General features: G+C 38.6%; 4 protein-coding genes across 9 annotated transcripts in view; all 4 read left to right on the top strand.

The window, feature by feature from the left end:
- Positions 1-41,063: 41,063 nt before the first annotated feature.
- Positions 41,064-47,825, top strand: tnni4a (troponin I4a; the record flags this gene model as incomplete). Its single annotated transcript, XM_053650021.1, has 5 exons — positions 41,064-41,129; positions 41,320-41,451; positions 45,834-45,923; positions 46,925-47,095; positions 47,350-47,825. Coding segments are annotated over 5 exons (546 nt in total), but the record flags the coding sequence as incomplete, so codon positions are not given.
- Positions 47,826-63,512: 15,687 nt separating this feature from the next.
- Positions 63,513-124,999, top strand: cald1a (caldesmon 1a). Of its 4 annotated transcripts, XR_008388571.1 has the most exons (16): positions 89,427-89,619; positions 90,096-90,192; positions 99,277-99,417; positions 103,602-103,956; positions 104,072-104,107; positions 105,655-105,746; positions 107,661-107,934; positions 108,845-108,985; positions 112,815-112,858; positions 113,129-113,204; positions 115,003-115,140; positions 115,257-115,355; positions 118,467-118,535; positions 118,787-118,829; positions 122,184-122,220; positions 123,608-124,999. XR_008388571.1 is itself a non-coding variant. In XM_053650379.1 (15 exons), the coding sequence occupies exons 2-15, from the start codon at positions 90,119-90,121 to the stop codon at positions 123,619-123,621; spliced, it is 1,590 nt and encodes a 529-aa protein (XP_053506354.1). In that variant the 5' UTR covers positions 63,513-63,620; positions 90,096-90,118; the 3' UTR covers positions 123,622-124,999. The 4 variants fall into 4 exon arrangements, 3 of the variants coding, with proteins under 3 accessions (XP_053506354.1, XP_053506355.1, XP_053506353.1); XM_053650379.1 differs by lacking the exons at positions 89,427-89,619; positions 118,787-118,829 and adding an exon at positions 63,513-63,620; XM_053650378.1 differs by lacking the exon at positions 118,787-118,829 and having other exon boundaries at positions 89,426-89,619.
- A 4,751-nt stretch (positions 125,000-129,750) lies between these two features.
- tnnt2e (troponin T2e, cardiac) lies at positions 129,751-137,039 on the top strand. 3 transcript variants are annotated; one of them, XM_053650384.1, is made up of 16 exons: positions 129,751-129,771; positions 130,312-130,332; positions 130,501-130,521; positions 130,771-130,791; positions 130,977-130,997; positions 131,176-131,196; positions 131,759-131,782; positions 132,121-132,142; positions 132,233-132,293; positions 133,091-133,207; positions 133,286-133,363; positions 133,480-133,593; positions 134,224-134,336; positions 134,456-134,546; positions 135,058-135,095; positions 136,363-136,551. In XM_053650384.1, the coding sequence occupies exons 8-16, from the start codon at positions 132,126-132,128 to the stop codon at positions 136,406-136,408; spliced, it is 675 nt and encodes a 224-aa protein (XP_053506359.1). In that variant the 5' UTR covers positions 129,751-129,771; positions 130,312-130,332; positions 130,501-130,521; positions 130,771-130,791; positions 130,977-130,997; positions 131,176-131,196; positions 131,759-131,782; positions 132,121-132,125; the 3' UTR covers positions 136,409-136,551. The 3 variants fall into 3 exon arrangements, with proteins under 3 accessions (XP_053506359.1, XP_053506358.1, XP_053506356.1); XM_053650383.1 differs by lacking the exon at positions 135,058-135,095 and adding an exon at positions 134,755-134,795; XM_053650381.1 differs by lacking the exon at positions 135,058-135,095 and having other exon boundaries at positions 136,363-137,039.
- Positions 137,040-138,734: 1,695 nt separating this feature from the next.
- arl1 (ADP-ribosylation factor-like 1) overlaps positions 138,735-144,179 on the top strand; it is a 5,633-nt gene continuing 188 nt past the window's right edge. The window contains exons 1-6 of the mRNA XM_053650385.1: positions 138,735-139,371; positions 141,169-141,306; positions 141,410-141,491; positions 142,805-142,916; positions 142,998-143,176; positions 143,265-144,179. The exon at positions 143,265-144,179 is cut by the window's right edge and continues 188 nt beyond it. Of these exons, the coding sequence (XP_053506360.1) occupies positions 139,368-139,371; positions 141,169-141,306; positions 141,410-141,491; positions 142,805-142,916; positions 142,998-143,176; positions 143,265-143,295 (546 nt within the window). The 5' untranslated portion in view covers positions 138,735-139,367 and the 3' untranslated portion in view covers positions 143,296-144,179. The remainder of the gene's footprint in view (positions 139,372-141,168; positions 141,307-141,409; positions 141,492-142,804; positions 142,917-142,997; positions 143,177-143,264) is intronic.

Genomic DNA, 144,179 nt, shown 5'->3' with positions numbered 1-144,179 from the left:
GCCTTTTCATTACCAAGGTGTCACACAAGAAACATCTCATGATGGGTAAAAGCAAAGAACTCTCCCAAGACCTTCAGAACCTTATTGTTGCAAAAACATATTGATGGAATCGGATACAGACATATTTCAAAACTTCTGAATCCTCCACTAAGCACCACTGTGGCCATTATCCGCAAGTGGAAGTAACACTACTCCATCATCAACTGGCCATGCACAAATTCTCCTCACAGAATTTATGACCAGCCAAACAAGCCCAAGCCATAACACTACTTCACCATGCCAGTGAGCTTGTATGTATTGGATCAGCAAATCCTTTCTTTCTCCACACCCTTCTATCACTTTGGTAGAGGTGAATTTTGGTTCCAGAACTTTTGTGGCTCATCTCTGTATTTCTTTGCTAATTCCAATCTGGTCTTCTGATTCTTCCGTCTTCCATCTTGTGGTATGGCCTCTATATTTCTGCTCTCAAAGTCTGAATGACTGTTTGTTTGGGGTTTTTTTGGGTGGGGGGTGTTCTTCACAGCTTTCACAATGTTTCTGTCATCAACTGCTGTTGTTTTGCTTGGCTGAACTGTTTAAATAGATTTCTCCCATGGACAGCTTCCTGGTCTTCATGTTGGTTTATCCTTTTTAGTCTTCACAGGTGAAACCCAGGGCTCAAACCTGAAGAAGTGCATAGCTATTAAGTGTTTAAGCAATCAACCTGACAGGGCACACTTGGGCAACAAGAAACACTTGTATGGCACATTTTCCAATATTTTTTATTACTTGCAAAATGGGTGGATTCAAACAAAAGGTGCCAGGTTTTAAGTTTTTCACACATCTAAATGTAAACACCAGGAAATTAAAGCTGAACTTCTGATCTATCGTTTCATATTCATCTTTTGATCTCAAACCCAAATGTCAGTGTATAGCTTTGCCATTCCCATACTTTCAAAGGGGACTGTATTTTATATTGGTGTGTTCTTTAAATGTCAGCAACACAGCTAATTGGCTACAACACAAGTAGTCATGTTAAAAAAAAAACTTTTTACGGAATAATTGGCATGACAGAAATTGGCAGGCCTCAGCAGGCAATTTAATGTTTCTGCATCTTTCTCCTTTGAGCTACAGTGTAATTTGAGTCATATCAGGCCATGCCATGGTTTCCCATCAAGGTTCCTAAAGAAATTTCCAGACTCCAAACTTAAGGGAGGATGATTTATTCCATGATTACTGGCAAGCCATTTTGAAACTGGAGGTTCTTTAATCATGTAATGCTTCATACGTAGTTAATAAAGGGATAATTGTTCTCGCCTAACAGGAAAAGATGTTTCCTCTCACTGAAATATGTCAAAGGGAAGATGCTGCACATCCAACTATGAAATTACAGCATCAGGCATTGCTTTGCACATCAAGCATCTCATGTGTGAAATTTTCCATGCAAGTTTTTAACTGCACGCTTCTCACCATGCCAGTGTGATCAGTCATTCTTTTGATGTTGAACATGAAACACTGAAAAATAAACAGGCAATATAATTTCCAAGCAGCGCTGTCTGGGAAAATTAGGAAAATCTGTTTTGCATTTGTTATCTTAGATATGACCTTGCTATGACCAAGAAGAAGTCGTGATTTCTTGAAAACCTAGGCTACCTTCTTTATTACACCTGGCATCATCTGTGAACAGAAGCCTCCATTTTGCCCATGTGCACTACAATGGCCATTTAATTGTCACTTCATCTGTAGGACATTTCCTGTTCATTATGATCCACTTAGATTCACAAGCAGGTGAAACATAATGAAATTCTCTTTGTTTAATGCCATAATGGCTTTTTAGTTGTCATGCTCCTCTCTTTTGTTCACACACGTAAACCTAAAACAATGTCAGACCAACAATTAAATGTATTATTCGATTAGATTCAATATCCAGGACTGAGGCCTATTTGCTTGCTGTGGTGTTAAATAGGATGTTAACCTTGTTATGACTATTCATCATGCACATATTCAGGGATCATTAAGAATTGGGATGTTATGGATGTTTTGTATTGCTGTAATTCATATGGGAATTACTGTGGTACTTTTGGTCCTGGTCTGAGAACCATGCATGCATACTGTAAAGAGTTGTGAGTTTGTTGAGTGAATTGTGTGATGGTGGAAATGATTACAATGTTCAGCATTGCAGAACCAGAAGTCACAGCCTGGAGAATCTGTACAATGGGTATTGAGTAAAATCATACCACCAGAATTTAGTGAAATGTACCGTATAAGTACATAAAGGCAATAATCTATTACACTAGAAACTTTTTTTTGAAAATGCATTGAGTGATAGCTTAAAAAAAAAAAAAAGTACCACTAAGAGTGCCTTGAGATTAATTGGGATTACTTTTCAATCTTACTCAGGTAAATAAGTAAAGAAAAAAGTACTTTTACAGTACTTTTACTGCATTAAATTCAACTGTTTTTCTGCCACATTTTTTTCTCTGGAATAGCATACAAGGAAATTATGTTATATCCTAGATAAAGGCATGCAACAAATGATAGTAAAAAAACAAATTAAAGTGTTGGTCACATGGCTTGGAGGACATTTGTACAATTTTCAGTCCTGTACTTTGAGAGTTCAGCTTTATAATAAAGGTAGGGACATTTGATTTCAATTGGTGAAGGAGAACAACAAAATCCAAACACAAAAACATCTAATGTAGAAAGGCCAGGTGCTCTTGTGATACAGATTGCTTCAGTCTGCTTTTCCCATAACTGAAAGCGTGAAGAGAGTCATCTGGCCAAAACATAGTGGAAATTCACAGAACAGTAAAGTCCTGCAGTGACTCTTACACCTCGAGTGCCATTCCAGATCACAGCGGAAAGGTTGCTAGGCAACACCTCAAGGCTGGTTCAAGCCACCACCACCCTGATTAGTTAATTATGAGTGTAAACAAAATTCTGGGTAAAATAACCGATTCACATACAGCCGCAGGGGGAATATTCAGCTGACCACTGCCACCCATGGAGCAGGTGAAGCCTCCCATTACAGCCACAGAGGAAATAACTATGGATGTACATCCTGTCATTTAATATATAATTCTCATGTAATAAATAATGTAAAGCATTATATTTTGTATTGATATTAAAGCATGTCACCTAGAGGATGTAGTTCATGTCCTGTATGTGTTACTGGGGTGATTTCAGAACACGAACGTTCAGATGCGTTTTTGAATGTGCTGTGTCTCACTGACCTGCAGACTATGACACAGACGACTCTGGCCATCACTACCATGAAGCATTTCTCCATAGCAACCAGCCAGTGTTTCCTGTGGATATGAGAACAAATGAACATTTTAGAAAAGGAACCTGCTGTGTTATGAGTATGCATTCTGTCTAGTCTATGCTTTTTAGACTGGGTCAGAGTGGACTTTTATAATGATGGTGCACAGATGGCATTGTCCTGATCACTGTAGTATGCTTGGTGCACATTCAGGTAAACACACAGCTGTCACATATATATTTTCTCTTTGCTATGTGGATCCTAAAGAGTGTATGTCCCAAAAACAGTTTATGCCCTTTAAGTCTCACTCTTGCTTCGAGTGTGCTTCGTGACTGTCTATTAATAATGTCTATTATTAAAAGACGTACACAAATACATTTTAATTGCATTGAAATACATCCTGCATTGTAGTCTGTTTTAAGAGTTTTAAGAGAAACTATGTTTACAGTATACAGTGATAGAAGAGGCACCTCACACACTCACTGTCTTGGCTCAGCTTATTTGAGGCATAAAGTACCTTGTAAATAATTTTATGGTATTGGCTGCATGTCTGATGCAGCTGGACTGAGCACAAGCACTACGCATGGTCAGATCAATTATCCCCTGGCCTCTCCATCACAAATTGAAGCAAGGCAAGACTTTGACTTCTGCCAGAGATGACCTTTGCTTCCAAAAAAAAAAAGAATCTAGTGAGGAGTCTTTGGTAGTCTAATTAAAAGGAAATGTCATCCTGGTAATTACGACTAGCAATGTGAATCATCCACAGTGCATGGCTGCCACCAGCTTTGGCTGCTTGGAGATGAGGTGGCTTTGAAGGCTGCTTTTTGAGGCAATTTATCTGCCAGCCCACAGATTCGTGTAGGAATGGGGTATGAGGTGAACGTCTAGTCGGCAGACATTTGTCACTGAAGCACAGCTTGGCAAAAACCTTGACTGAGATTAGAGCACACTTGGTGTCATTTGAAATATACACTACACCAGAAAATGAGGGGGAGTCAAGGATCTTGTGAGTGTAATTCAACTTATGTGCAAATCTGAAAAGATATAGATGATGTACTTAGGTTTAGGTAGATTCTTTTAGGGTGTCACATAAAGGAGGTCGAAGACAGAAGCAAGTGCAGGTTACATAGTTTAATACCAAAAACAACAAGTCCAAAGGGTAATGCAAAAGCCACAAACTTAAATAGGCAGAGGTCAGGCAATCAGGCAAACAGTCAAAACAAGGTTAGGCAGAGAGACAAGGTCTTTAAACGAGAGCAAAGTCAAAACCAAAAAAATAAACATGATATCAAGGCTTGGTATAGACAGAGAGCTAGTCAACTGAGCATCATTGTGTGTGAACAGTCTCTATAAAGTAGTGGTGTGAGTGAAGGTGCAATTGGCAGCAGGTATCTCTAATTAGAATTCAGGCGATGGTGAACGTGTTTGCGTGTGTCTTCGTCGACCATGTTTGTAGTTCGTGGTGCATTCTGGGAAACGGAGTCAATGGTTTGCTGTGATATAATATAGCGTTATTAAAGTGTTCCTTTTCTGTTAATAATTTATTTATGTGCGTTCTGTTCTAAGTTAGGTTCCATTCGTATAGCTTTTTTTTTTACCTACCTGTACTGCTGCTACAATATTTAATGAATAAGCCATTTAGCAGTGCTCTGGAATTGAGATGTTTTAAGGAGAGATAAGGCAAACGAGTTTCAGGGCAGCTGGACTGACTGGTCGAGAGGCAGATGGGGAGTGTCTGCTTCACTGCAAAACATTCATTTCATTTCCAGTTCCAGTTGTAAATTAGCTTTGCTTGCTTTTCTCCCGGTACGCTTTTTTTTTTTTAATCTGTCAGTCTTGCATCTGCCATGGGATCATGGGAATATTCATTTTACAGAAATGCCCCAAAATCTGCCCCTCAACACACATCTCTACTCAGTGTGATTGTGTCTATAGGCATTACTCTAGATATACTGGAATTCACTGCATCCACATAAAAATATTACTTAAATGATAAATCATTTTCAGTGGGCTCAAACATGCAGTTTGCCCTTTGACACAAACTTTCTTTGGTGGCACTTTAAATAAGAATGGTGTCTATAAGGCTTTCATGACAACTGCCATAAATCTGTATAAACATTTATAATGGCTTATTTCGATAGCTGTCATAACCCTTTTTTTTTAAATCAATTTCGATGTTAAGTGACATAGTTTTTTGTTGACATAATGTTGTCTTAAAGCAGTGTACTTATGGTATTGATAAGTTTACTGTGAACACCTCCCCTCTCTGTTCCCTTGTGAACACTTTCTTTGTTCCTGTGTTAAAACCTTTTTTTCTTTGTTCCTCTGTTAACTCTGGTAGAGACAGATAAAGCCCCTCACCATTTGCGCATTCCTTTGTCTCCCACGTATACCATTTGCGTGAATTTACATACCTTCCCAAATAACATTTGCTCATATTCCTATAACTTCCTGAAAACCATATATGGAGTTGTTCCTGTCTTACCTTGATATGCTTCCTGTTTGGTGCAAATATGCCCTTCCGCCTATCCAATCAATTAATCCATTGTCTCTGTTGTGTGTCAAGCTGATATATACAGTACTCTACCTTTCTTTGTATAAATGAGATATCTTACTATTTGAATTTCATGTGTCTGTTTGTCATTTGGCAAACTCTCCCAAGACCTTGCAGTGTTAAGTGTGTGGCAAGGCGAGGACACCTTCTTTCTTGTGTACATTCTCTTTATCTTTTCCTAACATCACGACCCTCTATTCACATGTGGTTAAATGCTGTTATTTGTCTCTACCCTCAAGGCTGTGTGATGTTCATGCCCCTTTGGCATTTATTCATTATTGGGCCTCATTTAATGGGTGTATAAAAAGGCGTTGCTAGGTCATCTAGGCGGTGTGTCACTTGTTCAGCTGATCGCTGTTTCCAGGATTCTGCTGCCCTGTGTCGGAGTGGTGTCTGCTCTGGTGTGCTCGCTGTGCCGCATAGTGCGGCTGATTGCCATTTATTGGAGTCAGATTGCTCTGACCTAAAGAACTGACTGCATATGCCACGTTGTGTGATGTTTGGTGACTACTGCTCTCCTGCTCGTAAACTTTGAAGTTGGCTGCTGGATAGATGGTATGGTCTCCACATGTTGGTGAATAAATCAAGCTTGCCTCTTCCTGCTCTGTCGCTGCATAGCTTGAAGCTTCGACGCTACTCTTTTGCTTCTGTTCTGTTTCTGCTTTCTTTGGTGTTTTGATTGTTTATGGCATATTGGTGCTGTGGTCACTTAAATATTTCAGTTTTGTTTCCTTCTTGTTGGCTTTCATGCTTGTTTGTTTGTTATAATTTGTTGCTATTGCTGCTTTTGATGTTTGTTTGTTTGCTTGTGTGTTTAGCTGATTTGTTGGCTATTTTATATTATTTGTTATTTGTTTTATTACCATTATTATTTGTTTTCCTTTCAAACCTTAGGGGTGGAGTCTGTAGGCCACTACTTGCACTTGGTTAGACTAGAGTTTTTGGTATCCGAGCGGATTAAACTTATTGCTGTGGTGCCACTAAATATTGATGTCCTCAGGTTTGAGTGTCAGTCTTCAATTGTATTCCATTTTGTTTCCTTTTGTATCCTATTTTGTTTCCTGTAAATGGCAGCCAATTATAAGACTCTGGGTTCATAATTTGCCAATAAGTTTCTAATTTCATTACTCTTCTGTGATCATTAATTTTCTTGAATTTGGTTTTGATTAAATTGTGTGCTTTTTGTATTGAATTGATTGTGTTTCCTTGTCTTCTTAGGAGCTGGGGGCCCAGAGTGGCCAGTCTAGCCATCCCCGTGTAGTGTTGGTTCTCCTTTCACTGAGTGCTGTGTGTAGATCTTTGCAGCGAATCTCATTGGAGTGTGTGAGAGTGTGATTTGGTGCATGCGTGGGTATTTATTAGTGCAGACATTATTAAAGTCCTGTATCTATCCTGTCTCGCTACTGGTAAGCCCCAGCTCAGTGTTATTTTGTAAATCTGTGGGGTTTTTTCATTAACATATCACAGCAGCTTGATGCTGTTTGCCTTTATTGCCATTTTATTCCTGTTAAACTACATTGCAAGCTCTTTTCCTCTTTTAATTTACTTATTGTGATTTAATAACGACAAATATTTTTGATATAAACATATCCATGTCTGTTTGTGAGAAATATCGAACCTGTGTGTCCCTATTGGGTATTTCCCTGGGTAATTAAACCAGGGTGGTGTAGTCACTACTTGTTGTGGAGGTAAACCTCTTTAGAGGTGTATTACCTGAGAACCTCCTGAAACCCCTTGATCCGCTCATTTATGCCACACACAGCTTTATGGGGGCTCGTCCGGGAAATCTACTGAGAGGTAAGATTAATTTTAATTTGTTTGTTCTGCCTTGAAGTAGATATGTCATGTATCCCAATTGTACTACATACGTTGCATAAATATTCCATGGTGTTCTATAGAAACAATTGGAAGTAACTGTTCATTAAATCTATATTGTGTTGTAAAAAACTTTTTAAAACTTTAAAAAGGTTTGATTTCATTGAGGAAAAATGCTTTATTATGTTTTATTTTTTGTGCTTAGCCTTTATTTGGGTCTGGCCACTGAGTAGTGTTACTCTCTGCATTATTGTAAATATAAATAGTATAACACTATTTTCAAAGAATTTTTAAGTGGGAGGATATCCTGAGTCCGTCTCGGTCGCGCACACTGTTGCTTTCGTTTTCTGTTCCTCTGCCTGTTTGAGCATACTTTACCGCCATGCTGCACCTTCCTGCTGTCTTTGTTGTATGTTGTCCTTGTTGTGTGTTATTTGTTCTGTATGTAAATCATTAGACATGGGTGGAAGTGGTCAGTCTAAATCAGTGATACCACTCAAACTGACAATTTTTCAGGAAGCTGACTACCGTTAAGCCCTCTAAATTCCGTAACTCTGATGCTCATGCTGAGTTAAATGCTGCCGCAGCTTTTGTGCAGGTTGATAATTGCTTGGAGGAAGAGATGGCTAAGTGGGCTGCCAAAGAGGGCTCACCCTCTCCTCACATCCATGACACCAAATCTAAAGTCTCAATTATCTCCTTTTGAAATCCTAAGGGGCAGACCAGTTCCAACCCTGTGGACTAAAGCTAACCCTGGTGTTTCTTTTACAGGAGACCTGGACATGATTGTCCGCAATTACACTCAAGGTTTAATTGAAAAAATTGAACAATGTGCATGATAATGTCTTTGCTTCTCTCTCTTTACCTGCAGAGAAACCTACACCCCTTTTCCCCAGGTGATACACTACTAAGAGGGCATTGATAAGTTCTTTGTTCTTGTGTTAAAACCTTTTTCTCTTTGTTCCTCCTTCTGTTAACTCAGGTACAGACAGATAAAGCCCCTCACCATTTGCACATTCCTTTGTCTCCCCGTATACCATTTGCCCGCATTTACATACCTTACCGAATAACATTTACTCGTATTCCTATAACTTCCTGAAACCCATATATGTAGTTGTTCCTGTCTTACATTTATATGCTTCCTGTTTTATGCAAATATGACCTTCCGCCTGTCCAATCAATAGTTAATCCATTGTCTCTGTTGTGTGTCAAGCATGCTTTATAATCGTCCTTTCTTTGAATAAATCTTGCTATTTGAATCTTGTGTGTCTGTGGGTCATTTGGCAAACTCTCCCAAGGCCTTGGTGTGGGAAGTGTGTGGCAGGGCAAGGGTGCCTTCATTCTTGTGTACGTGCTCTTTCCCTTTTCCTAACATCGCAAACCTCTATTCACAAATCCTAACAGGTATATTAGTGGTATTATGTTATATCATTAGTGAAAGATATAATGTTGATGTGACTTTTCATCCTAAACACTCTCTTGACTCTCTGACAGTATCAGTACATATACATAGTGGGTTTTTTAGTGTTGTTTTTACTGTAACTTTCATGAAATTATATAATAGGTGTGTAATACAATACCACTATATGCATCTCTATTTGTTTAGTGCTCCAAATATCTGTATCTGTGTCTGTATTCAAAATGAAACCCTCTAAACTAGAAAGGTTTGAGTTCTCAAATAGAGATGTACATAAGACTGTTTTTTAATCCCATTCAATTAGTTATTATTTTTGTTTGTAACTGCCCGTCATATTTTCTAACAATTTTATTTTAATCGTTTTCTGAAAATATAAACAAAGAAGTAGCCTAATTTAAACTAAAGATGAATGAATGAATGCTGGAAATGCATAAATGCATGCAGGTCTTTCTTTGACTCGCAAGTTTAATATCTGACTGCTTGCATCGGAATTAAATTTAAAAAACATCCAGCTTGTAGACATTTTTTTGGCATCCATGGGGTTGCTGCATACATCTAATTTTAAAAAAATGTGTTTCATATTCGTATCTGTATTTATATCTATTTAGAAAATAGAATCTGAACATTCCATCTGGGGCAGCTGTGGCTCAGGTTGTAGAGTGGGTTGTCCACCAATCGTAGGGTTGGCAGTTCGATTCCCGGCCCACGTCCTTGTCCTTGGGCAAGACACTGAACAACAAGTTGCTCCTGATGGCAAGTTAGCACCTTGCATGGCAGCTCTGCTACCATTTGTGTGTGAGTGTATGGGTGAATGAGACACAGCTTGGATAAAAGTGCTATATAAGTGTGCCATTTACCATTCCAAATAATGTATTTTTATTCTGTTATATATCCCTAATGTTTAAACACTAAAGTTAAACTCACTTTACTTTAGGGACAGAAAAAAGACACATAACACATTACAGTGTTATGACATTGTCACAACCTAAAAATTGTATATTCAGAAATATGAAACTGACATACCAGGAGTGCACTGACCTAAAAAGTCCTAGACTTGTCATGTCATTTTAATGTAAAGAAGCACAGAAAGTGTTATAACACAAGCCTATGTTCACAAATATACAGTATAAATCACTTGTGACATCAAAATTAACTAAAGTAGTTCTTATGACAGCTTATGACTGTTGAAATGCACCTGCTTAAATGTTTATAATGCTTTACGTCAGTTGTCATGAAGGGCTTATGTAGGCATCATATTGCCTTACCTTCCTTAAGAAAAGTGTTCCCCTATATTTCTGTAATAGAGATACTATACTATCAGGTGTGTCAATTAGTATTATTTATTTAAGGGGTAATTGTGCTAAATGACAGGTGCAATATTAACTAAGCATTTAAAATTTTAACCAGCAAGTTTTAGGTCACATTTTACTTAATTACTTTACCAAACCTCAGAATTATTATTACTATTAAAGCATGGATAAAAGATTTGGCAGTTAAGAGCAAACAGATGACATTTCTCATATATCTAACTTGGATTGAGCATGATAACACAGGCATGAGTCCTTTGTGGTACATATGTTCTCTATCCTATGTAAGGTGCTTACACAATACTTGTAAAATGCCTTTTTAAATGTTTATATAATGCAATTTGTTCATTTGATTATAGTTTCTTTACTAACCCAGTGTGTTGTAAAATTGTCCACATGCTGCATTACATAAACATTTCTGGATGCTTTTTTTGTTGTTTGTTTGTTTGTTTGTTTTTTTACATGAATCTTGCAAGCTGTGGACATATTTTACAACACCGTTAACACCATTCTTTGAGTTGTCCTTCTTTTCTAACCCAGTGTGTTGCACTCAAAATAGAAATGTCACTACTTGGAAAAACACTAATTGGATGTCCAGAATAATCGCTCTATCTGTTTCTCCCTCACACACATACAGCACTGCTCCATGATGATAATCTCTCTGTCTACTGGGTTTGACCTTTAGTGCATTTCACTTTTGATGAGATTATTTGTTCCATTTAGACAGGCAACCAGGCTTAGTAATAAGGTGTCCTCTCTTTCATGCATTGTCCATATCTATAATTATTTTCTTTTAGACCATCCTCAGCCTATGGGCTGTGAGCAGCTGAATGTTTTAGGTTAATCAGATAACCAAACTGAGCAAAGATAACTGCCATAAATGTCAGAGTTTTTGTTAAAAAACTCTGACATTTTTGCGTTTGGTAGGCCCTTGTATTTGTCTTGTGTATCATGTCATTTAGTCTTACTCACAGGCAGTCAAATGCAACACATTTTTGGTCTTTTTATGCTAAACATAATGGATGGCTATATTATTCCTCAAATTGCAGCTCTACAAGCAAAGGTCTACTGTATGAGTCACCGGTAATTGCCTACATTTAGGCTCTTGGTGAGATATGCTAGAGCTTTTTCAATCAAATTTCAATCCAAAGGTACTGACACCCATTTTCCACTTTTGTCTTAAGATTAATATAGATTTGTCTTTGGCTAATATTTTAATCATATCACATCAGTTAATTAGATTATAATAAGTCATTTTGATAATTTCATCATGACATATGAAATTTATTACCCGCTCTAAAGATATACCTAATAGATTGACATACAACATATGGCCAAAAGTATGTGGACGTCATACCATCACACCCATATGTGGTTCTTCCCAGCACAATGTAGCTTTAATATTTCACTTCACTGGAACCAAACCAAAGTCCATGAACACATGATTTGCCAAGATTGCTGTGGAGGAACTCAAGTGTCCTGCACAGAGCCCTGACATCAACCCCACTGAACACCTTTGGGATGAACTGGAATGCCAATTTAGTGCCAGGCCTCCTCAACCAATATCAGTGCCCAACCATTTGTGCTCTTGTGGATGAATGGGCACAAATTCCCACAGCCATGCAACAAAATCTATTGGACAGCATTTGGGGAAGAGTGGAGGCTGTTACAGCAGTAAAGGGGAAATGTTGCCTTCAAACAATTGCAACAATTGGTATTAAGGGATTTAAGGATACATGATACCACAGGTGTAAGGAATTATTTGAAGTAAATGATATTTGAAGTCTCTCTCTGTTTTAATTAACAGACACCCCTGATAAATATTTAAAACCTTCAGCAATGGCCGTGCCACACAGAGATGCACAGATGCAGAGGGCAATATTATCTCCCGTTTACAGCACATTGCAACTTGCTAATCCAACTCTGTGTACATTGAAATCAAGAAAAGTGCTCACCAAATGGTAGCAGGGTATGGGATTGGCTGAGTTCTTGGCTTATTGCTGTTTATCTGCCTATATTATGACTGAAATTATCACCATTAAGTCACACAGAGGATGAATTGAAGGGCCAGAGGCCATTCATCTGAGCCCACAAAGCCAAGTGGCAGCTCAGGGAAATGGGCAGGGAGCTCTTTCACAAGGGCAAATCTGCACATTATCAGTGCCCTCTGTGAGTTTCTGCATCTCAATTGAAAGCTAATTAACTGATTAGCCTGATTTGAGAACGAAATGAGCTTGTCTGTCTGTGCTGGAGCATCTGCCAACTGCCAACTCAGCTACGTGAATGGGAGAGTGGAGACTTTGTATTGCTGGATAACTGCTGGGGATTATTGGACTCCTCTGTTCAAGAGACAATGTCTTTTCTTAATGTATCTTCTTTTCATAATGTATGCACTGTTGTATTTCATTAGCATGGGAAGTGCTGGCTTTAGTGATGATCATTGTAAGAATAGATCATCATATTAAGCATCAATAGCTTAATATTGATGCTTTGGTGCATGGTTTGCTTTTGTTAACATATCACAAATCCAATCTGAGACGAATGGCAAGCATGTGTGATTTTTCCTCAGCCTATAGTGTTTGTATAAAATGCCTGTCAGATTCGAACCATTTTGATGCTGGTCCACACTTTTTCCTAATCTACCTAAGAAATTAAACAATGTTTACTTTGGCTTAAAACACTAACTGGGTCATTTTCATTTTCCATTCATTAGGAATGGCAATTTCTTTTGCTGAGGCAAGGGAGAGGGGCTTGATTGAACTCCAAATTAAAAATGAATGGCTTTTTTTTTTTTAAGACCCACAGAGAACATAACGGTCTGTTTATTCAGCTGCTAAGGCTTTTTTTTATACCCATTTATAAGATATAGGACTTAAAAGTAACAAGTCTAGCATTCAATATATAGTGGCTAATTTAATACCATTTTACATGCTGTTTCCATTATGTTTACCTTTAAGTCCTTGTCAGGGATATTTCTAAATCAATACTGCTCTCCCAGTGGCTACTATACTAAATATGCATGCATGTTTAATCAGGTGCAGGCAGTGGATTTTTAAAACAAAAAAAATATTTTTTTTTACGGTACTAAAGTGTGCTCTATTCATTAGAATGGGTTGTTTCTATTGTACATATTACACATTTTATTTTCTGTTTAAGCTAAACATATTAACTTAGACCCCATGTTGTCTGTCATCATCTATCTTGTTGGCTCATAGGTATGCCTTTATCTTTTCAGGTGCTAGATCAAAAGGGCTGTGGGTTTCTACAGACAAACATAGATCCAGTAGTGATGTCTTACACTTTATAGGTATAAAGAATACTTTAAAACTTATCTAGAGATTTACATAATTTCTTCTTCTTTTTTTTTTCTTTAGCTTTTTTTCTGGTAGTGCACTACACCACATCAATGGCAAGATTAAGATTCAAGATCATGTGGCATCAGTGGTATCATTTATCATATGAATGATCAGATCTGCAGAGAGGTTTGTCCCCAGAGATCACCATGACATCATGACATTTGCAAAGCTCCTTCCAAAAATGACAGATGATCTCTCCATGTGTCAAGCTTTAAGATGGAGGTGACTCTTTGTCTCGTTGATGTGTCATCTCTGTTCTAACAGAGTCAGAGTAATTACGTGCCCAGGAGAACATGATTTATCAGGGATATGGGTGTGCGATTTGGGGGCACAAGTGCATTCTGCCTATGGAACCCATATTTCTGCATGTCAAGCTTTGAGAACCCTGTGTAAATATTTAAGTGAGCACTCACAATTATGCGCAGCAAGTGATTAATGCCAAGCGAATGGCTCATTGTTCACTGGTGTTGTGGGTGGCAAGCTAATTATAGTCGGTGCACTGAGGCCAACCACAGCATTTAGAGATCCTAAAATCGTTTCTAGGAGACCTGCTCTACCATCACGGCTCCCCTGAGACTAAACAAGATTTACAGTGTTTTCTTAGCCTTACAGTTTGTTTTAGCGGCTGGCAAAATTTCTCACCTAGGTGAGATCAGAAAAAAGTTATACGCACTATGGACTCTCTGAAAAACGTTTATCAAAAACTGTCCTTCACTAATCTAAGATTGCCTGCCTCCTGACTGACGTTGCACCTGCCCCCAACAGTGCATCCTGCATGTGGTGAATCTACAAGATGGGTCCATGTCACCAGTTACGTGGGTGGCCCAGGCACTAAACACCACCCAGTCATGCTAATGAGAAAAATATTCAAAGACATACAGCAAGCAGGATAATGCAAGGTGAGCCAGCAAAAAAATTAAATGAATATCATGAATGGATGGAACATTAATGCCAAGTTGTGTATGTGTCATATTTTTATTGATGAAATGGTTGTAACAGCAAATTACAAAACAATTTATGTACTTTTACATATTTGTGCATGTTATCCCCTACTTCACGCAGATATATGAAATTGCATGATGGTAGCAGCAGAATAAATTGAGAAGTCTACAGAAATATGTCTTCCATTTTACAGAGAAATGCATTCAATCTAATTGGGAGGAACTTCATCATGCAGCAAGAAAATGATCCAAAACACACTACCAAATCAACAAAGGACTTCATCGGGATGGGAAAGTGTAATGTTTTAGACTGGCCAAGTCAATCACCAGTCCTTAACACTGATCATGCATTTCACCTCATGAAGCGGAAACTAAAGGAAACTCCCCAAAACAAACAACAATTGAAACAAGCTTCAGTACAACCCTGGAAAAGCAACACAAAAGAAAAATGGAACAGTATGGTGATGTCAGCAGGTCACCTGCTTGATGCGGTTATTGCAAGCAAGAGATATGCAACCGAATATTAAGTGTTATTTAGTTTAATTTACTTTAAGTCATAGGAGTGGCAAAAGTATGTGAACCTTTGCTTTCAGTATCTGGTGTGACCCCCTTGTGCAGCAATAACTACAATTAACTTAGAGGAATTTTAACCCATTCCTCAGTACAGAAAAGCTTCAACTCTGGGATGTTGGTGGGTTTTCTCACATGAACTGCTTGCTTCAGGTCCTTCCACAACATTTCTATTGGATTAAGGTCAGGACTTTGACTTGGCCATCCCAAAACATTAACTTTATTCTTCTTTAACCATTCTTTGGTAGAACGACTTGTGTGCTTAGGGACTTTGTCTTGCTGAATGACGCACCGTCTCTTGAGATTCAGTTCATGGACAGATATCCTGACATTTTCCTTTAGAATTGGCTGGTATAATTCAGAATTTGTTGTTCCATCAATAATGGCAAGCCGTCCTAGCCTAGATGCAGCAAAACAGGCCGGAACCACAATACTATGACCACCATGTTTCACAGATGGGATACAGTTCTTATTTACATTTACATTTACATTTATTCATTTAGCAGACGCTTTTATCCAAAGCGACTTACAAATGAGAAAATACAAGCAAAATGCAGTGTTTTCCTTTCTCCAAACATAACCCTTCTCATTGAAACCAAAAATTCTATTTTGGTCTCATTCACAAAACATTATTCCAATTGCCTTCTGGCTTGTCCACGTGATCTTTAGCAAAATGGGTTTTTTCAGTGACTTTCTCCTTGCAACCCTGCAATGCACATCATTGTTGTTCAGTGTTCTCTGGATTGTGGACTCAGGAACGTTAACATTAACCAATGTGAGAGAGGCCTTTAGTTGCTTAAGTGTTACCCTGGCTCCTTAATGACCTCACAGACTATTACACGTCTTGCTCTTACAACAACCTTTGTTGGTTGACCACTCTGGGGAGGGTAATAATGGTCTTGAAGTTCCTCCATTTGTACACAATCTGTCTGACTGTGGATTGGTGGAGTCCAAACTATTTAGAGATGGTTTGTAAATTTTTCCAGCCTGATCCTTTTCTGAGGTCCTCAGAAATCTCTTTTGTTCATGCCATGATACACTTCCATAAATATGTATTGTGGAGATCAGACTCTGATAGATTCCCATTCTTTAAATTAAACAGGGCACTCACTCACACCTGATCATCATCCCTGTGATTGAAAACACTTGACTCTAATTTCACTTTCAAATTAACTGCTAATCCTAGAGGTGCACATACTTTTGCCACTCATAGATATTTAATATTGGATCATTTATCTGCAATAAATAAATGATCAAGTATAATATGCTTGTTTCATTTATTTAATTGGGATCTGTCTGTCTACTTTTAGGACCTGTGTGAAAATCTGATGATGTTTTGGGTCATATGTATTCATGTCTATCTATCTATCTATCTATCTATCTATCTATCTGTCTGTCTGTCTTTCTGTCTGTCCATCTATCTATGCACACATCAGCCCCTAACAATGTATATAAAAACTATTATTATTTCAGATGAATACATAAATACCAATAAATTGGACCCATAATTAATAATGAATAAGTTAATAAGAATTTGCAGACATGAGAACATATTGGGGAAGGGAGCCTGTTAAAAGCCTGTTAATGGCATCTCTCTGCTCTCTGGAAGTGACCAGTACAAAATCTCAAGTAAAGGTTCGATGCAAAACTGATAGTATCAGACAGTGGCATTATTCTCTTGTAGCAGTGTGTCTTCGGTGTTGGCAATTCATTTGACTTAAATGATCTGACTTAGCTCTGCTGGCACACGGTTAGTGGACTGTTAATGAGAAAGAATCAGATGCCTTGGGGAGGCGTTTGGACGTAAGATTGATTAAAATTGAATGACGGATACTTAGTTATTATTAATCTTGTTTAAGTAATAAGCATTTGCAAAGGGCAAAATGGAGAAATCAGGAGAAAATGTGTGGTCTGTGACCTTTTGAAAGCGGGCGTGAAATTGTGAAAATGGCATGATGTAGCATGTCTTGCTGCCGTGCACCACCATTCATACACCTGCATGTGTGTTCCAAATGAATTTTTTGTTGAGAAAACAGGGCCAAAGTAATGAATAAATAAATAAAGCCAGCTATGGGATGCTAGGAGTCTTGACAGCTTTGTGAAGACAAGTTAGAATCTTATCAGTAGCTGTCACAGTATATCCATGGCATCTGTGACAGACTAACACCTTACACACATGCAGTATGGCACACTGTAACACATATAAACATACATAGTAACATGACAAAGGAGCAGGCTCACACTTTTCTGACAAACTTGATTGCCTCAATCACTATTCATCCATTCCATCCATGGTGTATTTTGCCTTGTGTCCTACAAACATTCTTTGTGAGACATGTTTGTGTTACAGAGGCACACACTCACACTATACAGATAGACGTGACTGCCTCAGTGATGTACAGTATGCATCAACATTGACTGAATACACAGCTCTCGCTTTCTCTCTCTCTCTCTCTCTCTCTCTCTCTCTCTCTCTCGCTCTCTGTCTCATACACACACACACACACACACACACACACACACACACACACACACACAAACAGACTTTTCCTCTTGAGGCACAATACCATAGAGGAGTAGTGGATAACTCACCAGGCGTGAGTGTAAACATAGTAATACAAAGAAAATTCAATGTTATGTCTCAAGGCACTGCTCATGGCTTTGAATTCAGCACAGAAATGAGCACAGCTATGAAAAACAACTCCACCATGCATCATTGTTATAGAGCTGCTGGTTAACATCAACTTAAAAAACTATTATCAATGTCAAAATTAAATTTTTAACAATTTTTAGTTAGGGACAGGGTTAGTGTTCATATCAAATCATTCTTTCACACCTACTACACTTAATTAGTTTTAGTAGTATTTCATTCTAATTATGAGGCAGCTTTATGTAATATTCTCAGTGTGCTAACACTAGGCTAAAGCTGTTTCTGCCTTGCTAATTGAGCATAGTTATATTCTGAGCAGAGCCAACTGGTTCCTCTCTTTTCAAGAAACAAAAATAAAAATCATATGATTTTGCCATCTGCATCAGTTTCATATACACACTGTACATGAAGTAGAAGCTGAGGCTGGGGCTAAATGTCTTCAGAAGAGAATCTAGAAGTAAAAAGACTAAGCCTTCATTGTCCAATCAAAATACAATTTACACAAAGAGACAAACTACAGAACTGTATGTTTTGTGTTTCTTAGTTTGAATGAATTAGTTGACTAATGATAAGTGCAGCATTTTGCCATGTTTACTATGCTTACTATATGGAAGAGCCACAGAAAGATTACAGACATGAACAAAACAAATAGAAGCATTGTAAGAATTATTCTGCTATCTACAGTTTGTGCATTTCAGTGAGTTTCAGTGTGTGCGTGCGTGTGTGCGTGCGTGTGTGTGTGTGTGTGTGTGTACCTGTATATATGCATAATAGTTGCATGCTTATACCTACTATGAGACCCCATGCTATAAACCGGTTTCATTATAGCAATAGTGAAATTCTGATAGCAGATTTTTTTTTTTTTTTTTTTTTTTTTACCTCTTCCTTTAATAGCATGGCCTTTAATATTCACTGTTTGTGAAGGATAAAGAAAGGTTGTAAAATGTTCATGTAAAAATGAATTACAACTGCTTTATGTATGGAAAGGCACACAAATATTATAAGTGTAGTTAATGAAAAATGATAATGATGATTTAGAAAGTGAACATTTGTGACTTTTGAACAGTTTATGCTTTACTCATGTAGATAGAGAGGAAAATATAAAATAATAATATATAAAATGATATAGAAATAGAGCCAACTTGTAAAAAAAAAAAAAAAAATGCAGTATGACGGATGGGGTCACGTGTTTACTTGCACTGCATGTCTCAGAGTTGGTGTCGACTGATATGTTGGAGAAAGCAGAACTCTATCTGTCCAGGTTGTATCTATGTTGAATCTAATATGAACAACTAGAAACACCACAAAATGCTTTCTGCTTTTTTTACTGTTAATGAAATAAATTTTGGTGTATAATGATGAATTAACTGTGATTTTATTTATATACAGTACTCTGCAAAAGTCAAAGAGCAGTCTTTTGTTTTGAGTCACATGGCTATTCAATACGCATTGTTAATTATTTTGTGACCAGCAATGAAAATTTACAGCACCCCAATTCTGTTATTAGGCAGCCATGCAGGATTTATTTATGCAGGTCAATATTAAAGTACAACTTCATACTATATTTACTGTTGAAGTCCTTGTGTGATTTTCTGTTAAATACATTTTCTCATCATCTTTCATTACTTTTATTGTTCAGAAATCACACAAAAGTTCTTCAAGAAGAAAAGAACTTTTCATGCACATCATTTTAGTTTGTTTCTGACTACAAAAATGCAGTTGCAAACAGGAAAAAATTGGTTCACTCTCAACCAAATTAGTAATACGCTAAGATTGTTCAGCAAATTACCCTTGCAATGCATGAATATAGAGCCCCTGGGCTTTATTTTGTATTTGTTTTATTGTATTATACATGAAAAATCCAACAGATACAATTGTTAGCTGAGCTGCTATGTGTCAAAACAGGACTATTTCCAGGAGGATCAGTTTTTTTCCCTCTGGGGAAGCCAGTGAGATGGCATGTGATGTGAGTTGATGTGAATTGATGTGAGTTGGTTGAGATCATACTACAGGCAGGACAGAGACAGGATGCTAAGGTCATCCTCCGTATCTTAAATAGCATAACAGCTCCTGGGTGCTAGTGGTTCAACCACCCGTAATAGCTCCTTATTCATGGGTCACTCCATAAGCATGTGCAGTGCTTTTGCAATTTATTCCAAGTCATTATTTTTCACTGAGGCAAAGAAAAACAGTGAGGTTAAGGCTGTGTAATCAGTAGACAGTTATCTAAGTTTAAATGCATTCAGCACTCAAGATCTTAAACTCATCCACTGCCTATTCACTGTGTCAAAGCGATTGGCACTGACTCTCTAATGGGTCTGGTAATTTTATGAGATTCCAGGCCTGTTAAAAGAATTTCTGCCAGTAGTGTCTGAATTCTGACCTCACTCTCACGCCTGTGTATTCTGAGCCATTATTGATCAAAAGAAGATTTCACGCCCAAAAGTAACTGCAGGGAGGCATAAGATCAAAGTCGGGAGAGAAATTTTGCTCAAAAGTTTGTAGGGCCGAAAATTCAGAGTTCATTCAAGATAACAACCTTGACACTAGATCTGACCATCAAGAACCTCAGATTTTAGATGGATAATTTCTGTCTTATGAGAATAAATATTTACCTAAGGGAGGAAAAGAATATTAAAATTCTGTTCTTTTGCTTTTTGTTTTTGCTATCTCTTTCAGTTTCATAATGAGAATTATCACTTTATCAGCTCTGTGAATGCTTGTTTAGAGGAGGAGGAAAGACTCATTTAAATTAGTGTTTAATCTTTAAAAGAAAAAAGGTCCCAAGGACATTCCTTTCTGAAGAACTGATTTCATCATTATGCAATCTCTTTAACAAGAAAACTCTCTCCTAATAAACATGATGATCACATCAGATGCCCAATCTATTTAAAAAGGGAAAGGGTAGAGGAAATAGAAACCTGGCAAGCTCAGTATGTGGAGATCAGTTTTAAATCTTTTATTGTGGCTGTTTCTGTTGTTGCTCTTTTAATGATCTTATTCTTCATGAAGTCTCAAGAAACTACACTGCGAAAATATAGGATATTGAGGTTTCTTTGACATTAGGTGAAATTCAGTTACATTGGGTTGAATGCAAAAAAAAAAAAGTCATACTATTATAGAGATATGTATGTACAGTGGGGACCAAAAGTCTGACAGCACTAGTGAAAATTATTCTTTTTGCATTCTTTACTGATTTAATTCAACAATTTTCATTTCAGTGTACACTCAAGCTCTCATGGACTCCAAAAGTTTGTGCAAAACCTTATGATCTATTTTAGATCATATCCATCGGTGTCTCATCTGAACACATGCTTCAGTAAAAGAGATTAGGCATGAGGGAAATTTGACCTTTCGTACAAAACAAATTCCAATTTTAAAAGAAAAAAAAAAAGCAGAGATTTTCAATGTGGTCTCAGACTTTTCAGCCTCACTGTGTATATCTTATACTTTTGTGTATTCAATGCTTTTTTAGGCTATAAATCAATATCATGTATAAATATCACATTACACTAATTAAGGATGTGCCAATTCTTAAAATGTACTCATGTGGATGATCTGGCAGATCAGCTGAAAACTTTGATGTATTGTCTATAGTAGCATCTGGGATGTTTTTCCACCATGTTCAACTCAAGCCTCAATAGCATCTGAACCGGCATGCGCCAGAGATCTGACACAAAAGTAGCTGAATTGGATTGGACAGTGACATCAACCTGCGGCTCCAAAAGCACTATTTTAAACAGTACGAGTCAGAACAGATGTCACAAATGATTTTACTTAAATCTTATTTAGCTTTAAAGGCAAACCAAACAAACCACAGATGACTGGTGAATTGACTGACAGACTATCAAAGTACATGTAGTCGGCCTCCATCTCTTTACTGTTTTCCTCATGGTTTTTTCTTTTCCACCACCACTGATTGTATACAATACTGATTGTAGAGGTCGACTAGTTTTTGCCCTACCCCTAGTTGAGAGTTCTTCCTCCAAGACACACCCATTCTGTGGCATCAAACTTAACTTAAGTACAGTATACAGACTCCTGTATACCTTGCATCAAGTATAAGGTAGTATACATGTAGCAAACTATGATAAACTAGTGAACTTGCATGCATGGTTTGAGAAGAAAGCCTTCAGTTTGATCAATATGTTTGTCGTGATATGTCATAAAATATTAAAAGAGATGCTGACCACCTTCATAGGATATAAAATATTAACCAGGACCTCCTGGACCCTCAGTTTCATAGGAAAACTGAAATTGTGAGAATCAGATATATGCTGGAGGTGAGATGGTTCTAAGGGCACTCTTCTTCATATGTTTTATGAATGCCCAGAAATCACAACTTTATGATCTGTGGAACTGATCTGTGGAAAATCCAGTCTTTGCAATGCTCTTTGTATATTGTGAATATTGTGCTCATACTGGATTGTGCTCAGACGTTTTGAAATCTACCAATAATATTTATTGCATAGAATAGAGAAAATTACAATGTACATATGAAAAGATATTTTGGAAGATATGAAATTTTCAAAACCAATAAATGTGGCATGTGATCTATTCAATAGGTTGATAACAATACATTGAGAGCATGACCGGATATGACACCAGGTTCTCAGGATAAGTGTTATAAGATCACACTAGATAACAGGTCATTTAATTGCATGATATCAATAACACCAGGGTGTTTGCATATCTGAATGTTTAATGTTCAGACTGTGAAGCAGCAACACTACCCGGTGTGACACCAGTCTTCGCCAAAGAAAAATAGGGCAAAAACAGAATTGAAATGAAACGCCAGAAGTGTCTTGAAAAAAGAAAATGAAGAGAAAGAACTTTGTTGCAGAAACATCAAAACCAACTCGTGCTTCATGCCATAGGTCAACTTGTGACACTCATGTAAAAGGTTGTCCTAGTTTTTACATGTTTCAGAACCTTAATATTAATGCTACTTCTAATGAACAGTGTTAAAACTTGTAATGAACCTGAATTCATGTCATTCATACATTATTCTCTTGATACAGATCCGGTGAGTATTCAATAAAAAGAGAATAAAAAATGAGGACGAAAGGTGCACATCTGTGTGATAAATAGTTACGTCTTACTCTCGTTAGACATTTCTTTTGGCAACATGGCCTCTGCTGTGGAGCCAAAGCAGTCATTCTGGATGAAAAACTGTCCCGACTCAGCTCTCAGACTTTATTGCAACTCTTGGTAAGTGCTTGTACATCTTTTTCTCTTAAGGCATATTACCCTGAGGTAAAATGAGTCCATGGGAGATAACAAAATGCAACCAGCTGAGCAAAAAGGACCAATCTGCATATCAGTGGTGTCCCATGATTGACAGTCTAAATGAGTTTGAAGTGAAAAGTGAACGTTAAGAGCATGCAGGGTGATAGAATTCAATTTGGATGAGAAATAAGCAAGCTATTAAGTGCTGAATATATTCAACCTAGAACTTCTTTTTGTAAAGCACAGACAGGGTTTTGGATGCAATTGCAGGGTTTTATTAACAGCAAAGTTAACAAATCCAAGGGGCAAGTCAGAATTGAAGTCATGATACAGGCAATGTATTTCTCATTTAATTTAAATAGATTTTGCTTTGCTTTTTTTGTTTAAGTTTTTTCTGAGAACACAGCCAGTCTGCAACAACTTGCACACAGTTACAAGGGTCAATTAAAAATAGTCGATCTAGATCCCAAGTGGTGTAGTGGAAGAGCATTGGAAGCTAAGGGGGCAAATTTGGCCATAATCTCTGAGTGGGAGCGATGGCCTACTCTCTTTCCTCTGCCAATCACAGCTACACTAGCCAATCATGGGAGTCTGTGGGCTCATGTATGTGGAAGAGGGCAGATGGCAGTTTCCTTGTGACACAGCATGAGCATTAGCTCGAAAAGATACAGATTTCTGACTTCATGAATCTCAGAAGGAGCACATGTTAGCCTTCATCCTCTCTGGTTGGTAGCTGTCATTTGATTGGGGTGGGTAGGAATTGGGAAATGACCAAATTGGTGAGGGGGTGGGGTAGCCATTGTGAAAGTCTGCACAGACAGTAAAACTACAGATCTCAGGATTGAACCCTGAGGTTATAACCCTGAGCTATAATTTGCAAATCATGCTTTTGAATTATTCACTCCCCAATTTAAATTATTCCTACCTTTTCTAGCCATGATGATGACTTGCACCTGTCGGGTTTGAAAGGTGGCAACCTATAAGCAAAATCATTTAAGGGCTAGACAGTAGATGCACAAACACACCAAACAATTTCATGTATGTAGAACAAAATTTTTTGGTGTTACCCTCGACAAGTTGCTGCCCTATGCTCCTGGATCACTCATCAATTATAAGAAATCCTACATAACAGCTTAAAATCATGTCATCTTTCTGGGGATTTCCAGCGTGGGTAGACAGCACTTGTCGTCTGCCAAAACTCTGCTTTAAGTATTGTATACACAGGCCTCCCTGCTCTATAATAAAGTACTTTTTTTTACAGCCTGTCCTCTGACACACTTTTACTGACAAATAAGGAGCCTCTTGACTCAACAGAAGTCCAGAAGGATGGCAGTTGCAGCACCCACTAATGATCACACTCATCCATGACTGGCGTCTGCTGTCTAGTCCTTTATTAGGGAATCACCATGAGCTACAACCAAGAACAAAAAGCCAACCACTTATGTCAAATCTCTTATACACTATTCTAACTATATTTGGTTGCGATTCCAGTTTTCCTTGCTAGAATAAGCAAATAGCTCAGTTCAGCCAAGTGGATTTGGTGTTTTCAGCCTGATAAGGTATAGCCTAACTGTTCTTGAGTCAGTGCACACTGTTGTATAGTATCAACTTTATAGTAAAAACATTTAGTCTTTCTTCTTGTCTGCCTAATCAGTGCAGACAGAAAGCAATTTGTTCCAAGTTAAAAGCTAATTGCCCAACACATATTCCCTACTTCATTTTGCCATTGTAGTTTTAATATTTGTATACAAGGTCTGAGATGCAGTGAACTCAAATAATGAATCATGTAATATCACGCCCTAAAACATAATCTCATTACATGATACAAAGCCTCTTTTTTTCCTTACAGCAAGTTATAGCTTTATCTCACTTAATATCCATATTGGCTGAATTAAGCATAAAATACCTTTAGGGTAGAGTATCAAGACTTTCTGAACCATAGCAAAAAATACAAAATTTCTCCTTCTCTCTTAGATTATCTTTGTGATTGGTGTGTTTTTGGAGAGGGCTGGTGCACTGGGAATCAGGTGGCGAATGATGGGCCATGTGCACATTGCCTGCCCCATGGTGACCCCATCCCTACAAAGTGTCTACAGATCAACGAAGTGTCTCCTGGCTGCCTCATGCCCCATCAGTTCCAATGACAGGAGACAGAGGTAGAGAGGAGCTGCATGGCATAAGGGTTCGGCTCAGGGTCAATATATCTGCAATGGTGCCACTTTACTTGACCTGATGCAGAGGTCACACCCATCCAGGATGCTACTTATGTATAGGATGGAGAGAGTTTTTCAATATCTGGGATGTATATTTATTCATTTATTCATGTTGAGTAGGAGTGTAAACCTTAAGCTTATAAGGCAACGATTCTGTATTTGTTGATACTAATCAATCTACTGTAATAGAATATGATTCAGTTTAGTAGCCTCTGATCGATACATGACCAATTTTGTTGAGAATCAGGGGAAGACCTACCATTAACTTGTGAATGATGAAGACGTAAAGAAGGACTATTTTAAAAGTATCAGAGGTACAAGCATATAACATGGCTAACCTGTTCAATTATTTACGCATCAATTTAGAAATATAAACAACAGTATTTTGACTTTTTTCAATAATAATCTATTTATGTATATTGATTAAGTTCAATCTTAAATTGATATATTGATCCAAATCACTGGATCATTAAACCCTAAATCTGTTTTATCCTGGTCAGGGAGAGGGTAGATCTGGAGCCCTCACCAAGAACACTGGGCGCAAGGCAGAGATACATCCTGGATGGGATTCCAGACCATTGTAGGGCAAACATGGGAATCATTCATACAAATGAAGCATATGTGATATAAGGAACCTTGAGTGCAAAGCTTCATATAGAATAGGCCTCTAAATGACCTGTTTCTCATATTTTGATGTTTCTTATTACTTCTCATTTGCAAAAATATCTATGCACACACACCTACCACCAAAATGATTCCAAACCAGGCTACCAAGTGGTTTAACAGAAAAATGTCCGACCGGCATTGTCAGGATTTGAACGCTCAACCTCTTGATGATGACACAGCTATACAATGCTGGGAATCCAATAGAACATAACTGGCCATTCTCTGTCAATCAGAGTGACACTGGGAAATCATGGACATCTGTATGTGGAGGAGAGCAGATAGTGTTGTGTTTTGCTGCCTTATGAACAGCAGTTCAAAATATGCATTGGCTGGCTTCAGGTGTCTTAGATTAAACATGTGTTAGCCTTCAGCCTCCCTAGATGGTTGCTGCCATGTGATAGGGAAAAGCTAGCTTGTGAGTGGTAATTAGCAAATGGCCAAATTGGGAGAAAATGAGGATCAAAATAACAAATATGTACCCCCAAGCATGTGAATATTTTTATGTATATATTTTCATAAATATTGTTTATATTGCTAATAACATAGACTAAGAGAATATACATGTATATTGCACCTATATTGGTATAAAATGAAGAGACACAGCCTGTATGAATGGGATATCCATTGTTAATGGAGGAAAGAACAGGAATATGGGTTTAAAAAAAAAAAACTAAAGCAGATATGTCCTGTGACAGTTGTTGTTTATTTTAAAGCTTACGGCTGTGAAGAGGCATTCCACTACAGGAGTGCAAGTGTCAGTGCCTGCCAGTGATGTTGGTGAAGGCTCCCTTACTCACCCTGTTCTGTGGAAAACAGGTGTCAATCCACCCACAGCGTCTGGCTTAAGCCTGCAAGCCATGCAGCAAGAAGGCAATGGGCTCTTTTTGTTGCCATAGAAATTCAACCTAATACACCGTATGCAATGAGGACTAACGGTGCTGAAAAGCTTTCTTTCAGCTGGTGAAACTATTTTTATCAGCAGACATAATGCGTACTTCAGCTGCCATGTAGTCCTGTCCAAATCTCTGTTGCTATGATTTGTTTTGGCTGAAAATGAAGCAGAGAATTCTTGGGCATTGTGTCATCTACAATTTTGATGGTAAAATAATAATTAATGTATGTTCATATGCAGTACACTCATCAATGACATAGATGACGTTTAATTTGTTTGCTGATGTTTACACTACTCAAACACAAGGAAAATCTGACCCCTAGAGGGCATTTTCAGTGACCAGATGAAACAGAGCAGTGGGAATACATATCTGTACATGAGACCAGATTACAGAGGTCATTTGTTCAACACTGATGCTTGCTCACAGGCTTGCAGTGGGCCAATTCATCTTCAGCTCTCAAGGACAGTGTGTAGTGTAGTGTGAAGGCTCACACACTGGAGAAATGTTTTGTGCTGTGCCTGTTCTGTGTGTGGGCTCCTTTTTATACCACCTACTATTACTGTGCTATTTGCAGTCAGCATGTGGGCAGATAGTGAGCACGTATCAAGAAAGTCAATGTTTTCTATGCTCAACACAGGGATTTAAATGGGTCTCAGCAAACAAATACTAATGTTAGCATTTGGGAACCATTTCATAATGTTCTGAGAAGATTATATTTTGGTTATTAAAGACAACGCTTAACTTCCTGTTAGGAGACCCTGAAAGAACGTTACAGGAACACTCCCGGAATGTTAGTCTGTAGTTACAAAAATACACTTCTACACTTCTCCATTGGCAGATGTTCCGTGTCAGTTGTCATATAACCATAAGAGAACATTGTGTTTTAAAGTTTCCAGAATGTTTTGAGAACAGAACTGACATTGTTAACCAAAGCAGAATGCCCCCCCGACCAAAAACAAAAATTAGGTAAAAGGTATATATATATATATATACACACATATATATTGCTGTGGTGTTAGTATCACAGTGAGGACAAATTAAGCACCTGTGTCAGATCCAGTTTTTCTCCAAGAGCTTCTGAAATGGGCCCTGCATGGACCACTGATGCATTTATGATCTTCTCTTCCATCTGAAATGTCCATAGTGTAATGATCAATTTCTTATTATGTTAAATATTTGACAGTGATGCCATGCCATGTGTGTTTGCTTGTGGTCCCATCCCAGTGAAGTTGTTTTTAGGTCAAATGGAGACCTAAAAATATGAAGCCCCTAATGAGACATGATGGCTTATGAGATTGTTTGAAATTGACCTAGTTCAGACAAACAGCATGACCGAATGCCAAGGAGGAAAAATAAGCATGTCCGTGTTGAGAGCTCTCATCCATGATAAACAGCTAGCTTCCTCATGGGACAGAGAAAAGGAGAACTTGCCCCAGAGGCAAAACACTCTGTGTCCTTGCCATCCCCCATCCAGCAAAGAACGCAAAGGCACACAACATCACAGACTACCCAGTGTCCTAGTGTCTGCTGTGATCAGCAAGAGTGAAAGCTGTGGGCTAGATGCGTCCTCTCGACTGAATCACTGCTCCAAGCAATGCTTCGTAACGCAAACAATCCACTGCTGAATGATGGCACCGGGTGGCATCTCCTTGGCTGCGTGCCTGATGCGGGGATTTGATATGCAAGCCTGCTGATGAATCATAACCGACGGAACATCTCACCTTGTATGATTTATTTAGATGCCATGACGCATATTTTAGAGGTTAATTCATCTAGGTCTGAGCAGAGAACTAGCGCAGTTTCAAAATGTAGTTCTGAGAGTGAAAAGAGTGCAGTCTCTTCAACAGGTCCCACAGGTCCTGATTTAACCAAAACACATACCTGTGATTAAAGACTACATTACCCATGGGCACTATGTCATTCACATTGAGGCCACTCTCACCGAGTGAAACTGTGTTGCCAGTGGCTATGTTATATTTGACAGAGAGTGATATCAGGCCCATCACTAATGAGAAGGCACAGGAGTGCTATTTCCCTTGTCTGGACACACACGCCTGGGACTGACTTAGTGGAAAATCATTAGGCAAATCCAATGTAATTAAAATTACAGCCAAACAACTTAAATGCACATGTATCTGGAATAGTAATGTCCAGCATTAGGCCTGTAAATTAGCAGTAGTTATTCTTAAGAGCTGGTAATTCATTTTAGGTCCATTATGTGGCTGGAGAAAGGGATTGGAAATTCCTTTACACTCAGACTGGAAGCCCATGTGCTCAATCTTTTACTTGTGGACCCTGGCACATAATTAGTGGCACCTGCTTAAAACAGCAGGACCGTTAGTGTCATCATGCTGTAAAAGTGTTTAGAAATCACCTTGGACTCTTTGTACTAATGGGCTCTGAAGCATGACATCATTGCCTCAGCTTCATTCAGTGTGGCATTCTGTTACACAGCCCAACAAATCGGTGGAGTAACCCAAAAAAAGGGAGAGAAATATTCACCATGCTGCTACAAGCATGAAATGCTGATTACTCAAATGGGCTTGTATGTTTTACTGCAAATTGATTGAAGCAATTCTAAGGATCAGTCTTTGTTTTTGGGTAATTCTGACACTAGTAGACAGTGATGCCCTGCACGAATGCCATTTAAAAATAATAATTTCCTGCCAGAAGTTTTTTTTTTTTTTTTTTTTTTTAAGCAGGAAGGCATCTGTTTTTCTGGTCTATGCTGGCTCAAATTTAGCCTATTATCCAAAGACACTTAAAATTTAATATAGAAGCAAATACTCACATATTCAAAACCAGTTGGAGAAAGAAAAATAAGACACCAGCCATGAGTGAGAAGAAGCAAGGTTCCAGGTTTATTGGTTCCACCACACGAGATCCACACCGATGAGAATTCTCAGAAGTGATCTGACATCTGGAGCTGAAGCTAGGCAAGACTGTAGTTATGTAGCTCGAACTAGCCAGCTACACTGTACTCTATTAACATAGCCACACTGTAACATACACTGTAGCTACAGTATGTATATACTGCACTAGCCAGACAGAAAATAGGTTTTCATTTGTTTGATTGCTTTTAGTTTTGCCCTGGTAAACATACATACATATATATATATATATATATATATATATACATATATATATATATATATATATACACATATATATATATATACAAACAAACAGTGGTCCTTGAAAGTTTGTGAATATTCTATATATCTGAATAAATATGACCTAAACATGAGTTTTAGTCACACAAGTCCTAAAAGTAGACAAAGAGCAAAAATATTGCATTTGGTCATTTTTTTATTGACAAAAATGACCCAAAATTATATACCTGTAAAAGTATGTGAACGTCTAGGAATAGCAGTTTAATTTGAAGGTGAAATTAGAGTCAGGTGATTTCAATCAATGGGATGACAATCAGGTGTGAACAGGCATCTACCGAAGTCTGATATTGTTGTGGAAAATTCTCTCCAACCAAAGTCAAAAAACTTCCAGAGACTTTTAAACTTTATTCATGTGAGACCTCTGCAGACAGTCTAAATTATGCAAACATGCACAGGCCTTTTAATACCTTTCTGAGCTAATGAGCTCATATTAGGCGTGGTTTTGTCTTTTTTCTTTAAAAAAACAACTTAGCCCCACAATTAATTACCACAATTAATTACTTCTGCTCATAGCTGTTTTATAATTGTGGTGTAGGACCAGTTAGCTGGTTAAAAAATAAAAAATAAAAAGATTTCACTCATCGTTTTCCTTTCACTTCCTCTGACCAAAATTCCCTTCCTCAATATCTGTCCTCCTTTCCTGCGTCCTTGTCTTAACTCGACACTGAAAACATGAGTGACATTCAATTTATGCACCAGATCAAGCAATTTATGCATCAGATCATGGCCTAGTAAATTTAAACATGAATAATCATCAGGTGATTTACTGTAACACATGTACACATGAACACTGAACTGGAACTCCATCAATTACCATAGATTGAACATATGATGCTGTGACTGCTCCTTCATACTGGCTACAGCGTGCATGGCAACTTATCTTATAGCCCTGTGTTGCTTTCCTTTCTTTCCCTACTTATATTGTCCCTCGGTCTATGCACGGTTACTCCTCACTCACTTCTAGATTCCTAAACACTTGGTTGTTCACATCAAAAGCAGTTTTTGTGCAGAAAAACACAGGGTTCTTCTAACACAATACACACTTAGAATATAGTTTGATCAGAATGCAGTTTTTGATTATACTTCTAGATATTGATTATGCTTCTAGTATACATATTGATTATGCTTGTTAACTCATTATTTATTAGATTATACATATTGATATATTCTATAATCTTCACAACACGTCTCTGGACATTTCTCATGGCATGAACAAATGAGATTTTTGAGGACCTCAGAAAAAGAGTTGTTGCTGCTCATCAGGCTGGAAAAGGTTACAAAACCATCTCTAAAGAGTTTAGACTCCAGCAATCCACAGCAGACAGATTGTGTACAAATGGAGGAAATTTAAGACCATTGTTACCCTCCCCAGGAGTGGTCGACCAACAAAGATCACTCCTGAAAGAGGAGTGAATTCTTCTTTTATACCAAAGATCACAGAAAGAGGTAAGGTATTTAGGGCATGTCATCTCTGTGGGGGGAGTGTCCACAGATCCGAGTAAGATCCAGGCAGTGTCCCAGTGGCGCCATCCGGAGACTGTCAGTGAGTTGCGTTCATTCCTGGGTTTTGCAAGCTACTACCACCACTTTGTGGAGGGGTTTGCAAAAATTGGCAGCTCCACTGCATAGGTTGGTGGCTGAGTTTGCAGGTATGAGATCTAGGAAGTGTGCCTCTAAGAGCTTGTTTGCTGCATGGACTGAAGAGTGCCAGCAGAGTTTTGAATGATTAAAAGGTAAGCTCATCACCGGTCCTTGCATATGCAGACTTCTCCCGCACTTTCATCCTCAAAATGGATGCTAATCATGGTGGTCTGAGAGCGGTCCTGTCCCAGGAACAGGAGGGCAGGGTGCGGCCCATTGCTTATGCCAGTCGCAGTCTGTGGCCTACTGAGCGAAATATGTCAAATTATAGCTCCATGTAGTTGGGGTTTTTGGCACTCAAATGGGCCATGACTGAGAAGTTCAGGGAGTATTTGTTTGCACAGAAGTGTATAGTCTTTACAGACAACAATCCCCCTAGTCACCTGGTTTCTGCCAAGCTCAATGCTACCGAACAGCGTTGGGCCACACAACTTGCCTCCTTTGATTTTGAGGTGAGATATAGGTCGGGGAGGAGCAATAAGAATGCCGATGCCCTTTCAAGACAAGATTCATTGGTGGTTGGTGTGTTTATTGGTGAGCAGTTTGGCATCACAGCTTTGATGGAGGTACAGCAAGCCATGGGTGAGGAAGGGATAGCCCCTCCAGTCACCCAAGCTGCTATTATGTCTTTGCCGAGTTACTCTGTTGAAGACATGACGGCATTACAGGGGGTTGACACAGTCCTTTGGGAGGTCTTGGGATTTGGGGAAAGGGGGACTTTTCTCAATGCTGAAGAGCGTCGACTGCTTTCTAAGCCAGTATTGGTCCTGCTTCATCAGTGGGATAGGTTAGTGAAGTAGGATGGGATTGTATGCCATTGTGTTCTTTGTCCTGATGGAGGGGAAGAGATTTTACAGGTACTTCTTCCACAGGCTCTACACAATGAAGTCTTTGTGCCAAATGGCTAAAGACACACAGCCCATTGCCCACAGTTTTATGCATCATTTGTTGGTATCTAGACCTAATGAGATTTTGGCAATAGACTTTACCATGCTGGAGGCATCACAGACAGGGATAGAGAATGTATTAGTGATGACTGATGTCTTCACGAAATACAGTCTGGCTGTCCCTACCTTGGACCAGTGTGCAGAAACAGTAGCTGGGGTACTGGTAGCAGAGTGGTTCTATATGTTGGGAGGGCCGGGTCCTATTCAAACTGACCAAGTCCGCATTTTTGAGTCCCATTTGATGCAGCAGTATTGTAGTCTTTATAGGATCGAGAAGTCATGCACTACACCCTTCCATCTGGCCGGTAACGGCCAGTGTGAATGGTTTAACATACATTGCATAATCTTTTGCATGCCCTTCCTGTCGCAAGGAATAGAGATTGGGTATGCTGCCTCCCACAGGTACTGTTCTGATATAATACCACATCTCACCAGGCCACTAGGGAGTCTCCGTATTTCCTTATGTTTAGTCAGGACTCCTGTTGGACTTCCATCTTGGAAGGGTTCAGGATGTGGTGTCTGGTAGTGTGTATGAGGGGGTCATAGAGCACCAAGCAAGGCTGCAGGTTGCCTTCAAGTGGGCTTATGAATGGCTAGAGATGGCCGCAGATCGTTGAAAGACGAATAACATTCAGCATGTTCGGGATGCCCGATTGGCAGAGGGCCAGCTGGTTTACCTTTGGAAATATGGTAGGAGAGGTCATTCTAAAAGCTAGGCTCTGTGGAGGCGGGGCTGTTTATTCAGTGGCACCGGTAGGTGAGCCCGATAAAGTGAAACATGTTCATCTCTCCCTGCTGAAGGTGCAAAATCAGAAGGAGCCCTCCGTGCAAAGTTCTCATGGTAATTCCCTGGCGCAGAAAGTACTGCTGCAGGTGGAGGAGGAACTAGAAGAAGCAGACTGGTTATTAGTGATTTTCTGGGGAATGTCAAGCTCCTGTGGTGCCAGTAGTTGAGGTGCCAGGTTGTGTGGGATCACTTTTGGCTGATTTGACTGTCAGCTGGTGTAGCTCCTGCAATATCAGGAGTTTCCGGCTTTGGGGTTAGGGGGGCCAGAAAGCCATCGGTGGTTCTGGAAGCTATCATTCCTCCCCTTGTAGAAGAGAATGGGGTGCGGAGATCAAGATGAACCACGGCTGGTTACCATTCCAATGTTCATCATCTCCCTCAGGCAGTGGGGGAAACAACGTCTGATGTTAGGCCTTGGGATTAAGTTCATCAGTGGGGCGACGATGCAAGAGCAGGGGGTAGATTGTGGCATGATAGGCCTACCTTTGGCTTGATTGTGGCACCTATCTGCCTGAGGTTGTTGCAGAGGACATTTTTTTACTGTGACATTCGTGATTTCGTTAACTGGCTCTATGCCGAGCGCATATATAAGCGATATATGCCAGCAGCTTAGGCGTGCTTCATTTCCCAGGATACTGCCCTGTTTCCTGACCTGTGGTCGGAGGCTGATGTGACTGCATTAGCAACTTTTTGTTGCCTGCTCTCCTGATTTAGCGCCACAGCTGGAAGCGTGGTTGATAACATTACAGCAGTTCCAGTGCTCCAGTGCGTCTTGATTTCGCTGATGCACATCTGCCTTTCACTAGGTATTTATTTTGCTTGATTACTGCAACAGTGCTCCGGCTGTTGTAGTTTGGCAATGGGTAATTTGTGTTTTATTTTTAGCGGAGTCCTGCAGCTATTTAATGGTAGGTTAGTGTTCTTTAGTAATCTCCTTTTTATATACTAACACTGCATATAATCGCTATCTAAATAATATTGTTGTCTTTATGGATTACAGGGGGAGGTGCCATTTCTTTGCAGTGGCATTACCGCTGCTTTGTTCCTAGTGGTCTGCCTCGAGCACACTATTTGTTCCTGTGTGGTTTGCTGAACCATCGTCATAGGTACTTTGCTTCTTCTTTTGTTGTTACTTTTGTTGTTTCGTTATATGTTAATTTGTTCAACTGTTTTTGTTTATAATACATTGGAAGCATCATAATTGGTTTTGGCTTGTTTTAAAACACAAGCTGATTATCTAGTTTAACTGTTCCAAATTTGTTGTTATTTTTCCATGGTAAACTTGGAACGTCATTATTGTCTTTACTGTTTGGATAGGATCATACTGGTATCCAAATGTTGTGTTTTTGGAGATATTAAATGTTTGAGGTTGTTTGTGTTCAATTAACATGCAAAATAGGTTAAGTGTATTGAAGCCTGCTGAAACATAGAAGCCTTGTTATTCATACTGATTTATTTTCCTCAGCAGTGCTTCTACTTTGCGTGCTAACTCTGTGTGTGTGTGTGCGCGCACGCGTGTGTGCGCGCGTGTGTGTGCGTGTGTGTTCTTTTAGGAGCTGCAGGCCTTCATAGGAGTAGGAAGTAGCTGTCCTCCTCTTTTTGATGGTGGTGTTTCCTCACTGAAATGAGAAATGTTGAGACTTGCAGTGTGCACAGGGATTTTCTGCTGGTAAACGTGTGAGTGTGAGGTGTGAAAAGAGAGAATAATTCACTTTTTACCTAGCCTGCCATGTAGTCAAGGCACACACCGAGAAGGTGTGTGCTCAGAAGTGGTCATGTGCATATCTTTTAGTGAAGGTTAATATGATGCACTTTTATTGTAATAAAAGAGTTTTGTATTTGAGAATAGATACCTGTGTCTCCACGCTTCCTTCTGCGTTCAGGTGGGATACCTGTGTGTAGCCTTATCAGTCATCCCCTGAAAAGAGAAAAGATTAACAGCACTGAGCCTGAAATGCCCAACATGGCTGGAAACAATTATCTTGGACACTCTTCTATACTGGACATGAACTGTCCTATTCAATTCAGACCACACATGTTCAATAGGTTTCAAATTCAAAGAGTGCACTGGCATTTTTAAAACAGAAGGTTACATACAGTATGTAATCATGGAGGAGTAGCAAGGCAATTTCTGGAACTAGTTGAGTTTTCCCCTTTGTCTCTTTCCTTGATGAATATTAACAGCAAATAGCTAATCGCCGTATTAATAGCAAATTTGACACATCTTTTACATCCTTCCATTTCAGATTGCTAGATCTAGTGGAGTCTGTGTATCAAAGTCATAACAAGGATTCGTAACACGTCCTCATGGCATGCCTGGACATACAATAGCACAGATAGCACCCATAAAGAATTCAAATTCAAATTATATCAGTCACACACAACCATACACAGTGAGACATGCAGTGAAATGCTTTTTTGACTGTCTGAAAAAAGTATAAATATTAATAAACATTAAAAAATATAGAATATTAAGGATATTAAAAGAAAGATAGCAGAAAGTGTGGACTATATGAGGGGAAAAGTACAGGAATAAAGTGTGCAAAAGCCATATTTTTGTAGACATGAGACTCATTTAAGTATTAATACTACTTCCTATTGAGGATGAGAAGTACTTGTCTTAGAACTCTAGCATGTTGCTGCTTCAAAATGTTGACAAGTGACAGTCCTCTTAGTGCTGTCAAGGAGGTAGCCATAGAGTATTGAATGTCATTTTATGGAAGAAGGCAGCTCTTCATCTGTGTTAAAGTATGCTTGTTCAATCATTCCCTTACCCAATGGTCTAACCTGTCTTTAGACTGCCAAGTCCCCTTATGGTGATCCCCAAAGAACTCAAACAGCTGGTCAGTGAGTCACCAGGTGGCCATCACTCCCATAAGAGACCTCGCTGAATACAGAGAAACCCTGGGCACATTCTTATCTGAACGATAAGATATCTTTTTGACTGGGTTTCCAAGGTCTCCTATTCACATCTATATATGTATTCATTTAGAATAATTATCTGAACATTGTATGCATGTGTAAGGTTTACATGTATGAATATGTGTGTGGGGGTGGGTGGATGCAGTTAAACTCAGGTAGGAATGTGTGCTATTGTATTAGTGTGTAATGTTTATTGTCACTTGTGTATTCTGTGAGCTACTGTGTAACCAAAGACAGATTCCATCCATCCATCCATCCATCTATCCATCTTCTACCGCTTACTCCTATTCAGGGTCACAGGGAACCTGGAGCCTATCCCAGGGAGCATCGGGCACAAGGCGGGGTACACCCTGGACAGGGTAAGACAGATTCCTTGTATATGTAAACATACTTGACCATTAAAGCCTGATACCTATTCTGATTCTGTTCAGGTTGAAAAATGTAGTCGCATTCAATTCCATCTCTAGTATCCACTGTGAACTAGAAGATCATACATCCATATATCCATCCATTTTCTGGACTGCTTATCCTACACAGGGTTGCGGGTCTGTAGCCTATACCAGGGAACTTGGGGCACGAGGCAGGGGACACCCTGGACAGGGGGCTGAATTCACACACTACAGACAATTTGGAAATGCCAATCAGTCTACAACTCATGTCTTTGGACTGGGGGAGGAAACCAGAGTACCCGGAGGAAATCCCCAAAGCACAGGGAAAACATGCAAGCTCCGCACACACAGGGCAGAGGCAGGATTCAAACCCCCAACTCCAGAGGTGTGCGCAAATCCAATGTACTGAATGTGATCAAAAGACAAGAGAAACACTGTTATTGTCCTGTATGGTTTCCCTGAAGGTGCAGAGATGCTTGTTTACACTAATAAAAATGGAGAATATAATGGACAACTCTGTCACCCTGACCTTCAGTAGCAGGCATGTGATATAATGGCACATACAGAGGTTTTCACCTTCACCTGAATGCCTGCTGCACAGTACAAGAATTCATCCCGGGGCAGCTTCAATTACTCTACTTCACCATAGCTGCTGACAGCTGCCACATCCATGGAACACTGTAGTCCGCATGCCTCCCTTCAGAGTTTGCTGACGTGTACTAAGCAAGCTGATTAGTCTCTTAAACAAGAATTTATAATGCCTGACAAGAGAGACTGGTCTTTATTGAACAGACTTTCTCATGTAACGTTTGAATATGGGTTAGCTATTTGTGTGTGTGTGTGTGTGTGTGTGTGTGTGTGTGTGTGTGTGTGTGTGTGTGTGTATATATATATATATATATATATATATATATATATATATATATATATATATATATATATATATATATATATATTCGATTTAAGGAGGAATAAGCTCTTAAGGCAAACTCGATATGGTATGTGTATTTCATTTCTTTTTCTAGCCCATTTCTTACAGTGAAATGTAGCCATTTTCAGGCTCTTTGCAGCAGTGCAGGTGATTTTCAGCTGTAATTAAAGCCTTGCTTGGCTGAATTCAAAGCTCTTGAAAAGCAGGCTTCTGAGTGCTGCTGAATTAAGGTGTCAGGCAGCGTCATAAAATGGTCAATTAAACAATTATATATCTGCAGCATCTGACCATGAGCACTTTGAAATCTTTGTTGTTTTTGAAGTGGCCATGGGACTTTCATTTTAATTAGACATGAATATGAATTTGTGTTTAAAAAATCTTTTCTGCATATGTGTGTGTATTTTGTTCTACACAGCAACTGTGTCCTTGACCATTGTTTGTGTACAGCAGGTTTAGGACGTTGAAGGGCAGAAAGGTGGTGTGGCCCAGCAGGAGGCGTAGCTCAGGATCTATTTTAGTGAGCCACTCACATGTGGGAGGAGAGGCATCAGTCATCAAAAATCCACCACACTGACCTGTTCTCTGCTTGACTGCTCATTCTCCCTGACTTCTCCTTACAGGTAAGAACACTGTATCAATGGCTTTTTATCTTAGCTAATAGTCCAGTTCAGACATAAGTGGAGATTAAGTTCGAGTGTGAAGTGTGTCTTGAAGTGTGGAGAGCATTTTCCATCTCAAATGACTCCTTTATCTCTCCTAGTTCATAAAATGACTCTTTTATCTCCACTAGTTCATTATTTTATTCATTCCTTAACAAGATTGGGGCAGCGGGTCATACGAAGAATCAAAAAGCTATGTTAGGAGGAGATGACAGGACATTTTCAGGCAATAAAATCTTGAGATTCTTAGTCATAAACAAATGCTATCATTTTATTGTGATGTCTCTCCCGGGTGCTGCTGTTTTTTAATATTCCATACATTCTGCATCATGTTTATTTAGAAGGATTTCTTTCGATCAACGTCATTGGTGCTTTATTGGTGTTGCTGAACTCTGTCATAAGGCAGGGCAGCACTTGGCCTTCACTCAACACACATTTCCTGGCATGAATGATGGGAGCAGAGAGGGAGGGAGGGAAGAACAAGGGACAAACAAAGATGAATATCTGTACAGACATGAGAGACAGGTGCAAGTGTGTGTGTGTGTGTGTGTGTGTGTGTGTGTGTGTGTGTATCTATGTGCCAGCATATTTCATCCTGTTTAATTCTGAACTATTTGCGTTGATGCAAGTCATTTTCCCAAAATCGAGCTGCAGATGTCAGGGATGGAAAAAATCACTTCCTGTGTGGGAGGGTGTATGAGAAAACACATCACCATTACTCATCAAATCACAAGAATGGCTGTGAAGGTCAATTCCTCCATCAGTAGCTCCATCACAAAAAGTGACCACAAAGTCCCCCAAAAAGGTAGACTGGTAAGCCTGTTTTAGGAGAGTGACTCATAGTTGGCTCTGAGAGCGTGGTTTTTAAAAAGAAACTCAAGTAGGCTTTCACCACTGACATCCAACAGTAGGCACTGTCACATGGTGGATGCTGTTTCTTTTATATCACACATAACACGTCAGTAGTAGGCATCACACTGGATGACTCAAAGTGTCCTCACTTACTTTTTTCTTCTTTTCAGCATTCATCTGTATTTCATTGTCTAAAATTCACCCTAAGATCCCCATTTCCCAGAGCATTGTGTCAGCCATACCCTCGGCAGCAATAGAGGAGAAGAGGGCACACCTTGCTCGATCAGGTCACAGAATATCAGAGCTCTGCATTGTAACCCTCACTGCACTGGAGCATTTTGTTTGAATTATAGTTCACCACATGTGGTGAGGGAAAAATCTATAACTGAGCCACAATATTCCCTATTCTGAAAGCGATACATGCTCTTTCTCATCCTACTATCTTTACCTAGATAAAACTATATACGTGATTTGGAGACTTTCGTGCAAAACATTACCAGTGACTGTGATCTCTCTTTCCATGATGCCTTGGTTAATCCATGGCAGACGGCTGTCATTTGAATAGCACAGGAATGTGCCACTGTACTTGATGCGGAACTATGACCATAAATATTTTGGCTTGCTTTCAGGACACGTAGCACAGTGTGACCATGTCTGAGGGGTAAGGGTCATCTCTACTGACATAAACACTCTGTTAATATGACATTCACTTAACATACCTGATTTGCAGTTGGTAATGATGAATGGTTCAGTAATGTTCATATGCTTGTGTTCACTTCTATTTTTGTGTGTGACAACATCCTTCAACAGACCGGTAAGAAATCTGACATTGTCTAAAGCATTTATTAAACTCTCTTAGAAAAAATGTTAAATCCAAAGTAAAGACTATCCAAAATAATTAGCCTTTCATGCATAAATTTATTACATAAAAATTCTTTAGATATGAATTTTGACTTTTTCAAAATATCACTTGTATTAAAAAAAAAAAAAAAAGTAAAAGTTGTCTGTGTGGGAATACCTTGAGTAAAAAAAGGTTTAAGCATTATACCTGAATTTAAAAAATATATAATAATAATTATTCCAATGTGTTTATAAACAGTTGTCAACATTTATATCAAAAATATTTAATGCTGATCTTTTTTTTTTTTACAAAATAGAGCAATATTCTTGACATATACAAAATTTACACTCTTTAGGACTATGACATATTTTGTAGTTTTAAAAAAAATTAAAATTAAAAAAAAAAAACCTAAGGCATTCATTGGAATCTGCCACATTTTTGAAAAAAATATAAATTGGGATTTTGTATAAAAAGATTGTAAAGATATACGACACCAGAGACATGCAGCATTAAACATGGCAAATAGTCTAGAGAGAAATCAGTATATTTATTTATTTATCTGTCAGTAATGGTCTGATTTTAAGGTGATTTACACTGTATATTTAAGAAACCACTTTTTCTAAGAGTGTATTAAATGCTCAGTGCTAAAGCATGGAAATACAGTATTGTATGTACTACAAATTTATAAGCATGTGCATTCTATTGATTGGAAGTTGTGCGACATTTACATTTATCTTACATTTATCTTACCTACTGTAACACTCATATTTGACAGTAAATGCCTTTAAGTAAATGAAATATCACACAAGTCCATTGCATCTCAGGTCTAATCCAGCAGTAAACAGTCGTGTCTTCATGCAGATGTGTGATGATGTGAGTAGTATGTTGTATAGTAAGCTCCACTCTAGGTTTGCACTCCTCCACTTAGGACTGTTTTGGGCGACTGAGCTCTCATGTTGGAAATTCCAGCAGTAATCAGCTCTGGCAGTTAATGCATGCTCCATGGCTTCTGTGGATTAGGCCCCATTTACTTCCTAATGTATGAAAGAAACAGGAATGACTTGTCTTTTTTGTCTCACAGAGGAAGTCCAGATCGAAATCCAAGTACCCAGCAACACGTAGGCTGCTGCTGAAGGTGAGTATTTTGAGCAGCTGAATCACCACATATATCCATTATCCTCTGATTCCTTCAATACTTTGATTATTTAGCTTGATTATTTGGCTTATTTAGATCATTATCAGATCAGAAGCTTATTTCCCATTCTGCAAAGATATGGTAACTGAACTGTGAAGCTCTAGTCCATAAGCACTTCTGTCTTTTCCAGACCAAGCTTCTGAAGAAGGCAGATAGTCTCCTGGTAAAGGAAAAAGAGCAGAAGAAAATAGAGCGAGACAATGCTCTGAATGAGAGAGTGCCTCCTCTAAAGCTCACTGGACTCTCAGTACAGGAGCTTCAGGTATGTAGCATGGTCCAAACACTACTACGTTTTAGTTTAAATGTGCCAGATCATTTGAATGCTAATAGATACATTAAACTAACTAGTACTTTTAACATTTATCCTGCACTTCTTGTCACATTCATGAAAAAATATTAAATAATACTTGTGATTTTGCTATAATTTGCACAGTAACACAGACTAACATTTGTCTGTACAATTCTTGGGGGGGATGAATCTAGAGTCTTGATGATGGAGACGCATTAAAAGTTAGGTGGGAAATCATATAACAGCGTTCATATGTCAAAAACAGTTCCAATTAGGGCACTTTTAAAATCATTGTAAAAACTTGCTGGGAACTATTTTACAGCTGTTTTTAACAAGATTGTACTGCAAACAGATGGGAAATTAGAGAAGTGTACTGGTTTACAATAAAATACCACAAAATGCAATGTATAGTGGGATTTTATGCAGGAGTGAGAATGTTAAAGATTCTCTTTGTGTCAACATCTGCAAATTAGTGAAGAGGTGGTTGAATTAGTGCAAGCTTGTGGGCAGAAGTGGTAACTCACTGGTTAAGTTTTTGAGCTACAGCTCAGAAGGTTGTGAGTTTAAATCCCAGCAAGTTGCCCTGGTTCATAAAAATAAATAGACAAATAAATAAATAAAATCCATTACATTTATGGTAAACAAAAAAAAGGCAGCTGTGGGTTCCAGAACTTTACTGTAAAATAAATATGGTAGTACCATTTGTTGCCATGGAGTTAAATAGTTCCCTGACTGTATATTTTACAGCAAATGACTATTGCATCTGCACGGTGGTATACAATTAAATAAAACAGCACTACCGCAAATTGAAGGTCAGATTTTTGGTGTAAAATTAACAGCCAACCTTGTGTTTGCTTTTATATAGTTACCATTAAATATATGGTATTACTGAACATTAAACATAATTTTTTCATGTATCTAACAGTAATATGCTGGCAGCTGTGGTTGCCAGAGATGTACTGTATTTTAAAAATGGGATTTTCGTACCCTATACAGGTTTATCAGCATTTTTCTAAAACTACAGCCATTTTACCTTGAAATACTGCTATTTGCAAAAGTATTTTCTATAAATAAACAGCAATTAAAAACCAAGAAATTACTACAGTAAATAAAGCATTAAATGTAGTCAAACCCCAAGTTATTTATATATGCCATAAACAATTTTCCAAATTTAACTCACACACCACAGTGAAAAAGAAACTCATACAACAGAAATAAGAATGGAGGTTTTAATTTCTTAAAACACTATGGCATATGCAAGAATAATATATTTTATTATTAGTATATATTTATATTGTAAAATCTACAGTATAATAGAACTCAGCTCTTCTTGTGCCTATACCAAGAAAAGCGTTCCATATAAGACATATGAATGTACAGATCAGAAATGGTAAAACAGGTCATTATAGTACAGCACCAATCCTGTACAAAACACAATCAGTATGTAAACAAACTAATTACGATTAAACTGATGGTGTCCATGCCTCTGGACTAATAAAGGGCATTTATTTAAAGCTGAGATTTGATAAAGCCTCAGCTAATTTGATGGTAGAGGTGAATGTGGTCCAATAGGTCAGTCTCAACAGTCTGGAAGAAGGAGCAGGCATACAGATACACTCCATCTATCCAATTTCACATAGCACCATGTAGCCAAAAGGTACGTACGATATGGGTCGTGCACACACCTGCAACAAAGCTGGAGAATATGAGACAAAATGGAAGTGGATAATTAAACAAATACTTAAAAATATTTAAAACGGCCTGTAGAGGTCAAAAGTGATAGTTCCTTAAGATCAAATGATTAAAATACACTATTCATGTGTATTCAGGTGTGACGCCTTCTGGGTAGGAATGAAAACCTGCACTCACACCAGCCCACTGAGGATTGGATTGTGGATAATACACACACTCACTCTCACCCACACCCACCCACACACTCACCCCACCCCCACCCCCACACACATATACATCCCTGATACACATTTGGACAAATCCTTAGAAATAATCAAATAATGAAAAGTCATTACAAAATAAAATTAATTTTGTTATTTATATAGCAATAGATTTGAAGGTGGGCAACACAGAAAAACATTTGACATTATTCTATTGTAATATAGTATTATGTAACTAACAGATATGCCAGAGCCATATCTCCCTGTAGTTCTTGCTGGTTTCCTACTGAAGCTAAGCAGGGTGGAGCCTAGCCAGTACCTGGCTGGGAGACCTCCTGGTTGATGATGGAAGTGGTATTTGTGGGGCCAGCAGGGGGCGCTCACCCTGTGTGGTGTGTGGGGACTAATGCCTCAGTATAGTGACGGGGACACTGTACAGTAAAAATGTAGGTCCTGACTCTGTCTGGTCATTAAAAATCCCCTGACACTTATGGTAAAAGAGTAGGGGTATAACCCCAGTGTCCTGGAAAAATTCCCCCCATGGCCCTATAATAATTCCCATCTCTGAATTGGCTACATCACTCTCTCCTCTACACTAATAGCTGGTGTGTGGTGGGTGTTCTGCTGCACTGTGGCTGCCACTGCATCATCCAGGGGGATGCTACACACTAGTGGTGGTTGAGGAGATCCCCCTCACACCCCATACCATGTAAAGCGCTTTGAGTGTCTAGAAAACTGGTATATAAATGTCTTTTTTAAATCTCGTTTTGGACAAATTATTAGTGGTATATAATTTTTTTGTTTGTTTGTTTTTTTATTCATGAAATAGCCACTGCTTTACATATTAAGGTAAAAGTTTGATTAACACATGATGGTATTTCACTGTTACTTTTTAAGCCAGATAGGATTTAATACAGCAAAATTTGTTTATTTATTTTTTCCCCATTTTCCTTTTTTGACTGTTGCTATTTAACAGTAACATTTCACCATAAATTACACTGACATTTTCTACAATGTTCTTTAGCAAGATTTTTATCTTTCAACTGCTCAGTTGTATCCTGCATCAAATGTAAGTCACTTTGGATAAAAGCATCAGCCAAATGAGCAAATGCAAAGGTAAGGGATTATATTTTATTTTATACTGTCTATACTGTAATTAAATTACAGTATAACCTGAGGTAAAGTATAAACAAAGTATTAGCAGTAGATTCGTTAAAATCATCTGGAAAATATTAGTACATTACTGTAAACATACAGTGACAAACAAATTTTAAGCACATTAGTTAACTGTAATTATATTACAGTGCTATAATGGAAATATGTTTTACACGTTTATTTTACAAGTTTATCACAGTAAATTACTGTCAATTTTACAGTAAACTGTTTATGGTGGGGGGGGGGGGGGTAGTACTCTTAACATTTCAAAGCACCACTGAAGAACCCTTGAACAATGTGGTGGAAATTCACCTGTAAAATGAGAAATCGCTACCAAAACACTTGAATATGCTCAAGCAAATATTTTATTCAATCAGCAATTACTCACAAGCCCAGGTAGCCACTCTTACCTTACCAACTGTACCTTACCTCAGAGTGCTACAAGGGTTGAAACGGAATATTGGAGTATATATGGTTACATTCATCAAGTATTCATTTCATATGTAGTTATTCTTATTCATTTAGCAAAGAACATGGAAATCAGCATCCTATTGGATGTCAGAGTACACTGATTATCATTATCATAAGAGTTCATTTATCATATTTGCACTGTGTCTGGGTAGGAGTGTGCATCTTTAGCACAAGAAATTAATTGTATATAGATGCCTAAAGCACTCATTATTCACAGGACAATATACTTGAAACTTGAAGTACCACCTCCAATCTTGCTCAATATCATGTATGTCCATCTTACTTCATCCATTTCAGTGATCTAATTCTTGCCCTTGTCTGTCTGGATCTGTCTGGGTCTGTTCTCCAAACAGGGAAGTACTGTCTGAACAGTCTGTACTTTCTCCCAAAAAGTCCTTAAGATCATAAATTTTATTTCCCCATTTTCATAAGACAATCTGTTCTATCTGTTCTCCCTAAGAGTTGAACGGCTATGTTCACAGTTAGTATGTTAGTAATCTTAATTTTCTCCATAACAACCTCTTTATTTTAAGACTATATAGCATCTGTATTTGCTGTATTATTTACAGACAAGATGGAAGTAGAAGCCTCACATCCTTAAACCCTTAACATCCACCGTTAAACCCTTTTTATTTAAAGGAGCAGTCTTACATTCCTCACACTTATAACTACATATCTATCCTATTAGTTTAATCATATCTACTGTTTTATTCATCATCGTTACTGAGAATTATGTTTTAGAATGAATAACTGAATGATACACTGAGAGCTTAACGGGTTACAGCATTTACACAATGAACTTCTCAATTAGAAATATCTCTTAATTATTCTTTGCAGGAACTTTGTAAAGATTTGCACCAAAAGATTGACATTGTGGATGAGGCTCGATATGACCTTTCGGTAAAAGTGGCCAGAAATGATTCAGAGGTATTCAGATAATTATTCCATATTTATCTATTTCTGCAGTTAATTCCTGTGCACTTTGCTGTAGCAATTGGATGGATCCTGTTATATGTAATGTTGTTATTCTCTTTCGGACTTTTGAAAATCTTATTAGCCTTTTGTGCAATATTGCACAGTCATGTCATAATAATGATCCATCTAATTGTACATTGATCTGAGAGTTTGTGTGTGCTCCATCCCAAAACTCACCCCATCTATACCAACCAGAGCCAAGGAGTAACTAAATAAAACACGATGGGGCATGCTGTTATAAGAAAGTAGTTACTGTATGAAAGTAGTTATATGCATCTGGTGTGGTGTGATGCCACCCCAAAGCTAATTATTTTCAAATAACAGCACATCCCAAATCGTTTTATACCACAGCAATTTGTTAACAATTATAATACTTAATTCTTTAATGAACAACACATCATAACATCCTGTTATCACTTATGTTATAGCAGCTATAAACTGCTGTTCCCTTACCAGCTCATCTTTTTTCCCCTCCCTCTTGAAGTCTGTCCTAAGGACTCTCCCATGGCAGAAAAGCACTGACACTGGAGACTCCTTCCATAAATGTTAAATAAACATCTTCTTACAAAAAAGTTCACCATATCAATAACTATAGCTCTTTGATAAACACCATGTTTATTATTTGACTTACAGTCCCTGCAAATGAGCCATTACCATAGAAACAATAACAGAACGAGCACATTAATATAGACCTGTGATTTGATTCTGATTATAGCCGACACTACTGCCAGTGCAGCTGTTACAGAAAATGACTCAATACCTTCTGACCAATCAGATTCACTGTGGCATAAGTATTATATTCATTGCAGTGGTGGCAATCAATACATCCTAATGCTCAAATGTGGCAGTACTGTTTGTTTAAGAAATCTTGATTAGTACCAACGTCCCTAATAGCATCTTATAATTTTTCCATCACACATTTGGACACTTAAGGTCAACATTCTTTGTGTCAGATTCAATCACTGCAGCAGAAGATCTATGAGCTGAAAGGGAAAATGAGCAGACCCAAACTGAAGAGAGTGAAGAAGTCAGCAGATGACAAGTTGGGAGCTCTGACAGACACCAAGCTCATGAAGGCTGACTTCAAAGCCAACTTGAAGACTGTGAAGAAGGAGGATGAAAAGGTGATGTCCTCAAGGCTCTGTTATATTGGTAGACGTTTGAGCGTTGCCTTGAAAGCTATCTATCAAACCTTTAGTTTATAGTCTTATAGTCAGCACTTGACATATTCATGAAAATGTTCAACGTTCAAGTGCCATTAAGTATTGCATGCACCGAACATTTGTGCATTCAGAACATTCTATTTTTACTGCTCTCCTGCTGTTTCTGCCTTTCCATTTCACTCCAAGTGTTCTTTCTGTCTGTTCTCCACAAGCAGAAAGAGGAGGTGACAGACTGGAGGAAGAATGTGGAAGCTATGTCTGGGATGGAGGGCAGGAAGAAACTTTTCAATGCTGGACAGTGAACCAACAACAACCTGCAGCGCTTTTACAAAATTAAATGTCGCAGAAAATCTATGTTTGATTAATAAGAAATATTTCTCCTAAAGAACTCTGTATGGACTCTTCTTGATACTTTTTTCTTGTGTGTGTATATGTGTCTGTTTTATTGTGTGATGGTTGAATATTCCAAATATGTAAAGAGATGAGGCATTTATGTCTTGTGTAGAGTACTAAGTGTTGATTTGCAGCTAAATTATGGAGCATATTATCAGGAGAGATAGTTAGATGGTAGAACAACATTATATTCCTATCATACCAACTGTGTAAATATTTGATTCATATTCAGTGTGATTAGGCTGAATAAATTTACTCTGTTTCCTCACCAAATGTGTGTTGATTTTATCATTTACCTGAATATTTTTTTTAAATCCAGTTATATTAAAAACACACACACATACATTAGAAATTGTGGCATTCAGTGAATGTTTGGTTTGATCCTGAGCTCCAGTTTCTGTCTTTACAGAGTTTCATTAACCCCCATCCCAACCGTGTCTGTGTGGGTTTCCTCTTAGTGTAGTTCTCTGGTTTCCTCCTATACTTCCCACAAAACATGCCGATAAGGCTTTTCTAAATTGCCCCTAGGTGTGAATCTCAGGGTCATGGGGAAACCTGGAGCCTATCCCAGGGAAAATGGGGCACAAGGCGGGGTACACCCTGGACAGGGTGCCAATCCATCGCAGGGCACAATCACATACACATTCACTTACTACGGACACTTTGAAAACACCAATCCGCCTAACATGCATGTCTTTGGACTGGGGGAGGAAACTGGAATACCCGGAGGAAACCCCCGCAGCATGGGGAGAACATGCAAACTCAGCACACGGTGGGAATCGAACCCCCAACCCTGGAGGTGTGAGGTGAATGTGCTAACCACCGTGCGCCCTAGGTGTGAATGTGTGTTCCCAATGCTCCCAGTGTTCTCGGGATAGGTTCCACATCCAACGCAACCCTGACCAGGATAAACCACTTTCTGAAACTGAATAAATAAATATCTGTTCAGTAGGTTTATTAGCTTGTTCATAAATATATTTTCTACATTGTATTATATACACTATTCAGAATTTATTAATTTCCTAAAATTGTCTATTGTTGTCTGTTGTTGTATTATCTTATTAAATATTTAAATAATATAAGGTAAGATTTACCTTTATTGATCCTCCGTAGGGGAAATTCAAATTGACACAAGAGCACAAGCAGGATGAGTAACATCAAAGAAAGAACAAAAGAAAGAAAATAATCCCCATGAATACCCATACAATAGAAATATTGGAAATAATTAGAGATTAATTGGTTGGCCGTAATATGTTATATGCATTGCATCATGGTCATGTTACTGTATTCTCCCAATTCTTTCACAGTTAAAACCCAGTGTGCAACAGTTCAGTTCCCTCTGGTGTATACTGCAGACGTGTTCTTCATTAAGGTCTTTAACCCCAAGCTCCACCACAAAGCCTCTGCTTATGTTTGATCAACTTTCTGCAATATGTTATGGCTCTCTTAGCATCTTACTATTTTAGCTCAATTTTTGTTCTCATTAGTGTTAACAGTAATTTACAACATTGCCAAATAAAATGTCTGTCATTTACACAGTTTAACAGTCCCTAGTAACATATGCAATTGAGTGTAAACATTTGTTCAGCCTTCATACAAATTGAAGAAGACAAATTTCATTTATAGGCATTTAGTATGCTTGGTTTCACAGATGTTTCTTCATTATCACAAATAACAAAAAGTCAAATACTTTAAGAGGAACACCAGTACACCTGTTCATTAATGCAATTATGCAATCAGCCAATCATTTGGCAGCAGTGCAATGCATAAAATCATGCAGATACAGGTCAAGAGCTTCAGTTATTGTTCACATCAAACATCAGAATGTGGGGAAAATGTGATTTCAGTGACTCTGACAATGGTATGGTCTGAGATGGGCTGTAATCTAAGGATACAGTTAAAATTTTGAAAAAGACCAGGTGATGATTTTTCTAGTCTTCAACAGTTCAGTTTCAGTGAACCTGTGCCCACGGTAGCCTCAGATTGCTGGTATTGGCTGACAGGAGTGGTTACTGCTAGTCCACCTGCCCCAAGGTTCAGCATGTCCTGCTGTTTGAGATGCTTTCCTGCTCACCACAGTTGTAAAGTGTTACCATAGTCTTCCAGTCAGCTCAAACTGGTCTGGCCATTCTCCTCTCTCATCAACAAGGCATTTACACCTGCAGGACAATGTGATTTTATACAAATTACTCTTCTGCCATATGATTGGCTGATTGGATAACTGCAGGTGTACAGGTGTTCCTATTAAACTGTAGTTATTACACTTTTGCCCATGATTCACCTTTCTAACTGCCTACAAATCTTTTCATACATTGATGGCATTTGGCAGACGCCCTTATCTAGAGCGACTTACATTTATCTCATTTATACAACTGAGCAGTTGAGTGTTAAGGGCCTTGCTCAAGGGTCCAGCAGTGGCAGCTTGGCAGTGCTGGGATTTGAACTCATGACCTTCTGATCAGTAGTTCATACCCTACAAGTGAACCAACATTTCATTTTCCTTTCTTCTACCCAGAAATCACATGACAGGGGAAGGGGGAGCCTTTAACTGTATTTTACTTTTTCCAGCATTCAGAATATTAGGAATTTCATATTGCACATCAACTTATATGATGTGACTGATTTATAATTGGAGGTTCCTATCATAAACTTTTTAAACCACATTTTGGATGTATTTCCCCATATCATTTAATAAAATAATTAACCAGGTAGAAAAAAAGCATAATGCAAGTAATGTTTATATGTGTTTTTTTTTTGTTGTTGTTGTGGTTGTTTTGTTTTTGTTTTGTTGTTGTTGTTGTTGTTGTTTTGTTTTTTTGTTTTTTTACAGGCAATGTCTAGTTACTAGACTCTAGTATGATGAATGTGCCACAGCATTATAAAATGTGCACCAAAATGTTTTAGTGACATTGACCACATTGCTTGAGAGGGTTTTTTACTGTGGCATGTTCAACTCCAGAACATAATCCATAACCTTAATTTAGTGCACTATAAAAAATTTAAGATTGATTTACATCTAAAAGTGGCGCTATGTTACATTGCTGCTGGTTTCATTTGCCTTCTTCACCAGTTGGAGGCGACAAAGCTTTGTCCTCATGCACAGCCTCTTTCACATGCTCCTGACTCTGGCCTTTTCTATCGACTCGGAACCAGGTCTGGTTGTCAATGTATGAGAATTCATCACGATTAATCACTGATCAGCAAAAGTATAAACCCGTATAGTTCCAGAGAATAGTTTTGGTGCAAGTCCTTCTATCTGTACCTGCTGTTCTAATGGAACAGAGTGAAAAACTGTAGTTTGAGTGATAATAATGTATCACAAAATGGGATTAAGCCAACTGTGACACAAAATCGCTTCTGACCCACTTACATAAAGTAGGCCCATGTTTGGTGTTAGTACACCACTGAGTTCCACTGAGAACGGTACGTGCTTTTGAGTGAAGGCAGTATTCATAATTTTTCAGTTTTCAGTTCACAGTGCCACATCACCTATATACATCCATGTGAGTACAATCAGCAATGACCTTTAGTGTCAGTTTTTACAAGAGACATATGGTGTTGAAGAGAACTTCAAGGGGGATACTGCGAAGAGGAAGAACAAGATGTAATCAAAAAAGCACCAGCCAGGCACACACCGTCATGGAGAAACTAAAACACATACTTGCTACTTCATCATTTATGTAAAAAATTTGTTTTTATGTTCTCTATAATATCTTCTTTACCAAAGCCAAGCAGAAATACATTCTCCTATCCAGGTTGTCTTATCCACAAATAAAAATGTTCTAAATGCATAAATCACTGAATAGAAATCACACTTTGTATGGCCATGCTGAGAGAGGAAACAGAAGGTAGGTAAAGGAAGGGTGTTGGTGGGGCATGGCATCCTCTACAAATCGGGTCATGTAGATGGTGGCCAAACACACACAGCAGGGCATCAGCAGCAAGATCTGTGTTCAACATATGACCCAGGTTCTGTCTTTGCCTGTAAGGTCACAAGCAATCTGTCTGAGTCACAAGCAAACATGTCAGTGAATCAGTTGGATTTTTGTACTATGTAAAGAAATACCGTCAAATTTACAGTCAGAATTATTTAATGTATGAATGAAAAACAAAATTATTCCATAATGTAAAGATTTTACACAATAACACATTTTACACTCAAACAGGTGATCACTGTAATCCTTTATTTGTGTTCACTCTAATTCTTCAAGCATGACTTTATTCTAATACTCCTCTCAAACTTCAGGATATTATTAACCATTTCTTTTTCCCATTAGGTATAAACATGTAGGTATTTACATTTACACATGTAAAATTCCTTTTGTTATATCTCACCACAAGGAAGAACTTTTAACACAAAAGAGACAGACACTTGTTATCTGGCACAAGTGAGATAAAAAGTTATAAAATGTTAGGACAGTTAATAATTGCCAGGAATTGAATATTTAAGCATACTATCCTACCACACAGTGAGGAGAATAGTAAAAGAAGCGAAGAATAACACCAAGATCATACTTATACTGAACTGAACTGTTTTGTCGATTCTTGGTGTTGTCAAGTTTTAAAATTCATTTTTGTAATAACAAGCTGTTTGTAAGGGTTGCATCACAGCACGTGATGCTCTCTTCAATATGGGTACATTTAAAAATGGCTAATATTTCTTATTGTGAGGTTACTGTTGAATATAAATCAAATATAAAATTAATTAACTTGTTTTTAGATACTTTTACACATTTTGATGTGTAATTACAGATTTTTTTATTCTATTGGCAGGTAATTTTGTTCCTTTCTTAAAATTAGAAAAATTAACTGAAAAGAAAAAGGTCATTTCAAGCTAGAAATAGGTTTAATAATCTTATATTTGTTTTGACATAATCTTTTGTTAAGAAATGCTCAATAAATTTGACTATATTTTCACTCACTAAGACCTTAAAAAATGTAGGGTCTGAACTTACCCATGCATCACTGGGACCAAAATCAAACTTTTTGACCAATGACAGAATTGAAATGGTTAGTTTAAAAAAAAAAAAGAAAGAAAATAAAATGAAATTGGGTGTGTAAATGTGTGTGGTCTGTGCCCTGCAGTGTCCCGGGTGTCCCACACCTTGTGCCCCAAGTCCCCTGGGATAGGTTCCAGGCTCACAACCGCAACCCTGACTAAGCGGAACATAAAATGGATGGACGGATGGAAACTGAAACTACTGTAAACTGTGGATAGTTGATGATTTATTGCTGTTTTGCTCTTGTCAAGACTGATAGCAAGTCCCAAGAATATTTGTTAATATTTGTCTCTGCCAGGAGGTTATGACAGAGAGAGGTTATCTCTGCCTGGTTGGATATATAAAACAAATAGTGACCCAAATTATAATCCTATTTAACACATACAGTAAATGTTTGTAGGAAGCCAAAATCAACTATTTAAAATGGCTGACTCAGTCAGATTTGAATTCTACCAAGTCAAATAAAGTAAAAAAAAATTACATAAAGCAGGAAGTGTACCTACATGTATCTTCTAACCAACAGGAAGAGGCTCAGTGCTGTTATTCTTTTTAGGGAATGCTTCACCAAATATTCATTGTAGTTGTACAGATAATTTTGAAACTAGTGTTTTACTAAATATTTTTTTACGTTCAAAAACATATTGTGTTAAACCTAGAAACTATGTAATTAATACCTGGGAGTATTACTAGTTTTCCAGAAGGTCCTCAGTTTTTTTGGATTTGACATTCCTATGTGTGTATCTTCATGCTCTCTCATTTAGAAGACTGTTCTATTAAACCAGCTTTTGTATTTTATGATGAGCAGATGGTCCGGTTTTCATTGGACATAAATGCAGTCTCTGCGGTACTGTTAAAGCTCCCACACATTGTTCTGTGTGACCTTTGCTGTGAAATTGCTTCCAAAGCTTTGTTGTCTCTTGTTGACTGTTCTGCATGTCACAGCAGTTCATTTCAAGAAGCTTATGAAAGGAAAGGTTCGCAGTCAGAGAATTCAACAAGTATCTTAAGTAACCACACACATTTACACACCCAGTTTCAAAACATGGGGGTTTTGTCAAAGTTGTCAGTGTTCTGCTGAGTCATTAAATTGTAGATTATCATCCATCCATCCATCTTATCCTACAGGGTCGCGGGGAACCGGAGCCTATCCCAGGTAGCATCAGGCACAAGGCGGGGCACACCCTGGACGGGGTGCCAATCCATTGCAGGGCACATTCACACACACACTACAGACACTTTAGACATGCCAATCGGACTAACATGCATGTCTTTGGACTAGACTGAAACCCCCGCAGTATGGGGAGAACATGCAAACTCCACACACACATGGCCGCAACGGGAATCAAACCCTGGAGGTGTAAGGCGAACATGCGTACCACCGTGCCCCCTGTAGATTATCAGTGTTTTGTTAAATTTTCCAATTTATTTACAGTTTCTCCAGTTAATACAGCTGCCTCCAAGAATTATTAATCATCATAATCATTTTCTACATAGACCCTCATATGAAATAAAATAATAAATAATAAATAAATAAATAAAGCCACAGTGCCATAATTAAAAAGTTTTAAAAGGTTAAAACAGTTGTACAAAATTTATAGGAAATATTTAATCTGCTGCGATGGGTGGGCACTCCGTCCAGGGTGTTCCCTGCCTCATGCCCAGAATTCCCTGGGATAGGCTCCAGGCTCGCCCGTGACCCTTGGTAGGATTAGCGGTACAGGAAATGGATGGATGGATGGATGGATATTTAAGTAAGTAACATAAGTAACTCTTTAAATATATTGAACTTATATGATTTAACAGGGAGTACTCTATTAAGCTTTTTTATTTTTGATTAAAGTTTCTCTTGCTTGGTCTACTGGTCAGTTTATTCAGTCTCACATTACATCGTTGTGAAGTCATGATGCTGACACATTTTATATGAATCTGTCGTTTTACCAGTTAAAGGTTCCCAAGACTTCACATTAAGTTCAACAGCAGATGAGACTGATGGATTTTTGGAATAAGCCAGTAAATTTGCAAATGCAGGACATCTCTGGGGACAAAAGCTGCTTTTTTTAACAAACATATTTGGATCAAATAAATCTGTGTCAGTGTACTCCCTGGGCCACTACCCAGCCTGGGACAACTTCACCCACATGGTGCTGTGAAAAATTATTTGCCCCATCCTGATTTCTGGTTTTAGACTAAGTAGTTTTAGATCTTCAAACAAAATACAACATAAAACAAAGGCAACCTGATTAAACACACAATACAGTTTTTATTTATAATTTTTTTATTGAAGCAAAAAAAAAGTTATCCAACACCTATCACCAAAAGCTAATTTTCTCCTTAAACTTAAAATCTGGTTGTGCCAACTTTAGCAGCAATAACTGCAATCAAACGCTTCCAATAACTGGAGATCAGTCTTTTACTTATTTCTAGGACTAGGACTTACTCCTATGCTTTGGATTATTGTCTTGCTGCATAATCCACTTGCACTTGAGTTTCAACTTATGGACTGACGATATTCTCTTTTAGGATTTTCTGGTAGAGAGCAGAATTCATGTTTCCCTCAATTATTGCAAGTTGCCCAGGCCCTGAAGTAGCAAAGCATCCCCACACCATCGCACTTCCACCGCCATGCTTGACTGTAGGTATGATGTGTTTGGTTTACGCCAGATGTAACGGGATCCCTGTCTTCCAAACAGTTCCACTTTCAACTCCTCAATCCACAGAACAATCCCCCTAAAGGTTTGAGGATCATCAAGGTGTATTTTGGCAAAATTCAGACAAGTCTTAATGTCCTTCTGGGTTAGCTGTGGTTTTTGCCTCACTACTCTTCCACTGATGCCATTTTTGTGCAGTGTCTTTCTGATAGTGGAGTCATGAACAGTGACCTTTATTGATGCAAGAGAGGCCTGTAGTTCCTTTGATGTTGTCCTTGGCTCTTTTGTGACTTGCTGGATGAGTCATTGCTGGGCTCTTGGAGGAATTTTGGAAGGTCGGCCACTTCTGGGAAGAATCGCTACTGTGCCAAGTTTTTCCATCTGGAGATGATGGCTCTCACTGTGGTTCTTTGGAGTCCTGGAGAAATTGAAATAGCTTTTCAACTCTTCCCAGATTGATGTATTTCAATCACCTTCTTCCTCATCATTTCTGGAATTTCTTTCAGTTTTAACATAGTGTGTTACAGGGTAAGACCTTTTAACCAACTTCATGCTATTGAAAAAGTTCTATTTAAGTATTGATTTGATTGAACAGGGTTTTCATTAATCAAGCCTGGTTGTGTCTAGTCCAGCTGAACCCCATTATGAATGCAGTTTCATAGATTTGGGGGAATTAGTAACTATGGGGGCAAATACATTTTCACACAGGCCCAGTTGCTATTGGATAAGTTTTTGGGTTTTTTTGCTTCAATAACTAACATTATCATTTAAAAACTGTATTTTGTGTTTACTCAGGTGGCCTTTAATATGAGATATACACAAAAACAGAAGAAATCAGATACTTTTTTCACAGAACTATATCTGAGATGGATGGATTAGAGGAAGCCAGTGATTAATTGAAAACTGGGAAGACTCTTAGCCTGATGTTGAACCTGAGATAACAGGTCACAATAATATGGTTGTGTCTATAATAATGCTAATTTTAAAATCTCCTGTGGCTTCTCAATGGGTTCAGATTTGTTATTCAGTAACTACATGAACGAGTCATAAAATTTACAGAATAATATGTTCTACGATGATTAAGTAAATAATATGGAGCAGTAGGTAGCGTTGCCAATTCACATCTCCAGGGTCCTCAGTTTGAGCCTGAGCTCAAGTTACTGTCTAATGGGGTTTCACACGTTCTCCTCATGTCCATGCGAGCGTTAATTGGATTCTCTGGTTTCCCCCACCTCTCAAAAACATGCCAGTAGGTGGATTGGCTATGCTACTTTACCCTAGGGTGTGAACGAGTGTGAGCATGGTGCCCTGTGATGGACTGCCATTATATCCGGGGTGTATTCCAGCTTCACACCCAGTGGTCCTGGGATAGGCTCCAGATCCACTGTGACGCTGACCATGATAAAGCACTTACTGAAAAACATTGAGTTAACTAAATAATAAAGCAAGACTTTAGGAAGGTATTCTTTGATAAACAAGAGGTGTACTTTCTCTATGGTTCAGTATATGTCACTGCTTATATTAAATCATTTGTCGTTGGTTTTAGTCTCAGCCTCATTATCATCACTGCTTATTCTGAAATGTAAACCTGATTGTGTGACAAGCGAGATAAGCAAGTTGCTACTCGAGTACCCGAGTCTGTTCACTAAATAATTCTTATTCTTACCCAAGTGGTTATTTGGATTAGAGGTGTGTATCACAGGAGTGGGACAAACAGTGCTGCATATGCTTCTATTTTAGATGACTATTTTTACATCTGCTTGAGTCATTATGTTTTTAGTCACAGTACTTTTTACTCAAGTTTTTAGCTACTCAGAATAGGCATTTCCACTCAATCCAATTTGATGAATGTGTTTGTGTATAACTTGTGCCTAGTGATGATGAAACACCAGCCAAAAAAGATCCCAAGGCCTGTTACATGTTAAGAGACCCACCCCAGAGGCCAGCTCAGGCAGGATACTGCTGAATGTTTAGTTTTACAGGAGCGTTTGCAGTGCATTATACGTAACCGATCATAATAAATCATTTTCCATAAAGGTGGAAGGAAATTAGCCATGGAGTGGCTGGTAGGGACAAGCACAGAAAAAGTTCAGGGCTCTCTCTATCTCTTTTATACAGTTTCAAAATCTAAGTTTCCACACGAGAGTGTAAAGTTTCAGGACATCAAGATTTATTCCATCCTCAAAGGCCAGCCATGCAGAAATGAAAAAAACACGTGGCACTGAGCTACATTTACTGCCAGGTCTCATTTTAGCTTCTGTGTTACAAAAGAGCACATGAGTGCCTGGACTGTTTAATGCAAAGGTGGACTATAACCAGAGTAAAAACATATGATTATTTTTTTTTACCGTATTTAAATCTGGTTTTTAAGTATATGTACTGTACTTGAGTTTTTTTTTCTTTCACCTAATACTTTTGACTTTTGCAACTACATAAAACCCTCTACTGTCTACTCATTACATTTTTAACACTATACCACAACAATGATCTATAATTATATGTAAAGTCATGTAAAGGTGACTTTCATCTAAAATTCCTAATGAATATTAAACTTTAACATATGTGACAATGCACAGTGAGACAATCACTGTAATCTATCTGCTGCTTTGTACACTTTATCTTTATCACAGCAGTTGTGTGTTGGTGGTGGTAGTTCAATGGCTGATATTGAATTTCTCACAGGAAATTTGTGAGTTCAAATCCCAGTACCACCAAGCTGCCCCTGCAGTTGTATGACAGGAGTGAAACCTGATGTGGTCTTTTTCTGTTGTAGCCCATCGGCCTCATAGTTCGGTGTGATGTGTGAGAAGCTTTTCTGATCACCACAGTTGTAAAGAGTGGTTATTTAACTTACTGTAGGCTTCCAGTCATTTCAAAACAGTCTGGCCATTCTTCTCTGAGCTCTTTCATCATATGTCTGCCTGCAGAACTGCCACTCACTGGATGTTTTTGCCTTGAGAACCATTCTGTGTATACTCCAGAGATTGTTTTGCATGAACAGCAGTTTCTGAAATTCAGCAGTTTCTGAAATCCTCAAATCACCCCATCTGGCACCAACAATCGCGCAATGGTCAAAGTCACTGAAAATGGATTAAATTCATTATTTTCCTCAAAATTCTACAAACAATACCCCATAATGAAAATGTGAAAGAAGTTTGTTTGAAATCTTTGCAAATTTATTAAAAATAAAAACTAAAAAAGCACATGTACCTAAGTATTCACAGCTTTTGCTCAATACTTTGTTGAAGTACCCTTGGCACCAATTACAGCCTCAAGTCTTTTTGAGTATGATGCTACAAGCTTGGCACACCTATTTTTTGGCAGTTTCTCCCATTCTTCTTTGCAGGACCTCTCAAGCTCCATCAGGTTGGATGGGGAGCGTCGGTGCACAGCCATTTTCAGATCTCTCCAGAAATGTTCAATCGGGTTCAAGTCTGGGCTCTGGCTGGGCCACTCAGGGACATTCAGAGATTTGTCCTGTAGCCACTCCTTTGTTATCTTGGCTGTGCACTTAGGGTCGTTGTCCTGTTGGAAGATGAACCTTCGTCCCGGTCTGAGGTCCAGAGCACTCTGGAGCAGGTTTTCATCAAGGATGTCTCTGTACATTGCTGCATTCATCTTTTCCTCGATCCTGACTAGTCTTCCAGTTCCTGCTGCTGAAAAACATCCCCACAGCATGATGCTTCCACCACCATGCTTCACTGTAGGGATGGTATTGGCCAGGTGATGACTGGTGCCTGGTTTCCTCCAGACATGACGCTTGCCATTCAGGCCAAAGAGTTCAATCTTTGTTTCGTCATGGTCTAAGAGTCCTTCAGGTGCCTTTTGGCAAACTCCAGGTGGGCTGTCATGTGCCTTTTACTGAGGAGTGGCTTCCATCTGGCCACTCTACCATACAGCCCTGATTGGTGGAGTGCTGCAAAGATGGTTGTTCTTCTGGACGGTTCTCCTCTCTCCACAGAGACATGCTGGAGCTCTCTCAGAGTGACCATCGAGTTTTTGGTCACCTCCCTGACTAAGGCCCTTCTCCCCGATCCCTCAGTTTGGCCAGGCGGCCAGCTCTAGGAAGAGTCCTGGTGGTTCCAAACTTCTTCCATTTACAGATGATGGAGGCCACTGTGCTCATTGGGACCTTCAATGCTACAGAAATGTTTCTTTTCCCTTCCCCAGATCTGTGCCTCGATACAATCCTGTCTCGGAGGTCTACAGACAATTCCTTGGACTTCATGGCTTGGTTTGTGCTCTGACATGCATTGTTAACTGTGGGACCTTATATAGACAGGTGTGTGCCTTTCCAAATCATGTCAAATCAACTGAATTTACCACAGGTGGACTCCAATCAAGTTGTAGAAACATCTCAAGGATGATCAGTGGAAACAGGATGCACCTGATCACTTGAGTGTCATGGCAACAGCTGTGAATACTTATGTATATGTGCTTTTTTGTTTTTTATTTTTAATAAATTTGAAAAGATTTCAAACAAACTTCTTTCACGTTGTCATTATGGGGTATTGTTTGTAGAATTTTGAGGAAAATAATGAATTTAATCCATTTTGGAATAAGGCTGTAACATAACAAAATGTGGAAAAAGTGAAGCGCTGTGAATACTTTCCGGATGCACTGTATATAGAGCCTTAATGTATAAGAAGACTGCATGTTTTTAATAAAATGTTTCATGCAGTGTTAATTTGTAAGTATTAAAATATGCTTGATATTGGTAGCAAATTTGGAGTTTGGAATGGACATATTTTGAGGGGTTTTTTTATTTTATTTTGACTGGTTTTATTGACCATTGGTTTGGTTCTGGGATAGCTGTGAATGTCCACTGGGAAAAAATTTTTTATCAGACCTGTAAACCCTGGTCGTCATAGCCACTGCCTGTCTCCTGTCTGATTGAGGGAAGGTCAGCATAGCATTCAATATCAACTTCATCCATTATAACCAATAGTCTGTCTGAAACTCCCAGCAAGCACAGAATGTGACAGGAGATATTCACCACTTTGTATTCTTAAACACTCATTCCTGTCGAGAAATGCTGATGAATGCAGGCAATTGAACCATCATGAGAATGTAATTGCACTTGCACATACATGGCAACATGTTTAAAATTACCTACCATCACAAAGCCATTCATGACTATCGTGTGAAAACTCCACTTGCCAGAAATAAAAAAATGCCATGTGCTATGGAGTAAGAGTCAAGATGTTGGCACACTGCAGTTTTCCCTGTTTTTCACTGGGCTCTTGAAGTGTTCATAGCTCCAACAGTCTATTTTAAACAAGGTCAGACATAGACACAGACAGGATCTTTCTTGTTACAGGGCCATTCTGAGCACAAAAACTATTCTGATGCTTACTTAATTTCCTAATATGTCCAAAAATCTATATTGATCACTGGACACAAATAAGATTATACCTAGAATGAGTTTCTATAAACATAAACTTACTGCTGAGATAAATATGTGAAGTCACTGAGTTAAATATAGATCAGGTTTAATCTCTTAGATCGAGAGACTATAAAACACTAGGCAGCATCTTGTTATTTATCAAATTATGAATAAGAGGAAAGGTATTTCACTGCTCGCTGTTTCTATTCTGTGAGAAAATGTCGTTTTGTTGTTTTTTTTTGTATTTAATTTCTGCTGAATTATTTTGTTGCTCCTATTTCATCAAAGGCATATGTGCAAAGCAAGCAAACTATAATTCCCCGTGGTGGTGTTTGCTGGATCTAGTTGCAAAAATTTGAATATTAGGTGTTTCTTTTTCATAGAGCCAAGATACTCACACACCATCACACAATAAGAGAGAGAAAAGTCTATTTGATAAAGTCAAATATCTATGCACATACTTGCTTCTTATTCTTCCAGAATGTATGCTAGAGATTTTTGTTTTCTGTCATCTGCAGTGACAGCTGCAGTGAGTGATTAAATTTTTACTGATGTGTGTAATATTGTCTACCAATTGAGAATGGATCTGTGAATGCTAGGCAAAAAAAAAAAAAACATTCTATTCATGGACTGGGGGAGGAAACCAGAGTACCAGGAGGAAACCCCCAAAGCAGGATGAGAACATGCAAACTCCATGCACACAGGACGGAGGCAGGATTTGAACCCCAACCCCAGAGGTGCAAGGTAAACATACTAACCACTAAGTCACCATGCCCCCTTTGTTTATAAATGTTGCAAATAAATTACTCATAACACATTACGAGAAACGTAGCATTTACAAAACATTCTTCTAACCTAAAGTTGGTTATATGCGGTTCATTTTTAGTTAGAATGAACATTAGAATTAAGCATCCCACATCCTGACAACCAATTCTGTATTAGGACAGATTTATAGCCTAAAAACTGCACAAAATGAGCATTGCCTATACATCATTTGTCCCCAGAGGTACTGAGTATTAAATCTGATGGGTTACTTCAAAAAGCCTGGCTTAGTACAAGCATTAAAGATATCTCATGCTGGATTACCATATTCTTCCAAGGGTATCACATGGGCCTCTAATGGTACAGGTTGGTGGGTAGTTTGGGCACCTTGTCTGAATTGTAAATCCATTATAAGAAGTCGTAGAGTTTCTTTCACTTCCCAGCATATATTAGGCTTGTGTTTAAGTGTTTAAACAGACCGTCACCCTGTCTTTTGCCAAGATGAACATTGCCTATGATGCAGACTGACAGTGGCTTAGTTTTCGAATGAGGTTTCATGAAGGAGCACCAAAAAAGGGCATTCTGCAAGCCAGTCTGGCTGCTTCCTCCATTTCTCAAAGAGTTGCATGTATTGGTATTTGAAATTTTTTTCTCTCTTTTCTTAGTGCCAGCTTGACAGATTGTTCCTTTAATTGTTCAGAAAAAATCCTGGCATGCTTTATTTTGGCAAGAAGAACCAATATTTTAAAGCCACTGAGCGGTCAGTGAGCAGACTTGGACTACTCTGCACAGTTCTGTACAGTAAATAGTGATGTGCAATTCACAAGTGACTCTGTTCTTTTTAAGCAGCTTTTTAAGAAGTGTGTCAGGTGAATCCTTTTACAGGCTTTACCTACTTAAAATATTAACAGATTTACTTCAATTGTATTTTAATTATGTCTCTTTGAAATATCTTGATTTTGACCTGTTGACATGTATGTCAAAGGAAAGTCACTCTTACTGTAAAAATATTAAATACCTAATTGTGAACTGTACTGTAGCTGTGGTTCTTCTGAGTCATATAAAATAGGTTGCTAATCACAATCTGTTACGTGGACAAAGCACCAGTATGAAAACCTGAATTTTTTACCTCAGTATTTTTTCATCAGAGTAAAAATCCACCTTGAACAATTTGCATATTAATCTTTATAATTAACCTGTGATCTTCAGTCGTGTGCAAGATTAATTTGGTAAATTCTGAATTGCACTGTAGTTTTAACTTCTTTTGCTGATGTGTTGGTCTATTTCCACTTTGTGTAATGGTTTTAAATTACCTATATTATCCACAATGCTTATTAGCTGAGCCGAGTCTACATTTATATTTACATTTACAGCAGTTAGCAGTAAATCTCTGCCATCTCTGCCATAACTCAAACTGCACTGCATAGTGTTCTGGAACTTTGAGTGCAATGTTTGCTGTCTCCACTACTTCTATGCTGGATTTCTCATCTGGAGATGGTGAACGAGAAAAGCTGCTCCTGCACTTTTGTTTTTAGGTGCTAACAGTGAAATGTAATTGTTATCCCTTATGTTTGACGTCATTACACACCATTACATGTTGCACGCCATTGTAACTATGCAAGCAGCCCCCCTGTGATGGCAGCACAACAGACAACCTCTAAACTCCCCCAAGAATGTATAAAATACAGCCCAACCAATTAGCCCCAGGGTCTAAACACATCACACATAAACTATGGCCAAAAGTTTGCGGACACCTGATCATCACACCCATGTGTGCCCACCGAACTTGGAGCCAAAGGAGTATTCTCAGTATTCATAAAACAATAAGTTAGAAATAACCGGATGACCTACTCCACCAAGATTATTTTCTATGCAACCAATGGACATGTTACAGAAACTACTGAAAATACTCAGCATAAAACTGAGCACACTGTTGACTCAAGAGAAGAGTCTCTGTGTTCCAGATAATAATTCTCACAAACTGCACACTGTTATGAGAAATACAATGCAGAATACAGTACATAGTATTTAGTACAGTTTGCTGAGTGTGTCGTTTCGATCAGAAGTCGTATGTACGAGTTGGTTGCTAGGCGCATATGCCTATCGATTCATTTCAGACATGTCGTAAACGCTCTTTGAGGCTGTTGCTGGGACATATTTAAAGGGAGGAGCTTAATGAGAAAGCGCATCTCTTACAGAACACCGTGGGTTTCCGAGGAGTGAGCAGCGTGAGCGGAAACCTCGTAAACTCTGTGTTTTATAGACTAAAGCTCAACCAGATTTACACTCAGTGGCAGGTAAGTTGTGGCACATTGAGTAAGCTGTGACTTATGTAACCAGTCTGAGAGCTTTGGCACACCGGGTAAAAGTTCCTGCTGAAGTTTTGTTGTGTATCCGTTATGTCGCGCTATAGTGAGCGCGCGCGTAACGCGGCGTTTTGCTGCTCTGCGTTGGGATGCTGTCAACTTTTCTGTTTTATTTGGTGATGTTGTTTTTGTTATCTGTGTCGAAGCTTATAGAAGTGCTCGGATGCATTCCTTCTTTGTTTACAAACAGACTGTTCATCATGTTTGTTGTCCTGGCAGAAGTGTAAAGATTAGTTTTCAAGAATATGGAATGAAAAATGTGCCACTACCATCTCCATTTAAAGGGTACTAATCTGAAGTTGTTTGCTTGTGTGCCTTTTATGAACTGTAAACATTTTGCTCTTGAATTAGTTTAATCAAAATGAAATTGTGTTCCATTTCTTTTCATATATATATATATATATATATATATATATATATATATATATATATATATATATAATCAGGTGCATAAAATTAAAATAAAATGTTGGTGCCACATTTTAAATTCAGTTCCTAAAATTCAGATTCAGGATGGTGCAGTAGTGTGAGTTTTAATTATGAGCTCTGGTTACTGTCTCTGTGGTGTTTCGGATGTTCACTCCGTGTCAGGGTGGGCTTTCTCTGGGTTCTCCAGTTTCTTCCAGCTTCCCAGAAACATTCTGGGAGGTGCACTGGCTACACTAAATTGTCCCTAGGTGTGTGGGGTCTAATGATGGACTGGCGTCATATCCACGGTGTGTTCCCACCTCAAGACTAGTGTTCCTGTGATAGGCTCTGGATCCACAGTGACCCTGACCTGGATAAGGTATTTACTGAAAGTAAATGAGTGAAATTCAGATTCACATTTTCATAACGCTAAATTATTGGTTTATTGGCTGAAATAGTGGCGATCAAATCTGTGCTTCTTTGCTCTTGTTAGATCCCCAGATGTAGTGTTTTGAAAACTGAACTGAATTTGTGCATCTCATTTTCTATTTTTATTATAAAGTGTATAATATTTAATGTGATCTAATTCAACTTCAAAATGTTGCTTACAAATTCAAAGAAATGCCCAAAAATTCAGATTTGTCAATTTTAACCTCAGATTTTAATAGCACAATTCTCACTCCATAGTGAGATTATCCTTAATCATTTTTTATGTAGCCATTTATATATACTCAGCAAAATTCCCAGTGCAGAAATAATAATTTACATGTGTCTTTAAATGAACATCTGTAGTTTTAAATCACTCTTGCAGTACTGAGTGATTGTATTTATTTGCTTCCAGCACGACTCACTGTAGATTAAGCTGTGTAACATGTTATACAAACCCACAACCTCTTGTTCAGTAAACTTTTCTTTCTTGCTGTGGCAGATTGTGTAGTCGTGGTAAGTTTATTTATTTAATCTGTGGAAGGGGCCCCTAATTTTGCCCAGGTGTGGAGGTGTGGAGTCCAGCCTAGTTAGGAGGTGTAATTTCCCTGCACCTCCTGAGTGCACTTTACAACATTGCTATGAGACACTTTTTACTACTGATCTTGCTATTACACTTTTCTTCATCTTTTTCCCCCCATCCAATTGCATGTTAACATAGAGCCTTTAGAGAAAATTGTTTGGACTACTTTCTTCCATCAAATATTGTTCTGTTGTCCTGCCTATTTAGTTACTGTCCTGTGTATTTATCGTATTTTTTGCACTCGTCTTACACTGTCGTGTATTTGCACTTTATTCAGTCTAGTGCTACTGCACTGTTATGTGTTGCACCATGGTCAATACCAGTTACACCAGTTACAATATACGAATAACAATAAAAACCCACTTCACTTGACTTCTGGACTGGATTTTGGGACCCTTGATCTATGGTCTTCACTTACTGAGACCTTCAGTAGCATCATCTGTGCTGTATATTCTGGCTGGATTCCTTCTCCTTGTTCTTGTCCCAAAATATTTGTGGTGTGCTGTTGCCAGTCACAAACATTCTTGTATTGTTTCATCTGTTTTCTGTTGTGGGATTGTGGACAGGCAGAGGCTGGAGGATGGTAGAGTGGTTTGCTTTACTAAGTGAATTCTCTGTGCTGATTAGTGTGCAGTAAACGAACTTGTGGATTTTAATAACACTACTGACCATCCCATAACATGCCATCATGGTCCAGAAATACCCAGATGCCTTTTGGGAAACCAATATAATTGAGTGTACTATCATGATGACATCCATGTGAATCATGGCAAAGTTCAGAAGTTGATCTGGGAGCAGATTTACAATGTTTCAGGCTTGTGTATAAATGCTGATGTACTATATAGGTAGCAATACAGGTTCTTGAGCAGTGAGCCAGGACTGTAATTGGCCACGAAACTGGATCTGATAACAGTGTGGCGTTTGGAAAATATGAGGGCAATGCCCTTGCCTTATAAGGAACAGATTGAACCTGGTGACAGACGATTGAAATAGCCTCTGGAATGCTCAACTGCACCATTTTCTCTCTCTCTTTTTTTTTTTTTTTAACCCTCCCACTTTGTCTCTGTCTCTGTCTTGCTCTCTTCTTTGCTCTTTTCTTTTGCTGTAATGTGAAGGCGTGTGGAGCCCGGAGGAATCTGGCAGTAATTCTGCACAGTGATAACAAGGCTTTGCCATAGGCCTGGCTGGGGCAGGATGTAGAGAACACTACCCTGCATTTCCGGAGTCTAGATCCTTAAGGTCCAGGCTGAAAATCATGGCTACAACACAGGGGCTGATATAGGAACAGAGTTACCTGTTGAAGATTTTAAACTGACCCAATTTAAGACTGAAACCAGCCTAAAATATAAATTTTTGCCTGATAACCAACATATCAAACTGTGTAAAATCATTTCTTGTGCTGTTGTATTTGTTTCATTTTTGCTTGAATCTCCAAATATGTAATTATGCTATCTGCAGATGACAGTGTAATTAGAGAGTTTGTATTGGAACACTTCTCATTAAACGTCAGCAAAACTCTTTTCTTAATTTCAGGTTATCACACAGAAGTGGGATTGCTTTGCTTTGAAAAGGACACGCATATGTCTGGATATAAGGAGTATTCAAAGGCAAAAGAAAAGTATGCGAGAGCATTTTTTTAAATGGATCCCTGTAAAATAATACTGAGAAAATGTTTACTTTGGAGAACCATGGTGAAAGTTCAATTAGTTTTCTGTTACACTGATTAACACTGCAGGAGAAAGCTCAAGGGACACAGTCCAGCAACTCTGACCACATCATGTTCTGCACTAGCCATCCTCTGCTTTTAATCTGATACCCTGTACTTTGTAAGTGGAATGAGCTAGGTCCTGCATATCCACTTGTGTAACCCAGTGCATTTTTGCCTGCTTTGAGGTCTTCTAATGATCTGTTTAACTCTTAACTGGTTATGACGATCAAGGATTGGGAGGAAGGGAGGGCACCAATCTAGGACATTCCTCGATTGTGAGATCAGAGCTGTCTGAAATCTTAGCTCATGTTTATTTAGGTTCCTGCAAATATCCAATAAGTGCCTTGCAGATGTTTTGATTGTAATAGACTGTATAAATTTTAAATTCCTCTTTCACGCTCCCATTTTCTACCAGTGCTTCAGTGGAAAGCTTTTTTTTTTTTAAACTGGTAATTTGACGTTGTGGTCTGTTGTTCTTCTGCATGGTTGCAGTTTTCAGCAGAAATGTTGGATTCTGGAACAGAAACAGTTGGATCGAGACTGTGTAACTCCTAAGTAGGGAGACTTGAAGTAAGCCAGAACTGCTGATGTGCAAGGATTTCTTTCGGATGATGGATAACGCTGACTGATGAGTTCTTTTCGCTCCATTGCCCGAGGGTGCAGCCATGTTAGATTTAGAAATAAATTCTCTCTGAAGAGGGCACATGGTTGGGGATGTAGTTTAAATGTATATAGTCACCCTGGTCATGTTCACAGTGGCGTATTTTACAGCACACAGTTAAAGTCACACTGAATTTTTATTCTCTTTTCGTGAACTTCACAGTGCAGTTGAATCTCAAATTCTTGTCTTTATAAAATTTGCTCCAATTCCAATCATCTTACAGTAAGTTGTTACCCAGTTATGTCAAGTTCCCAAAATGTTGTATTGATAAAGTAAAGTTCTGTTGATGAACCTCTCCTCATCTGATAAAGCAGTTACAGGAAATGTCTGAGCGAGTCCATTTTGGTCTCTCTTCTAGCCTCTTCCCAATGGAGACCCACACTAAACAAACATCTAATCAAGACATGGATAATGTGCTCCTACTGCAGTGACATTTAAGGTCCCTATTTGATGACTGGTATTTGAGGAATTTTAGCATGTATAGAGACCAGCCATTTTAAAGGGAACACTGGTACCACTGCTCATTCATGTACTTATCCGATCACAGAATCATTTAAAAGCAGCACAGTGTATAAAATCATACAGATGCAGATTAAGATCAGTTAAGGTTCACACCAAACATCAGAATGAGGAAAATGTGATCTCAGTGATTTTGATCGTGGTGTGTTTGTTGAGTATTTCAGAAATTGCTGATCTCCTGGGATTTTCACATACAGCTGTCTCTAAGGTTTACACAGAATGGTGTGAAAAACAAAACCATCCAGTGAGCAGCACTTCTGCAGGAGGAAATGACTTGTTGATGAGAAAGGTCAGTGGAGAATGGCCATACTGATTCAAGCTGACAGGAAGGCTAAGGCAACTCAGCCACTCTTTACAACCATGGTGAGCAGAAAAGCATCTCAGAACACACAAGATGCTGAACCTTGAGGAAGATTGGCTACACCAGCAGATTACCACATCAGGTGCTTCTCCTGTCAGCCAAAAACAGGAATCTATAGCTACAGTGGATGCAGGATCACTGAAACCGGACATCTGAAGACTTAAAAAAAAAGATTAGGTGATGATGTTTTTCCAATCATTAGTTGTCCAGTTTCTGATATTTGATGTGAACATTAACTGAAGCTCTTGACCTGTTTGAGCATGATTTTATGCATTGCATTACAACATGATTATCTGATTGGATAATTACATGAATGAGTAGGGTTATGGGTGTGCCTATTAAAATGGCTGCTAAAGTTATATACTGTATATGTAAATAAGTTGGCTTATGATGCATGACATGACACAACATGGTGGTGCAAAGTAATTTCATTTTCAGTCATAACTGGCGATATACACCGACAAGACGCAAAGAGGCCATTGGCAACACAAAGTGGGTGGGCCAAGTGACTTGTGAAAGTTGAGTTCAGTTCGAAGCAAAGCAGTGTGTGACATTTGCAATTTGTTGTGACAATGTGACAACAGGGAAACTTTTTTTTTCCCAGCAGTTTTGTATTTGGCATGAATAAGCATTGTACTGGTCCATGCCCATTTGAGTTTCCTATAGGTCCACCGGTTACATCCCATGTCCCATGGACATGCTGATAGGTGGATTGGCTACACTAAACTGCCTCTAGGTGTGAATTAGTGTGATTGAGTATGGGAATACACCCTGGCACCATGCATGTTCCCAGGATAGCCTCTGGATCCACTGTGACCCTTAACCAGGATAAAGAGCTTACTGAAGATAAAGGTCATGAATGAACTTATTTGAATAAAAACTGCTGTGGAATTAATGAAGTCCTGTTGATGTCTATATATTTCTTTGAGCAGTAGAGTGGCCATTTTAGATGTTAAGTGAAGTCCTCCAGTTAAAAATTGCTTATTTAAAAGGGTAGTAATAGTAATAGTAGTAGTAATAATATTGCATTGGTATTGATATCATGAAAAAATGGCATTATGCAATGTAGTTAATAGTTAATATGCAAATGATGTGCCATACAAGATGCTTAGGACCCAAAATACACTTTGTAGTTGGTAGGGACACAGTGTTAGGACTCCAGTCCTGTCAAACCACAGCATTGCAGGTTTTAGTATTCTATCTCAGTTAACACGTCTGAATCAACACATCACCTAACTGCCAAAGCTGAATTTGGTGTGCCATAGAGACAGCACAAATTTCTCCGGTGATATGGTCCACCAGGAGTGGAGTCTGATCCTCTTGCTCTACGTGGTGTATTAAATATGTCATCACACACACAATAAATATATATATATATATATATAAGCTGTACCTACTTTTCAGTCCTCTGAGGACTCAATAATCCTGGCAGTTTGTATTAGTTTATCAAGAATCATGGCAGTGCTGTAATTCATCACTTTGCATTTCCCTGCACGGTATCTGACAGCTGGCACAGATTCAGTGGCAGAAACAGGTTCCCTGTGAGTGGCGTTTAATTAAGAACGCTCTTCTGGGAGAGAGGCTGGCATCTGAGAGCCTCTTACCTCATAAGAAACGTGCTAGAAACGGCTCTGCTCCAATCACTCGAGCTGTTATTAAACAACGCAGGTCTGGCTTTCTTAAAAGGGATTTTATTAGCGCTCGGCTGCAGTTCAATTGCAGGGTGACTCAGTCAGTGAGCCTGCTGCACATCCCGGACATGGCCAGCACTGTGATGCATTCAAGGAGCTGTTGAGGGTATTTATGTGCTACTTATACCATCAGTCAGCAAAGATATTCATAGTGGGAATGAATCAGCTTCTCAGCCGTTCTTAAGCTGACAGAATGGGGATAATCACACAGTCAGTCCTTAGAGTTGGTTATAAGATTACATCACAGGCATGTAGATGAAAGAACCGTGTTAATGGCTAAGCAGAGAGCACAATCACACATGGGTACAGGGTTACGATGGTCTCGATCTGTTCATCCTGGGTTTAGTGGAGAAGACCAACTGACGATTGGGGATTTCACTCTAAATTGTGGGCATGTTCTGATTAATGGAGAAGACTGCACATGCATGTGATTACAAGAGGGTAAAAGATGCCCCAGACATGCAGTGTATGTGAAAGACGGGGGGGGGTGGGGGGGGTGGGGGGGGGGTTATGTCACACAGGCTGCCCTCATTAAGGTCTGATTTAATGAATATAGCAGTGCCATGGAGAAGAATGATCTCTTGTTACAGTGTGTGTGTGTGTGTGTTTGAGAGACATAGAGAGCATGTGAGTGCAGAGTTTCTCAAGACTATGACCGACATCTGAGAGACCACCTTGGATAATAGCCTTCCATTAGTTCAGGATCGACTTAATGATCAGTAATGGCATCCCAGCTGCCCAAACCTGCCTGGAGTGTAAAAGTCACTCAGTCAAGCTCTCCGCCGGCACAGCCACACACAGCACTTTGTGCCTGAGTGTGTTTATGTGGCACAGGTGGATAGCTCGAAATGAAAGAGTTTTTATAGTGCAGGGGCGTCAAAGTTCACAGTACTGCAGAGTCTACCTCATTTAACGCATTCAAGGCAGATAATCACCAAGGGCTTAGTGTGGTGTGTTAGAAGAGAGAAAGCATTAATTCCTATTCCAGGGGTCATCAACTGGTGGAGAACAAGCAAATCAAATATTTTAGCTGATCAAACCGTGCACTTAGAACATATTGTATCAGAAATGAACAATGTAGAAAAAATGGCTGTAGTGTTATGACTGCAGCTTCTGGAATAGATCCTCTGTTGCTGTTTGTTGTGACCAATCACATACATTATGTCAGACATTTACCTAAAGGCAGCACATCAAGAGAAAGGCAAGAGTTTTCACAGACATTCAATTTTTCATGTACCCTTTCTGGTCTGATTAGTGGAGAGATAACGTTTTTTTTTTTTTTTTTTAAGGCAAAGACAAATGGACAGAGAAGTATTTGTTTATTCTTCACTTCAATTTCAAAACAGTTGTCTAATCTATTCAGAGTCTGTAGCGCTAGTCAAACTGTAGCAATATGAAGTGCCACTGGTTCACATGATCTTATTTATAGCTATGAACTAATCATTTATTGAAATGCAATAAAAGATAACTGTTGTCACCATTCCTTTATGTTAGTTGCTGGACCTTCACTAATGTTTTTGTGGCAGTGGTGGCTCAGTGGTTAAGACTCTGGGTTACTGATCAGAATGGGGTTCAAGCCCCAACATCGCCAAGCTGCTACTGTTGGGTCCTTGAGCATGGCTCTTAACCCTGTCAACTCCAGGGATGCTGACTCCAGATTCCTAACTAGCTGGGATCTACAAAGAAAATAAATTCACTGTGCTGTAGTGTATATGTGACAAATAAAGGCTGCTGCTTCGTCTTCTATGTTGGATACCACTGACCTGTATATGACTGGAGTGGGTAAATTGCATGCAGGAATCATTGTGGGTTTAGAGGAGCGCCCTTAGCAATGGATTCACTATAAATCTTACTAGATTTAGCAATGGATTACTACAAATCCTGACAAAGTTAAATAAAATATTAGGCCATGTTAAGCAAAGACATCTTTAATATAAATGACTTTCATTCTTAATATTCTCTTAAACTATTTCAGAGTTTAAAGGGTATGTAAGAATAAACATTCGACCAGCTAAGCTGATCCTCTGGATAACAGTAGGCCTGTCTTCAAGTCACTATAAAAATTATTATGAGAACATCAGATGAACATTTATTAAATGGTCTGCCAATAGTTCTAGAAGACATGGGTGTATTTAATTAAATAAACCTAACAGGTTTAAAAAACAAAACTGAACAAGCCGAGTCTTGCCTGACCACTATGAACTGCATGCTTTCTGCATGTTCCAGTGGGATAGGCTCGGAAATGCTTCTCCTATCTTCCGTATTTTACTCCTGAGAAACATGACTTTATGTCTAGCAGCCTGCAAACTTACAAGCTATTCTGCTGCATTCAGTGCTGAAAAGTTTACTCACCTGTAGTGCACATATTGGCCAAATAACCTGGCCAAAAAGCCAAACAACCTGGAAATCATTAAGAGCATTTATTGCCTTTTGTTTATAAAAACAAAGTCTATATACCATTGTCTTTATTAGATGTAATAAATTGGGGTATTAATTATGTTAATTATATCTAGCAAACAGCTAGTATAAATATTTATCACAATGATAATAATAACAGCAAGAACAATAGTTACATACAACCCAAATTCCGAAAAAGTTGGGACAGTGTGGAACATGCAAAAACAGTCATTTTAAAATTCAATTCACCCTGTACTATATTGAAAACACATTATTAACACATTATTTGAGGTTTTATTTTGTGAATTTAATTTATTTTTGAAAATATACTCTTGTCACATTGCTATTAGTCCTAAAATGCCCCTGTCCCAACTTTTTTTGGAATGTGTTGCATGCATCAATTTCAAAATAAATGTTTACCTTTAAAAAAAAAAAAAAAATGCAGTTAATTAGGTTAAACATCAAATACCTTGTCTTTATACATATTTTGTTTAAAGAAAAGTCAAAGTACATTTACAAATCACTACTCTTTTTTTTATTAGTAGTATTTTCCATACTGTCCCAACTTTTTTGGAATTGGGGTTGCACTATGTATAAAACTTTAAGGCGTTTCAATATCATTTCCTGTGTGAATTTGCAGCACAAGGATGCAGTTCCAGCCACAAGCCACATTTGAATTTCACCTGCGTTCACACTAGCAAATAATAATAATTCGCTACAAATGTCACATGTTCTGCTAGGCACTGTACTAATATTCAAAATGCATTTTAATATTGTAATAAAATTCAATTCAAGATGAAACTGAGGATGTATATTTTCCTTAATATTAGTATACCATATACTGTTAAATGTGAATTAAATTCAGTGAGGACCAGTGTCAGTGGTCTGAAAATGCACACTAAGTGATTGAGCTGAATTGACTAGACTATTTGGATATAGTGATGCTTTACTGTGGCAAAAGCAATGATTGAGCAATGTGTAGGAAATGAATGAGTGCCTGTCACTTTGTCACTAGCATGGACTGATACTTGCAAGTTAATAATACAGTAGATTCTATACATTTTGCTATTGTCAGTTCCTGTCTGAACAATATAAAAGACAGACATTGCACTCGCAAGCAATAACAGTAGCAGTCACTACATGGCCACAAGAGACAAACCTGGAGTGACATCAGTGACTTATCATTTGCTGGTGTGAGCGCGAGGTCAGTCCGTCTGTCAGTGAGAGAAAATGAAAGTTCTGGGCTGGCCGGCTCGATGGTCAGGCAAGCACATAGAAAAACAATGAAACCCAATATTTCAGATGACTAAAGTAATCCATCACGGAGCTTTAAAGTGCATCCAGTTCCTAGTACAAAGCGTGTCTGTGGGTTTAAGAGAAAGGAAGAGAGATGGACATGAAGGAGAACCACAGTCAGAAGAAAGCAGCGCACTCTTCACATCGCCAGATTGTGTCAGGATGCGGACAGTATCAACCTTGTCTTAATGCCTACAGATTCGTGGAAGAACAATATAGGTGCACAATATGTTTTCTAATTAATCAACTAAGCCATGAAACCATGGGCTAACACGTGCTTCCTCCGAGACATGTGACAACTGCATATTTTTGAACTGCTTCTCATGCTGCATCACAGGACACTGTAACACACTTGGAGGAAAGTGCTGTCTGCCCTCTTTCTAATACATGAGCTCGCAGACACCCGCAATTGGCTAGTATCGGAGTGATTGACAGGGGAGAGAGAGTATGCTATTCCTCCCTCCCAGAGAGCACAGCTAATTATGCTTCCTTGGTTCCTGCTCACAGATGGCTATAGGCTTATAGTGACGGCTTTTCTGTTGCCCCACTCAGGAGCCCAGTCCTCATCTTCTGTCCCCTGATTTTTTGCTTTTAAAGGCAAGTGCAAGTACTGAAAACCCCCTCAGACACTAATCTCAGACACCTCTACTCAAAAAAGATTCTGGGAATCTCAGAGGTATGAACTATATGCAGATTATTGCATAATCTGAATGATGAGCTTTGTAAGCCAACTCTGAATACAAATAACTTTCCTGGTATAAATATTGACTTTTGAACTTAAGTTGTTGACTCTGAATATAGCCTATAATTTTTTTTTTATTGCATGCTGAGTATCAGTCTCAGATTTTCCATGACTGTTGCTGTAATGTTTTGATACATTTTGATTAATTGCAGCATTCAAATTGATGAATTATTCCAATCCAACAAACATTAATCACTTTGGCCAAAATAATGAAGGGCACTCCTTAATCGTGTCACATCAAAGGCTCACCAATGTGTTTTTAATATATTGCAGGACATAAGACAGACCCATTATGGAATAGTATAACTGTAGTGTAGCGTTTTGTCCATAGCAGCCTCATATTGAGTGGCACCTACATAAACAGACCCACCACGCTGCTGACAATAGCAGTCAATCTAAATATGAGAAGAAGTGACTACACAAGTGTAATGGGAGGAGCACAGAGAGAGGCACAGGAAAGGGTTCTACACAGGAATGTGTGGTCTGAATATCCTTTGCAGCCGACACACACACACACACACACACACACACACGTTTCTCGCAGAGGATTTGCAGGCATTCTTGAACTTGGGAGAGTTTTACCTACATTGTGTACATTCCTTGAAGACATGATTGATGTGAATCACGTTAGCTTTGTTTGATTTATAATAAAGACTATAAACTGGAATGCGTCTTTTGTGGTCCACGCTTCAAAGTGCAAGGACTCTTAAAAGCATCTCTCTGGCCAAACTCCCTGCTGCTGTCATCAGTCTGGCTCATCACTGACCGAAGGTCATTCCTGACCCATGGATCTCCCAGCCTGCTTTGACTGATGGAAATATGCACTGTTCTTCCACTGACTCTCAAAAAAGGATGCTCTGCCTGGGTTTCGGTCAGCCAAAGCTCACAAAGTAGCATCACTGGACCATAAGATAAAGGCAATAGGCTACATCATCTGTTCTATCTCGATGAATGAAACCATTAATAAGCATTAAATTGCCTTCAGATTTAACATTGCTTAGATTTTAAGCTGCAAACATTCTTAATCTGGTTTCACTGAATTCTTTATATGCAATTGTATCTGTTTTGAAAACATTACTTTGCATGTGTGTTAAAGATAAATATGATTGGGGCGCTTTTATAGGAAAATAATTGATGAAGGGGTGGTGTGATGCAGCCCAATATTATTTTCCAATAACTGCACATCCCAGCAAATGTTTCATTTATTTTATACCACAGCAGTTTACATAATTTTTTAAATGAATGGCACATCCTGCTTTTTATTCATTTACATAAAATGTTCATTAAACAAGTTAGTTGTTGTCACTTATGTTATAGCAGCTACAAACTGTCATTACCTAACCAGTCCCTCTTTTCCTACTGTTGTTGTTTCAGTTAATAAGACAGAAATTGTCTTATTGTGTTAGGAGCTAAATGCTAAATAAACATCTCCTTACAATAAAACTCCCCCATTGCACACTTTTTAAAAATCCATTTATTGTGGAGCGTCTGCCATAGAAGACCATAATAGCATATTACGATGTATTACAACATATTGCAGCCAGAAATACTGTCCAAGTCATGCTGCTTTTTTTTTCCACTAACTCTTTTTATCTGAGGCCAAAAATGGAATTTCTGCCTCTTTTGGTGGTGCCTGTGTTCAACATTGAATGTATTTGTGATGTCGGACTCCATAGTAGTGGTTAATGGATCATATGAAAGTAGACACTCAGGGCTTTAAGAATGTGCACTTTTTCATAAGTATTTACTATTTTAACCTAGCCTGCTAGGTTTAAATGTTATAATGTCATTATGGCAATTGTATACGGTGTTTTACTATCAAAGGAGCTTTAATTATTCTGTCTGTTTTATCGCTGTACCAATTTTATTGTGCAGAGCTGTGAGGGGGCTCTTACCCCTCCTGTTTCCCAGTAGATAAACACAGAGTCACGATACTCAACACACAGAAACCCAACAGTGTCCTGACTACTCTTATAACACACTTACGGCAATAAAAACAATTCATTTGATTATACTGATGGAAATGTCTGATAAATCTATTTCCATTTCACTGGTGGAATGGAACACAAGTGTACTGCGAGAAAGGGTTATGCTAGCTGGCCCTTGCTAAGTTTCAGTACTCAGAATGTTAGCTTTTGGATCACAGTCATATATCGATCACAATATTTATGTATCATCATATTGCCCAGTCAAAGTAAGGTATAGTCTGATTCTTAGTGGTGTTTTTTCTCTTCAGGAACCAAAGAATTTGTCAAAGTGTCAGGATATTGTAGAGGAGGCAGATGCAAGTGCAGATTTATATTTTATTGAAACACAAACAACATAAATTTAGACATAAAAATTTACTAAAAAATTACCCTGAACTATTTCAAGGCAGATAGACATACATGGACTATAGATCATGACATGACAACAACAAAAGACAAAAGCTAGACAATGAATCAAGTGCAAGATGTGACTTAAATACTCATGCTCATTAACCAAAACGTGACACAGGTGCAAACAGTCATGTGACATGATTTAGTGAGGTGCAGAGGCTGATGAGAAACGCAGACCTGTGCTGATTTCAGCATAACCATGAGACTGTGCTCAGAGATTTGTGGCGTGTAAATGAAGCAGTTAAAAAAAATGTACATGTATGCTGCAGAGTGCCTTCCACACAGCTGTTATATGTTCCATATAGGACATGACAAGCTTTCACTCTGTGTGATCTCAAATGAGATTCTAAATCACTTCCCATTTCAAACTGTCTTTCTCAGCATGCTTCAGGGCCATTTAAGCATGCTGTAGCTAAAGGATACCTGTCAGCGAGAGGCCCATTCAAGAGGCATGTTTTACAAGACATGTCAGGGGGTTCTCAGGTTTTTGTTGAACACGGTTTTATGTGGCATGAAATGTTCCAGCAGGGTAGGTCGTATACGGCACGTGCTACAGAGCCATGCCCTGGCTCATGTTAATTACCACATGGAAATTGAGTGGTTGTTTAAGAGCTCACACTGTCTGGTCTGAATGAGGCTCGGTTCATAGGTCCAGTCTTTATACCACATGAAACAAGGTGGAGTCTATAAAGAGCAGTTTGATTTTTTTAGATCATATAACTAGCTGGTGTGATTAATTGTTCTCCAAACCATTCAACTGAACTGTCCCAGTTGTGCACGGGCCAAGATGTGTCATGTCATGTCATCACAATGCGCATTTGGCCAAATCCCTTTTCAATTCACATGCGTTGAACATGAAAGGTCTCATTTACCAGCAAACATCACTGTGAAAGACCATACAGACCAATTTTGTGCAATTGATATTTTGCCAATTCAAGTAGTTTTCCGCAAAAAAAAGCACAAAAATCTCTTCAAGTTGCATTACAAATTTTGAAAAATGCTGCAGCAAAATCAAGCATGTTTGGCCACAACAATCACCAAAAAAAAAACTCTGCGAAATCTTGTACAGACTGAATATAAACTTTATTACACACGGAGAGTGAATTACACAGAGAGGTTACTGAACAATAATGTTCTATAGCACAAAAATAAAAAATAAATTGTAATACTATGTAGTAAAGCAGAAACAGGCCATAGCTTTACAGTTTTACAATGTCTTTTATCTTCACTAAATATTACCACATTACATTTTACACAAAGATAGATCAAGTATTTTAGTAAAATGCCCATTATATCAGTGAATCTCATGCTTGCTACCAGGTTATGCTTAATCAACTACTTCATTTTATTAGATACATGTTAATCAGGAATGTCATTATGCACTGACCACCAATACAAGTATTATTTATCATACAGGAACAGCGCAATAGACACTTTACTCAGAGAATGTCACATTTGGACAGTTACTTTTATTCTGCTAGTTGTAATGATAAGTCTTTACACAATTTCAGTCACTCTGTTGCTGTTCACTCGATGTACTGTATATTCTACACTGTCATGCCTGTAGCTGTTACAACTGTTGTGTTGTGTTGTATTTATTTTGTTGAACAGTATCGTTTTATTTTAAGGAACACTTATTAGGGTTTATATCACAGCCTGCTTGTGATTGGTCAGAATGTGTGGATGTTTTGTTTAACAATGAAAACCATATAATCGCTGATATGGTGAGGCTTTCTTTTAGCAGACGTTTATTTAACATTTCTGGAAGGAGTCTTGGGTGTCCGTGCTTTCTAACAGTGCATTTTTGGTCAAGAAGTAAGTTTTTAACTATCAACAGTTAAAATCGAGATATTTCATTCGTTGATAAATTAAAAATGTAAAAAATTACTATGATATAAGCAGAATAACACACTTCAGACCATAATTTTAATATATAAGCAAAAATAATCCACTTGCATTGGCCCATAACACATTCCCCAGTGGGGAATATTTTTGTGTAACTGCAGGTCTGTCATGTGTATTCCCTTATGTGTTACCCTTTTACGTTTCCTAATTTGCATTACATGTTGTCTGATAATTTTTTGTACCACACATCCTTGCACCAAGGATTTGGAGAATGCTATTTCATTCTGCTTGTATGTGGCTAGAATGATAATAAAGCTGTCTACTCTTATCTGATCTAGTGTACTCTAATCTACTATAATGTACTCTAATCTACTCCAACCTACTCTAATCTAGTCTACTGTACTCTAATCCAATCTATTCTAATCGACTCTAGTCTATTCTATTCTAATCTATTGTACTCAACTTTAAACTACTCTAATCTAATCTATGCAACTCTAATCTACTCCAGTTAACTCTACTCTACTCAACTCTAATCTACTCTCCTGTGATCTACCCTACTCTACTTTACTGTAATCTATTCTAATCTACTCTGCTTTTCTATCGTCTAGTCTAATCTACTCTACCCTGCTCTACTCTAATCTACTCTACTCTGATCTACCATGATCTTCTTTAATCTACTCTACTCTAATTTACTCTAATCTAATCTACTGTACTCTAATCTATATTCTGCTCTACTCTAATCTCTATTTGTGTGTATATATAGGGGAACATGTTAATCTGGAATTGGGTTAATTACTTTAATTAGCACAAATAACTGTTCTTGTGGCCGGCCTACCACTGATCATAAAATTTATACATGGAAGGATCCAAGCTTGATTCCCTGAAGATGAGGCTGGTTGACAGGTTGAATAATTTGGACCAGTGTCTCTATTTTTCCACTTATTATGTAACTGTTTTCAGTTACATAAAAGCCCAAAGTACTGAAAGTTAAAACCCCTCCATTTTGAACAAAAATGTCAGGAGGGGAAAAAAAGTGCTGTTTTTTTCGGGGGTTTTTTCAGATCTCATATTTCTCTGTGTGTGGAGAGCATATTTGGTTCTGCTAGAGAAATGAGAGGTTTTTGCTTGGATTGGGACAGCTTGGGTACTTTGTGTGTGTGTGTGTGTGTGTGTGTGTGTGTGTGTGTGTGTGTCTGACAGTGCTGTCGTTCACTTTGTGGGCTGCAGATAGAGCTCTCCCTCTCCCACTCTGTGGTCAGTGTGTTTGAGTGCGAGGGCTCTATCTTACTGCACAGCATGTTATAAACCCTCTCTTTTTTTTCCCCCTGAACTTACGGGAAAGGGAGCTTATTTCTTACCATATTTGGTCATGTGGAGCAGCACCAATAAGCAGCAGACTTTTGATGCTGTACTCGCATCATTTTTTTCCTTCCTCATTCTTTTTATTTTTTTTATTTATTTTTTTTTTTTTAAGGATCTCGCATGCCAGTGCTGACTGATAGAGGTGCAATCTCTGGAAAGTGCACGAGAGCACCATTTAAAGCAAGCATTTTATAAAAGCACGTAGCATTCTGAGAATGATCACTATTGGCAGATTCGCAGAGGAAATACACAAACCTACCTTACTTATCTGATTTTGAAGAAAAAGGTGAAGAATCATTTTAAAAAACACTTCACTCCTGGAATTTTTTAGCAGAGGATAATGTGGATTTAAGAGCATGTTTGTGGCGTGCGACAGATTTAGTAGCTCAGATTTATAGTTCTCTAGCTCAGAAGTTTCGGCTTGATGACAGAGTACAGCTGAATGATGGGCCTCATTGCTGAGTTTACTTGCTCGATCTCAGCTCTCCAATCTTAGTAATGGATAAATTCAGAATCAGGCATGTCAACATGTTCTATATGTGTGCTTAAAGTTCAGGGTTAGGGAACGTGAATGTTCATCAAGGTCTCGGCAGTTGCACGGGACTTTGTTTAGTGAAACATCTGAGACGTGTTTGATCTATATGCAGGTAATTTAAACCTACGAGTCCTGAAGTGATTCACTGGACAAGGCTGCATGCTGAGGAATGTGATCCATTGTCTGGGAATGTGGGAGTCTCAATTTCCATTCTCAAATAGCAATGGCTAAGACTCCTTTAAAAGAATTTCCTTTATTCGTTTAACCTTGTTGTTTTGATTAAAGTAACTAAATGAATGGGACCGGTATTGATTTGTGTATATGTTCAGAGTAATATTAATGTTTTGATTATGAGCAAATTTGTTCACGAGAGACTGTACTGTTATGACATGAAATGCTAAGCTAGTCTGAATGGCTGTCATGCTAATATAAAGAGTTGTTTCCATGTGAATATATCTTGGAAAGAAAAGCCTGACAGCTGGAGGTGATCATTTTAAGTTTGAATTGAAGGTGGTTGCTGGATGTGTTTTGCTATCTCAAAGACATTCCCTGTGTTAGTTTTCAATAAAAAAATCTCAATGAAAACTAAAAAGGGTATTGATGTCACCCTTAACTGAGTCTAAATGCTATTTTGAAAGCTTGGTTTGAGCCAGATATCCAGTTAGTTTCAGTTTGGCTTACTGTCTTTTAGATATTCTTATTTTAGAGTGTACTATGCTTGGTTTGAATAAAGGAATGACAACATTATTTGCAGCCGGTTGAATGCTATTGCTTTTGTTAAGGATTTTGTAGGATGTGGTAATATTTCTTTGAAGTAGAACAGTGTAATTACACTCATATTCTCATATTGAGACCTGGTTGTCACTGTAAGTGTATGCACTGCACCATATGCTTGTAGTATTTTCTGGTGATTTTGTGGGTGTTCTATGTCTGTGAACAACAATAGAAACTAATCAACAAAAACTGGATAATGAAGAGAGACAACTTCTGTCCTGTCTGTTGCTTCTCTTCTCATTTCTTCATATTCACTGCATCGTGGCGCACATTTGCTTGGTGACAGCAATGGAATGTAGTCACCGCTTTTGCCTGCCAGAAACTCCACTGAATTTATGGCTGAACATCCTGCTCTCACTCTCTCGCGCTCTGTAAATGTGCTGATGCATTATTATCGAGTCCAACGCACAATGCACGTTCTCTTAGGCAGGGAAGATCTCCAGCCAACTGACCACCGCCAAACAAATCATCCCCACGATGACAGATAGTACAGCCCTCGTCTGTATCCAGAGACATGATGTGGAGGGTGAAGAGGACTGAAAAACGGAGTGCACGGTGTCTCTCCTTGCCTTTCTTTTTTTTTCTTTTCCTCGTCACTGCTGCAGTAAGCCTTTGAGATGCTGCAGGTCTCATTATGTCTCATATATATCACACAGCTGTGAGATAACGATGGCTGTCACACAGCGAAGTTTTACTGCACATGGAGCAGGCCTGGGCTTTGAGAAAGCCTTCCATCACGTTCAGTCGGATAAAAAGCACAGGCAATCAAAGCATGTCCAGTCTAGCATTGTAGTAGTGCTAAATGGCACATGGCATCTTATATATCCATAATTGTCTACTAGGATCAGAATTAGACACACACACACCGCTCTGGACTGTGGAGAGCATCTGCATTTGTGACTCACATGAATACTCTTAAGATTGCCATGGATGCTCCCACATACAGTAGATCGCCTAAAGAATTACACTTCTTACCTGGATATTGTAGATTTGTACCGTAGTACTGCTGCTGCAGTCAGATTTCACTGTATAGTCATATGCTCATACTGAATATTTAGTAACACCTTTAGTTCTGTTTGACATTAGAATATACAGTTGTGGAAGAGTAATGATTTGTAATCCCACTATCTGTATCACCCAGAAGAGGATGGGTTCTCTTTTGAGTCTGGTTCCTCTCAATGCTTTTTCCTCATGTCACCTCAGGGAGTTTTTCCTTGCCACTGACTTTTGGATTGCACATTAGGGATCTAAATCTACATCTGAGTTTCTGTAGAGCTTCTGTAAATCAGTGTCTATTGTTAAAAGCATGTGAATAATAAAATAATAAAAGAATGTGCTAGATGTCACAGCAGAGCGGCAATCCCAGCTGTCTGATCCCTTCATTTCATTTGAATTCAGTGAACAAATACTACTCAAGGTGCTTAAACAGGATATCATCAACTTGATTTTAAGGTGAGGGCATGCCTTCACTTCCTCTCCTAAGATCTTGCCTCCTCAATTCCATTTAGCCCACTTCAGTTTCAGCTTAATTGTATGAATACTATGACTTATGATAACCAATTTAACAGCAATCAACGATTAAGTGGCCAAGTACTTTCTGAGCCCACCCCTTAGTGATGGAGAATGAACAGAAACCACTGGAACCAGCAGTGCCTGTTCCCAAGGGCGGCATTACGTTACAAACAAACCTTATTGAATATCCAAGAAATACATTTTGTTCAGCATGGTGTGAAAATGCAACGGTTCAAGTGAGTGAAGTTTCTGTGAGAAACAGCAAAAAAAAATTGTTAAACAAAATGGCAGACTTTCTGTTTTGCAAATCACAATTTGTTACATCAAGAGCGCTTATCAGCTTCCAGGGAATTTACAGAAAGAAGAATCATGATTTGATGTTGAGTGGTTAAAAAGTTATAATATGATCATTTTAGTGCTCCCTAGAGGTGAATTTAGACAAAATTTCATGGAGTCCCTTAGATCTTGGGCCATTACTTGGATCTGGTGTTTGGTCTGAATATGTCATATTCCAAAGATATGCCCTCACTTCCTGTTTGCCAGCTAGAGTACTTGAGGATTTATAATAATAATAATAAGAAGAAGAAGAAGAAGAAGAAGTAGTAGTAGTGGTACTACTAATGACGATGATAATGATATAAAAAGAAGAAGAAGCTATAGTTATACAGTACCTTTCTCACATCTAAGACCAGCTATAGCTTAAAAGGCAAAAATATAGCTAAACGTATATTCAGTGATTTTGGCAGAAGATAGTTGAAGCTAGCTGACCCAAAATTCAAATAAATACAGCCCCTCCCTTTAGTGTTCTCTCAAAGCCATGCCCCCCAAGCATGCCATTGCCTAGATTTAAAAAAAAGACCTCAATGGTAGTGCAAAAGGCAGAGCTTTCTGAATTGTAAGGCAACTTCTTTGACTGCCAAGTAATCAATTTGTTAGGTCTTTGTTTGTTTTTTCTCCTGTTTAAAGACATTAAAATCCTTCCTCTGAGCAGAAATTTTATTGACAGCTGCTGCAATGTGAGGAGAACTCCAACTTAAAAATCACTGACCCTGCTTTATTGAAAGATTTAGGATTTGATTGGGTGGTTATTGAGTGAAGGTCCGGAGTGAGTGAAATTCTGAGAAAAACGTTTGCATTGCTGGCATAGCTGCCACATTTCTGTGTGTGTGTGTGTGTGTGTGTGTGTGTGACCTTGTTAAGATGCTGACAGTGCACAATGCTGAGATGGCCAGCTGCACCTGGCTGGCACACCTGCTGAGGTATAGTCAACACAAAACACTGGAACAAACTATGAAAAAATGTAATACTTAAGAAACTTGAAGATTCACTCAAAATGTTCAATGCACCAGACTGCGGCTGGAAATTAACTTTCCAGCTCATCAACCAGTAGAAGAAGAAGTCTTTATTTGTCACGTGTACATTACAGAACAGTGAAATTCTTTTCTTCGCATATCCCAGTTTGTTAGGAAGTTGGGGTCAGAGCGTAGGGTCAGCCATGATATGGTGAACCTGGAGCAGAGGGTTAAGCCTTGCTCAAGGATCCAACAGTGGCAGCTTGGTGGTGTTGGGGCTTAAACCACCGACCTTCTGATCAGTAACCCAGAGCCTTAATCCTTGAGCCACCACTACCCGAAGTTGTATGTATAAAATACAAATGACTCAATTAATTATTATTAACTTATACTAAAGCACTGCAGAATGCTTGATTCTGATTGGTGAGAATGTGTTTAGTTTAGGACGGCTGTTTCTCAGGTGGTAGAGCAAGTTGTCCACTAATCGTAGGGTTGGCGGTTCGATTCCTGGCCCGCATGACTCCACATGCCAAAGTGTCCTTGGGCAAGACACTGAACCCCAAGTTGCTCCCGATGGCAAGTTAGCACCTTGATTGACAGCTCTGCTACCATTGGTGTGTGAGTGTGTGTGTGAATGGGTAAATGGGACACAGTGTAAAGCGCTTTGGATAAAAGCACTATATAAGTGCACCATTTAGTTTAACAGCTGCCCTGACAATATTTCCAGCTCCAAGGTTTATATTAATGCACTAGTTCTAATGTGGTTTCATTTTTATAATAGTGTCACGGATGACAAGGAGGAGATGAGGGGTACTTTTTGCAGGAAAGTGCTTTATTATGAAAAGGGCAGATTAATCCAAAACATGAGACAAAAGAGAAAACAAAAAAAAACATTTGCCTGTGTATACACAGGCAAATGTTCAGGTGAACGGCAAACAGGATAAACTAGGCTAAGACTGGAATCAGATAACGAGGACGAGAATAAGATCAAAACCATGAATGCTAAATTGTGACAAGTAGCAACATACACAGAAATGTGTCTGTCAGATGAGGTGTTTATTTAGCATTTTAGGAAGGAGTCTCCAGTGTCAGCACTTTGTAACAGTCAAATACTATTTTAGCTGTAACTGTAAGTTAAATTTAAAATAAAATAAAAAACCTAAAAGCTGGCAATGTCCCTTGTTAAAAGTGCTATATAAATAAAACTGAATTGAAACATTGAATTGAAGTTTTCTGATGTGGTAGAGACATGGGACGGAGGATTTTGCATTTTCTCTGTAATAAGACAAGTTGAAAATTTTTTGTATGTGGCAGATGGACATAAGCACAAGTAAAATTTTTATGGAGAAAGCAATGGTCATCACTTGGGCAATGCCGAAAAAGCAAGCAGTATGAAAAGAGCCAGGAACAATGCCCAGAGTAATTACTACAAATGAGAAACAGGCAAATTATTGTTCAGGTGAATGAGAGGATTGGAAAGACCATGCCAGATCTGAAGCAGATTGGAGGGCAGTGGTTTCTGGATTGGTGGTGCTGGTGTCATGTAAAGGAGGCACGGACAGAAGCAAGTGCAGGTTAGGTAGTTTAATACAAAAACAACAAGTCCAAAGGGTAATGCAAAAATCCACAATGTTAAACAGGCAGGAGGTCAGGAAGGAGGTCAGGTAAACAGACAAAACTAGGCTAGGCAGAGAGACGAAGTCATAAACAAGAGCACAGTCAAAACCAGGAAAACAAACACAATGTCAAGGCTTGGTATAGACAGAGAACAGGTCAACTGAGCGTTTATTTCACGAATGCATAGTGTTCAAAAAGTCTCTTGTATAGCATGGCCTGAGTGAGTGTGAGATTGGCAACAGGTGTGTGTGATTAGAACTCTGGGGAAGTTGTGTATGTGTGTATGTGGGACGTGTAGTCGTCTTCGTACATGTTTGTAGTTGGTGGTGCATTCAGGGAAATGGAGTCGCTGGTTAGCTGTGATATGACAGCTAGATGTGACAGGTATGTACGGTGGTGCTTTAAAGTTTGTGAACCCTTCAGAATTTTCTACATTTCTCCATAAATATGACCTAAAACATCATCAGATTTTCACACAAGTCCTTGGTCATTTATTTATTTTGGAAAATTATCCAATAGTACATATCTGTAAGTGGCAAAATATATGAAGCTTTGCTTTCAGTATCTGGCTTTCAGTAACTGCAACTAAACATTTCCGGTAACTGTTGATCAGTCCTGCACATCAGCTTGGAGGAATTTTAGCCCATTCCTCAGTACAGAACAACTCCAACTCTGGGATGTTGGTGGGTTTCTTCATATGAACTTCTTGCTTCAGGTCCTTCCACAACATTGCTATTGGATTAAGTTCAGGATTTTGACTTGGCCATTCCAAAACATTACATTTATTCTTCTTTAACCATTCTTTGGTAGAATGACTTGTGTGCTTAGGGTTGTTGTCTTGCTCTTTGTCTACTTTTAGGACTTGTGTGAAACGCTGATGATGTTTTAGGTCATATTTATGCAGATATATAGAAAATTCTAACAAACATTTAAACAACACTGTAGGTCTTTTTAAAATTAAAAGTCTGTTTAATTTTAATCACATATCCACTAATAAAAAGATATTTAGAATTTAGATTTTCTCTCTATTTTTTGTCTGTATCATAATCCTGTAGACCTGCTCTAACTGACATGGGAAATGTACAGAGTTGCAATTCGATTCAGATTGATAAACAGTTATTGAGACACAATGGCAGTACAATGTAATAAACAGTATATCACATTACACCAGAATAGATTTTAATGTGACTCCTCTCTGTTTCATGACTGTTTATGAACTCTTTGGCGAGAGATAAACCAGGCCAGCAGCACTTCTGATGCCAGACATCCTGCCGTATCTAACGGGAGTGTGTTAGCACTGCCTTGCGGTAGTGAAGCCAGTCCATGTTAATGGACCTATATTGACAGACATGCAAATAAGGGCAACAGTTTATGTTGGCAGTTTGGTGACTTTTCTGCAGGAGTAAATTTAGTCTTATGCTCGAGCAATCCAGGAAGGCTGCGCTCCAGAAAACGGTGGGAGGTAGATCCAAACATTTAGTTATTTAATCCGTTTGGTGGTAGGGGTTGTGGATCACATCAGACTTGGCTTAGTTTTTGAAGACCACTTATGTCTTATGGCAGGCTGTCCCAGCAGGCTGCAGACAGATCGCTAATGGCTAATTGTGCAGGATTGTAGTCATCAACGGTGCTAATTATTTACTGGGTTGTGGCAAATGTTCCCGTTCAGAGGATATATTTACTCTGCATGGAAGTGAGGACGTCACAACACTGAAGCGAATTTAAATAGCAAAGCATGCATGGCCTGAAAATAGATATGGTTGCTGTTATGTTTGGTGTTAAGACTTAGCTTTTAGCATGTGCAGTGTACAGCGAAAATTCCTCCACTTTGTCTTCTTTGCTTATTTAATGCAAAAAAGTTTCATTACACATTATATTTTCAGCAACAATTTGAGTTTGAAGTAGAATCTTAGAAATATTTACGTGAATTGCTCAGTATTTATTATGTCTTCCTTTTGCTTTAATGACAGTGTGCACTTAAGCTGGTATGGAAATAAATCTGACAAATCTGTTTTAAATATGTAAAACTCATGTAAACCTGTGCAAACCTGAACATCTATGTTAGATCAAATCTATGTCATCTGAAAACAAGCTCTGCTTTATTGGAAGAGAAAAGACTCAAGGAAAATTTTACTACAAAAAGGTAACTTTTTGTACAAAGGCATTAATAGAGTCAGTTTCACAAATTTGCTTACATTTAAATAGTGACCTCCAAATAGTTTAGAATTTTGAATATTCAGGATATTCCCAGTTCCCATATTTTCAATGTGGACTGAATGTACGTGACACAAAGCTGCAGCTCAGGAAGTTCTGTGCGCTATAAGTGTAGCTTAAAACAGCCATCAGTTTAATCCTGTCTAGACTATGACTTCTTTGCAGCTTGCAGGCAATGCTTAACTGTTACTCACTCCCTGAGCATGCTGTGCAGTTGATCATATCCTGCATTGCTGAGCACAGATGTTAACTACAGTTTTTGAAGGTTTAGATGTGTAGAATTGCATGTCAGAATGTCACAGACAAATATGAACTCTTGTACATAACAGCATTGCCACGGGTCATACAGTGAATGGGCTAAACACGGGCTGCGAGACAGAGGTAGTAATTTGCTGGGTAAATGTGTCATTATGGCTGGTCTGATCCTCACTCTCTGGAGGAGAAGAGGAGGCTCCCAGCAGCAAGAGACCCGTTCTGAAACACAGGGATGGATGTAGTCCTGGGACAGCGGGCGAAACAGGGCCCTTCCATTATCCCGCTGTGTGCTTGCTCTAACTGCATACGGGTGGTCCTCTGAAGCAAGGGGCTATTCTATTTCTGCATGTTTTTGCTTCAGCTTGTAGGCCAAGAGAGGAATGTTTGGGCTCAAAGAAGACAGGGCCTCAGACACGGAGACACTCGCCTGCCCCATGCAGAGAACACACCGCAAATATAAACCAAAATGCATAAGCACACTAAAATAAACCTCACACAGGTCATTGAGAACAGTGTAAGAACTTATTAGTGAAATGTGTTACACAGTGTTGATTTAACAATTTAATGATTTGTTTAGGATCTTTATGAGATGTGATGGTTTTATAGGATGGAGTAAGTAGTGTTCACACGAGCATGTGAGTATGGGCCCACATATGAGACTCAGTCATGCTGCAAAAAAAAAGGCAGGAATTTCTGCAGTGCATCAGATTTAGGGTGATATGAAGTACACTATCTGTCTATCTTTCTCTCTGTGTCTCTTGCACATTCCATCTGAGTCTAAACAAAATGGAGAACAGTACAGACAGGCCTCCAGTGCTGAACAGGAAACCCACAGAAAGAGTTTGGTTTTTGAAAAACCCATAGCATCCAGGCTGAGGCTGGCTAATCGGGGACAGCTTAGTAAACACAAAATAGAGGAGGACAGAGAGAGAGAGAGAGAGAGAGAGAGAGAGAAAGACAAAAGGGTGGTGGGGGGTTGTGGAGGGTAGTAACAGCACAAAGAAAAAGAGAGAGAAATAAGAGGGAGAGGAAGGGAGGAGTGGAAGGGAGAATTAGAGAACGAGAGGAAGAAAAAGAAGGAAGGGAGGGTTAGAAGGAGGCCCGTGCTGTCTGCCCTGGAGAGGGAGGGATAGAGAGAGAGAACGAGAGACAGAGAGGAAGAGAGGGAGGGTGAACAAGAGGGGAACGGAAGAGGATGGATTTTGCCTTTTCTGGTAGCTAGAGCGAACTAGAGAAGCTCTTTGTGTTGGAAGTGGTGCTGAGACAGAAACGAGGAGAGAGCGACTGAAAGGCTGGAATGGTGTGAGAGCACAGAGAAGCAGACTCCTCCAGGGCTTTTCGTTGCTGTAGTAAGGTATGCCGGCTTCTGCACACACCACTGTCGCTCCTGAAGCTTCTGGGTGGTCCAGTTTTCCCTCTACTCACCAACCCAGTATATATAGAGCCTTTGAGCATGAACATCCTGTGCTTACATCCTCTCCTTTACCCGCATTCTGCTCTCTTGCTATTCGCTTTCTCTATCCCGGTTTTTGGCCTCACCATTTTCCCTCTGTGGTCAAATCAAATTCAGTCTGCTTTTTGATGTCAAGCCAAGAAAAAGCAAAGAGGCTAGAAATGTCTTGAATGTGAGAATGTGTGAGTGCGTAAAAAGGGTTAAGCAAACGTGGTTACCGTGAGGCAGACGTGCAGCGTAGAACTGCACCTAAATGCCATAATATGTGGTTTCAAGATAATTGAGCTTGTTTGTGTGTACGTTATTATCCACAGTAATGGGTAAAGCTGACAGACTGGAGTTGTTTTTTTTTTGTTTGTTTTTTGTTTTTTTTGTAGGGCCACACCTCCAGGACTGAACCATGGATGACGACTTTGAGTTGCGCAGGGAGCAGAGGAGACAGAAGAGAGAGGAGATGCGGCTGGAAGCAGAAAGGTAACGCCGCTTCTCCTCCATCTTTTTTTCAATGATCACTCTCAGAAATAAAGGGTACCAAACTGTACTTTTCCTTATTGATGGGGTGGGTACATCTTTTGTACCTTTAGTGTGTATCTTGTACCTGGGAAAGTGCATGTGGTGTACTATTAATTAGCTTTTAGAGTAAAGGTTTGATGGTACCGCCCCAGGGACAAGGCAAAGTACAGTGTGTTAGCTTTATTTCTGAGAGTGCAACATGAGAATTTTGGGAAATCGATGAGCAGGTATTGTGCAGGTTTGACCCACTCTCAGGGGAAAGTAAGAGGCTCAGGCTACTGATACATGACAGTTATTTTAAGCTGCTTTTAACATATGATATCTATAACACATAATCTGTGTAATATGATGCTTATAAATGTCAGTTTTTTGGACTTGGGAAGTAGGAGTTATGTTATATAAGCCTACGTAACGTTAACTATGAGGAAATAGCGGGGGGGGTTGGGCAAAATTTAACAAAAGGTTGTTATTTGCACAGTACATACCACACATTTTACATACCATACATTAAGTTTTGTGAGAAGCTTTGCACTGAAATATTGCTAAAAAGTATAAAAGACTATAATGTTTATACTTTTAGGTTTAAACTTTACACCTCAAGTGTCATAAATAGCCTTACACATGAAACACTGAGGTTTCAAAATGTAAATGTAAACTTTCCCATATCTTTTGTTTATGATGCTATTTTAACCATCTGTGTTCACATTATCTTTACATGGCTTCTTTCACTGGGTGAGTCCAAGTACAGATGTACAGAGACACAGAATCTTTTTTTTCTCTCTCAGCTGAGTGTTACTGTACATCTGTTGGCCTTTTTCAACCCAGCCCATTCTTAAAATACGAGTAAACGCCCCATTACTTCTGCTTTTCTTCAGTACAGTGATTTCATGGTTCATAAGGGTTTTTTTTTATAAACTTGCTTATCACACTCAGTTGTCATTGTTTTTAAGCTTTCAAATTCAGTCATTGAAACCAAATGCAACCAAAAAATACCCCAAAATAAAATCTTCCATATTGTTTTAAATGTCTTTTCTACCTGGTTTTATTTAATGTAGGTTTTATTACATGTTAAGCCCACTTGTCAATCAACCTCAGCAAGAAGAATTAGACCATGTCAGAATATGGTGGGTCTCACAACATAGCCTTATGACCAAAGTTATTCAGTCATGGGAAAAAACAGTCCTTCCATTCCAGACCTAGACAGTGAGTCGAGTGGACATCTGGCTGAGTCGACTCACTACTTTTCTGTTAGTTCTCTGAGCCAGACTTCAAGCTTTGACTTTGTTGCTTCATCATGATTAACTACATAACTGACAGATAGTCACGGTACAAATGTCATAAAATGGGTGCTTTGAAAGCCTACCTGTAATGTGTGTGATGTTTTTGTTTTTTTTTATGCTAACAGCAGTTAACTTCTTACAGACATTTTCACTACGCATTTGATTTGAATAGCAAGAGACTAATCAGACGCAGCTTTCCAGCTTCACTCAGTTTGTGGAGTAAAATATCGCATAGGATTGTGTTCTTGAGCTGATGACAGCTGTGTTTGCTCGTGCTCTCAGCTCTTTCCTGACAGGCTTTAGATGGTGCTGATGGCCGTGTGATAGCTGCGCTTTGTGAAAAGTGCTCTGAAATCCAGCTTGCTCGAGTCTCGTGCCCATTTAAGGCAAAAAAAAGACACTCCCATAAACACTGATGGCAGAAAGTCAAACAGCGATTTTTGCATCAGCGTTTCTTGTCAAATGCTGCATTTTTGTAAAGAGCTCCACAAACACTGCATGCAGCTGCTATGGAATGATTTATGCTCCTGTCACAAAGCATCATGGGTAGTGAACGAGCGGCCCTTGCTCACTGCTATTCCCAGCATATTCGTCGCTGTAAGTGCTGGGTATTCTTTTCAGTAGCTAACACCCTTGTTATCATTGGCAGAATACTGGAGCTTGGTCAATTGTGTGCATTGTTAGGTTTGCAAGTGAAGTTCCTGTCCAGTATGTGCCATGCAGAAAAGTTAGGTTTTCACTGTTTGGTTTAAGATACATCATATCCTCTGCGTTCCCATAATCCTTGGCCTGTATTTGATGAAAGTGAATAGTGCTTAAATTTGTCGCTATTTTATTTGGCTATTGGAGCATAAAACTAACACTTTTGCTATATGTTTTCTTGGAAGGAGCTGAATTTCCTTTCCAAGTTTGCATTTAGCAAAAATTTCTGAAAGTTCAGAAAGACTAGAACTGTTTGTGTTCTTCTATGGAGCAGTTCCAGTTTGATCCTGATTCTCAGTTCTCAGCTGTCTTGAGACAAAAGATACAATCAAACAACATTGTGTTCTGTTCTGTTCTGCAAATGCACTTTCAATACGCATTTATTCTCGTAATCAAACATCAGTGTAGTCTAAACCACATCATCTCGTTAGCCCCATTCATTCAACCATCACCAGAATATGCAACGCAAGAGCCAAAGTCATAGCCAGATGTTTTTTTCAGTCCATATAATATATTTTGTCATCTGGCCAACTTGTTCAACATTACTGGTGTTGGCTGGTGGAGTGTATAAGTCCACTCCTGTTACGTCTCGGTGGAAGTGTTGGAGTGGGAGTCTGTAACAGCAGGAGGGCAGATGTTGCGGAGGAGCTGGAGAGGGAATGATAAGCCCTATGCACACGGGAGAACCTTGGCATCGTAGTCCAGCTGGAACATGGTCAGGCGATGAAGGCTTGACAACTGCCATTTCACTCCTCCAAGATTCTGTCTGATTCAGAATGAGAAAGAGAGAGAGACTTGGGGCTCTGTCTAATGTCAGTTACAGCAAGATGAGAGTAGCCCTATATGGTTATTACTTTCATATCATTACATTTTAAGATAACTGCCTAAGCCTATAATGGGTTTTCATCATAACTTGTACTACCAGTATCTGTAAATGAGGTTGGCTTGTATTGAAAGAGAGAGAGAGAGAGAGTATGAATGACTCTTAAGAGTATGTGTAATATTGCTTTATTAAGTATGTTAAACATTTTGCAGCCAGCCATCCCTTTAGGTAAATTAGTACACTTCCTTTTTTTACTGGAGCATTTCAAGTTTCCACCCAAACCATTTAGACTGTGCTAAAATGTAGATTTTGAAAAACTGCATCACATCAACAACAATGTTCCTAGATTAAATCAAACTGGAGTTAGATCTAATTAAACATTATTTATACTTGTTTTGAAGTTATTAAGCTCTAGATACAGTGGGGGAAATGAGTATTGAACACGTAAATATTTTTCCAATGAGGTTATTCACATGAAATTTTCACTAGACATCAGTATTAACTCAAGAAATCTGCAAATAGGAAGAATTCACATTCACAAGTTACGTGTAATAAAGTGGAATGACACAGGAAAAAAGTACTGAACACGCTAAGAAAAAGCAGCTCTCCAAGGCAAGGTAAGGCAAGGAACCAGCTGAAATCCGTAAGTAGTTAGAAAGTAATTATACCTTCTATCTGTGCAAATTAATATCAGCTGGGGTAGTACATTAATGATCTATAAAAAGGCTTTTTACCAATGTGTCAAACAAAAACATCTCATGATGGGTAAAAGCAAAGAACTCTCCCAAGACCTTTGCAACCTTATTGTTGTGAAACATATTGATGGAATCAGATATAGGCATATTTCAAAACTTCTGACTCTTCCAGTAAGCACCATTGGGGCCATTATCCACAAGTGGAAGCAAAGTCACTCCGTCATCAACCGGCCATGCACAGGAGCTCCTCGCAAGATTTCTGACCAGGGAGTCAGAAGAATAGTCAGAAGAGTAGCTGAAGAGCCAAAGCCCACTCAGAAAGAGCTCCAGAAACACTTGGAAGCAGCAGGTGCCATCATCACAGAGAAAACAATAGGCAATGCACTCCACTAGTCACGCTCACCCCACAAGACTCCATTACTGAAGAAAAGACATGTTGAAGCTCGTTTAATGTTTGTTACAACTCAACTGGACAAGCCTGTGAAATACTGGATGAGTGTAGTCTGGTCAGACGAGAGCAACATTGAACTTTTTGGTTGTCATACTACACACCATGTTTGGAGAAGAAATGGCACTGCACATCACCCTAAAAACCCTATACCAACAGTGAAGTTTGGAGGTGGAAGCATCATGGTGTGGGGCTGCTTTTCATCACATGGTACTGGCAGACTTCATATAATTGAAGGAATGATGAATGGAGCCCTTTACTGGGAGATTCTTGAGAAGAATCTGCTGCCATCCACCAGGATGATGAAGATGAGATGTGGGTGGACCTTCCAGCAGGACAACGATCCAAAACATACAGCAAGGGAAACTCTCAATTGGTTTCAGAGAAAGAAAATCAAGGTGTTAGAATGGCCCAGTCAATCACCTGACTTGAATCCAATTGAACAAGATTTAAAGACAATATGTTTAGAAGAATCGGCCAAAATCACACCTGAATACTGCGGCCCATTAATTTCTTCATACAGGAAGCATCTTGAAGCTGTCATTACAAACAAAGGCTTCTCCACTAAGTATTAAATAAATTTCAGTTAGCGTGTTCAATACTTTTTTCCTGTGTCATTCCTCTTTATTACACATAACTTCATTTATGGACTTTAATGTTTGGATTTCTTTATATGTGTGGATTTCTTGAGTTAATACCAAAGTCTGGTGAAAATTTCATGTGAATAACCTCATTGAAAATATATTTATGCAACAAATGTTGACACATTCCATACTTATTTCTGCCACTGTAAATGAACCCCAACCTGTAAGAAATACATGCATTTAAGTGGCACCATAATAAAACAGTGTTAATTTAGTTGAAGAAACAATCAAAATGTTAATCAATTACCTGTTTTCATGATGAAAATGCAACAATAACTAAAAAAAATCTCCCTTGTTCTCAAAATCTAATCGTTGACATTTTCCTCAACAAAGAAAACAAGTTAAAATGTCAGTTTGATAAAGTTTATTTATGCATCATAGTAAATGTACTTACTTGGTAAGCTTATTAAATGCATATGTATTTACTCTTTGTACACGTAAAAAAAAAAAAAAAACTATTTGAGGGGAAAAAATCAAAATTAGAAGACTAAAATGTTTATTTTTCATCATCTGAGATGGTTGAGTTGTAAGTGACTAAAATTCCTGTAATTAAAAAAAAATACAAATAAAATTAAAATAAAGAAATAAAACTAAACTAAAAGTAAGGTTATTGTTACTGTTAGTTTTAGTCTAATATGACTAAAATATGTTTTTGACAAAATAACTAAATCCAAATTAGCGGCCATAATCCACCCTGAAACACATGAAATATGCTTAGATTTAAATATATGTGTTGATTCTGGTGCTACTGTAATTCATTGGCTGGTTAATCAAATGGCATTGTGGGAAATGTAAGAAGCTGTGAAAATGGACCGACATGTCAATGAAAGGAGCTTAAATTAAAAAAAAACTTCTCATCATCTTAGATGCCATTGAAGATCATGTGCTAATTATAAAGATTAATGTGCAAGTCATTCAGGGTGAATAAGTATAACTATAACAACTTATAAATAACATGATAGTAGTGATAATGAACTCCAGAGTAGTCACGTCATTAAATCATGGATTCCCTGGCTGTATGTCACAGAACTGTGGAACCACTTTGAGAACCCTGGATATAACAGCTATGTGCTCCTGCACAGCTGCTTCTGCTGTAGTCTTGATAAGCAGCCACTGACCTCTGAAGGTGATGATATGAACCACTGACATTAGAACTGCTATTACAACTGTGTGCAAAGTGCAGAGTCTTTGAGAATTCTTTGAAAGGGATAATATTGGTGCAGGTCAGAGGTTGTGCAGACTCCATGGCCTAGGGCTGTGTTTCCCTCTCTCTCTCTCTTTCTCACTCTCGTATACACACACATCTCCCTGTGTGACTGTCGTGGCCTTTCCCAAGCCAGAGCAAGCAGCTCCAGCACAGAGTCGGGTGAGCGACACTCCCCATGCATACACTGTGAAATGTTTTGTCTGTTGCTTACTGCTCTAATAGAACATTCTGGAGAGTTATGACAAGAGAAGAACATGTTTCAGTCGTGTGCATTTGACTGCTTTAAATCTTTACTGCCAATAGCTTTCGCATATATTACCGAAGATGGCATGACTTGTCTCTGAGAGCTTGATCTTCTGTGCAGTGGGCATTTTGATCCCACACATCTGCGCTGTTTTCCCATGAGAGGTCAGGAAGAGCTCAGGAAATAACACCCATCCTCAGCGAATGGGCCGTTCCATAACTACTCTCCCTGCACCACTAGCACTTGTGTGTATTAGACAGATGGAGGAAGAGAGAGAGAAATAGGAAGGATGGATGAAGGATTCAGGAACAGTCTCTCTCTGAACACTGAATTGCTTTTATTAGCTTGTAAATGACAGAAGCCTGATCATTTCAGACCACCTTAACTTTGAGAAGTTTTACGAGCATCATCGTGACTGTAGGGAAATGGACGCAGAAAAGGATTATACCAGATGAGCAGAGCGTCTGCGAGTGCAGTGGGAGAAGAGGATAAAGTGGGACGAGTGTGGGAATAGGGCAGCCTTTTGGCAGACGTTCTCTCTCTCATTCTCTCTCTCTTTCTCTCTTTCTCAGGCCTTATGTTGTTGCTATGTCAAAACCCACTCGCAGCGCCCTTTCCCAAACTGTTTTTCTCGGACATTTCTGAGATGTTTGAACGAAAGGAAAATATTTGGGAACACTAAAAGTGTCTGCTGTTTGGTTGTAGCCTTCTCTCTGCTTGTGCCTTCATATCAACACCATCTCCCACTCTACAGCCATTTCCTTTTTTACAAATTTTATATAATCAGTAAAACAAGGCTCAGACGGCTCAGTGTTCACCACAGTGGCTGTTAAAGGAAAACTTCAGCATTTTTTTCAGTCTATTCGCTATCTGTCCCTTTTGGAACATATATCTGGTTAACATGGACATGAATTTTAAAACTGACAGAACAAGTTATATTGGAAGCCTAGGAGCAGTTTTAGATCAAATATACCACAACAGTACACAAGTTCAAAACTACAATACTCTAATATTAGAATTCTTTTAAGAAGAGCTCATAAAGATTAAATATGTTGAATATATTGAATATATATTGAATTATGTGGGATGTTCTTAGTGACTCTGCTGCTAATTTGTTGGTTGATGATGAATTTTTGTTATGTCTGATGTCCTGAGGAAAAATTTAACGCAACATACATGATGCGAGTCAGATTTTGCTTTTAACTCCTACAAGAGAACAAGAGTACCTTTTCTCACTCACAGTAGTTGAGATAGCAAACATTGGACATATTATATTAGTTTCAGAATGCACTGCATCTATACAACGCAGTTCTGCAGAGTTATGGCAGAGTTTAGGCTCGGCTAGTTAGCAATCTACAAGATGGTCTGTTAGAGTAGAGTTTACAGTGTAAGAGAGCTGGACAGACTAAAGGACTAAAGTGCTGCTGCATCGCTGTCTGTAGGTAGAGAGAAGCAAAGGCTTAACCTCACTAGCACTACTATCAACAACTAGTCAAGTGAAGTTATGGGTAATGTAGGAAACCGTTCATTATAAACCCTTAATTATAAACCAGCATGTTGATGAAAGAATTATAAACTAAAAAAGTCAGCTCAGAATTTCAGTGCAAAATATGCTATTGAAGATCACATGTTAATTATAAAGACTGATCTCAAGATGTTCAGGGTGGATTTTTTTTCCTTTAAGATGCACAGGACTTGAAAAATTAAGATTTTGATACCACATGATCAGGTGAAAATGGAGGTACTTTGGTGTTTAAATGGAAAAGCATATTTGCAACTAAAAAGTAATCTGTGTATGAGTTATTTATTTAGAGCCTAATTTGCTAGCATTTTTGACTGAAAAAGTCATGAACGCTTTTTTTCCATAAATGTTTATTGGTGGAAATTCCAACTGCACTTAGACTTTCTTTGTAAGTGAGTTTTGGGTAAACAGTGTTTTTTTTTTCCGTCTCAGTACATGGAAATTCAGAAATGGTTGTCTATAGTAAACACATACAGTACTGATGCATTAGATAGAGATAATGCTCATCCACTAGATGCGTTCCATGTGTAATATGTAACAGTCACTACACACACTATAGACGAAAAGTGCAAACAGGTCGTGTGTGCTTGGTTCAGACAGTCTTCTAAACATGTTTTAGCTACTGCAAAATGCAACGCTGCTGCAGAGAGCTTCACTTTGGTGAAGATGTGTTATTGTGGTTATAGGAGTAAGAACTTGGCCTCAGGATACAACCTCTGAGTCTGGACTGCATTATCTCTTCCAAATACGCTGTGCAATGCAGTTAATCATGGTAGACATGGCAAACTACTCCAAGGACCGAAAGTAAAGGGACAGAGGACAAGAGATGTCTATAGAGCCAAGTTATCTAATGATGTCACTCTCCTGCTGGTCTTCCTTGGGCGTTAAAAGAATGCTGTCTTCAATTACAGAAGATTTCCTGTCTGCAGCAGAGGCAGTACATTATGCTGCTTTCAGAGTATAAGGCACATGAAGATCAGTAGATAATTGGGTTGAAACGGTACTATAAAAGTATCAAAGTACCAGATCAAATCTAACAAATGGGATAATATCTGAAAAAGAAATGCTCTCAGGGTGTGTCAGCACATAAGGAAAGTAGAGGGAAGAGTGAAAACAGTGGCCGATATACAAGCACTGTCTTCCTCCCTATTCTCTAAATCTGTTCTGTGAGTGAAGGCTGCACACTGTGGTACAGCTCCTCTCATCAGCTGCCAAACACATACATACACACACACACATGCACACACACACACACACACACACACATGCACGCGCACACACACACACACACACACACACACACACACACACACACACACATAGAGTAATATAACAGTTGTGGCTGTAAGAAACACATTTACTGCTTCCGAGACTTCCATCCTGTGTCCTTCTACATTGCAGTAACTACAGTACATTAACTCTTAGTGTGTGTGTGTGTGTGTGTGTGTGTGTGTGTGTGTGTGTGTGTGCACATGATCAGGATGGCCTACCGCCGGACTGAAGAGGATGAGGAAGAGGCAGCTCGTGAGCGTCGGCGAAGAGCACGCCAAGAACGTATTCGATACAAGGATGGCGAGGAGGTAGCTAACCCAGCTGAGAGCGTGGGGCTGAACAGCCACAGGTGTTTTTTACACACACACAAACACACACACACACACACACACACACACTGTTCATGAGTAGACAAACATATCACACATATATTCATACTGTTGACTCAACCTACTCAGAAAAACCACATTGGCCAAGTTCCCACACTGGCCATACTGCTCAGGCTGGGAAGAGGGAAAGAGTCAGACACTAGGCCGAAACTTGATCTGTGTTCCATATATAACTGAGACAAAATGGACAAAACACACAGCAGCGACACCTCAAAGGACACATCGATGGCAATGCAGCAACTGAACTGATGTTTAAATGTGTAATGTTCAAGTTAAAAACCTAGTGCACTTTAAAGATTGCAGATGTTTTTGGGGTTTTGTTTTTTTTGGACTTTTGACTTCACTCATAAATTTTTCATGAACTATAAATGAAGTCTATAAATAATCAAATTTACATGTTCTCACTTCAGAGAAAATGGATAACTAGAACCAAATGTATTTTTATTTTCTTAAATATACTTTGTTCAGTCTTGTATAAGATGATCACAGGATTGCTTGCACTGAATCATTAGGGACCGTCTAAAAAGTGTTTGAAGTGGGTGACCATGGAAAAACTAAACCTGACCCAAATCATTTGTAGTTTAAAAAAAAGTCCTCTTTTAAAGGCCATTTTAAGCAACTTTAATTTCCCCTAGGTATGAATGAGTGTGTAAATGTGTGTAGTTGGTGCCCTAAGATGGACTGGCATTACATCCAGGGTGGATTCCTGCCTTGTGCCCAGTGTTCTTGTGAAAGTGGTTAGTGGTAACTAAAGATGAATGAATGTCCATTTTAGCTTCTTGGTGAAAATGAAATCTTAAAAAATTGTCTAATTTAATGCACTTTATAGATGATCCCTTAGCAATTCTCTTAAATATCAAAGCACAGATAATCTGCGTTTCTGAAATGTTACTTTCAGTAAAATCTAACAGAGGATTATTTTTGAAATGCATTTGTTTGTCGTTTGTTCTCTGTCTAATCTGGAATGAGGAATAGAAAGTTGAATCATTTTTGATCATGTTTGTGAGAAATGAGACGTGGAAATGTGGAATGTCTTCTATAAATATAAAGACATCTTGGTGACCCGAAGATTGTGAGTTCAAATCCCAGGACTGCCATAGAATCACTGCTGGAATTAGATTCTGCTTCAAATGTGGGTTAATTTGGATAAATAAATACATGTAAATGTACAACCCCAATTCCAAAAAAGTTGGGACACTGTAAAATGTAAATAAAAACAGAATGCAATTATTATTTACATTTTTCACAGCGACCCAACTTTTTGTAAAATTGGGGTTGTAATATACTGTAGAGTAGATGGAATAGGAGCCATGAATTTTGACTCGTCTTTCCATTTCGCAGTTCAGAAAGAAAAGCTCAGCAGGAGAGTCAGTGGAATGAAGCAGGCATTAGGGGTCACTTGCTCTCCTTTATGGATTTTGCCATAGCATAGAGACACTGTGTGTGTGTGTGTGTGTGTGTGTGTGTATGTGTGTGTGTGTATGTGTGTGTGTGTATGTGTGTGTGTGTATGTGTGTGTGTATGTGTGTGTATGTGTGTGTATGTGTGTGTGTATGTGTGTGTATGTGTGTGTGTGTATGTGTGTGTGTGTGTGTGTGTGTGTATGTGTGTGTATGTGTGTGTATGTGTGTGTATGTGTGTGTATGTGTGTGTATGTGTGTGTATGTGTGTGTATGTGTGTGTGTGTTTTGGATGTCACCCAGGAAGCAGGTGGACTCTGGGTTGTCTGCAGTTTTTAGCGCTCCATCTTAATAATGCATGCATGAAACTCTAAGCTTCATAAAGAGAACACACAGCAGTAGTATCTCTGTAGAAATCCTCTCTCTGTCCTTTTAGCTCTGCTCTGTGTACTTGATAAATAACTTCCTGTAGCAGCTCGGTGAGATGGAAGCAGTGGGTCGTGCTGACGTGTGCCAACACTGCAGTATTGTACACCATGCATACTTTTGCACACAACAGAATATCACAGCAGCCTATGAACGTCCTCTGTGTGTGTCTGTTGTGAATTGTGCTGATGCTGAGGGAAAGCTTTGCCAAGTGTTGAACTCAGACTACATTAACCTACGGTAGCACTGACAGCGTGTCCCTCACTTCCCAGTGCAGGGTGAGGAAGCAGGAAAAGTGCAAACCTGATCCAAATCATCAGCAGACACTTAACCAAGGGAAAAGGACACGGTGGGCTGTTGGGGGTGTGTGTGTGTGTGTGTGTGTGTGTGTGTGTGTGTGTGTGTGTGAAATTTATGCAAATGCTGCTTTGACAGCCATGCTTTTTCTGTATTGAATAGTAAATTGCTTAGCATGACAGCTCCAAAATAAGTGCCCAGATGTTTACTGTCCTTAAAAGTGAGTTTCTTTTTCAGTAGTCAGAGCCATTACATTAATTCCTGTGAAAAGATTTCATTATTTAAAAACATAATAAGTTTAGGGTGACTTAAAGAACTTAAAGAATAAGTGAAAATTTTTATCTGGTACAAAGTGTTTAATGTACTTTGAATTGATGAATTCTCGATTCTCATTGGCCAGAAGGTGTTGATTAATTTTTTTATAGCAGCATCTCCATGACATTAGTGCTAACTGTAACTCAAATCACAGATTTGTATTAATGCACACGTTGTAACGTTATCATTTCTATAGTTACAACTAGAGATGCACCTATGTATATAAGTTCAGGATATGTTATGCATATTTGTTCATGATATAATCGGCTCTGATCATCAGATGTTTTTAAACTATCGGGCCGATGGCTGCTAACGTGAAAAATTGCCGATAATCAGTATCAGCTGATAAAGGCAATTTTTTTACACTAGTGGCCATCGGCTGATAGTTTAAAAACATCCGATGATCAGGGCCGATTGTATCCTGTCAATCAAAAGAGAGCGGGAAAACACATCGATTTCGTGCTGTGTAAAGAAGACATCCCTTGTGTGGAATGATGACAAAACTGCAGTTTGTAATCTCTGTAATCTCTGAGCTGCTAAAATTTTACACCGGAAAGCAGTGAAGCGGGAGTTTCAGCATTGAGTCTAATTTTTTTTTTTTCCACGCTGCTCGAGCTGCTCGCACTGAATTAAAGGGCCAGTACACCGTTGAAAGATTTAAATGGAGTTGACAAAAAAAGTATATATTTCACAGAAAGATATATCTGTAGAGTAGTATATTTCATATCCAATTATTATTAATAGATAAAGTTTATATTGTATATTACCAGTTTGATGTTCAGTGATGAAGTAGAAATGCTTTTCTTGGTGGTGAGTGAATGTGAGGCTAACAGGAGGTTTTTTAGATTTCAGTCAATGTTAATATGAATTAATAACCTTCAATATGTTAAGAAATCTTACTTTAATCTTCAGAATTGAGTTCATGTGTTAATGTTAATTTTGAGTAATGTGTTTTCTGTTTATGAGACCAGTTACTGTGAAACAACTTGTTGAAATGGAGAGAATAAAAGTTTTTATTTGGATTGCTTTCAGAATTGTGGAATTAATTATTATTCATTTAAAAGAAGGTATAAAGGGAAGAAGTATCAGTATCGGCCGATATCACTCTGAATAAAAAGTATCGGTGCATCTCTAGTTACAACTCATTCACAGGGATTTGTATGACAGACGATCCACATAATCCAACCTGATAAACAAATTAAAAACTCTATTGTTATTTAACAAAGAAAAACATATAATTGTTGATATTTTTAGTCTTTCTGTAAGGAGACCTTTATTTATCATTTTTGGAAGGAATCTCTGGTGTCAGCACTTTATAAAAGTAAGTTTTCCACCAGTGAAGAGTCTTCAGGACAGAGGACGTTATACTGTCTGGTTTCCTGGTAACATAACAATCTGTGCTTTTTTTAACTTCAAGAGAGAGAGAGATTAAACAGAGGCTGGTAAGGGAACAGCTGTTTACAGCTACTATAAGTGATGAGAGGAACTAACTTGTTTCCACAACATTAACTGTAAGTGTAACTATAAATGGTTAATAGTAATGTGTTGTTCAGCTATAAATGAAAATATTTATTGTTGGCAAATTCCTTATATAACATTACATAAAGAAGTGTACCATTCTGTAAAATTTTATCTTTATCTTTATTTTAGCATCCCTTGATCATTCTCTCTTTCTCTCTCTTTGTCTCTCTCTCGCTCTCTCTCAGTGTCACAGTAACAGAGACAGTGTCGAGCTCCGAGATGAGCTCGGGCAGGGCCGGTGAGGGAGATGATGATGAGCTGGCCCTGCTTGACCGTCTGGCCAAGCGTGAGGAGCGCAGGCAGAGAAGGATGAAGGAGGCAATGGACAGACAGAAACAGCTGGAGTCCATCGACGCTCCATCCTACAGCTCCTACAGTGTGGAGAGTTCTTCTACCACCTCTTACCGAGCATTCAACGACCAGGAGGATGAGTCAGCACTCAATAGCAAGGAGGAGGTGAAAGAGGACCTGAAGGAGGAGGTCATTCCACAGAAGGAGGTGGTGGAGGAGAAGCCACGCAGGTCTTACTTGAGGGAGCAGGTGTGTTTGTGTAAATGACTGAAAGGTTCTGCATGATCTCATGCAGTTTTTTATTTATAGCTGCAAGTAATTCAGATAAGTTGAGTTGGTTTTGATGAACATTGTTCACTTTCAGGAATCCACTGAGGAAAAAGCTAAAATAGAAGATGAGGTACGGCTGCCGTTATTGATTTCCTCTCGCTTTTACTTATTGAACACGATGCAACTTGAACCATGTGGCTCCCGATTCCTTTCGTAGGGCAATACTGGTCAGGATGCTGTGCGTCCAAGTGATAAATGCAAGTCTTTAAATGAAGACCTAGCTGATTCTACAGTCATTTCAAAGCAGGAAGTGGAGGAGGCTGTGGCAGAAGTCGATGAGGATGTAGAGGAAGTAGAGGAGAATGAGTTAGATGTGCTTACACAGAAGGCAGCTGATGAAAAGCAGACAGTTTGTAAAAAATTATTTTGGCTTGGTAAGAGGCTAGATGCTCGTAGACAGTGGATAAGCTGAGCTTTTGGGGCTTAGTGTGAGAATTGTTTTATTTAATTTTGAGAAGGTCATTTCTCAAAATTTAATTGAATATGTTGAAGATAATGTAAATACAGTATGTAGGGTTGCACAATAATGGATTATTTTCTTCAATATCAAAATCATGATTATTGTTCATAATAATTCAGCTGATTTATGGGGAAAATTTTTAAATCAATATTAATCAGACTTTTTTACATAGTACATTATAAATCCGCATTCCTTCACAAATAAAAGACATTTTAAATTTGCATATAAATTGCATTTGCATTTTATATATTAATAGTCTAATAACTGCCCCACCCTTCACCTATGTTCCTCCCTTGTCAGCCCCTTGTTTGTACATAAAAAATAGAATAGAGGCAAAGGTAAAATAGAGGCACATCTTCCTTTAAAATTACTTTGAGATTCTCATTAATAATTAGAATAAGACTGTTCCTTAGATTATTTGACATTTGAAACAGAAAATATTAAAAACAACAATAGTTAACAGATTAGCCAGCATGATATCTAACTAAATAGATAGTAAAACACATGAATAGTGAATCTGCTCACAATAGGAATTTACTCTCCTATAAGGAATAAAACGTCACGAAACATGCAGTTTATAGGAAAATAATCAATCGTGGAGTGGTGTGGTTCAAGTGGATTTGCTGTTACCAATCCAAAGTTGATTATATAACTATAATGTCACATCCTGAAGTGTGTTCTTCCTGTTATTACATTACCACAGCAATTACATTTGTTCAATCAAAGACTGCATGTACTTTTTATAATTACTACTTAATTAAGTAGTAATTATTTTCTATCCAAAACTATCTGAAAGAAGTGACTCTTTTAAAAATTTGACTCACTGTTAGTGGTGAGAGGCTTTGCCCCAAAACCTGAACATTATCCACACATGCCAGTGTGATCCCACAGTGTGTCCACAACAACCTTTCTTTATCAACTTGCCCACAGTCCTCAGTAAGGTCACAGTCTATTCCGTACAGTCATGTTTCCTCACAAGTGAAGTGTTTCCACAGACTGGTAACAGCTTGTTGCATGACAGGTGTGTTTATGTTTGTGTGTTTTCATTTCACCTGTCCACTGTCTCACACTTACCTTCCTGAGTGACCCTGAGCAGCTTCAGCTCACTGAGAGCATAGTTTGTACCATGTTTCTGAGTTGTATCTTCCTGTCCTCAGATGGAGGATGAGGACCCAGGGAGGAAGAGCAAGCAGCAGAACGGGGGAGTGTATGAGGACAGCAAACACAAACAGGTGGAGAGAACTCAGAGGTGGGTCAGATCAGTATGCCAGTTTCTGGCTGTGATCAGCAGGTTCAGTAGAGTATATGCAGTGCCTTTAATTAATAATGGAAAACTGTTAAACTAAGCAGTTTGCAAATATAAAAAAGAGGGATGATGCATTCACGCATACGAACACAGTTCTGTCATGTTTGAATAAAACTTCACATGTTTCCCATGTTCTCCCAGTGTCTGCGTGGGTTTCCTGCAGGTTCTCTGGTTTCTTTACACCTCTCAAGGCTGTGGTGTGTGAATGTGTGTGTGCATGGTGCCTTGTGATAAGCTGGTGTTCCATCCAGGGCGTGTTCCCACCTTATGTCCAGTGGTCGAAGGATAGGATCCACACCTTGACCAGTATAAAGAGATGAATGAATACATATGAAGTAAAATAACAATGCAAAATTTTATACATTGACCGACATCATACTGCATTGTGTTGTGACCTAAATGTACTGTAATAAAAGGGTTCCTTTGGACTTCCTTTCTTCCTATTGTCAATTATGGACGGTTTTTTATTACCAAATCCATAGGAATTCCTATTTCTAAAATCATGGAGGATTTTCTTTTAAATAAATTCCAAAAATGGCAAAAATTAAACCGAGGATACATCCAGCATTCAGCCCAAAAATTTCCTTATTGAGGCAAGTTTTATTAAAGAATGGTAAGCCTTTCTTTATGATGGCTTAGTAGTTACCACCTTTGTGTGGAACCTTCTGGGTTGGGGGTTCGATTCCTTCCTCCACCCTATGTGTGCGGTGTTTGCATGGTCTCCCCGTGCTTTGTTGGTTTCCTCCAGGTAATCTGGTTTCCTCCCCCAGTCCAAAGACATGTGTTGTAGGCCGATTGGCGTCTCTAAATTGTCCGTAGTGTATGAATGGGTATTTGAGAGTGTGTGCACTTGTGCCCTGTGATGGGTTTGGTGCCCCATTGGTATCTCCCTTCCGGAGCTTGTCCCCCGCCTTGTGCACCGAGTTCCTTGGGATAGGCTCCCCCGTGACCCTGTCTAGGAAAAGCGATACAGAAAATGGATGGGTGGATGGATGGATATATTTATACGTTAAACTGAAAGTCTTGGATAAATCTTAAACATTAAACTCTGTAAACTTTAAATTCCCAGCTTATTATTCAGATATTTGTCACACAGCATATTATTTATAAGTAATACTTTAAAATGAATAACTGGGCTCCCGAGTGGATCAACAGAAAAGCATTCGCCATATCGTCCTGACAGTGTGTGAGTGTGCTATGATGCCCTGCGATACAGCATGAGCATCAGTTCGAAAGGATTCAGTTGGCTGGCTTCATGTGTCGTGGAGAAAGCACGTGTTAGCCTTCACCCTCCCCGGTTGGTAGCTGTCATATGATAGGGGAGAGCTGGCTAGTGGGTGGGAAATGGCAGGTGACCAAATTAGGGACAGAAATAGGAGGAGAAAAGATAATAAATAAATAAAAATAAATAAATAAAATGAATCATTTATTAATATCAATGAGTAAGGACTATGAATTATTTAAGCTACTACAGTAGAACTAATGTAAAGGTGCTGCGAAATACATTTAATAAGTATACATTAATTAATGATCAGTAAAGAAATAGTATGCCATGTTAGCTTGAGAAATAAGGGGAAATTACTGAAATACTGTATATTAGTTATCTTTACTCACACAGAATTTGACTATTCAAACATTTGTATTTGATTTTCAGTCATTCTATCCCAGGCCTGTAATTCAAGACTGTCACCTTAGACAGGAGTACTCTGATGTGCATGTGAGTGTGTGTGGGTGTGTGTGTGTACCTGCACACCTCTAAGACAGTATTCCTACCTCAAGAGTGTTAATATATGGCTGCATAGACACTCATATGGATGTATACATACATGTTTTTGTTTATGCATGTGTGTGTACCAGCCGTGGCAGTGTGCACTCTTCCGAAGGTCCACCAGCAGAGGAAGGGGACGACGGGGAGCAAACACGCCTGGAGGCTGAAAGGAAGCTGGAGGAGCTGAAGAGGAGGAGAGACGAGACTGAGAGCGAGGAATTTGAGAGAATGAAACAGAAGCAACAGGAGGCCGAGGCCGAGCTGGAGGAGCTGAAGAGGAAGAGGGAGGAAAGGAGGAAGGTGCTAGAGGAAGAAGAGAGGCTGAAGAAGCAAGAGGAGGCTGAGCGGAAGGCAAGAGAGGAGGTGTGTTAAATTAGTGTTGCACATTCCTCCCTTCCATCTGAGGGGAAGGGTGTTTACTTAAGCTCGATTTGTGCCTGTATTTAATTCATCTTTTCTAGAGCATTTCAGTATTTGTGTTGGCCTCCTTTTCTGGCTCCGGATCAAGTTTTAGCCTGAGAATAGAATCGCTATGAAAAGGAACACATTTTTTGCATTCTTGCATCAACCCTCAGTGTCATTAGGTCCTCGATTTAAAAAAATAAAATAAAATTAATAGTTAAGATAAAAATTTGACTGAGCCTCTGTCACACTACACATTTTCCCATATTAGGACATTCCTTTTTGAATCTCTAATGTTCCTTTGACATGCCTGTATAACCCTGGATGACATATGTGACCGGGTCATAACTCCTTTATTTATTGGCATCACTATAACACTGACACTGCTGTTTCAACCCAGAGTCCAAATTCAAACAAGCGCTTTCGTTATGTGCATTACAGATTACAGCATGCCATCATTTAAACCTTTGCTCCGTATGCAACAGTATTTCTCAATTACATTATGCAAATGTCCCCACAGTGTCATGCAGGCTTTCAGTTTTGAGCAGGTCTTAAGCGTGGCAGACTGCACGTGCCGGTCAGCTCGCCTGTTCCCTGCATTGTGGTACTAACAAGCTCCTTGTTCCTAATTAAAAGGTAGAGTAAATAAAGGACTAATTAGATACCACAAGGCCCCGTGTCTGACGGCTGAGAGCCGAGCCAACAGCCACCGCAGGCTGAAAAAGAGCAGCTTTATGATTCCCTAGCTGAGATGGAATTCACTGCTTCATTAGCATGCTGCTTTCTGGGGAGTCTGTTAGTTTGTGTGTGCGTGTGTGCGTGTGTGTGTGAGCGATGTAATGGAATAGAGTTTGTTTTTTTTCTTGTGCAGGAGGAGAAGAGGAGAATGAAGGAGGAGATAGAGAGGAGGAGAGCGGAGGCAGCTGAACGGAGGCAGAAGGTCGAGGAAGAGGTAGACGGAGAAGCCAGCAAGCCCTTTAAATGTGTTAGCCCCCGAGGATCCTCTCTGAAGGTGAGCTCCCACTCATTCAGTCCATCTCTTCCCTGTTTTTTTTTTTCTTTTCTTTTTCCCAAGTGTACTGACTGACTCACAGGAACACACTGACTCCACCAATGCACACTCTGCTGTCTCTATCATTTAATGAGAGGAAGGGCAGCTTATCGGAATGAAGAGGAAATTGTTTCAGAGAAAAATGTGTGTTTGTGAATGTTTGTTTCTGGTCATTAAGGGTGCATGCATTTGCTCAAATGCAGTCTGGTTAAAGGTTCTGTTGTGGGTTTACGTATAAATAAATAAATAAATAAATAAATATATGTGCATTGTGCCTTTAATGTACTGTATATCCATAACAGAATAAACATTTTAAAGATAATTAAGAGAGTAACAAACTAGTGTAACTCTATAAAAGGATTATATGAACCATCATAACTACTTATAAATTCTTATTTTCAATGTCTGTCAGTTTTGATGTTGACACAACTCCTGAGTAGCATCAGTAGGGTTACATGACACCTACACTCACTGTCCACTTTATTATAAACATTTGTATATGTGCACATTCATGCAGTTATCCGATCAGCCAATCATGTAGTAGCAGCACAATGCTTAAAGTCTTGCATATACAGGTCAAAAGCTTCAGTTAATATTCACACCAAACATCAGAATGCGGGGAAAATGTGATTTTGTTGACTTTAACTCATGCTGCTCATCTACTAGCATTTTCATGCACAACACACTAAACTCTAAAGAGTTTACATACAATGATGCAAAAGCATCCACCTTGTAGCAGGTCTGCAGGCAGCAATGCCTTGTTTATGAGAGAGGACAGCGGAGAATAGCTAGACTGGTGTGAGCTGACAAGGAGGCTACGCTTAGTCAAATGACCACTCTTTATAACCATGGTGAGCAGAAAAGCATCTCAGAATGCACTAAACTAAACATTCCACACCTTGAGGTAGATGGGCTACAACAGCAGAAGACCTCATCAGGTTCCATTCCTGTCAGCCAGGAAGACGAATCTGAGGCTGCAGTGGGCACATAAAGCTGGACAGTTGAAGATGAGAATGAGGTGAGATAAGATGACTTTTTTTTTCCAGTTTTCAGCTGTCCAGCTTCTGTGCCTCAGATAACTCTTCGTGCTGTGGTCAGAGTCAATGAAATCACATTTTTACCCATTCATATGTTTGATGTGAACATTAACTGAAGCTCTTGACCTGTATCTGCATGATTTTATGTGTTGCACTGCTGCCATGTTATTAGTTGATGACATAATTGTATGAATGAGCAGGTGTACAGGTGTTCCTAATAAAATGGATAGTGATTGTATATAGGCCTTTAGTAACAAGTGAAATAAACCTACATAATCGTTAATAAAAGTTTATGCCGAAAGGCATCAGCTGTCTTTGTTAATACTGACATCGATTTGATATAACACATGAGTCAAGTGCCTTAGATTTTAATTGACATAAGGTTGACATAAGGCTTTCTGGGCATTAGAACATCATGACAACTAACTGTGTAGCTCATAGTGCTTCTGGTATGACAATGTAAGTCACACAATGGTGATGTTACATGTAAAACATTAAAACTAAATTCATGCTCTTTCCAAGTCAGAATTTTTTTTATATAATGTTCTCATTATAGTGTCATGGACTTGTCATAAGTATTCATAAAAATCTTGGCAGCCATGTCAGTTCATCACCATTACATGACTTTGACATGGCAGAAGTATACTGAGGTACAAAATCAGCTGTCAAAAACTTCTGATATGAGCCAGGCTGGAAAGTGTCCTGACAAAGCCCTATGTCATCTCAAATATATGTCACTTGAATCAGGTGTTATATCAAACTGGCATCAGTCTTAACAATGCGGTCTTTATGACAGCTGATGCCTATTGAATGTAGGCTTATTTCAGTTATTATGAGAGGCCTTAAGCTTGCATATTATTATACAGTTATTTGTTTTAAAGCATATTTAAAGCATATTTAGTAATTGCTATGATTTTTTTCAGTGAAAGAATGTAAGTCTGGGCCCACAGTCAGGTCCTGTGAGTTAAGTGTTAGCCAAAATAGTAACCATTTTCCATTATGTCACTAAACCCTAAGACATAATCCTGTTAATCCAGTTCTACATTATTTAAGAGTATAAGCATATCCACTTATTCATAAGGTAATTAACAGAAGAAAAAAACTCTCAGCTGGGACAGAAGTAGCTGGTATAAGTAGGTACTCTACTTCCTCATGTAGCTTTGCTTAGAAGTCACTATTTCATTAGATGCAATGTGCCATATTCAAATAACGGGTTTAGTAAACAGGATAGTTTACGAGTAATTGAAAAAACACTATTTACAGTCTGTAGATCAGGACATTTGAACAACATTGTCAATATTCTCACTTTCTGTATTGCTTGGTCTGAAAGGGTTTATAACTGGAAAAACTGACAGTATTCGCTCTCTGTCCACAGCTTTACTCTGTCATCTTGTTCACTGTATGTAGCGCATGCTGTGTGATCTTTAGGTGTGAGATTTGACTACCTATCATATTGCTATTTGATTTTGCTATCTTTATTTAACCAGTGTATGTATATATGTGTGACGGTCTGGGAAAAGTGATTGGATTTCTGAATTCTGGAAAACAGCCAACTAGTTTTAGTCAAAATTGGGTTTGTCTGACTATAACATATCTTAACAGCTCTACTGTAAGACATCAAAAGTAGATTTTACCAGAAGAACATGAAACTATTTTATTTAATCTTTTCTAGGCAATCGCCATGCAAAGATCACATTAGGTAAGGAGCCAGTTTATAAAAAAGAGGGGTAAAAGCAGCCAATCTGCTTAAATATGTCTAAAACCTTGTTAGCTAAGTTTGATTTCCTCACATAGTGAATTGCAGGCTCTGAATACGTTGTTGAATAAGATACTGTGCATGCCATAGCGAAATGTACATATGCATAATCAATTCATTTTGTAATCAGATACCATCTGTCAAAATGTATCTGATGCTCCTGTGCTGCAGTCAGTGAGGAATTTTCTCCCATTTCAGTTTTGGTGGTAGATCAGATTTTAAAATGCTACTTGTGCTCGAGATTCCTGTAGAAGAGAAACATATTTCACTTCAAGAAAACAAACACTTTCCAGAAATTTATATAGTGGAAAATGTCCAAATTTGACCATGTGAAATGTTTCCCAAGCCACCATACATATATCTAATTCCTGTATTATCTCATTGGAAGATTTGCATGTTTTGAACATTGTTTAAAGATGAACAGCGTTCTCCTTGTGGAGGTCACTATTTGAAAAGGACAGAATGAGATAAAGTGTTGCTGCTTCCATCAGCGTGTCAGTAATGAGGGAATGCAGGAAGGCCGTTAGCCTAATAGGATTACTGTAACCACATTTGAACAGAGCTGTTTCAAACACGCCAGAGAATGGGGAATTTCCTGAAGGGAGTATTTTAGGAACTCCCACATTCGCTAGCTTCAACGGTAGGAGGGGAGGGGGTGGGACAGTTATTTGTGTGTGTGTGTGTGTGTGTGTGTTTTTTGCTGTTTGCGTTGCAAGAACACTTACCCCCCTCTTAGCCCTGTTGTCATATATCATAAACATGCTGTAGTTCCCACAGAGATTCTGGGCTGAAAAAGGGTCCTGCTTTTCCTGGCCCACTGACAGGCTAAAAAGAACAGCCTAGTCTCTCTGCCTCTCAGCATAGCTAAATCCAAAAGGGAACCAGTGTGAGCTTGTGTGTGTGTGTGTGTGTGTGTGTGTGTGTGTGTGTGTGTGTGTGTGTGTTTCCACATGACCAACACTGAGCTTTCCATCCATTATCTGATCTCTCTTCCCAGATTGGTGAAAGGGCAGAATTCCTCAACAGGTCAGCGCAGAAGAGGTATTTTAACCAATTTTTTTTCTCTTTCTTTTTTTTCCTCCTTCTGTTTTTTTTTTTTTTTTTTAATAGAATTCATACTCTGAAACTTGTCTTTCTAGCACATGGGTGCAAGTTGAAATCATACAGATGTACCCAATTATTAGATGATCTAAATACAAACAAATAAACATGTATTTATTCACAGCACCATCAACAGGTAGTTTAGTCAAGATCATGCGCCAATGGTATATATTGTGTGGTCTGTGTGTCTCTGTGTTGTGTGTGTGTCAGTGCCGTGAAGGCATCTCAGTCTCCCGTGGTGTCAAAGATAGATAACAGATTGGAGCAGTACACCACGGCTGTGCAGGTGAGTCCCACACACAATCTCACTGACAGCATTTCACCACTTCCCACAGAGCAGCACAACGGACATGTTATGATCGAGATAAACTGATACATACAAAGTTTTGGAATCCTACAGCGTGAACACTGCAAGTCACAACTAGCAGAACGCCAAGCCTTAAGTACATCACAAGACTATCATGAAAGCACACTTGAACATCTCTGATTTCACAACCAGACAGAATCACACAGGTCTCATTTAATACAGTGTGACAATAATCTAGATCATATTAGTTTGCATTTGATATATGTGAAAAATAAATATTATAAATAAAAAAATATATATTCTCTAATCAGTCCCTCCAGGATTTTGAGACTCCACAGTATTTGGAGAAGCTTACAATTTTTCAAAAATTACCGCAGATTTTCCGCAGATTTGGACCAAGACGTGTCATGTGACATCATTACAACGCACATTCAGCCAAAGCCCTCTTCGGTTAATGTGCTTCGAACATGAGTACAGCTAAAAGGTCTCATTTACCAACAAACATCACTGCGAAAGACCGTACGAAACAATTTCGTACACTTTCAATTCGCCATTTCAAGTATTTTCTGCACAGAAAGGACTAAAAAAAACTCTGCAGATTTTGACAAAAGCCGCAGCAGAATCAAGCATTTTTGGCCGCAACAATCACACAAAACCAATCATACAGAAATCCTGTATGGACTGGCTAATGAACTGTTTGCCCACACTTTGCCTTTATCACTGCCTCTAACTTCTTTGCATATCCTCTGCAAAGCTTTTATATCCTCTCTCAGTTGTAATATTCTTCCTGACATCTCTGTTCTAACTGTTTCTAAGACTTTGCACATTCTTCTTGACATTTATGTTATTACGATATCACACACTGCCTTCTTCAAAACACATCTATGATGATCGTGGCAAATGTTTGAATTATTATTTTAGTTCTTTTCAAACTATTTTTCTACTGATGCACCCACTGTTTATTTTTAACCTCTCGAAATGATCTTTTTTTTGTTGTATGTGAATTGTAAATAAAGACACAGTTTCCTTTTTTTCACCAGAAAGAATGAGGAATGCAAACTTTTGCTTTCAATTGCTGCAGGACAGTTTTCTCAGCACACATTAGCCCACAGTATTAGCTTGCTAGATTTGTTTTGCAGGATTTTATATTAAGCTCTATAAAGCAAAGAAAATGATATAATTGCATTGACAAAATGTCACTCACACAGTAGGTGTACTGAATTTATGAATGTGTAAGAAAGTACATGTGGATTATAATATTTTTAGGTATACATTTAATCATTTAACAGAGTCTCATATCCAAATACACACAGTGTAGTTTTTATTGGATTCTAAATTATTATACTAAGATAAATCAGATGTTTTCTGTAAAAAAAAAAAAAAAACACAATCTTTGACTTTGTCATATATATTACAGAAAAAGACTTTAAAAGTCTTTAGAGGACATGTCTAGGAAGTATGTGTCATCAGAAGTCCACACTTTGTCGGCTATCTAGGAGTCTAATACAGAATGTAAATTTATGGAACTACTTTATCAGTCACCGTTACATTAGTCACTGTATCATACTGCCATGAGGTGTGTATTTCCATGTGTGTATATAAAAGAGTCAGAAAGGGAGTCACCTTATGGAGGTCAGCCAAGCTTTTTATTAAAATACTGCCAGTATGATACAAATGCAGCATTTTACACTCCTCCATTAGTCATTTTGACATATATGTGCTCTCCGAGGTTTTTACTGTCAGTCCATCTCTCTTTAACTCTACCTCTCTTTTTCAGAGTAATAAAGAGGTGCGCTCACCACGCGTGGCTGCAATCGACCTGCCTGTGGTTTCTGATGGTGTGCGGAACATTAAGAGCATGTGGGAGAAGGGCAACGTTTTCAGTTCCACCATCAGCACACCCTCCAGCAACAAGGTCAGCAGCATTTAGTCACAGAACACCGATGGCCAGGAGGCCCCTCTTTCCTGTCTTCCTGTCCACCCTAGCACTCTGACCTTTGACTCTCAGGGACTTTTCTCTTCTGTTCACAGGATGCAGCTGGAATAAAGGTGGGCGTCGCAGGCCGCATCAACGATTGGTTGAATAAAACACCAGAGAGCAAAACGCCAGGAGGAAGACCTGGGCTACAAGTAGGCTACAAGTGCTGACAATCACAATCACTTTGCATGCCTCTGTGTGTAGATTGCTAGATTAGGACATGAGCCGACATGCCTTTTATAATAAGCTCTCTAGTTCCATAGTACCACCTAGTGGCCATGGTTTGTTCTCTGTTCTGTACTGATGTGAGGAATGCAGGGGGTAGATGGCCTTTATGTAGCTGTCCTTTATACCATTTGTTATGTTACTGTATGTCATGTAGCAGTCACTCATGTCTTATCTATGTTATGTAATTCAGTTTCAATGTTACCATAAATCTCTCTATACCCCAGTAGACTGCTTAGTTTAAAGGTGCAATTTGTACTATCTAATGTTTCTAGACTAATATAATTATTATTTATTTTAAAGATATTGTGATTAGCAGTATTCCTGTGAAATACATCTCACTAGTTTGCATTAGGCCCAAACCCAAAATGGACAAGAAACATTCACTTTTAAAGACAAACATGAGGCATATATAGTTTGGTCTTTATTTGGGAGATTTATTTGGTTTGAGAAAAGGGGAAGGCTCACATATGCAGCAGATGGTTCTAGAAATTACAGACTGCTTCTCTAAACCTCTGGTTCTGTAACTCCAGCAGGTACGCACTAAGAACCCCTTAACATGGAGGGTGATTTAGAGCTTGACCATCAAAACAGAGTCACTGTAAAAACAGTGGCCTTGTTAAGTCCTGTTCACATCTGGATGATTTTCGCAGCGTGAAAAATGGTCCGTTTAATGCCCCATTCGCTGTCAACGAGAGTGTTTACACCCAGGCCTAAAACGCGTGGCGTCAAAGCATCAAATTTTTTTTACGTCGAGGGATAGGGTTTTTTTTGACGCACCACGTCAGAACCTGGCTGACCAATGAGACTTGCGCTTTTGTTCACGTGCCCGGAGCCACTGAAGTTACATAAAAGTATGACTTGATGGTGCTCAAATACAAAACTGTCACACCAAAAAAGAAGCCGAAAAAGAAGACAAAGACCATTTTAGTGAGAATGCATAAGTGACATACCTGAAATAAAATGTTCACTGCCAATAAATCCTTCTGCCTACACACATAAACAAGGTATCCTTTGAATACACGAGATTCAAAATTACACACTAAATACTTATAAGTGTATTTATTATGTTGTGGCTATTTTTTTGAGAACACTGAAATGCAAGCATATATTCTAAATGATCCATTTAATTCTTTCAGTGTTGTTTTCTACACTAAATAGCATCGTTTGTTTCTTTGTCTCTTCCCTGCACATGATAATCTGCTGATTGATAGCCTATTGTATTTATTTTGCACCTGGCATATATATTGCCTATAAGTATTCTTGACCTCTTATTCAAATAGCTAAGTTCCCCATTATTTTGTCATTGTATTATCATATTGACCACAAAAAAGCCTATTCATATTGAACACTTCCTCAGTTTGCAGGAACATAAACATTTTTAGGCACAACAATAGTTGCCTTATTCCCACCCAATCTAAAAAAATTTGGTTAAAAAAATAAAATAATCTGGGTCTTCCCATAAGTATGTGAATGCTATTGATGTGACTTTGATATAATTCATATCATTACTTATTTAAAAAGAGTATATTGTTTAAAATGAGAATTTTAAGGGTTTAGCTTTAAAGAAGTATTTGTTGCAGTGGACTAATCACCAAATACCTTACATTTCATAAAAGTGCATACGTGCTTTAGCAAGTTTGCAAAAAGTGTGTGATTGGCTTAAAGACGTAAATAGGTCGCTCTTCTTCTTCTTCTTGTTCTGCTTCTTCTTCTTCTTCTTCTTCTCAGTGATAAGCGGGTGTCAGAAACGGAAAGTTGTGCAGCGCTACCTTGTGTACTGGAGTATTTCTGCTTTTCAATAAGCGCCATCTACTGTCAGGGAGTGAATTTGCACTTTCATTCAGCGTGTCGCCCGCATTTAATACCTGGGTGTGAACACAAAAAAATGCATCAAAAAACATCCTGGTGTGAACAGGCCCTTAGGCCCTGTTTACACTAGTGCATTTTCGTTTTATAACACATAACTTCTGCTGCGGTTACACCTGTCGTCTACACTACTCCGGCATTTTCGGAAACGGAAAACGGAGACTTTTGGAAACGTCGAAGACCCTGGGCTCCTGTTTCTGTGTAAACAGACCAAAATGAAGACTTTTGAAAGTAAAGGCGTGGCTGCCCACATTCGCCCCCTGATTGGTTCTTCTGGATCATTGCGTATCCTTCCCTGATTCATCAAACCCCTACCATATGACCTACCATTTGATTCATAGTGGACAGAACTATGGGTTAAGTGTAATGGATTTATTGGATTAAAACCTAGTGCATTAATACAGAATTGAATTATTGTGATGTGGTCACAGGTCTGCATATATATCAGACTTTGCAATGGCTTTGAACACAGCTCAGCCAATCAGATTGTAGAACTGAAAGTATCCATTTTATAACAATAGACAATGAGCATTTAGCTCTTGCCTCCATGTGTGTTACGTTGACCTGTGAGGCAGTCAGAAGAGTCAATTGCTGGTTTCACATGTCGCATGCTTGCCCTCATCCTCCCCGGTTGGTAGCTGTCAAGTCAGAGGGGTGAGATGGCTGAAAATGGAAACCAGATGGAAATACATCATGCTTGTTATTCCTACTTTAAAAAAAAAAAAGACCAAAGCTGTTGTGCAACAGCTTTCCCCCAGAATCCTAAATAGCATGTGATTGGTGAAAATGCTGGAAAGCTGAATACCTAAAAATGATTTGCGGTGTAAATCACCATTGTTCTAGCATCAGTGAAAGGCGAGATAAATTGCCCATGATGTCAGATATACTGAATGTTTTCTCTGTTTGTCCTCTGTCTGCTTAAGTTTCCTCCTGTCGCCTAGATCAGTTCCTCAGCCTTGCTTTCTTCTGGGCTATTCTCTTCTGTCCCCTCTTCTCCTTTGTCTGTGCTGAGGAACAGGTAGGAGTAACGCCTCTGCGGCCCTCTTCTCTTTCTCTCAGTATGCGTTCTTCACTTTTCTTGTGATTGATTGTTAGGTGTTTGTCTGCTTGATCGAACATTTAGTCTTAGCCCTATGCGTGTGACACTACTCCTTCTCTTCCTTCTTCAGGACCTGAAACCTGGCGATGTTAGTGGCAAGCGCAATCTATGGGAAAACAAAAGCTCCTCTGCTACCAAGGTAACCTGCTCCATAACTGCAGCATCAATTATGTTTTTCTTTTAGACTCCAGACTCTTTATAACCCCCAGGGAGGAGTTTTAATGCCTTTCTTCAAGCTAAAAACAGCTAGTGTGTTTTTATAACCCTTTTGTCATCTTAAATAAATCATCACATCAGTTGATATAATCCTCAGTATTTCAAGATAAAGAACGATAAGAAGTGATTGGTGCCAGATAGCTGAACAGTAACACTGTGTGTTTTTGTTTAAAGACTTCTTCCTGCTAGTTGTCTTCAGATTTGGCTCCTTGAGGAGGTAAATGTTACTTTATCATAAAAGGGATGCACAGCTGATACTGTTCACATAATCACAAAGCAAATTCACTCACTGTATGGTTTAATGCCTTTGACTGTTATCTTCTTGCTGTCTCTCTTTGTGAGTGTGTGACTCTTGCTCTTCTCTCTCTTGCTGACTGGCATGGAAAAGGGGGGTTTATGGAATGCTAGATGTCGCTAGTCACTTTTAAGGGCTGCAAGCACTTTCTAAAGCCTCCTGTTTGTTTAATGTGTCGTGCAGGGCTTAATTTGAGTAATGTACAATCTCCATAAGTGCTTGCTCTACTTTCTTTCTGTGTTCTGTCTCACGTGTATATACACATACACACACACACACACACACACACACACACATACACACACACTTGTACACATAATATGCAGGTCATTATGTTACCTTCTATTTTAACACAACCCTTTGTAGTTGCTTTTGGCTCCTATGCTAACAGACACACACATATTCACACATATCCTGGACAGCTGCCAATATAGCAGATAGCATCAGCCTCTGGCCTGTATGCTAAAGCTGTAAAGGCATGCCCTAGCCTTGACTCTCCTGCATGAAGCCACATATTTGTAGAGGGATGATGTTGCTCAGATAAAGCAACACAGCCGATATATTTATTTTGATACTCTATCTTTGACAATATCTAATCTGAGCATGGTGCGAGGCAGCACGGGCATGTAGTGGCTATGCTGGCCAAGGCTGAGGTTAGCTATACACTGCACCTGTAGCCTGAACTTAATGCTAAAGGCTAATGAAGGGAAAGCTGTGTTAATGACCACACTGATGGGAAGCAACTTTTGGTTACAGCCATAATTCAAATTCAATATTTCAGTGCACCAGCCATGATTGGCTAGCAGATGGAGGCTGGACTTCCGCCTGCCTCACAACCTACAATGCAACATGTTTTGGACTATATATTGCAGTTTTTATAAGCACACCTCTTCCTCACTCTGTAGAAAGAGGGTGGTCCGGTGAGATACCTAACACATTCAGTCGGAGAAATGGGGATACAGCTTTAACTTAAACTTCTCTTTCAAGCATTAGTTTTGGTGTCTCACTGTGGGATATTGTGACACCCATATTGCCAAGCTTATCTTGATGACTGATGCTAAATCTAAAGGACTTGTTTATTTGTGGACTTGGCTCAATAAGGTTTGTTGTGATGACCAACTTGCATCAGTACATTTATCCTCAATATTCCCAGAAAGCAGAATGTCTGTAAATGTCTCTTTAGTGCCAGCAAGAAAGCTGTTTATAATGAACACACATTGAGGTCTGCCTTATCCAGGGTTTCAAAGGGAGGATGAGATAATAAGTACCGTAGCTGCATACCACAAAGCAGTCAAGCCATGTTTATAAACAAGACAGAAGTGGTGTGCCGCTTTCATGGAAAAACAGATGTGTCTGGGTGTTTACCAACAGTCCTGTTTCCAAAACCTGCATTACAAGCTGAAATGGCAGTAAGGGATACTTTAATGGTAGAGAAGGCTTTACCCATGTCTAACTGTTCCTTTAGAAATTATAAAATCACTGGGAAAGAGCACTAAAGAGCAACTGAAACCTGATGCCACAAACCAGTCCTCAGACACATTCTTCTTGCAGTCATAGATGACACTCTAGTTTTTGTGTAGAGTTGCAGTATTGTTTTTGGGTAGCCTTGCTGTGGACAAATTTATCCTCACAGTATCATAGCCCTATCAGGATACGAACAAGCCCTCCAACCCTGCCTTTCACTCTTACTAGAGCTGGGTCAGTTAGGTCTAACGGAGGAAAAATGAGCACTAGTGCATCAACCCCCTTCAGAGCATACCAATCATTTAGGAAATAGAAGGGATGGTAGTGTGAATACTTTACCTTTTTTGAAGAGATCCATCTCTCCTTATCTGTTAATTTGCTCAAAGAGCTGTCACATCATTGTGTACTTTCCAGTCTCCCTAATCTGGCATATATCAACTTGCCAGGTACATGAGTGGCTGTCCATGACATGAAGCGAGAACTGCTCCAAAAGATCAATCCATGTGCCAGCACTTGCAGATGGCAGGAGTGTATGTCCCCGTGTTTATTGATATAACTGACCACTGTAGTGTTATCCATCCTGACTGAAATGAGATTTCATGAACCCATGGCTGAAAATACTCCATTTTCAGGCATCCTAGGGGATGGCTATCAATGTGATTCCTTCAGACCCAGGAATCTGTGAGAGGGATCAATTCAGGTGTATTAACATAAAACTATTGCTTGGACACTCAAAGCGTATCACAGATGCCTAGGTCAACAATCTCAACTTGTATTTTCCAGTGCATCTAATATTGATCATAGACCCCCTTCTTTCTTTGCAGTCAGAAAATCCTCAAGTAAAATCCATGGCAGCTTTCCTCATCTTTCTTATGGGTCTCTGTTTACAGCGATCACATTTATTGAAGTGGAGCACTGGGAATCTACTTAATTTGAAGAGTTTTGTCTGTCTGCCTCCTTATATGAAGTGTAGGTGCCAGTGCTTCCTCAGCACAGTTTGTAGAGCAGATAGCATGGCTGGACTCGCTGTCCTAGTACACCAAAGTATGCCAAGATACAGTAGATTGCCTATTTTTTTTTGGCATTATTGTCAAGTGGTTATAAATATCAACAATCCTTTGAAATCTTTTGTGAAAACCAAATTAATCTCATTCACATTTGATTAGTTAAAAATGAAATGACCAGTTATGACCATCAGACTTGTCATGAATCATACACATGGAATTAATTCGAATGATAATTCTGTGATTAGCAGTTCCAGGATTATGAACAGAAATGTGTGTCCAACTAAGACTTGGTTGTGTTTAGGGGCAGACCTGAAAAAAAATGTGTGAATGGGTCTATGGGCTGCTACAAATTTTAATGCAGTTAGATTTTACCTCCAAGCAGCTAAATGAGTAATGAGTAACAATGGAGTTTTAAATGCATTAACACCTGACACTAACAATACGCACAGAAATGCATTATAGTATTGTTAGAGACAAAGGAATCTCAGATTATGTCCTTCAGCCCTCCATCAGCCTTACAGCCTTTTATTTCTAGGCAGGCATGACGTTACAGAGGATCATAAATATAAATATAATAAATATCATATAACCTTATCATGCAGCCCTACTTCTTACTCTCCTAAACAGGAAATTGTAATATGTGACTATGGTAAAGGAAATGTATTATATATATATAATAATTCATTACTCATTGACCTTTCTGTCTTACTGAACCTCTCTTTTTGTTTCTCTCTCTATATATATCTGTCCCTCTTTCTCTCTTTATCTGTCTCTCTCACTATCACTCACTTTGTGCTTCACCCAGGTGACAAGCAGAGGAGAGAGCAAATCTGTTGCCAATGGTAAGAGAATTTGATAGCCACAGTGGGTCCATTTTATAGTCTGCGTTACGAACTCTGTGCGTGTGCGTTCTTGGCAGGGCACAATCACACACACTTTCATACACTACAGACAGTTTGAAAATTCCACTCAGCCTACAACACATGTCTTTGGACTAGGGGAGGAAACCAGAGTACCAGGAGGAAACCCCCAGAGCACAGGGAGAACATGCAAACTCTGCACACACATGGCAGAGGCGGGAATCGAACCCCTAACCCCAGAGGTGCGAGGCAAACCCACTAAAATACCATCAAAATTATTGTCACCTACCAGCGTGTTTTTGGGAGGTGTGAGAAAACCGAAGAAACACAGAATAATTCCTTTATAGGTAGTAATAGGTTAAAACTTAAGTTTAAAAGTTTAAAGACAAGCAGTGTCTTGTGCCTTATATACAAGGAAAGATCTCACCCACATCCCACAGTTCCATGCCCGCACCTTGGCCTGTAGATCCAGGCCAACTATAAATCACCATTCGTTCATGGCTCATGCGTTTTAACATGCCTCTGTAGCATAGTGTTCTATTTTGAAAGCACACCTTTTGTTCCATTATGGGAGGACAATGTGGCCTTCGGACATGCCGGACATGGAGAGATAATGTGCAATGTGTCCGCTGCACACCCACACACACACACACACCACGGTCGTCTTGTCCCCAGCTGCCTCAGCCTGCATTCTAGACTTGGACAGGACAAGCAGCTGCCTGTTTGTCACATTATTGAGTGCAGTGACAAAAGATTAGCAGGCTAAAGTGTCACACGGGCAAGTATAGGGGCGCAGCTGTCCTCTGCTTCTGAATAGGCACATGCAGTGACTAATGAGGCAAAAAAAAAACACCTTTAAGTATGAGCCCAGACTTTTTTAAGGAGTAAAGGGCAATTGACAGTCAATCATTAAAATGACTGAAAAACATTCAGAGAATTTGATCATTTATAATAACTTACTATCCTTGTAAGGAACTTCCATTAACACAGTTATTAATGCAGCTAATTAACCTTATGGCTCTTTTAGGTTTTTTTAAATTATAGCTGCAGGTTTTGTGAAGAATAAGTGCTGTTTTCCTTGTATGGACCAGTGAAATGTCCCAACAAGATTAAAAAACTGTCAGATATCCCTATCCTTATGTGGATATTTGCTCCCCGCCACAATAAAAAAAAACATGGGCACACACATACAGTATGTAAATAAAAAAGCCTATTAATTAACATGCTTGCATAAGAAAATTATACTATGAATATATACATACTATGACTTTATATTACTTTGTGGTATTTGCTACTTGTTTGTGTGATTGTCTGAGTGTGTGATATTTACTACTCACATTTCCTAACTAACTGTTTTATGTCTCATCAGGAATGGGTCACTAACCTTTCCAAGAAGCCGCAGCACCAGGGACCAAGTGAAAGCACCATATTCCTGTCACATGCATGTACTCATACCAAAAATACCAAAAATAATCTTTTATGTTTTCTTTGGCTCCAGACCGCATGGTCCTGATTGCAGAATAGTGTTTCAAATGAAGCCACTTTTATAGTGTGAAATGTGGACATTTAGATCAACTGAAAATACTGAGCAGTTCGAAAATGACCCATTTCCTTTAGCTGGATTAGACATATTTAAATACCGTGCATAATTTCACTCATCATTTTAAACAGCTTATAATGTGTTGCTTTTTTAGAATCTCTTCTCTGCTAGTCACCCTTCACACCTTTTAATTTATAATTAAAGCAAAGCTTGACATATTCATATTTTATTCATGTTCACCAGTCCAGGGCAAAATATGGGCACCCATAGAGTAGTGTATTTTTTACTTTTACTTTTTTTGGGGGGGTCAAAGTGACACATTTTTAATAGTGAAACTATGGTCTTAATAATATATGTTAGCACATAGTGTATGTTTTGTAATTAACTATATATTTTGTATGTTTCCACTTTATATAAACTGACATTCCTGCTTCTGCTCTCAATATTAAGCTCGGATTACAGCCATTATAGACATTAATGATTATTATCACAGTATCTTCTTTTCTTCATTTTTGTTTCAAGTGCTTTTTAGCCAGTATATTCAACATGATGTATCACATTTCAAGTAGACATAAACGCTTTGCTCTGCACTGAATAAAGGGAACATAAAATGGAGAAAAAAAAAAGACTTTCACAAACATTTCTCTGCATATAATACTTGCTTGAGTTGCCATTATCATTTTGAAAGTGTGTTCAGTATGTAAAAGGACAGATGGCTCTAAGCCATTACTGTGGACCAATTAACGTTGTCTGTTTGTTCTTTTTTTTCATTCACCCTCCAGCACTTCATTTAGAGTAGAACCCTGGATATTGTCAACAGTATAATTGGACTATAGTATGTGCTGGTGGACAGACAGTCAGTGGCTTTTTGAATCAGCAGGTTTCACTGGTTAATGTTTATGTGACTGACGGTAGATTGTGGCTTGTGTTGTGTTGTTGGGGTTAGTTTCCCCGATTTAGTATTTTGGTTCATGTTTTAAAATGTGAAAACGTCTGAGTTTTGGTCTTTGACAATCAATTAAGAGACAAAGTTATACTCTGTATATTTTCCATAATGAACCTTGACTGTATTGGGGTAATTCTCTGCAAATCATGCCAACTTTAATTCTTTACCTTTTAACACTCTGACCATTTATTGTAATCAAGTTTCACACAGGACATCTTTTAAATATTGTATCATTCTCTCAAAACAGCAATAAAGAGATCAATGTAAAAAAAAAATTGTATCTTTTTGTTGTACAGTTTTACATTCAGCACTGTCTGCTAGAACTTATTGCAATATAATTTCAGCAGTGCTTCTTCCTAAAATCCTTCTTAGACTGTGTCTGTGTGTCTGTGTGTGCGTGTGTGTTTCCAGCAAGCTGACCACAAGTATGACGCCATGCTAAACTTGTATCACCTTTTGATTGTCACATATACCACTCCCCCCAAACCCTAACAATAGACCCAGTGTCATTGTCCAATCAGAGAGCAGCACAGAGGTTCCATAGACACACAGGTCTGTATTAGGTGAGTGGAGATAGAGTTTGCTGTATACTGTGTCCTGGACCCTTGAGAATAAGATCCTCAGTGCCGTTGTGGACGTCTCAGGTAAGAGGCAGGAAGATGTCCTTCTTTTCATTATCATGTAGAATGCCGGACTGGTATAAAGTGTGTCTCAGAGTAACTGATACTCACTTAAACAGTGCTTCAGCTGCATGGTTGTTGGCTTGCATTCAAGAGTTGTTATGCAACACTTCCAAAAAGCTTTGCAAAAATGGTGAGAGCCAAGGCCAGAGGTTTAGCTCTGTATTGCAGCCCAACTCAAGCAGCCAGCATGGCTTTGTGCTGATCTCTGACGGGACCAGCATGCTTTGGGGTTTTCACTTAATGCTGTTTAATGCAGGAATTGTCTACACCATTCCTACTACTAGCAGTCCTCTGATATTCCAGTCTTTCCACCACGGCAGAAGTGGCTTAGTAAAGTATAACTTTTCTAATACCTCTGAGAGATGGTTAATCTACCGCAAAGACGGGCTGGATTATGACTGAGTTACTCTGATGTAGCATGATTAGACTTGCGTTCAATTTTGAATAGCGTTCAACTCATTACAATATTTATTGGTTTTCAAGTACATGTTTCAGTTGATCTGATTACAGTGTAAATGAGAGCAAAGATATTCATCCAAAGTACTTTAACACAATATCTTAAGGCACCATGATCATGAACCACATTAGTCTAACGTAACTAATACACTAATGAGTAATGATCAGTTCATTAGTGGTTAGGCATAAAACCAACGGTAAATATAGATACAGTGGAAAGACAGTTGGGCGGTGTGTGTGTGTGTGTGTGTGTGTGTGTTACACTGATCTGACCAAACAGTGTGTGTTTCAAAAATAGCCTACAAGGACACTCTCGATTTACTGTGCAAATGAGTGGGAGGCTTGGATGAGATCAGCCAAGTTCATTGTTTCCAAGAGTAAATAGCACCTGTTCCAAACCATAGTTTATTATTCTCAAAAATAACCCCTTCTCATTACCCTTACAACACTTGCCTCTTACTTTTTATGGCCTGCTGATTTACTTCCTGAGTTACTGCCATAGAAATGTTGTATGCCATGTTGTATGCCATGTCAGTTTTTAGACTAACATACTTTCCTATTCAAGGGATTGTCAGTGATGTTGTTGCCTGAACAAATTTGAACAGACCTTTAAATGAATAGTACTTTGTATTATTTCAAAGATAAGCAAAGGTTTACCAAAAAGATGACCTGATTGTCTATAAAATAAGCACAAATATGATTTAAATGTGATTTTTGCCTCAAAGACAAATAAAACATTTTAAATGAACTTGTAACTGATTTGTCTCTTATTGCACTCAGGAACTGTGTAGCCATGGCAGATACTGAGGAAGTGGTGGAGGAGGAAGTGCAGTAAGTATCATCATACTGCTAAATTATGTTTATCATTTTATTCCTCTCAATAATATTATCTTTTTTCTCACCTTACTTCTCTTTCTGTGTATCTGTTGTGCTCTGATTCCATAGGGAAGAAGGTAAGGTTGCTGGAAAGTCCACTTTTGAAATCTTCTCTGCTTGATTTCTTGCCTATTAATGAACTATTATTTGTTTATTAATTAATATTCCTGTATGAAAGGAGAATTGGTCACTTCAGCGGTTAAGCTTGATGTGGCTTTAGATTTTCTTCTGAAATCATAAGATGTACATACAGTATGTATAGAAAAAATATATAGTTCTTAGCTTTGTAAATGGATTCTACCTGAAACCATCTCTGATTAAAAAAAAACTCTACTATAGGCCTTTACATAGAACATTCAAATGGAAGAACCACAATTCTGGAAAAGTTGGGATAGTATGGTAAATGCTAATAAAAACAAAGAGGAGTGATTTGTATGTACTTTGACTTGGATCTAAACAAAAAATGTATATAGACAAGGTATTTGATGTTTTACCTATTCAACGGCATAGTTTTTTGAAGATAAACGTTTATTTTGAAATTGATTCATGAAACACCTTCCAAAAAAGTTGGGACAGGGGCAATTTAGGACTAATAGTGATGTGACAAGATGAAAAAAGAAGGTGATGTGAAACTGTTGAGGCAATCGTCTAATCATAGTATATAAGGAGCCTCCAAAAAAAGGCCTAGTCCTTCAAGAGCAAGGATGGCTCAAGGCTCACCAATCTGCCAACAGATGCTTCAGCGAATAGTCCAACACTTTGAGAACAACATTCTTCAAAAACAAATCGGTAGGATTCTGAGCATTTCACTTTCTACAGTGCACAATATAATTAAAAGATTCAATTCAAGGAATCTGGTGAAATCTCGAAAACCACTTCTGAATACGCGTGATCTCCGATCCCTCAGGTGTCACTGTGTTAAAAACCATCATGAGTCTGTAATGGCTATTGTGACATGAGCTCGGGAATACTTTGGTAAACCTTTCAGTCAACACCATTCACCGCTGCATCCACAGATGCAAGTTAAGTCTTTACTATGCAAAACAGAAGCCATACATCAACACTGTCCAGAAGCAGCGCCGACTTCTCTGGGCTCGGTCTCATCTGACATGGACAGTAGCACAGTGGAATCGTGTTTTGTGGTCCAACGAGTCAACATTTCAAATAGTTTTTGTACAAAACAGCCATCGCATTCCACTGGCCAAAGAGGGAAAGGACCAGTTGTTATCAGCATCAGGTCCAAAAGCCAGCGTCTGTCATGGTATGGGGGCGTGTCAGTGCCCATGGCATGGGTAACTTGCACATCTGTGAGGGCATCATTAATGCAGAAAGATATGTACACATTTTGGAGCAACATATGCTGCCATCCAGAGCAGGACAACACCAAACCACATTCTGCCCGGATTACAAGCGCGTGGTTTCATAAGCAGAGAGTGTAGGTGCTAGCATGGCCTCCCTGCAGTCCTGACCTGTCTCCGATTGAGAATGTGTGGCACAGTATTAAGTGCAAAATAAGGCAACGAAGGACCCGTACAGTTGCACAGCTGAAGAAATGCATAATGGATGAATGGGGGTAAAATTCCACGTACTAAACTTAACCAACCGGTGTCTTCAGCGTCCAAACGCTTAATAAGTGTTATCAAAAGAAAAAGAGATGTTACAGAGTGGTAAACAGTCGACTGTCCCAACTTTTTTGGAGTGTGTTGCAGTCATCAGATTTGAAATGAGTGTTGATTTTCAAAAACATCAAATAATGTGTTAATAATGTGCTTTCAATATATTACAGGGTGAATTGAATTTTCAAATGACAAATTTTTTAAAAAAAAAGAAATTTGCATTTTCCATACTGTCCCAACTTTTTCTTAATTGGGGTTGTACATGCCTCGGGTGTTGTTACTGTTTGTAGGACTACCGATGGATAAAATATAAAACTTTTCTAACTAGGCTAGTTTGGTATCGCTAGCCAAGGTATGGCACAGCTAAGCTTTAGCTGCTACAGCGCCATGCAAAGTACATTATCTTTCCTTATGCTCTGCTCATATCATGTTCACGTAAACTGGAACTCATATAGACATTTACACACCTTTCCTGCTCAACATGAGAGGGTGTTACTGTTTCAGTTTTAACCCCTTTACTGCTTTAAAAAATGTTTAAAACATTGGTGTATATCCATTTTTCCTCACAGTGACTGTGTGAGTTAGCGTTTGGCAGAATTGAGAGACTGTCAGCCAATAAGATACGAGTGTTTCCACATATTTTCCTGTAAACCCTGTCTGATTGGTCTCGCCTCCGTTCACTGACGATATAATATTACAACACCGCCATCTTCTTTTACTGACATTCAGTTACGTAATGATAAAACTGCTCCAAGTGGAGAATTATTTGGGGATAAAGAAAAAATCTTCAGGGCTACAGCCCCCAATGCCCAAGCCCACATGATTTATTTTAAAAATGCATTTTACATAATATTGTATTATGTACAATAAATAACAATAAATTTATAATGCACGTAACGTAATTTTATTGACATCAGTAACTGTAATAAATTATCAATCAATTTAAAATGTAACACGTTACATTGCTGCGTTATCAGAAAAAGTCATTAGAATACATTAAATACCCAACTCTGGTGTTATGTTTCTAGGTTAATACAGTACATGTCTGGTAATAAAGAAGCGTTTGTGACATATACAGAATGACTGCCAGTTTCCTTTATTAATTTACAGGAAAGCAAATAAAATTGTCACATTATGAGATGAAATGCAATAAAAAAAAATGATTCAAGATATGATCTCTGTTTGTGGATCTCAATGTTCTGACGAAGGTGATAAGTGTATGCGCTTCGTAGTTCAGCTATACATAATCATACAATTTAATATAACCAGTTATCTCAGCACAACAGCTTAACAACGGCGTAGTGTGTGAAAGAAACTTAATTTGGACCATTCTGGAGCTGAATGGTTTTTTTTCTATTTATTTATCTACTAATCCCAATTATGTCCACTCAGTTGAGGAGGAAATCATTGACGAAGGTAAAGCTTTGGTTCTATGTTGACTTGCTGTGAACTGCATGCTTGTGTCCACACATTTAACACCAGTGGGTTCTTCATGCTTTATAGAGTGTTCAGGTAACATTGGTATGGTACCCTCACTTTGTGCTTTGTTGAACACACACAAAATCCTTCCCAATCTTGTCCCTGTCATCGTACCTGTTTCAGCTCATGCTGTATACTGGCACCTGTCCAGTTTACTAATGGTCACACTTTAATCCAATATTTTGATGTGTCATTTCATATGGAATAACACTGCACAATCAATCTGTAGTGATATTGCATGATGTGAACTATGACACACACACACACACATATTGGTGATCATTTTATATCTCCACAAAACTTAAGAAGACCTTTTGACTGTATCATTAATTTTCTTCTGGAACTTTTTTATTATTATTATTATTATTATTATTATTATTATTATTATTATTATGCTTAATAATATTGCTTAATATTATGCTTAAGTTTGAAATGTTCACGTACTGGAGTCTTATCAATCTTGTTTTCTTATGATAGTGCCTCCCCCTGAAGTGGAAGGTAAAGCATATGTTTTGCACATTTTTATATGTATATAGCTTATATTTGGATGTTTGTATTTGCAATCATTCATTTATACAGTCAGTGGATCACAGGCACTCACTGTTTACAATAACTTTTTTTTGTATTCATTGCATCCACTTTCAACTTTTCATGTTCTTGCAATAGCACCTTCGCAAGAAATTGAAGGTAACTTTGCATGACTTAGACATTATTTTGATTAAAAATGTTCACTGCATGCTGAGATAGAACATTTACAAGTATTTAAATGTTTAATTACCAGTTTCGGAGTTAATAGGACAAAAATCATGTAAACCTTAAATGTCATAGATGCCTGTTGAAGTAACACGTTAAATTACAATTTCTCTTTAATGTTTACACTTAATTCCTAAAACTTCATCCTCTAAGTTCACATATTTTTTTATATTTTCAAATCAGAACCAGAAGCTGAAGTAGAAGGTAACATCAGAATTATGCACTTGCCTTCTATTCCCATTTTCATCACACAGCCATCATGACACTGACATTGTTTTGCTGTCCTTCTTCCATAGTAGTGTATAGTGCATTACACTGTGCAATCAAATCTTCAGAATGACATTTCACAACTCCAAGTCTTATATACATTTTTCATGTTTTCATATCAGAACCAGAAGCTGAAGAAGAAGGTAACAGCATAATTTTGCACTCGCCTTCTATTCAGATTTTCATTAAACAGCCGTCATGACACTGACAATGTTTTGTTATCCTTCATAAATTGAAGTGTATAGTGCATTACATAGTGCAATAAACTCTCCAAAATTACATTATCAAGTCTTATATGCATTTTTCATGTTTTCATATCAGAACCAGAACCTGAAGTAGAAGGTAACAGCACAATTTTCTACTCATCTCGAAACACTAGAATTCTGAAGAATTCACTAGAAATTTTAAGATAAATAGCAACTTTATATTTCTCAAATACTTTTCACACATACAATTAACATATTCATATTATATAGAACTTTATTATATCATCTATCTGCTGCTTATTCTCGAATGACTATAATTTCTATCCATATAAATTGCTGACACCACACAAACAACCACAAATACAACATGTTTAATTTTTGGTAGATGTAGATGTAGATGTTATATAATGTATGCTGACTGGATCACTCAGGCATGCTGGGCTCTTGCATGTAGGTCAAGGATGCACAACAAATGTTTGGGCAGACATTTTGCATCCCATACTGCACAGTGTTTATTAGTGTTTATTAGCTGTAAGAACATCGCCGGTCAGAACATTGGGTTGTCACTCTTTCCAAAAGAAACACTTTACAGATTTGGGGAAATTGTGAAATTGTTTTCTTTTATTTGTGACAAGATTTTGTAATTTGTGAAATGCACATGCTATGTCTAAATGAATATTTTTTATTGTGAACATTAGCCCCGGCTGAGGAGGAGGCTGCAGGTAATTTAGGTTTTTTTCCCCCCCTTTTATTAGGTCTTGCTTTTTCCAGATATAGCACAACATAATCTAACAGCTCAAGGTTGAGCGTAACATTTTCATGTTTCACTTCACCAGCCAACAATTCATTTTTATGTTTATCATCGAATTAAAACTTAAAATATTTTTATATTATGGCTTTCTTAAATCGGCAAAGTAAAATGATGCCCCTAAGCAGTGGCTAATGAACATAACTTCTGTTCAGTTTAGAATTGCAGTATTAATCAGTGAAGTGTATACAGTATTCTTGTTAATTCCAGCACTAATGTTAATACTAATGCTAGTGTCATTGCTTGTTTTAGATGAGATGAAACCAAAGCCAAAGTAGGACTTTTTTTTTTAATTATTTAAAATTTTTTGACATATTCTGTACATAGTTCACAGTAATTAAAAGTGAAAAAATAACTTTTTTAGGATGTTCATGCAAAATATTGCAGCTCCAAAGATTCCAGAGGGAGACAAAGTGGACTTTGATGTAAGTTTAATATACTTTAATAATACAAAATAGCCGATAGATAGTTTCAAAAGTGTGTCTATAGTGTACAGTGTATCTACTGAAAAACATTATCTACATGTACAGTTGTTGGCTGACAGGAGTGGAACCCGATGTGATCTTCTGCTGTTGTAGCCCATCAATTCGATGTGTTTTGTGCTCTGAGATGCCATTCTGCTCACCACGATTGTAAAGAGTGCTTATATCCAGTGGCCAATAACTCTAAAAGAGTTTGTTGTTGTTGTTGTTGTTTTTTTAAAGAGCCATTTGCCCTAACTTAAGGGTTCTCAAACTTTTTGTAGCCAGGGACTGTAAAATAAATCTCACAGATCTGCTCACTATAGATTTATTTCATGAACATTATTAAAATGTGTACAATAATAACTTGTATATTTATTAGACCCATAGAGCTTTTAATTCCTGAACCTTCCACCAGGAGGTTTGGATTAAATCCATCCAATTGAAGTGAACCATAACAATACGATAATAAATGCAATATCCTTGATAATGATAGGGTGCTGTAGCTAAATTTTAAAAATCACAGACGCCCCTTGGCTATGCTTTTCGGACCCCTGGAGATCCCTTTGAGAACCACTGCCCTAACTGGTAAAGCTTAAGTTTAGATAATGTATAGATTGTTAGGGTAATTTAGTTATCCTAATATCTAATGTCTAATAAGTATAGTGATGTGTGTGTGTGTGTGTGTGTGTGGGTGTGGGTGGGTCTGTGGCTGGGTCTGTGTGCGTGTGTGTGTGTGTGCATGTGCGTGTGCACAACAGGACATTCACAGGAAGCGTCTGGAAAAGGATTTGTCAGAACTGCAGTCCCTGATCGAGGCTCATTTCATCCAGAGGAAGAAGGATGAGGAGGAGCTCATTGCTCTGGTCAACAGGATTGTAAGTATGCTACAAGACGACCAATCTAGCAGGACTGTCTGGAAATGAACTGCTCACTTTAACTGGAACTGTATGCAGGAGAAGCGCCGTGCTGAGAGAGCAGAACAACAAAGGATCCGGACAGAGAAAGAAAGGGAAAGACAGGCCCGTCTGGCGGTCAGTGACACCTCTTCCAGCCAATCATGCCTCAGTTACTTTTCAGGAACTTTGGGGAGAAAAGATAGAAAGAGAAGAGCTTATGAAAGAACACATCTATTGACTATTATTTACAGGAGGAGAAGGAAAGAAGAGAGCAGGAAGAACAAAGGAAGAAGCATGATGAGGATGCCAAGAAGAAGAAGGCTCTCACCAACATGACACACCAGTATGGTGGAATACAGCAGAAGGTCAGGACTACTGAAGTAATAAAGTGATCAATTATATGGAGTTGCTTAATATGGTTAATTATCTAGTGTTATTTTAGGACTAAATACTGCAGGTTTAGGTAAGGTATTGCTGATTCTGTATCAGCTTCAGATATGACTGTGTAGTTCTTACATTTGATCTCACATTTGTCCCAATCACTAATTTATATTTGTAAGTGTGTATTTAGGGGGACACGGTGGCTTAGTGGTTAGCACGTTCACCTCACACCCACAGGTTTGGGGGCTCAAGTCCTGCCTCTGCCCTGTGTGTGCAGAGCTTGCATGTTCTCCCCATGCCTCTGGTGTTTCCTCACGATCCTGTGTAGGATAAGCAGTATAGAAAATGGATGGTTTGTATATACGGATAGATATTGAATTATGGAGACTGAGAGAAACTGTTAGCTTAGAATACCTAATGGAACAAAAGGTGAAATATGAAACAAACGATTCCTTTTTGTATCAGTATATGGCTCTGTCGATTATATTTATTATTTTTATCACGTTTCAGTACTTGGCCCTTCCAACATCTGATGCTTTTGATATTAAATTGATGTCAGATCTTTTCACTTTGAAGCAGCCAGCGCATCTTATTCTGACTTTTCTTCCTGACAGATGGAGGGTCGTAAAGGGGCAAAGAAACAGACTGAGAGGGAGAAGAAAAGAAAGATTCTGGCTGAAAGGCGGAAGCCACTCAACATCGACCATCTGTCTGAGGATAAATTGAAGTGAGCTTTTGCCCTCTGACTCCCTCTGGCATGTCGAGAGATTCACTCAGTGGCACCTTGAGCTCTCAGATCAGGTTTTGAAAATGTCCGATGTCTGAGCGTCTTACCTGATTCCACAGAGAGAAGGCCAGTGAGCTGTGGCAGTGGATGATGGAGCTGGAGTCTGAGAAGTTTGACCTCAGCGAGAAACTTAAGAGACAGAAATACGATGTAAGTGCTTCAACAATTTCATATGGATTTTACCACTTACAACTGTATAATTTGCATTATCCTGTGGTATGTTTGGATCAATTATGATTTGAAAAGATAACAGACACAGGGCTACCAACAGTCAAATAGCTGGAGGGAAGAATCCATTTTATAACGATGCACACAGGCATCATTGGCGTGCCTGTCTAAAATTGTCACTTGCTTGCAGATGACTCTTCTCCAGTCCCGAATCAATGAGCAGCAAAAGTTGTAAGTAGGACGGTGACCTCAGTCTTGTGTAGCCTGCTGTCAGTAACTGTGGTCAGACTTCTTATCTCGGGTCTGGAGGCTCGCTCGCTTGATTGTGGCTGCAGGTGAAAGGCAGGTGTGACTGGTAGGGTTCTGTCAGGGGCGGCTTCTCGTGCACATGCGGACATCCTCGGATCCACAGGTTCCCTCAGGTTGCTGCTCTCGGCGATATGTCATGTTGTCTTTTTGTGCTTAGCGAGGCTTCCATATGTGTCCCTTACAGATCACTCAGCTTCTGGCTCGAGTCAAGGATCACCAGAGGTAAGTCCGTTGAGCCACGCTGGTCACTTTTCCCCAGTGGTCAAAGGGTCGTGGGCTGGCAGTAAGACCTGACATTTTTGTCATTCAGAAATGTGCTACTCAGTTATGGTGGTGGTAGCAGCTCAGTGGATAAGACATTAGACTTCTGATTGGAAATTCATGACTTCAAATCTTAGCACCACCAAGCTGCCACTGCTGGGCCCTTGAGCAAGGCCCTAAACCCTCAACTGCTCAGTTGTATAAATGAGATAAATGTTACTCTGCCAAATGCCAGAAATGTAAATTATGCTATGTAGTGCATATGAATGCTTTTATTACAGCTTTTCAATTTAATTTAGATTGACAAGTGCATTGAACATGAACACCTCAGGACTGCAAATCTATTGGCCCACACCCTCTGAGACCACTAGATGCCCAGAGGAGTGAGCTCAGAGCATGTGATCCAGCTCAATCCCAAAATCAAGCTGGCATTGAAGGGGAAAAATCTTTAGGATTTGTAAATAGAATCCTAATATGACCAGTTTAGTGGCTCCTTCACTCCCTGCATTACTGTCCCTTCTAAAATATTTAGACTGGCTGACTTAGTGCATATTAAGTTGAGTAGTTCAACAAAACACCTGTGTAAATAATAGTCATTAGAAAAAGTCTAGACATTTGGATTTGTTGTTTGGCCAGAAGTGAGGATCTCCAAGCGTAACGGTAAGTTTATAGTAAGCAACTAATCTACATTTGTAAAAATTAACAAATTGATGTTTTAGAAACGGTTCATAAGAGGACATAATGACACAGAGTTGTTGTGTTTTCTGTGTGACAAAGTGGTGTGTGTTATGTTTTTGCATGAATAAATATTAATTTGGTTTTGGGTTTCTGCCTTGGGTGCCATCTAATTTTAAGACATGTATCTTGTATTGTATTTCTACCATTTCTTAAAATGCCTCACTAGCTATAAAGACCGAGTGCTTTAAAGTTCAAATTGATACAGTTATGTATTAGTGGTAGATACAGGTGGATCATCTATCTAAATAGGAATGATCCTTCTTACAGGTTCTTGTACAATACAGCACTACCTTATATTAGTGTTTTATACATTGGTCTCTTTCATTTTAAGACAAATATCAAGGAGCAATCAAAATATCTGTTGAAATATTATTAATCCATTTAAGTGCCTTTCTCAATCATGGCCAGGTGTTGCAGTAATTAGGGACATTCCCCAAACAAGATAAGTAATTACTGCTTTTATTTATTTTTATTTTTTTTCCCCTTGCAGTGCCAAAGGTCGTGGCAAGGGCAAGATGGGCGGCAGGCTGAGGTAAACACGCAACTATCTGAGGTGCTCCAGGAAACCAGAAGATTAAATCTGTGCCATCGAAACGCATTCAGCAATCACGCAGAACTATTTTATTGTTTGACAGCACATGTAGCTCATAGAAATACAGTAAAGAGATCTTTTGTTGTACTGCTTTTCTCCCTGCTTGCTTTTTTTTCCCCTTATAGTGCGTTTGCTATGGTTAAGCTCATGCAAAGAAGTGCATCACAAACTAAGAATCCCCGGATCTGCACAGGGCAGTCTTTATTATTATTATTAGTATTAGTATTAGTAATAGTAGTAGTAGTAGTAGTAGTAGTAGTCCACTGAAGCAAGGGCAAGACTTGGGCCTAAACTGTTTTTGGGAGATGTGCAAAAACAAGCACAACATGATGTAATCACACCAGACAATGCAAGTAACAACACAGTACACTGCACATACTGCATTATACTGCTGTAGATTTCTCCTCAAAGATCAATAGTCCATTTATCTATATATCTCACTCATAACAAGAGGAGCTGCATCAATATTAACTAAACTATATTAGGCCTATAAAGCTGAGCAGATTTGAGTAATTATCAGCATCTATTATTTGAAATTCAGACTAATTTACAACATGCTTTAGCTCCAATGCATATTACTGTTTTACACAGCATATAGTTACAAATAGTTCATAAAGGACTTCAACAAAAAAAAAAGAAAGAAAGAATAAAATGAGAATGAACACTGTGTTTACTATTAAATATAATTAAATGAAAACATATGGGATTGGAAACATTCATGAGTCAAACATTCATCAAAAATATTTCTGATCAGCTCAAATATACGGGTGAGTCCACAATTAACTTTTAACTCTTAAAGTGCGCCTATTATGGTTTTTCTAATATTACCTTTCATGTAGTGTGTTATAGAGCTGTTTGTGAATGTAAAAAAGTCTGAAAAGTTTCAAAAATCAAAGCCTATGACAAATGGAGTTAATGACTCCCACAAGAAGGAGACGATTCTGAACAGCTGAAACGAGTCGTTAGTAATTCCAGACTTATTTCCTGTACTAACCTACGTAGGTTTGTAACAAAAACCCACCTCTGGTCTTCATCGACTGCTCGAGAACAGACAGAGCTGAAACTTGTTATGGTAGTGGGAGTTTCTTTTTTGAAACACGCTGACCAATCAGAGCAGAGTATGCTCTCTGAAAGGAGGAGTTTAGAATGAATCCTTTAGAATGGATCATTTAACGAGTCATTTGTGAAACTGGGGGAGAAAAAAAAGATAATGCTGCAATTTACATTATGAGCACATTAAAGTGTTTTTTGACTTGGATGCATGTAAATCTATTGTATGAGAGCTTTAAAACTAAATTAGGCATGTTTCAAAACCATAATAGGTGCGCTTTAACTTGAATCTTTTTTCAACATTAAATCTAATAAAATGTGCATTTTATCATTCGAAACTGTTTTAATCCATCTCAAGTGTAAAAGGTTTCCAATAATTGATGCATTTTGCTCTTAAACAGTTAACAGTTAAGTGGGTTTAAGTTCTTTAGCACCGAATCTACTAATGACATAACACATGCGTACAAGTGCAATCATTTACATTAACATCTATTGTTTTCATATAATCATTTACATTCAGTCTATAATTTGGGTAACAGGGTTATACTTGCAAAGTTACCTTGTCAGTCAATTTCACAATATCACTAAAAATGAAAAGCAGAACTTTTTTTTTCTTCTTCCCAAGATCTCCAGAAAAATTACATGATGCAACTTTCTGTTGACCATATGTCTTGTGGAATATTCTTAATATTTCATAAGGGTGAATGTGTTCAGGTAACAAGGTTGAGTGAGTGTTGTGGGACACAAATAAAATGTACATTATTCATAACCTATAACAGATGACTAATGGAAAAAGATGTTGAAGCACAAGATGTTAATTTGATTCAGACATTAATAATAATCTTTTTTTTTTTAAACATTTTTTAAGTATTTTAATGTAATCATATAATTAATAGAATATCAGCACCCCAATCGAGGAACCATTCATTTCCTTTGTGATGGAGATGTATAGCTTATATAGAAAAGCTAGTTCACTAGCTCATAAGCATTAGCCACTTGAGGGCGCCATTTTATATAACAGTTTATGCAGAATGAATGGACCAAAAGACATTTGATTCATAAACTGTATTATTATTATTATTATTATTATTATTATTATTATTATTATTATTATTATCCATCCATCCATCCATCCATCTTCTGTACTGCTTTATCCTTCAGGGTCGTGGGGAACCTGGCGCCTGTCACAGGGAGCATTGGGCACAAGGTGGGGTACACGCACATTCACACACTTTTAAATGCCAATCAGCCTACCATGCATGTCTTTGGACAGGGGAAGGAAACCAGAGCACACGGAGGAAACCCCTGCAGCATGGGGAGAACATGCAAACTCTGAACACACAGGGCCGTGGTGGGAATCGTGGCAATGTGAGGCGAACCTCTAAGCCACCGTTGTTATTATTATTATTATTATTATTATTATTATTATTATGTTAACTCTACCCTTTTACATTAAATCAATAGAAAACAAGTAACAACAAGCTGTAGTTAATTGAGCATATTTTTCGTTGGTTGCAGTACATTACAAAATAGCTCTCTGGGATCAATTGATATACTTTTTTTTTTTTTTTTTTTTTTGGTGAATAAACGAATCTACGACCTTGGATAAAAGACTGACTCCACGCTAAAATTGTGTATAACGTATAATTCAAGCGACGTGTGATCTGATATATATATCATATTCACAAACATTACACGGAAGTGAGTACATAAAGCTCGGCGAATCTGCGACACTTGTACACATGCTTCATTGACACGTCATTTAAAACTTCGAAGACGGAAACGTTCATCACGAAGGCTAAGGTTGCTGATCTCTTTTCTGCAGAGAGATACCCGGGGTATTTAGTTTTAAAATGGGTATGTTTTTTTCCTTATAAGATGTAGTTGTAGCTAAAAAGTCTTTTTAGCGAATATGTGTTAATTTGTTCTGAAGTAGACGCCATCATTACTTGAGTTTAGTGTTGTTGCTATCGGACATGCTAACAGAGCTAGCCTGGTGCTGTGGCTGTTCGTTCTCCCATCAGTTTAATGATGACCAGCTCAGCGTGTGCGTTAAACTGTGCTGCTTGTGGAAAAGATATCTCTCTGTGCTGGAGTATAGTGCGCTAGCTAAGGTGTAGGAGCCATTATTTTCCACTCAGTACAGTCATCTGATGTGGAGAACTTGTTTAGTGTAGTAGGGGGGTTAGTTAGCACCCTGGCTAATGTGTCAGTCGTTATGAGATTGAACAGCCTCGATTCTGTGATGCAGTTTATCATTATAACATGCTGAGACTCGTCGTAATAAAAGTGTAGTGCATTGTGTGCTCGACTAAATCGTTGAGTATTTTGAGTCGGTTCAGATTCGTTCACTGATTCATTTCGCTGCGATTCCTGTTCGCTCAACTCGATTAGCCTTGTATATAAAAGCTTGAATGATGAAGAAAGGCCCGATATTTGTTGCTATTTTGTTATTTTTCTAATATGCTTGTATGGTCCGTTAAATAAAAGTGGGAGGAATCTTGTTTGGGAATTAAAGCTCCAAGAACTGACACTCACTGACTTCAGGTGGAGAAAATAATAATAATAATAATAATAATAAACAAACTTTGAAGACAAGGAGGTGGTTGGCAAAAAGAATTTAACCTCAGGAAAAACTCAAAGCCTGTCAGTGGCTGGTATTGTGGCTAATTTCACCTTTAGCCGGGTTGACACTGTATGATTTTGGCCACGATTTGGTTGTCTGAGACATAATTTACATTTACATTTTACACTACATTTATTCATTTAGCAGACACTTTTATCCAAAGCGACTTACAAATGAGAAAATACAAGCAAAGCGATATATCAAGCAGAGAACAATACAAGTAGTGCTACCAAACAACATCCATTAATTTAGTTCCAGAAGAAGCAAAGTGTGCAGAGTAGAGATGTAAGTGCAATTTTTAATTTATTTATTTATTTATTTTTTAGCACTGATTGTCAGATAGTGTCTGTAACTGTGCGTCATTGTTGCTATGAGCTGTATACACACTGCTAGATTAATTTGAGAATCTTAAAATATTTCTATAATCCTCTGCCAAAATCTGTAGTATTTCATCGTTAGTTCGACGTGTTCCCCGACAGCTGATTAATAGCCGTTGCGAGCAAATGTTTCCTCTGATTAAATTCTGTCAGTGTCAGAAGATTTGAGGCACAGTCCTGTAGTGTGGCTTGTTCTACTCCGTACGAGTCTTGACTGTCGTACAGTCCGACCTTAATGACCGCTGAGATCCTACAGTGTGACATGGCTTAAGCCAGGTGAACGCTGCGATTTTTAACAGTCCTTTGCGACTGTTGCTTGTCCGATTGTATGAACACTGTCCCCGCTGTAAGCCATGTTAATAAGCTGTCGGGGAACGCGTCAAATTAGCGATCAAAGACTACAGATTTTGGCCTAGGAATATAGAAGTCTTTTAGGATTATAAGAATTTGTCTCAGACGACCAAATCATGGGCAAAATCGTACAGTGTGAACCCGGCTTTACAGCGGGGATCAAGTTTGTACAGCCTGACAAGCAAAAGTCGCAAAGGACTATTCACAATCGCACAGTGTTCACCCAGCTTTAGTCAACAAGACTTCAGAAAGAGCTGTTCATGAATGAAGCGTCTTTAATTGTGGTTTGTCTCCATGCAGGGGGTTTCTTCTCCAGCTTGTTTTCGGGTCTCTTTGGCACAAGAGAGATGAGAATTCTTATCTTGGGTTTGGATGGTGCTGGAAAGACTACAATCCTCTACAGGCTGCAAGTTGGAGAAGTCGTCACGACCATCCCCAGTATGTTATTACAACACTGAGAACAATCACCCATTATGAGCTGTAAATCATTAACCAGTCCAGGACATGCTCGTATAACTTAAACTTCACCTTTCAAACACAGCTATTGGTTTCAACGTTGAAACAGTGACTTACAAGAACCTGAAGTTCCAGGTATGGGATCTCGGTGGACAGACAAGCATCAGGTAAGAAACACACTTTCACACATTCAGTTTATATTATTGTTGCTGTAAGCAGTCTTTCTGCCATTCTGACAAGTTTAATATTAGAGATGTACTGATTCAGTTATGAATATTTGTATAGAGGCTGATACTAGCCTTAGGGTGTTTTCACAGTTGAGTCCTCTTTAAAAAAACAAAAACAAATTTAAACCCCTTGAAGTGGATTAAGAGCTGAACCAAGTGAAAAGTTCCCAGTTCTCTTTGCATTCACATTGTCCCTGTCCTTTAAAGAGGACTTGGGTTCTTTTTTGGTCCACTTAAGCAGTAATGGGGTCTCAGACCGCTGTTGCTTTTTGGGTCCTAATCCTCTTGTAAGTTTTTGGGTACATTTCTGTATTTAAATAATAATAATAATAATAATAATAATAATAATTAAATACATTTTCCACTTTAAACCAGCACTGCAAGGCAGTGTGTTTTAAATCCTCTGTCTTTCAGTTTAGCTGAAAATTGAAGAAACACTTATTTTCTGTGGGTGGTTTTGCTGCCGTTTCCTCAACTGTCCATAACATTACCATAAGTTGAAATGAACAGTACTTGGACCACCTCACAAGATGGTCTCAGTTTGTTTCACTTTAAAAAGGTCTGAGACCATTGGGAGTGTTTGTATGGGCCAAAAATCCAGCGAGCCGTGCACAGACCCCTGAAAAGGACCAGGTGTGGAAACACCCTTAAACAGTTGATCCTGGATTTGATTTCAGTTCTTGCGTGGGTCTGGAAAAGCATGGATTTTAAAGGCTTTCATTTTCACACCTGGAAAAGTATATGAATTAAAAATTCTTATTTATTTCAAATGAAATTCTGTCATCACAGGAATGTCGACCCAAAACACAAAGGTTCTGCATCAGTTGTCTTTAGACATTCCCTAGAAAATAATTCTGAAAGGATTTTTGGTTGTCCCTACCACTGAGTGTTTCCTTATCCACAAACGTCTTTCAGGTAGAAAAATTTTAGTTATGATTCAAACAATTCCGTTTTTGCTTGAGAGTATCTTTTCATGTTTTTCTTTTTATGATGGTTTTAAATAGCAAGAAGAGTATTTTACTCTGCCAACACGTGTTACCTGAAATGACAGCTCTTGCGTGTGAACAAATCGCACACCTGTGACTCCTCTGATGTTTCACATCACTTGGCAACAGTAATTTAGTAAATTAGCCAGGCGAGGCCTGGTTAATGTGTGGATGACAGTAGTGTATCGGTATCAGAGATTAACTGGTACTGCGAGCTGGAATTAAAAATGGGCTAGGTGCATTCATGCTTGATGTTTGTGTTTCCAGGCCGTACTGGCGCTGCTATTATTCCAACACTGATGCTGTGATCTACGTTGTGGACAGCAGTGACCGTGACAGGATGGGTATTTCAAAGTCTGAGCTGGTGGCTATGTTGGAGGTAGATGAAATGACCGGTCATCTAACTGGCTCATGTTGCCTCATTTAGATTTGATGTCATCAATGTTTGCTCTTCTTGTAGGAGGAAGAACTGAAGAAAGCCATCCTAGTTGTGTTTGCCAACAAACAGGATATGGAGCAAGCCATGACACCCACTGAGGTGGCCAATTCCCTGGGGTTACCCGCACTCAAAGACAGGAAGTGGCAGATATTCAAAACATCTGCCACTAAAGGAACAGGCCTGGATGAGGCCATGGAATGGTATGGACCTCCTAAGGGGGTGTTTTTACAAAAGAACATTTTTGTGATTGCTGAGTAGTAAATCATTTGTTTGCATTTCTCTCTGCAGGTTGGTGGAGTCTCTGAAGAGCCGACAGTAATTGCACTTGCACCACTCCCTGTAAATACTTCTGCGTTTTCAGACTTCGTGTTGAAAGACTTTGGGGGGCCCATTGGACCAGTGACTGCATTCCCCTTTCCCCTTTATGTGAAGGCATTTTTCTTGTACCCTGTAAAATGAAGCTGCAGTTTATAGAACATCTGGGCATCAGTACAGCAAACTGAATTTCCACTGGCTCCCAGTTCATATGGACTCTGTACATGAGCTGTAAGAAGCACAGCGGTCCTATAGTTGTGCTGATTCATCCATACTGATGCCAGTTAGACCTGTTCTTCCTGTAAGTCATATCCACTACATTGGAGTATCATAATCATAGTCCATCCCCCTTTAAGCTTGGTACCAGACTGTTGACAGTTGGTCCTTATTCTTCTTTCTTCTTCAAACACTTAATCAGTTCTGCGGCTTCAGTATCTAATTACGCTTGGGTATTTTAGTGGGTTGATTATTTAAAGCTAATTGTTGTTTGTATCCAGTGGATTTGTCACTGCGTATTTATATACAAGCATGTACATGGATGATACTGTTGGTTGTGTTAACACTGAAATAAATCTTCTCAACAATAGTTTTTTACCACACTGGAGAGGTGAAATTATCACATCATGCCCAACATTTTTTGGGTAATGCAGTGGAATCACATTAGTTGTCAAGTTAATTGCTAATGATTAATCAAAAACATAAACTCATGAATCATACTAATTGTTGTGTGTACACGCCTTCATTTCCTTATTTAATACTTCAAATATTTTCAGTTCACTTGTAATATCTCTGCAGCCTAGCAGATACGTAAAGGTTAGGTTAGATAATTTATAGAGGGTTAGGGTAATTTAGTTACCCTAGGATCTAATGTTTAACAAGTATAGTTGT

The sequence above is a fragment of the Ictalurus furcatus genome, chromosome 19, assembly GCF_023375685.1.
Source record: "Ictalurus furcatus strain D&B chromosome 19, Billie_1.0, whole genome shotgun sequence".
Classification (NCBI taxonomy): domain Eukaryota; kingdom Metazoa; phylum Chordata; class Actinopteri; order Siluriformes; family Ictaluridae; genus Ictalurus; species Ictalurus furcatus.
This window is presented reverse-complemented; position numbering and strand designations above follow the sequence as displayed.

Bases quoted from the DNA above. Each gene is read 5' to 3' on its own strand.
- tnnt2e (XM_053650381.1), top strand. The intron at 132,294-133,090 runs GTAAGTTTAATA...TGTGCACAACAG, and splicing joins GAGACAAAGTGGACTTTGAT to GACATTCACAGGAAGCGTCT. The intron at 133,594-134,223 runs GTCAGGACTACT...TCTTCCTGACAG, and splicing joins ATGGTGGAATACAGCAGAAG to ATGGAGGGTCGTAAAGGGGC.
- cald1a (XM_053650379.1), top strand. From the start codon at position 90,119: ATGGATGACGACTTTGAGTTGCGCAGGGAGCAGAGGAGACAGAAGAGA. The intron at 108,986-112,814 runs GTGAGCTCCCAC...CTCTCTTCCCAG, and splicing joins CCCGAGGATCCTCTCTGAAG to ATTGGTGAAAGGGCAGAATT. The intron at 115,356-118,466 runs GTAGGCTACAAG...TTCCTTCTTCAG, and splicing joins GAGGAAGACCTGGGCTACAA to GACCTGAAACCTGGCGATGT.